This window comes from Crinia signifera, chromosome 9, assembly GCF_055691185.1.
Source record: "Crinia signifera chromosome 9, ASM5569118v1, whole genome shotgun sequence".
NCBI classification, from domain to species: Eukaryota; Metazoa; Chordata; class Amphibia; order Anura; family Myobatrachidae; genus Crinia; species Crinia signifera.
The window spans coordinates 127132316-127249690 of NC_139225.1; the positions used below are offsets into that span (position 1 = coordinate 127132316).

The 117375-nt window shown below is 47.8% G+C and overlaps 1 protein-coding gene across 1 annotated transcript; it reads right to left on the reverse strand.

Annotated features, from left to right (window-relative positions):
- Positions 1–328: 328 nt before the first annotated feature.
- PRX (periaxin) lies at positions 329–65047 on the reverse strand. Its single transcript, XM_083159713.1, has 7 exons — positions 64916–65047; positions 29684–29739; positions 29087–29182; positions 14483–14590; positions 11784–11943; positions 11197–11384; positions 329–9084 (listed from the first exon to the last, which is right to left on the reverse strand). The coding sequence occupies exons 4-7, from the start codon at positions 14501–14503 to the stop codon at positions 2938–2940; spliced, it is 6516 nt and encodes a 2171-aa protein (XP_083015839.1). The 5' UTR covers positions 14504–14590; positions 29087–29182; positions 29684–29739; positions 64916–65047; the 3' UTR covers positions 329–2937.
- Positions 65048–117375: the final 52328 nt, after the last annotated feature.

The following is a 117375-nucleotide window of genomic DNA, read 5'->3' on the forward strand; positions in this document are numbered from 1 at the left end:
AATACCACAAACACATACCTATCGTTCTACACCCATGGGTCTTACAGCCTTCAGTTTGCAGGCTCATCTAGGGGGCATGAATTTCCATGTGTGGCACGTCTAGGTGGCATGCATATAAGGTATGATTGGCACCTAGACCTCAGGGGTAATGCAGAATCTTGCCAGCCATTTTGGCCTTAACAGGGTTGGCAGGAAGTCATGTGGTCCAGGAAATGTTTGGTTTGAAATTGGAAGAAATGTTTTAAAGTATGTTCATTTGGCATGGAGCCAGAGAATAATCTATATGATCCTTTATTGGGAAAATCAATGGTTTTTTTTTGTGGCATTGATATATACTTCTACACAGAAAGTACAGTCTGTGTTGAGCAACTGCTGACTCTCTATGGCTTTGCAGAAGTAATGTTAGAAGGCAGGCAGGGTGAGCCTATAAATCCTATACCAGACTCCCAGTTCCCAGAGGTCAGTCTCCCCAGGTGCATGGTGACTGTACACTGCTATTCTCTAGGAAATAACAGGTACAATTTGATTGGTTGCTATGGCAATACATCCACCGCTACTTTTTAAAAGTCTTAAGTCTCCCCCCGTTGGAATCGTTTTTTTTTTCACACATCATGTGAGGTGACAGACACCAAGACTTGGCCTAGACGTACACATCATGTTAGGTGACAGACACCATGACTTGGCCTAGACTTACACATCAAGTTGTTGGATGCTGGACGATTTGGGCCTTTTTTTTTTAACACGGCAATAATTTCCAAGGCAAAGTTGGTTTTGCCTTGTCAATGTTTGCCGCTTTAAAAAAAAATAAATCTGAAATCGTCCGACATCCTGCACCTCCAGCAAACTGACCCTATTTCATATTTTCCTTAGACTTGGTTTATACTTGATTGTTATGGCCACCAAGACATAGCCTAGACTTACACATCATGTGAGGTGAGGGACACCAAGACATGGCCTAGACTTACACATCATGTGAGGTGAGGGACACCAAGACATAGCCTAGACTTACACATCATGCGAGGTGACGGAAACCAAGACATGGCCTAGACTTACACATCATGCGAGGTGACTGACACCAAGACATGGCCTAGACTTACAGATCATGTTATGTGAGTGACACCAAGACATGGCCTAGACTTACACATCATGCGAGGTGACGGAAACAAAGACATGGCCTAGACTTACACATCATGCGAGGTGAGTGACACCAAGACATAGCCTAGACTTACACATCATGTGAGGTGAGGGACACCAAGACATAGCCTAGACTTACAGATCATGTTATGTGAGTGACACCAAGACATAGCCTAGACTTACACATCATGTGAGGTGAGGGACACCAAGACATGGCCTAGACTTACACATCATGTGAGGTGAGGGACACCAAGACATGGCCTAGATTTACAGATCATGTGAGGTGACGGAAACCAAGTCATGGCCTAGACTTACACATCTTGTGAGGTGACGGAAACCAAGACATGGCCTAGACTTACAGACCATGTGATGTGAAGGATCCCAAGACATGGCGGGATGCGGTCATTTTGTCTACAGCATGATGGTCGACAGTTATTAGGTCGACACCATTGGGTTGACATGGGAAAAGGTCGACATGGGAAAAGGTCTACATGGTTCTAGGGTGAAAGGTCATTAGTTCGACAGGTCATTAGTTCGACAGTCAAAAGATCGACATGGGGTTTTTCACAGTTTTTTGCCCCGACATGTGCCAACAGGCGGTGTTTCATATAAAAATAGTGTGCCGACGCTTAACGAGCGATGCGAGGGGATGTGGTGCACTTTAAACTGTGTCCATGTCAACTGTCAGGTAAACAAAACTGTGAAAAAACCCATGTCGTTCTTTTGACTGTCAACCTAGGCATTGTCGAACCAATGAAAAACTCGCAAAAGCAAATTCCTTCTCAAATGTACAAAACCATGTGCACTGCAGGTGGGGCAGATGTAACATGTCCAGAGAGCGTTAGATTTGAGTGGGGTTTCACATTAAGTGAGATCTATATTACAGTAAATATAAAGCAGTCTGCCCCACCTGCAGTGCACAGAGTTTTGTCCATTTAAGCAGGAATTTGCCTTTGCGAGTGAACCAGAATAAGGGCCAATGTACGAAGGATTGCACATGATTGTATTGTAGGTTGAGAAAAAAGATACACACTGCATATAAACATATAGGTTAAATGGAATATAGGTATTATGACCACTGAAAAACTCCGTGCTGGCAAAGCTGTGGGGTATGTGGATGTTACGTGAGTATTAAGGCCCCTACAGACGCTGCGATCCTTTAAGATCAAGGCAATATTCACATTTAAAAAGTATTTTCAGTTTGTGTTATACATTAGCAGATTACTGTGTTTCTCAAGTAAATGTTCAGAGAAGCTCTTCACGTCACTCCAACGACCACGCTAGACGTGGAACTGTCAGGACCACAGCATATTAGACCCAATCCTCCATTTATTGTTTTAAAACATGAGGATCTGTAACTTTAACCAAAAGCAAAGCACTGCGTCAACATTTCCCATCCCGTGATTCTAGCTCAGCTCTGCATTCATGGAAATTATCCCTAAAAGAAATGAATCCCTGTCTTCTCAAAATAAGTGGTGGTAGCTATAACACTACACACCATTGCAGTTACTAAAGACAGACCATTTACCAGCGTCCCACATAGTATGGTATGAAACTGACACCATATTTACGCATTTTGCCTATAAGACTTCAGGCGTTTTCCTTAAAGGTTCATTAAATAATGACTGATTTAGAATGATAAATGATCAATCTGCTATCGGCAAACAAAAACATAGTCACCTTGATGATGACCTCTAGGGAAGTCATTCAGTAGAGACGCAGGAGAGATTATTTTTAAGTGTGCAGTCTGCAACTTTTCAGTCTAGTTCTCGTATTAAGTCTTTGGTTAAAACAGTTTCTGTCTTATATGGCCAGTGTCTTCTCTGTTACAGTCTCTGTTTTGATTTGCTTTGTTGTTGTAACTTTCAGAAAACCCAGGGTGTTCTCCTCCTCTTTTATTATTTGTTCCTCTTGGTGAGTGGTAAAAACCACTTGGGGCAGGCTGATTTGGAAACCTGCTTGAGAGCTCTCGTCTATGTTTTTTTGTGTCTCTGTAGTTGCTTCCACCTCTGTCTTTGTGCTCAGAGATAACTTGGGTATCTTATATTTTGTTACTTTATCTTTACTGCTATCCCCCTCTATTTCTTTCTGAATCCCAGTATTGTCTACTCTGTATTCTCCCTTAGATTTACTTGACAGGAATCCAAGGGAAATTCGACCCTTTCCTGACTTTGAGTCTCCCTCTCCAATGTTTTCCATTGATGCCATCTCGGTTCTTGTAGAGGAACTGATCGGGTGATCCTCTCCCTTCTCTTTTTTCTTGAAACCAGAGAAAGTGAGTTTAGGAGATTTAAATTTGGAGGAGAACGAGCTCTCATTGGCTTCCTCTTTCGTCTCTTGCTCAACCAACTTTAGATTAATTTCAGAATCTACTTCTTTGCCTTTGTAGGGTGAAGAAAATTCAACTTTAGGAAACTTGAGTTTTCCATCCTTTCCAGAACCATCCTGTGATCCATTTTGGATAGATATCTCCTTCTCCCCATTTAAATGGCCTGGGGAACTGGTGCCATTTACATTTATGTCTCCTGAGTTTGTTTTGGAGGAAGAAAATCCTAACCTGGGAAACTTTATCTTTGTAGACTTAGCTGTGTCATCAAGACTCCTGTCGGCATTTCCTTCTGTCCTTGTCGAAGACTCAAATTCTCCATTTACTTCTACCCCTTTACCTTTACCTCTAGACCGACCAAAAGAAGGTTTCATCTTTATTTTTGGTATCTTAACTTTTACTTCTGGACCTTCAGTTTCCAAACTTGTGTCAGATGATAACAGACCTGTACTTTTGTCCTTGACTTTTCCTATAGAGAAAATATTTTTTTTCTTCTTCCCCTCATGATCTGTATCATGGTCATAGCTCTTTATCTCGCTGTCTTTTGCCTCTGACTTCAATTTTGGAGCAGAAAGCTCAACATCTGCAGACATAACTTTAGGTAAACTGACTGCAAACTTGGGTAATTTTACTTTGTATTTTCTTTCAGCATCGTCTTCAGTTGTGCTATGTTGTTTGTGTTCATCCTTGATCTTACTGTCCTTCTTTGTATAATCACCTCCTTCCATATTCTTGGATAGTTTGTGTTGAATTTTTGCCCCTTCCACTTCATATTCAGCATGTGCTTTAATTTTTGGAGAAGATATTTCCACATCTGGCATCTTGAACAAAGACGTTTGTCCCTCTGAATCAGCATCAAGATATACTTCCATGCCATCATCTCCCTTCCGTCCTAGTAGTCCAATTGCTGGTACCTTGATTTTTGGCATTTTCAGCCCCACATCTATTTCTAAATCTTCAATGCTTGATGATTTGGTGCTTTTTGTCTTATCATCTGTACTGGCATGTACACTTCCCAAGGAAGTCATTGGTCCATCGCCTTCACCTCCTGAAAACCCAACATCAGGCAAAGAGATTTTTGGCATTTTGAACTTTAAATCTGCACCTTCGTCAGATGGATGCAATGGCTCTGTGGTAATGTCTGTAGTCTTGCTTGAAATTCCAAAGGATGGCATCTTGAATTTAAATGTTCGCCCATTTTCAGACTCTTCATGATCGGAGACCTTTACATCACCTTTCACAGTCATTTTATGGTCACCTTCTGTCTCCATGTCCTGCCCTCCTTCTCTTTTAAGAGATCCTACTTGAAGTTTCGGCATTTTTATTCTGAAGCCCCTAATACCTGAATCAGAACTCTCTTCTATTTTGGAAGACTTAACATCTACTTTGGCAGTGTCTTTATCTATAACAGTGCTGGGTCCACCAAATGTAGGCATCTTTATTTTTGGCATCTTGAACTTTAGGTCATGTTGGTCACTTTCAGAGCCACCTAATTCTGCTTTTGGTGTCTTAAAGAAATCAGCTTTTACATCATCCTTGTTTAGGCTTATATCTAGTTCTAGTTCTGGAGCCCTTATTTTAGGAGTGGACATTTTTGGCAGCTCCACTGATGGCAAACTAAACATTGCTTCAGTGGCGCTTGTTTCAGCACTTGAGCCATGCATTTTCATCTCACCTTCAATGAAGGGTATGTCCTCTTCATCCAGTTTAACTTTGGGAAGTGTAATATCAAAATGTGGCATTTTTAGTTTAGACCCTTTCAATTTGACCTCAGACTCCGTGGCTTTAGCCCCAAAGATGTCCATCTTGGCTTCAGAATCCCCAAATGTAGGCAATTCTACTTTTGGCATTTTTAAGCTTGCAGCATTTTTTTCCAAACTAAGTGGGGTTTCATGCTCCAAAGATGTCTCCACGCTTGCATTTGGTAAACCAAAATTCAATTCTAGATCTGGGACAGAAACATTGAGGGATGGAAGTTTGGGTATTTTTAAATCTCCTTCATATGTTTTGATATCGACATCGGAAACATCGACTTCAGCTTTTGGTGAGAAGGAACTGATGTCTGTTTTAACACATGGGACAGAGATTTGTAATGAAGACACTTCTGTTGGAGCAGAGATTTCCAGAGATGGCATCTTTATTATGTCACCATATTCAGCCTCTGAGATCCCAAGACCTACTGACGTTTTTATTTCCTGCTTTGAAAGGGCGACACCAGCTGTCTTGTCACTTTTTATTCCAAGGGAAGGTAATGCCACCTGAGGGACTTTCACATGGACATCGGGCAGGTGAATATCTTCTTTTGAACTTTTTAAAGTTAGGTCAACTTCTGGAGCCTTTATTTTTGGAGGTGACATTTTAAATGAAGGCATTTTAATGAAAGATGACTTTTCATCACCCTCTTGGGTCTCTAATAACACTTTAGCTTCTTGTGCAGCTGTTTTTACTTTTTTGGTTTTAGCTTCAGGGATACTGAGCTCAAGTTTTCCTTCAGAGACATCTACATCTTTTCTAGACATTCCAAATGAAGGCATCTTGATTGCTGGCATTTTCATTTTTAATTCCTTGCTTTTCCCCTTGGCTTCAATGCTGCCTGCACCAAGTTCACCAGAAGATGCCTCTACTGCCTTCACAGATTTAGAAGGAGATCCTTTCCGTTTCTCCATTTTTATATCTTCATCACTTCCTTTGCTCCTACCAAATTTTGGAAGAGAAAATTTGGGAATGTTCAGCTTAACATCTGGAATGTCAATGTTGATTTCATGTGATCTGTCTGTACTAGAAGTGTCTGCCTTTGGCATGGCAATGTCTACCTCTAATTTTGGAGCCGAAATGTCAACAGTCGGAAGTTTAACTGATGGAAGTATAACTTTTCCATCAGATGATGTATTCACTTGGCCAGCAGAAACACCCACCTTCCCTTTGCTAGCTTTTACATCTATTCCACCTTCAACATCCTGTTTTGATTTTGGGAACATTATTCCAAATTTTGGCATTTTCATTTTTGGTCCTTTGATGGCAATTTCTGTGTCCCCCTCTGCATCCATTTCTCCACCTTTCTTGACTTTGGGTCCAGAAATGCCAAGTTTGCGAAGAGAAAACCTTGGGGCTTTCCATTTAACATCACTCCCACTCAGATCCTCTTTACTTGATAACTCAACTGTAGCTTTTGGTATGTTTGCATCAATGTCCACATCGGGAAGTTTTGGTGTAGTTATTGCAACAGAAGGAAATTTCACTGAAGGCAACGTTATTCTGGCTTCTGTATCTTCTCCATGTTTCTTTTCTAGTTTAACTTTAGGTGGTGTGGCATCAGCCTTTTCTTTATGTTCACCACCTCTAGCTTCGATGTTTGTGGATTTTCCTACTCCAATTTCAACTTTTGGGAAACTCATATGTACCTCTTTATCTTCTATGTTAAATCCAGGCCCCTTTTTCTCTGCAGCAATGTGTGGTCTAGAAATCTCCCCTGTGATCTTTGGAACATCAAGTTCAACATTCATATTTTTGGTGACATCACTTAGTTTAGGGAAGTCCAACTTTGGCATCTGGAATTTCATGTCTGCTTCTTCCAAAAGTGGCTCAGAAGCTTCAGTTTTTAATTTTGGTAAATTTAGGTCAAAGTCAAGGCTTGGAGTATCAATTTTAAGAGATGGCATTTTAATAGAGGAAAGACCTAGCTTTGAATCCCCGGTCACTCCATCAAATGCTATTGCATCAGACTCTACTTTTGGCAGCTTCACTGCTACCTTAGGTTTTTCTATTGACATACTTTTGTCACGTTTTGGTGGTGTTATACCAAATTCAATAGGTTTAATCTTGGGAACAGAAATATCCAATTCAGGGACAATTATTGTATCATCTTTTACTGTAAGGTCTCCAATTTTTGGAAGAGACACCTCAGGTGTTCCAAGTTTTGCTGTCAAGTCAAGCTTAGGTAAGGAAACTTTGGGCATTGTAAACTTCAAGTCACCCAAAGCTGAACCCTCTAACTCGGGTGCTTTAATATCTGCCTTTGTTGTATGAGTTGTGACCTCTAGTTTACCTAATTCTCGGTCCTGAAATTTTGGCAATGAAATATCTACTGATGGCATTTTAACTGAGGGAAATTGTAAGTTTGTTTCCACTTCTTTTGCATACCCTCTTTCTTGATCGACCATTTCTGATTTATCTTTGGAAAGTCCTATTCCAAAACTGGGTAAATTGATTTTAGGTCCTTTCAATTTAATCTCCTTATCTTCCCTTTTCCCAGCTGCCACTTCTGCCTGGATTTCCTGAGTCTCACTCTTTAAACCGATTTTAGGAAGACCTATCTTGGGCATTTTGAGTGACATGTCTGGGATTTCAAAAGAGCCCTCTGCTTCAATTTTCTCTGCTTTCACATCAACATGTTGGACAATCCCAGCATAGGCATCTTTAACTTTCATTCCCGTCCTTGGAGGACTTACTTTCGGCATCTTTAGCACCACATCTGGAACTTCAAAAGACTCAACAGTAAGGTCTCCTGATTCCAACTTGGGAACATTGATGTCAAAATCCACTTTGGGAGTACAAATGTCAAGAGATGGCACTTTTATGGCACTTCTCTGTTGACCATCAGGACTATCTCCTTCCAGTTTTCCTTTAGGGAGAGAAATACCAAACTGTGGTGCTTTCATAGATGGAATTTTAAACTTATCGTCAGAAACTTTCCCCTTAATATCTTTTTTGACTTGTGGTGGTGTTACATCTAAGGCAGCTTCTGGAGCTTTGCTGGACATGCTAAATTTTGGCAGTTTGATCTGAAAGCCTTGCCCAGTAATCTCAGGTGTCTCCACTTCAACAGAGCCATCAACTTTTGGCAAACTCAAATCGACATTCACTTTAGGTGCAGCTATTTCAACTGAGGGCAATTTGATTTCAGTTTTTTGCCTTCCATCAATCTGAACAGCAAGGTCTTGCTCCTTTTGTACTTGAGGAGTGCAAATTCCTACCTTTGATATTTGGGGCATACTGAGCTTGGCACCTGGATCTTCCACTGCAAAATCAGCTGAAGGCATTTTAATTTCAACATCTGGAATTTTAACCGAGGTGCTTAGTCCAGGCACTTTAACACCTCCAGAAACTTCTGGCGCATCAGCTTTTATTGTTGGTAGTGGTATGTCGAATTCCACCTGGGGGGCCTTGAAAACTTTTTCTTCCTTGGTGTCTGTTCCAACCTTTGGCACAGAAATTCCAATTTGTGGCTTGGGAACTGTTATATCCACTTTAAGTGATTTGGATTTTGCTTCAACCTCAGCTCCAGCTTTTGCTGAACCAGCTTTAGTTTCAGGAACATCCACAGACACCCCCCCTGTGGCAGCTTCTTTAACCCGAAGTCTTGGGAATTTGAGCTTTGGTCTTTTGTGCTCTGTCGTGGTTCCTTTGGCAGGAATTTCTGTGTCAGTAGAGGTTTCTGCCCCAGCCATGGTCTTTAATAACTTGGAGAATTTGGGGAAGGAAAACTCAACGTCTACTGTTGGAATGTCCATGCTGGCAGCAGAAAGTTCTGAGCCTTTCACAGCTTCCATGGAAAGATCTGAGTCCTTGACTTGACTTGGCATCTTCTTCTTTTTCTTCTTCACTGGTGTCAGGCTTTTAACAGTCTGAAATAAATTAGCATATTCAATTAGTCCATGTATTTCGTGTTTAATTACAACAATGTATTAATTAAAAGTCAAGTCTTTAATTTAAAAAAATAATAGATTTGCGCTCATCAGGTTGTACTAAAGGAAATGGGTTTTGAGGGAGACACACTTTTACATTGCAAACTGAAGTCAAATATTATGCAACCACAGCAAACCATAAAACTCACTAAGTAGCCAAATAAGCAACTGAGAGGTAGATTTATTAAGCTTGGTGAAGTGATAAAGTGTCTGGTTTATATCACCGTCCAATCAGCTCCTACCTGTGAAGCTACAGGCTTGGTTTGAAAAATGACAGGTAAGAGCTGATTGGCCAGTGATAAAAACCAGACAGTTTATCACTTCACCGAGCTTAATAAATCTACCCCTGAGCCAAATGCTTAATGGAAAAAATGGGATAAAGACAAGAATGTTATTCCATTGCCAGTGTAGTAAAGGTACTCTTACTGCACCACTATTTACATAGACAAGTTCCAGGTCACCATATATACTAGAACGTACACTACCAGATGTTTTTATTATATAAAATAGGTAAAGTCATATATAATGGTCAGAAAGTTGGAAATACAAAGGAATTGCACCAGAATAACTCACAAAACAGTAGAGGGTACGGATCATTAGCTCTACAGTAGTTAGATCTACATGTATTGGGTTGACACCATTAAGTCGACATGGAGAAAGGTCGACATGGGTGTAGGTCGACATGGGTGTAGGTTGACACAAGCATTAGGTCGACATGGGCAAGGTTGACAGTGAAAAGGATGACATGGGGGTTTTCACTGTTTTTTGACCCGAATGTCGACACAGTCAACATGGGACACTGAAACGTAGCACTGCGTCCCCTGGCCCCGCATCCCCTCCCAGGGCTCGCTATGCTCGGCATACTATTTTATTCTCCCACCACGCCCTAGTCCAGGGCTGGGCAACACCGGCCCTCCAGATGTTAATGAACTACACATCCCAGGATGCTTTGCATTAGTTTTGCTATGTGGCCATGCTGAAACTGATGCAAGGCATGCTGGGATGTCTAGTTCATCAACATCTGGAGGGCCGGTGTTGCCCAGCCCTGCCCTAGTGGATGGTAGGGCATGAAATACCACCTGGGGGGGGGGGGGGGGGCACACTCTGGGACTCAGTAAGCTGCAATCTTCACAGCTTACCGAGTCAATCAGAATCATGTATTACTAGTTAAAAGCCCGTCACAATAACGTATTCATCCGTGACGATAATTCCCTCAGGGGGAAATACAGGCACTCGCCTATATAAAGCTGCCATTTCTGACAACATTAAATGACTGTTTTGTTGAATAAGGTCCTGGATTGTCAAACACGCATCTGTCTTCCGTCAATCCGCGGCCATTATTGCCGATCCACGGACTTTCCAATACTCAACAGTTGGAATATTGAATTCTGACTGGAGTTAAGTCCCCCATACCCTGAGCCGATTTGGTCCGATTGCGACTAATCGGGTCATTAAATCGGACCAAATCGACTGTCCCTGAATTACCATCGGTCTGATGCGCGGCCCGGTGCGCATTGGACCTGAGCAGGTGGTCGGACCTGCTGGCCATCCGACCACCTGTCTTGGGACGCAGGCGATCCATCACAACAAATTGTGATGGATCGCATGCGTCCCTGCCTGGGCAGCTCGCAGGGTAACGGGTGTCCGTACACTGCTGCGAGACATCGCAGCAGTGTATGGGCACCTTTAGTGTCAGAAGCCGGCAAAATCGTCCGGGATTCTGACTGTCCCTATCTGCTCCTACCTCCAATCTCTGTCTTCGCAGCTCACTCTCGGCATGTTCAGCAAATTTGAAACAAATCATTTTGATTTCACTTTTTGTTAAGGAGTAATTTTGAGTGGCCTCTAGTGGTCACTGGCAGTACTTCACCTCAAAGGTGAGAAGTATTTAGCCTTTTATACACAGTAGATAGATAGATAGATAGATAGATAGATAGATAGATAGATAGATAGATAGATAGATAGATAGATAGATAGACCTGTCTGGTCATAATGAAAGAATTCCCTACAGATTTAAGTTTGAAGCCCATGAAGGTATGTGCCACTACTTGCCATTTTTGGTATCTTTGCCTTTGGACTCTTCACCTCCACGGTGCCAGGGGTAACTGTGACATCACTAGATGGCACCGTCCTCTTGAGGCAGTAAGCAACTTTATATTGCTCTGCGTACTGGAGGATTTGCAACGCATCTTCATATTTAACGTTTTCAAAGTAAACTCTGGCACTGATGATCTGGTCTCCTGTAACATTGAGGGAAAGATAAGCAGGAATTACTTTTCCTTCAACAAAGGATTGATCTAGAACCATATACATTATACAGTAGGTAATGGGCTTCTTCTTCTCCCACTGATACACTTGGGTCCTCATTCACAGATGTAGGCTGTTCATAGAGCATCTGCGTCTTCCTCACTCCCAACATGCTGCATCTTAGGCGGCACTGCAGCCATCATCACACCCACTGAGACCGTCATGCACATATCAGTAACCATCGGAGATGTTCGCAAGTCATTCAGTCTGGATCAGACACTTACTCTAGATAGACTTCTTGCCATATATAATGTGTCTGCTGCAGAAAGAAATCTGCAAAAAAATCTAATTGACATAATCCCCACAACCTTTCTCACCACACTATTATATACCTTCAAGCAGAGGTAAGGATTTGGAAGCTGGGGAGTCTTTGAGGATATCTGAGATGAAGAGTCCGTCTTTGCCTCCTCCACAGACACTGATACCAGTCATTCCAGCATGTGCTTCAGTTTCCACAATCACCTCCACCATTTCTGAGGTTCTCAGCTTTTCCTAGTATTAGAGACATTACACAGACTTTAACCACAAAATCCTGGACTTAGTGCTCAACACCTCGAGCTCACATTGCTTACATGTCTTATGTTCTGGTTAGCTCTAACTTCTCGCATCTATGGTATTTCTCACCAGGACAATCCTCCTGTCAGTACAACTCTACCATACGTAACATTTCCATAAGGGGCAGCACGGACGGTGTAATGGTTAGCATTACTGCCTCACAGCACTGGGTTAGATTCCCACCATGGCCCTAACTGTGCGGAGTTTGTATATTCTCCCCCTACTTGCGTGGGTTTCCTCCGGGTACTCTAGTTTCCGCCCACAATCCAAAAATATACAGGTAGGCTAATTGGCTCCCAACAAAATTAACCCTAGAATGTCTGTGTGTGTGTGTGTGTGTGTGTGTGTGTACATGTGGTATGGAATATAGAGTGTAAGCTCCACTGGGGCAGGGACTGATGTGAATGTTCAAATATTCTCTGTAAAGCGCTGCAGAATAGGTGTGCGCTATATAAGAATCTGTTATTATTAATAATAATAATAATATATACATATATAAACCTCATTATCAGGGTTTTACCGCATTTTGATATGCAGGAAAACCTGCATGGCGATACCCCATAGAAGCCTATGGGCTTTTTAACGCCACCCACACCACCCAGCTTGGACCTCCGCCGCCTTGCACTGGCCACCCCTCACCTGTGTCCGGTCAGCACAGTACTGTGCTGCCCGGACCAGTGACCTCCTCCTCCCTGCACTGTAAATCCTCTTCCGGGTGCAGGGAGGAGGAGGAGAGCCCCGTCCACAGCAGTAGCAGCACCCGGCCAGGTAAGGGAGGGAGCTGCTTGGGAGCTGCCGGGACCCTCTGCACATTACCGGCCAGATCGCAAAGGACAGCTCTTAATGCATGAGCTGTCCTTTGCCATGATTATCGCATATGTTAGGACATATGCGATAATTATCACTGCGGTAGCCGGCGATGTGCGACGAAGTGGGGGCGTGGATGTTAGTGCATCCCGCCCTTGATATGTAACTGGCTCTACTAGGTACATCTGTAACTGGCACTACTGGAGACATGATATGTAACTGGCACTACTGGGGACATGATATGTAACTGGCACTACTGGGGACATGATATGTAACTGGCACTACTGGGGACATGATATGTAACTGGCACTACTGGGGACATTTGTAACTGGCACTACTGGGGACACAATATGTAACTGGCACTACTGGGGACATTTGTAACTGGCACTACTGGAGACATGATATGTAACTGGCACTACTGGGGACATGATATGTAACTGGCACTACTGGGGACATGATATGTAACTGGCACTACTGGGGACATGATATGTAACTGGCACTACTGGGGACATCTGTAACTGGCACTACTGGAGACATGATATGTAACTGGCACTACTGGCGACATGATATGTAACTGGCACTACTGGGGACATGAGATGTAACTGGCACTACTGGAGACATGATATGTAACTGGCACTACTGGGGACATGATATGTAACTGGCACTACTGGGGACATGATATGTAACTGGCACTACTGGGGACATGATATGTAACTGGCACTACTGGGGACATGATATGTAACTGGCACTACTGGGGACATTTGTAACTGGCACTACTGGGGACATTTGTAACTGGCACTACTGGGGACATTTGTAACTGGCACTACTGGGGACATGATATTTAACTGGCACTACTGGTGACCTGATATGTAACTAACACTACTGGGGACATCTGTAACTGGTACTACTGGGGGCATCTGTAACTGGCACTACTGGGGACATGATATTTAACTGGCACTACTGGTGACCTGATATGTAACTGACACTACTAGGTACATCTGTAACTGGTACTACTGGGGACATCTGTAACTGGCACTACTGGGGACATGATATGTAACTGGCACTACTGGGGACATCTGTAACTGGCACTACTGGGGACATGATATGTAACTGGCACTACTGGCGACATGATATGTAACTGGCACTACTGGAGACATGATATGTAACTGTCACTACTGGCGACATGATATGTAACTGGCACTACTGGGGACATGAGATGTAACTGGCACTACTGGTGACATGATATGTAACTGGCACTACTGGTGACATGATATGTAACTGGCACTACTGGGGACATGATATGTAACTGGCACTAAATATGTGCAAGGACATGATTGCTTGGCATTTAAATACAGTGCCTGAGATAGTACACAAACTTTTTTTCATGTTTTGGAACCTTGTTTCATGCACAAATATAATATATTTTTGTGTATTTCATGTGTTTGATGTGTTTGTACAACATAACTGCAAGATACCTCAAGATACATAATTGAAATATAGAAATATTCCAAAATACAGAATAATCCGTTTCCCAAAATGCTTCTCGTTCTGAGCATTTTGGATAAGGGATACTCAACCTGTATTATCAATGTACTTCACAAAATGCACAGGTGTAAGTATAACCAAATGCTAGGAACAAATATCATATATTCCTGAATGCATGTTTTACCTCTGTGATGGTGGTCTCCATCTTGGGTTCCTCCTGCTCTGCCAAGTTTCTTTGTCCTTTCTGTAGTAAAACTTTCTTTAACTCTGCATGTAATTTTTCCTTCTGTGCCTGAAAGCAGAATACACCCATAAGAAACAATCAAGTGAACTCCTCACACCCCTCTTTTTGGTTGTGGTGGCCAGATACTATTTGGGGACATTTCCATATGTTTTTTTCATAGCTTTGAATATCATCTATAGTATGAGGCAGCACCATGAAGCTGCAATGGCCATATCATCTCTGAGGCCGCACAAACCACACCATGTCTGGTATTTAAAATAAGAAAAAATATTTGTTTACATGTACTATACCATATTTGATTCCATTTTTTTATATGTTCCATCACTTACTAATATGGAGTGCCTAAGTTAGGCGAAGATGCAAGCATAAGGGAAGTTTCCATTTTATTCACATAGATTGTGCATCACCGGGAGGGTGATCAGAGCACTTGTCACCTATCCCTCTGTTGCACCACCAATACCATATCCTTTATGAGGCTGCACCGGCCATACCACACCATCTATGAGGCTACATTGGCGATACCACACCATCTATGAGGCTGCATTGGCCATACCATATCATGTATGAGGCTGCACCGGCCATACCATATCATCTATGAGGCTATACCAACCATACCATATTATCTAAGAGGCTGCACCAGCCATACCATATTATCTATGAGGCTGCACCAACCATACCATATTATCTAAGAGGCTGCACCAGCCATACCATATTATCTATGAGGCTGCACCAACCATACCATATTATCTATGAGGCTGCACTGGCCATACCATATTATATATGAGGCTGCACTGGCCATACCATATTATATATGAGGCTGCACTGGCCATACCATATCATATATGAGGCTGCACTGGCCATACCATATTATATATGAGGCTGCACCGGCCATTCCATATCATCTATGAGGCTACACCGGCCATACCATATCATCTATGAGGCTACACCGGCCATACCATATCATCTATGAGGCTACACAAGCCATATCATCTTTTTTTTTTTTTTTTAAATATTTTTATTTTCCGTTTACGGTACAAAATTTTACAAATATACACAAAAATGACATACAGACATACAACAATACATTACATATCAACATCTTGGTATGTGCAATTGCAGTTCCTTCTCTCTAATATTTCTGCTATCTCTTCTATTCCATCCTATAGCATCAAAGGTGATAACTTTCCCATGCGTCAACAAAACATAATTCATAAAATACATAATAATACATATTTGTTCCAGTAGTAAGCAGCACTCCCCCATCTAGGTTCTAATTCAAAATCCGTCTCAGCAACCCAGTAATTTGTTTATAACACATGTCGCCCGTTTCCAATTACTGTAATAAGGCATCCTGTGAAATGAGCTAAATCTTATCAAGGAAAAAAAAAAAAAAAAAAAAAAAAAAAAAGGGGTGGGGGGAAACATTGCACCACTTAATTGTTTGATTGCTATTTTAACATACTATCATCCTTAGTCCTAATTTCAGAAGGCTGTGTATATCTATTTTATCCAACATTCAACAGTGATTATTTACAAACATTATTTCCACCATGTGTTGTATCTGTGGTAAATGATATTATCCCATCTAGGTATCTTATACACTCTTATCATTTATCGTGATTCTTTAGCTTTATACAAATATTATCAATCTTAGTTCCAATTCCAGGAAATTGAATATATCAATTTTTATCCACTGCAATCATAATAGTGTAACTTAAACATTATCTCCACCAATTATTATATCTATAATCTAGTGATCTATACTCCCTATAATTTCATACTTCCCCCCACCCCCTCCCCCCTCCCCCTCCCCTCTCCATCTATTTTTCCTTCTTTAATTTACTCCAAACCCGTATCATCCCCCTTAATCCTAATCTCCCCAAAAAAAAAAAAAAAAAAAAAAAAAAAAAAGGGACCATAGCTCAATTATTACTTGGGCGTTGTCTCAGCCAGCGATTCCATATTTTCCAAAATTTGTCCTGAGTATTCCGGACAATATGTATAAGTTTTTCATGCTCAACTGTATAATCCACCAATGCTAGCCATTCTATATATTCTGGACCTCTATCTGCCAGCCAAGATCTGGCAATCAATACCTTCGCCAGGGAACATGCATTATTGATGAAGATCTTTTCTTCCCTATCTATATCCCCAACCCCTATTACATTTAACAGACATCCCCTATTTGACAAACAATTTCTGTTAATTCCCACCTTCACCAGAAATTCTATAACTTTTTCCCAGAATTCTCTCACTCTGGGACAATCCCATAGCAGGTGAAAGAATGAGCCAACTGCAGTCTGACATTTAGGGCAGATATCCGTAGTTCTTGCCCCGAACTTCAATAACCTCGGCATAGATAAGTATGATCGATGAAGAAGGAATAACTGGATCTGCTGGGTCCTAACTGAGTTGGTGGCCTTAGAGACCGAGGAAATGGCTCTCACCCATTCGTCAGGCTGCATTGGCCCTAGGTTTTCCTCCCATTTCTCCCGCAGAACTGCCAGGTTATCCCCAGCTACTGCGGATAGATAGTTATAAAATCTCGATATCAATTTATTATTTTTATCAGATTTCAGTATTTTCTTAATTGGGGATTCTCCAAAGAGGGGGTTGCTATCCTTAAAAAAGGAATTTAAGGCATTACGAAGCTGGATATATCTAAAAGTATACTTCGCCGGAACATCATACTCATATTGTAACTGTGCAAACGATTTTAATCTATCTCTCTCATAAAACTGGCTTATAGAATTTATGCCAAAAGACTCCCAGAACCTGACGGATTGTGTGTATTTCATCCCTTTTAATATCTTTGGATCATTCAAAGGGTGTTCTTCATCTAGATTTTGGAAGCCGACCTTTTTATTCGATTTAACCCAGATTTTAACCGCCTGTTTTATTATATCAGGGTCTCCCCTGCTAGACTGGCCCCTCACCAGTTTCTGAAGAGGAGTAATACCATTTTCACGCTCCAAGATAGCATTTTGTATCCTCATGCACTCTACTGAAGGTCTCACCCAATCGGCTACAGAGGCCAGTTGGCTAGCTAGATAATATAGCTGCAGATTTGGCAATGCGAGGCCACCTTCTTCCCTCTTATTAAATAAGACTTGAAGTTGAATCTTAGCACGAGAATTATTCCAAATAAAGGAACCGACCATACTATTAAATTTCCTGAAGAATGATTCAGGTATATATTTAGGGGCGTGCTGGAGTTGGTATAAGAATTTAGGTAATACAATCATTTTTATAAGGTTTACTCTCCCAGAGACTGATAAGGGTAACCTCTTCCATATTTTGAATTTATCTGTCAGATAATCTAATAGGGGATCTAGATTTAGTTTTTTAAAGTCTGCGGAACTATGCGATATCCACACTCCCAGATACTTAAAGGTGTGGGCCCATTTTAGTGGTGTATCCACCAACCCAGACCCTGTATCCTGAGGCCTAATTGCAAATATAATTGACTTGCTCCAGTTCACCCTAAACCCGGAATAATCTCCGAATTTTGTGATCACCTCCATAGCCAGAGGGGCAGTTTTCTGTCCATCCGCTAAAAAAATCAGGAGATCATCCGCGTACAGGGTGACTACATCAGAAATGGAACCTCTGTTAAACCCCACTATCTCCGGATGTTGCCGCATTAAACAGGCCAGTGGCTCTATTGATATTGCAAAGAGAGTGGGAGACAGGGGACACCCCTGCCTCGTTCCTCTAAATAAAGGGAAGGATTGCGAAACATTCCCATTTATGGCCACCCTAGCCACAGGGTCTTTATACAACAATTTTATCCATTTAATGAATCCCGGCCCCATGCCCATTGCAGCCAACACCTCCCAGAGGTAATGCCACTCGACCGCGTCAAACGCCTTGACCGCGTCGAGGGACATCACCACCGGGAGGGGATAGGCCAGATGTGCAGCCTGTGTTTGCAGCAACATCTTGCGAATATTGGATGAGGTTGATTTGCCAGGCATAAAACCTGTTTGGTCCGGGTGGATTAATTTCCCAATATGTTTATTCAACCTATTTGAAAAAATTTTAGCAAGAATCTTAGCCTCTGTAGCTATAAGAGAAATAGGGCGGTAGGAGTCTAGCTGCACCGGATCTTTTTGTGCCTTAAGAAGAACTACTATTTTTGCTTCCATCATAGATAGAGGGAGTTTGTCCGCATCAAAGCTATTATTGAATATTTCCAGGAGTAGTGGAGCCATTAGTTCCGTATGTTTTTTAAAAATCTCAGCGGGGATGCCATCGATCCCGGGAGCCTTTCCATTAGGCAATGAGGCGATTGCTACTTTTATTTCCGTCAAGTTCAAGGGGGCCTCAAGCTCGAGCATATCCTCTACACCCAGTTTTGGTAACTTAATCTTTTTCAAAAAATCACAGATATCACTCTGATTATGCCTAGATCTGGACTCGTATAGTTCAGCGAAATATCCTCTAAATACCTCCAACATCTCTTTATTTTCGCTTACCTCAGCCCCACTCCTATCTGTTATCCTCGCTATTACATTAGGGGGGTTATCAGATTGGGCTATTTTAGCTAAGAGTTTCCCCGATCTGTCAGCCGTGGCATATCTAATCTGGGAACTGTGTAGGGACATCTTTGCATTTTCCTCTTTCACGCATGCCACCCAATTCTCTTGGGCCTCTAACCATTTTTTTTTTAAATCCTCACTGCCCTTATCAAGATAGCGTCTCTCAAGATTCTCACATTCCTGTTCCAACGCCACAACTTTCTCTTTACTAATTCTTCTTGCTTCAGATACTCCCCTCCTTAAACTGCCCCTTATATAGGCTTTGAAACAGTCCCATACCATCCCGGTTGGGGCCGTTCCTCTATTCATTTCCCAGTATTCCTGCCACTGACCTTCGAGAGTGGTGTCCAATTTTTCTAACCATCTTGTATCAAATTTCCAAAATGAATTACCTTCCCTTCTCTGGTCAGTCAATTCCAGGATCACTGGGGAATGATCGGAAATCCCTCTATTTTTATATGTTACATCTACAACATTAGGTAGGAGAGTATCCGAAATTAACACCAAATCAATTCTAGAAAAACTTTGAAAAGAGGCTGAGAAGCAAGAAAATTGTGTTTTAGTGGGATTTCTAACCCTCCATGGATCCACCCACCCCAAATTTTTAATGAATTCACCAAAGCCTTTATTATTTCGGCTACCACTTATAGCTGACCTACTCCATCTATCAGCTTGTACATCAATTATATTATTATAGTCGCCAATACAGATCACCGCAGTATCTGGAGAATCCGCAGAGAATTCAATTGCAGATTTCAAAATCTCATAAGAGAAGGGTGGAGGAATGTATATGGCCATTAACAACACATGATAGGAATGAATCTTACAGTCCAAAAAAATATACCGCCCCTGAGAATCAATCTTCTTTCGGTTGCACTCAAATGGGAGAGATCTCTTAATTAAAATTGACACCCCTCTAGAGCTATTTGTGAATGGGGCATGGTATACCCATCCAGTCCAGGGTTTTTTAAGACTTAACAAAGAGGAGCCTGCAAGGTGTGTTTCAACCAAGCAGGTAACATCCGCATTATACTGTTTTACTTGTCGCATTATTAGGGACCTTTTTATTTTATTATTCATCCCCCTTACATTCCATGACATAATTACAACCATGCTTAATTAATTAATTTATACCTTCTCTCCAACTCGAATGCAACTTCTAGAAAAGTGGGCCAACAAATACCAATATTCACAAAAAAAAAAAAAAAACAAGAAAAAAACATATTGCATAAACCAGTTTCATATTACTACAAATACCAACGCCTACTTCTCTTAATACCCCTATTGAGCTGGTTAGCATTGACTTATACTTGAAACATTGTGAGTATGTATTATCTCCACATAAGTAATTACCCCAAATCTGGGCTGGAATAGGAGGATAGACTGCTAAATAGCATACCAAGCAATTGACAAAAGAAACAAGACAACACATTACATAGAATACAACCCCCATCCCCCCCATCCCGCCTCCCTCCACCCTGTATACCTCTATACCCCTGGCATACTTCTGTCCCGATCCCCTATCTACTACTAACCCCTCGAGGCTTCTAATTTTAGCACACCATCAGGCGGTGAGCTCCCTGAACTACAATCATAATCTTAATATACCTAAACAATTTATTCAGCATTTTGACCCATTTGTTTAGAGCCTGGTGCCCGTTTATCAAGCCAGTCTCCGGCTTCATTGGCTGATTGGAAAAAGACCGTGCCAGTGTCTGTGACAATTCTTAGTTTTGCAGGGAACACCATGGAGTATTTAACTCCCTTTTCCCGGAGTCTCTTCTTAATTTCTAAGAATTTTGCTCGCTCTTTTTGTATTTCCAGAGCAAAATCCGGGAACAGCGAAATTCTATTCCCATTATGCTCCAATGGGCCCTTTGTTCTAGCTAGACGAAGCACCATGTCCCGATCCTGGAAATGTAAAAATTTCATAATCAACGTTCGCGGGGGGGCTCCGGGGGGGGGAGGCCTCATTGGAACTCTATGAGCTCTCTCGATAGTAAAGAATCTAGAAAATGAGTCCAGACCCAATTTGTCCTTTAACCATTTCTCCAAAAATAAAGCAACCTCAACCCCTTCTTCCCTTTCCGGTAATCCCACCAGCCGAACATTGTTCCTGCGCAGTCGCCCTTCCATGTCAGATATTTTATCTTTTAAGAGCTGCATTTGGGTTGACACTGCGTTGACCTTTTCCAGTAGTGACTTATTACAGTCCTCGATATTTGAGATGCGCTGCTCAGCCTCTTTCATCTGGGATTTAATTTCTTGTATATCGTTTTTGAGCCCGCCTATATCTTGCTGGATGCTGACAATCTTTTCTGACAGCCTTAGCTCACAGCCGTGGATAGCATCCAAAAGTTGTTGACGTGTAATTTCAGGGGATTGCTGGGTAGAGCTCTTTGCGGGGGAGCTTTGGGGAGTTGACTGGGGTGTTGATTGTGGCGTTTGCCCACCATTATTAGTCTGGGAGCGTGCAAATCTTTCCAGGCGCGCCGCAGCTGCAGTGTTACCACTTTTGCCCATGTCGACTGATACCACTGTCTCTGACTAATAATCACAAAAGATGTTCAGTCCGAGCTTCTTAATAAATATATCCTTCTTATAATCAGAGCACACTGTACTGTATATTTTTGCGGCTTTTTCTGCCAATAGGGTACGGGGGAGAGAGAGAAAAGAAAGGAGAGAGGGTCTTAGTTCGTCGGAATTTACCCAACAGGTATAATTCATAGGGCATACAGGAAAAATACAGTTCCACCCCAGCCGTATCACTGCCTGAATGATCCAGCATTTGGCATCACTGCTGCCGGTATAACCACGCGGGGCCCCTGCCCAGACCGTACCGAGTTGATTAAAGCACTTAGTGCACTCAGCCAGAGTTTTTTAGTTATGTATCTCACCACTCCGTTGCGGTCCTTCTAAGTGTTTTCCTTACTTCAGTTTCGCGGAGTCAGCGATCGAAATCCCTTCTCTCCCACTCACTTTACTCTCACCCGTCCGGGCAACCTGCACGTGCACCGCCGCAGCCGCCTGGATACCGCTGAGTACTTCAGCGTCTCTTCGCGCCTCCTGATGACGTGTGCAATCCACGCGAGATCTCGCTCCCAGCTCCAAGCTTCCCCGTACAGCCCAAAGTCCCGGGCCACCCGCTAGACTGTCCAATAAACAGGAGGGCACAGACGCTACACAGGTACGCAGGTACTCACTCCTGGAGCCCAATTGCGGGGCTCAGGTCACTCTTTCGGCCGGTCTCCAGTATTGTACGGATGTTACATTCAGGGAGCTCTCCCCACACACTCACTCACTCCCGCCTTGCCGTGGCCACGCCTCTTCCAACCTGGGCCCTGTTTACAGTCAAGCCATATCATCTTTATATAGATGATATGGTATGGCCGGTGCAGCCTTAAAGCCATATCATCTTTAAGGCTGCACCGGCCATACCATATCATCTATGAGGCTACAGCAGCCATATCATCTTTGAGGCTGCACCAGCCATACCATATCATTTCTGAAGCTGCACCAACCATATCATATCATCTTTGAAGCTGCACCGGCCATACCATATCATCTATGAGGCTACACCATCCATATCATCTATGAGGCTGCACCAGCCATACCATATCATCTATGAGGCTGCACCAGCCATACCATATCATCTATGAGGCTGCACCAGCGATACCATATAATCTATGAGGCTGCACCGGCCATACCATATCATCTATGAGGCTGCACCGGCCACACCATATCATCTATGAGACTGCACCAGCCATACCATATCATCTATGAGGCTGCACCGGCCATACCATATCATCTATGAGGCTGCACCGGCCACACCATATCATCTATGAGGCTGCACCGGCAATACCATATCATCTATGAGGCTGCACCGGCCACACCATATCATCTATGAGGCTGCACCAGCCATACCATACCATCTATGAGGCTGCACCGGTCATACCATATCATCTATGAGGCTGCACCAGCGATACCATATAATCTATGAGGCTGCACCGGCCATACCATATCATCTATGAGGCTGCACCGGCCACACCATATCATCTATGAGACTGCACCAGCCATACCATATCATCTATGAGGCTGCACCGGCCATACCATATCATCTATGAGGCTGCACCGGCCACACCATATCATCTATGAGGCTGCACCGGCAATACCATATCATCTATGAGGCTGCACCGGCCACACCATATCATCTATGAGGCTGCACCGGCCACACCATATCATCTATGAGGCTGCACCGGCCACACCATATCATCTATGAGGCTGCACCGGCCATACCATACTGTATCATCTATGAGGCTGCACCAGCCATACCATATCATCTATGAGGCTGCAACGGCGATACCATATAATCTATGAGGCTGCATTGGCCATACCATATCATCTATGAGGCTGCACCGGCCACACCATATCATCTATGAGGCTGCATTGGCCACACCATATCATCTATGAGGCTGCATTGGCCATACCATATCATCTATGAGGCTGCACCGGCCATACCATATCATCTATGAGGCTGCACCGGCCATACCATATCATCTATGAGGCTGCACCGGCCATACCATATCATCTATGAGGCTGCACCGGCCATACCATATCATCTATGAGGCTGCATTGGCCATACTATATCATCTATGAGGCTGCACCGGCCATACCATATCATCTATGAGGCTGCACCGGCCATACCATATCATCTATGAGGCTGCACCGGCCATACCATATCATCTATAAGGCTGCATTGGCCATACCATATCATCTATGAGGCTTTTTGCACTTGAGAAACTGGTAGAAATCGCAGCCGTAAATGATTTGTGTCTACCTCTAAATACAGCCCTATAAGTCCCCATACATTAGAGTCAGCTGACCTGTTTCCCTTTAAATAAATTATTTTAAACCAGACCATGGAACCGGACGATGGGTACATTGAAGCTGGCTGCTATTTTGGATTTGCAGGAAATGAGTAGGGGTCACTCTAGCGAGCCTCATAAGTGAGTTGGACAGAAAGTTTCCAGAATTCTATCCACAGGAAAGTAAACTTATGTTGATATAATGCCTGCAGCTAGAGCTGACAGTTCTGAGTAACAGGAATTGGGCATGACGATTAGGGACGTCTATTAATGAGTGTGTATGACAAGTTACAGTGGTTTTCAAACTTTACTATACCCCAGAACGCCGCTTCCATCAGCCCAAAGGAACAGAGATTAGAGATGGTTTTGATTAAACCAATTATCTGTTCAACCTGATAAGGTTCTCTCTTCAATTACACTGTATTTGCCTAAATACAGTATGCAACAACTACTGCACATCCTCCAACAAAATGGCTCCTCTAGGGAAACTTCATTGCCTAACCGAGATGGCAGATTCTACCATATATCCCCAATACATACACACAGGGCCGGCAACAGGGGGGGTCAAGGGGGACAAGTGTGACGGGCCCCAGCAATCTGGAGGGCCCCAGAGCTTCCATGCCCCGGCATGACCAGCGCCTGCACCACCTGGCCTGTCAGTGACCCTCGCGTCCCAGCCATCTACTGTGTACCATCTGTGTGCGGCTGAGTGTGACTCACTGTGTGCCACTGCCATCTCCTGTTTGTGCCCTGCCACTTGGCACTCAGAGCCATCTACTCTGTGTGTGCACACGGCCTGGGGCCGCAGACGCACGGCCATGAAGTCCGCACCTGAAAGCAGGATCTGGAGCAGTGAACGGTTCAATGAGGCTCATGCAGAAGAGGGTTGTATTGATTTGAAATTAGGTGGGGGGCCCCAGAAATATTATTGTATAGGGCCCCAAGATTTCTGTTGCCGGCCCTGCATGCACACAGTGGTCGAAGTGAACATTTTGAGGTAGGGGTATGGAAATATCAGAGGGGCTTTATTTTGGTAGGCATGAGGCCATCCCCCACTGTGTAATAATAATTAAAACAATGACCTGGGCCTGATATTAGGGTATAGGCCAAGTGCTCGCTTATCATGCACCATATTCCTGAGGCCTGATATTAGGGTATAGGCCAACTGCTCGCTTAACATGCACCATATTCCTGAGGCCTGATATTAGGGTATAGGCCAACTGCTCGCTTAACATGCACCATATTCCTGAGGCCTGATATTAGGGTATAGGCTAAGTGCTCGCTTAACATGCACCATATTCCTGAGGCCTGGATTCAAGGAGTAATTTTAAACAATGTGAAAGTGTCTCCCAGACATGTCTGTCCTCCAGGTGCGGTGAAACTGCAATTCAGTCCATTTATGGAACCTACTAATCCACAATATGTGAAGTCACATTTTCTGTGCAATTACGCAGCCAATTTTCCTATTGGACTGTATTGCTATGAATGGTTCAAGCAAAAAGGAGAAAGGTGTATTGCTATGAATGACCTATGAACATTTTCCATCATATAAATGATGGCATTATAATTGCATTATCAAAAATATTATTCTCATAAAAGCAAACCTGAGAGCTGACGTATTTCCCAGAGGGCCTAGCATTTGTGAGACCGTCCCCTGACATAATACCTATACACCTCCAACTCATGCCACTAGTAGGTTTGCTATGTGTGGACGATCCAACATAAAGGTAACAAAAATGTTGCTGCTAGGCTGATCTTCCTTGCAAGACGCTCATCGTCTGCTGATTCGCTCTGCCAGTCCCTCCATTGGTTGCCTGTATATTACCGTATCCAATATAAAACACTTCTAGCATATAAAGCTATTACCCATACTGCACCAGCTTATATCTCTGCACTTATCACAATATATCTCCCATCTCGACCACTCCGCTCTGCACAAGATCTGCGTCTCTCTTCTGCACAGATCACTAGCTCCCATTCACTATTACAGGACTTTCATCAGGCTGCACCCATCCTATGGAATGCCCTTCCAGGCACAATAAGACTCTCCACTAGCCTCCAAACTTTCAAGCGTTCCCTGAAAACTCACCTCTTCAGGCAAGCCTATCATGTTTAGGTACCACACACATAACCCTCAGAGGCACTTATGTATTATATAGCTTCCCTTCCCAACCTGTAACTTGGTGGGACTGCTATGCTATTACTGATGCCTGTCCTTGTGTTCCCCTCATATGTCCCTATAGATTGTAAGCTTGCAGCAGGGCCCTTCTACCCCCAAGTCTGTCTGTTGTTACCCAGTTTGTTTTATCTTTGTTTACAATTGTAAAGCGCAACGGAATCTGCTGCGCTATATAAGACGCTGTAACGGAATCTGCTGCGCTATATAAGACACTGTAACGGAATCTGCTGCGCTATATAAGGCACTGTAATGGAATCTGCTGCGCTATATAAGAAACTGTAACGGAGTCTGCTGCGCTATATAAGACACTGTAACGGAATCTGCTGCGCTGTATAAGAAACTGTAACGGAGTCTGCTGCGCTATATAAGAAACTGTAACGGAATCTGCTGCGCTATATAAGACGCTGTAACGGAATCTGCTGCGCTATATAAGACACTGTAACGGAATCTGCTGCACTATATAAGACACTGTAACGGAATCTGCTGCGCTATATAAGACACTGTAACGGAATCTGCTGCGCTATATAAGACACTGTAACGGAATCTGCTGCGCTATATAAGACACTGTAACGGAATCTGCTGCGCTATATAAGACGCTGTAACGGAATCTGCTGCACTATATAAGAAACTGTAACGGAATCTGCTGCGCTATATAAGACGCTGTAACGGAATCTGCTGCGCTATATAAGACACTGTAACGGAATCTGCTGCGCTATATAAGACACTGTAACGGAATCTGCTGCGCTGTAAAAGAAACTGTAACGGAGTCTGCTGCGCTATATAAGAAACTGTAACGGAATCTGATGCGCTATATAAGACGCTGTAACGGAATCTGCTGCGCTATATAAGACACTGTAACGGAATCTGCTGCACTATATAAGACACTGTAACGGAATCTGCTGCGCTATATAAGACACTGTAACGGAATCTGCTGCGCTATATAAGACACTGTAACGGAATCTGCTGCGCTATATAAGACACTGTAACGGAATCTGCTGCGCTATATAAGACGCTGTAACGGAATCTGCTGCACTATATAAGAAACTGTAACGGAATCTGCTGCGCTATATAAGACGCTGTAACGGAATCTGCTGCGCTATATAAGACACTGTAACGGAATCTGCTGCGCTATATAAGACACTGTAACGGAATCTGCTGCGCTGTAAAAGAAACTGTAACGGAGTCTGCTGCGCTATATAAGAAACTGTAACGGAATCTGATGCGCTATATAAGACGCTGTAACGGAATCTGCTGCGCTATATAAGACGCTGTAACGGAATCTGCTGCGCTATATAAGACACTGTAACGGAATCTGCTGCACTATATAAGACACTGTAACGGAATCTGCTGCGCTATATAAGACACTGTAACGGAATCTGCTGCGCTATATAAGACACTGTAACGGAATCTGCTGCGCTATATAAGACACTGTAACGGAATCTGCTGCACTATATAAGACGCTGTAACGGAATCTGCTGCCCTATATAAGAGACTGTTACGGAATCTGCTGCGCTATATAAGGCACTGTAACGGAATCTGCTGCGCTATATAAGACACTGTAACGGAATCTGCTGCGCTATATAAGACACTGTAACGGAATCTGCTGCACTATATAAGACGCTGTAACGGAATCTGCTGCACTATATAAGACACTGTAACGGAATCTGCTGCGCTATATAAGGCACTGTAACGGAATCTGCTGCACTGTATAAGAAACTGTAACGGAGTCTGCTGCGCTATATAAGACACTGTAACGGAATCTGCTGCGCTATATAAGACACTGTAACGGAATCTGCTGCACTATCTAAGACGCTGTAACGGAATCTGCTGCCCTATATAAGAGACTGTAACGGAATCTGCTGCGCTATATAAGGCACTGGGGCAGATGTATCATTAAGCTTGTTACGTTTGCGAAATAACGAGTCCCGCTTCTCCTGCATAATGAGGAGAAGCGGGCACTTGTTATGGGGAGATGTATTAACATCCCCCAAGCCGATAAGGAGAGCCGTTATGCCCAGCGTTAACGGCTTTCCTTATCGGCTCCCTCGCCGCCCCGCACATGCGCACTCCCCGTCGCCCCCCCTGCCCGGCTTACTGGGCATGCGCGAGATCTCGCAAAAACCGCGAGATCTCCAGCGCAGCCCAAGCCAGACGCAGGGCTAGCGTTGTCCCCATAGTGGGGGATAGGACAACGCTAGCCCTGAGCTGGCGAAGCGGCCGGGGCGAATTAACGCCTTGAAGGCTGTTAATACATCGCCCCGGCCGTTAATCCCTGGGGGGGATTGCAGGGACAGCCCCGCCGAGCGTAACTCGGCGGGCTGTCACTAGCGCACGTTAGGTGCGCTAGTAATACATTAGGGACAGACGTAATCCCCCCCAGTTAACCAGCGTTAAGTGCATTTTTGCACTTAACGCTAGTTAATACATCTGCCCCATTGTAACGGAATCTGCTGCGCTATATAAGACACTGTAACGGAATCTGCTGCGCTATATAAGAAACTGTAATGGAATCTGCTGCGCTATATAAGAAACTGTTAATAAAATAAAAGGGAGAAACATAAAGGAAAGAGGAAGGAAAAGAGAAGAAAGTAAAGACAGAGGGAGAAAGGAGAAGATAACAAAAGGAAAATAGCAGAAGAAGAGACAGGAAATTAAGCAGAAATTAACAGCAACCACTGCAAACAAAAATAAATTAGAAACAGCCACAATACAGTGAATATACAGGGAAAACAGAATTCAAAAAGGCAAAAGACCTCCCAACTAGAGACAGGTTACATTTTTTAATCCATGCTTGTCTCACATAGATGCACATTATGTACTATTAGGTAGCAGCCCTCAGCTGCTCATCCTCTAATAACAGAGCACAGGAAGCGGGGTGGAGGAGATGACCCTGCTCGCTGGAACTTCTGAGACCAACATCCTTTTCCCTTTCTTCTAGTGAATGAAAGGAAATTCTCACCGCTCGATCTGCGTCTTTGATTTCCTCCGGGGACAGGTGGGGGCGGCCGGCGGGAGGAGACCTCTGCTTCAGGGGGCTGAACTTCTCTTTTACTGGCTGAAGAACAAAATGACACAATATTTGTGGGTGAAAGGAAAATAGTTAAATGATGAGTTTCCAAGTGGAACACCACAGCAATGGCTCATTGATATCAAACTGAGAACTTGCTGTATTGTATATGTAATAACCACTTGTATAGTATACAGCACTGAGAGTTACCATAATGTGGACTGTTTCTTCTCATCATGCTGAGTGCAAGGAATGTAGGACACTTCTTCCACCACGTGGCAACACAATGTCTTCCCGCATGGAGTAATGTTATTCAATATTATATTAATAATCCCGCCCCCCCATGTATATATATCCCCCCACAAAGTTCTAATGGAAAATAGCCTGAGTGTATATTTTGGGTAATACTGATCAGCCCTGAGACCTGTTGCCAGTATACCAGTATACTGTACTTATGTTTTATACAGGTGTCACTGCCTCATCCAGCTAAAGTACAACATTATGGAGCTGCCTCCCAGCAGAGGTGGCCCAGGGAGTAGGAATACTTACAGGGGCGTCAGACGCTTTTCGGGACACATGGCATGCCGATCTCTCTTCCCCTGCACCTGCGGGAATAACAAGGACTTAATCAGTGGATGCTCCATTATAAGGCAAAGTTTCTGCTTATGCATTATGCAATTCTTGTTCCACCTTCCCTTCCCTTCCCAATCACAGCAGGGCAAAAGCTTCTGCAGCAGCCAGAGCATGTCTCCTACTATCCACCTTCCCTTCCTAACCACAGCAGGGCAGGAGCTGCTGCAGCAGCCAGAGCAGGTCTCCAACTATCCACCTTCCCTTCCCAACCACAGCAGGGCAGGAGCTGCTGCAGCAGCCAGAGCAGGTCTCCAACTACTGTATCCACCTTCCCTTCCCAACCACAGCAGGGCAGGAGCTGCTGCAACAGGCACAGCAAGTGTCCAACTATTCACCTACCAGGGCAGAAGCTGCTGCAGCAGCCAGGGGTGTCTCCAACTATCCACCTTCCCTTCATAACAGGGCCGGACTGGGATCAGAAATCGGCCCTGGCATTTTTCAGCAACAAGGCCCACCTGAAGCAGACATGACCCTTGCGCGGCGAAGCCGCGCGGCGAAAAGGGGGCGTGACCTCATGGAGAGGAGGCGTGGCATCACAAAAAGGAGGCATTACACATTATGGAACACACCATAATGCCCATTACACATTATGGAACACACCATAATGCCCATTACATACTATACAGCACACCATAATGCCCATTACATACTATACATCACACCGTAATGCCCATTACATACTATATAACACACCGTAATGCCCATTACACATGGTGGCACACACAGTTATTCCCATTACACATGGTGGAACACACTGTAATGCCCATTACAAACTATAACACAATACATTATGCCCATTACACATTTCGACATTGGCACACATCATAATGCCCACTACACATCATGGCACCCACCATAATGCCCGTTACACACTGTGGCACAAACTGTAATGCCCACTACAAAATATGACACAATACATTATTCCCATTACCCCCCCCACACCCCCCCCCCCCCCACACACACACACACACACACACATATACATACAAAAATTAAACACACTTTTGAAGCTTACTGTAAAAACCAGGATGGCAGAGGGTTAAATCTTTCTAAGCAGCAGCATCTTGTAGAGGGGGAGGGCCGGGCTTGTAATCGGAGTGCAGTGTGAAAACTTCCGTGCAGCAGAGAAATCCATCAAGCAGCAGGCAGACGCAGCTATTACAGCCAGCCTGTGCGGACACTTGGGAGGTAAGGCTTCTGGTGCTGCTGCAGGTCATACACACACTGTGACAGGCAGCACAGAATGGCAGGACAGCAGAAATGAGAGAGAGGATGCAGAGCGGGGAGCACGGCTCTCTCTGCCTCCTCCATGGGACCTTTCATTTTCTGACACCCGCGGCCGGCACCTCAGGCTCAGCTACCCCCGCTGGCGCGGCTCTCTGACACTGGCGCATCATGACGCTGCGGCGTCATGACGTCAATCTGTAATCTGTAGTCTGTAATGACCGCGCTGCCCTTAGTAATATGCACAAAACCGGCCCACAAGGCCATCGGCCCTTCTGGCATTTGCCAGAAGTGCCAGATGGCCAGTCCGGCCCTGCTTCATAAGCACAGCAGGGCAGGAGCTGCTGCAGCAGCCAGAGCATGTATCCAACTATCCACCTTCCCTTCCCAACCACAGCAGGGCAGAAGCTGCTGCAGCAGCCAGAGAAAGTGTCCAACTATCCACCTTCCCTTCCCAACCACAGCAGGGCAGAATCTGCTGCAGCAGCCACAGCAAGTCTCTAACTATCCCCCTACCCTACCCAAGTACAGCAGGGCAGAAGCTGCTGCAGCAGCCAGAGCAAGTCTCCAACCATTCACCTACCATACCCAACCTTAAGGGCTCGTCCGATTAAACCATCTTCAAACTTAGATTGTCCCTTAAGATGAGAAGGTAGTGTGCAAAGTTTGAATACGATTAGTTAAAGCGTTCTAGAGTTATCGTGCAACATCCACACACACACACACACACACACAAACACAAACATCACTCAATTACAGTATACTTATGTAGATAACCCATTGTGTATTCTAAAGCATAGACAACAGTGGTATCTGGTTATTTTCCTTATGCAAAAAAATAATGTTTCTATGTCACTAGGATCCCATTTTCCATGATGTTTGGAGCAGATTTAGAAAAACTACTTCAAAGGACAAATGTGCCATAACCAGCAGCAGCCAATAAGGTAAGAAAAGGTGCAGACTAGATGGGCCAAGTCAGGGGTTCCCAAACTTTTTTGACTCACAGCACCCTGAAGCATCAGAAATTTTTTAGCGGCACCCCCAGGCTAAAGGTTTCTCATTGAGAAAGTCAGAAACAAATATTAAATTAAATAAATTGTGTTTATATCTCATCCTTAGGATCAGTTATGTTGTAATGGACAAAAAGTACTTCGCTTTGTCCATAATTTTACTATTATATTGGATATAAAGAACTTGAATTGGTCCTGGACCATCAACCCAGGGCACCCCTGCAAGTCCCCCAAGGCACCCCAGGGTGCCACGGCACACAGTTTGGAAACCACTGGGCTAAGTGGTTCTTATCTGCCCTCAAACTCTACATTGGCTAGTGCTTTGTACATCTCAGACAATGCTTCCCTTGCACTTGCCCACAACTAGCAGGGATGCGGTTGGCAGGTCAACAATAAATAGGTAGACAACTATTGGTTAACAAGCCATATGTCGACACATGAAAAAGGTTGATATCTTAGGTCAACATGGTCAAAAGATCGATACATACAATAGGTTAACATGGGAAAGGTCGACATGAGATTTTCCTCTTTTTTTTCAAAAACAGGTGTTTTTTCATACCTTTCTATGCAAGTGGATATAGAAGAAGTGCGCCAAGCATAGCGAGCAATACACAGGATTGTATTCCACTGCGCATTCACAGATTGACGAAAAATGTGTGCCACGCCATTTTTCCGGTGATTCCAGCAATGCTCCTGCCGCTGCTGCATGCCGGAGGGTAAGTATTAGAAAAATGGATGCAGCGCCCATTATATATACACCCCTGGCAAGAAGTATAATGCAATAGAAAGGGGAGCGAGGTACAAGTAGTATAAAGCAATAGTATAGTATACTGTAGTATAAAGCAGCCATGTCCAACCTGTGACCCTCCAGCTGTTGTAAAACTACAAGTCCCATCATGCCTTGCTAGAGTTTTGCTATTAGGTAATGCATTAAATTATGACAAGGCATGCTGGGATGTACTTTCACAACAGCGAGGAGCAGGGCCGGTGCTAGGGTGTCCGGCGCCCTCCTGCAAACCATACATTTTGCGCCATTTCACATTGCCATTGCAACAAGCTGCAGCCCGATTGTGGGAGTGTATGTAACATGCGATCCTATGGAGGATCTCGGGTGCATGTACATGCATGCATACGCCCTCTCAATGCTGTGACCGCAAAATGTTGCAGGCACTAAAGGTACCCATATACACTGCGAGAATCGCATACGTTATGGGCTAGATCGCATCGCGCGGCATGCATGCAATGTGTGTGCGATGCGACCCGAAAGCAGTACAAAAAGTATGTGCAGCACTCGGGACTGAGGGGGAAAGGAGGGGAGAGAAGGAGGAGATGGAAGAAGAGGGGAGGAAATAGAGGTGGCGGAGTGTTGAGGACTGGCAGTGGCACTGGCACAGCACACTGAGAAAAAAGAAGGAAGGGGAGGCGGTGCTGCTGCCTGTTCGTCATTTGATTGACAGCTGACAGGCGCAGGGAGCAATGGGTAGGGGCGGATCCGGACATGACATGTCATCCAGGCATTCACAGACAGCGCTACATGCCTCAGCGCAAGTGTCCATGAGGAAGAGGGGGCAGGTCGCAGGAGGAGGACAGTGTGTGCGCGGTGCAGGGAGCTGCTCAGCCTCTCCATACTGCCGCCCGCTGTCAGACAGGCAATGCGGGCGGCATGCAGGAGGCAGTGACAGTGAGGGCTGAGGTAGCTTTAGCAGAGCAGGGAGGGAGACAGCGCTTTTTAAGCATGGCGCCTCCCTGCTTTGCAGCAGCTGCTGAGTGGGTAGCGCCGGCCCTGGCAAGGAGAGCGAGGTGCGAGTAGTATACAGCAAGAAAAAGGAGAGCGAGGTGCAAGTAGTATAATGCAATAGAAAGGAGAGGGAGATGCAAGTAGTAAAATGCAATAGATAGGAGAGCGAGGTGCAAGTAGTGTAATGCAATAGAAAGGAGAGCGAGGTGCAAGTAGTGTAATGCAATAGAAAGGAGAGCGAGATGCAAGTAGTAAAATGCAATAGAAAGGAGAGCGAGGTGCAAGTAGTATAATGCAATAGAAAGGAGAGCGAGGTGCAAGTAGTGTAATGCAATAGAAAGGAGAGCGAGATGCAAGTAGTATAATGCAATAGAAAGGAGAGCGAGATGCAAGTAGTAAAATGCAATAGAAAGGAGAGCGAGGTGCAAGTAGTATAATGCAATAGAAAGGAGAGTGAGGTGCAAGTAGTATAATGCAATAGAAAGGAGAGCGAGGTGCAAGTAGTATAATGCAATAGAAAGGAGAGTGAGGTGCAAGTAGTGTAATGCAATAGAAAGGAGAGTGAGATGCAAGTAGTAAAATGCAATAGAAAGGAGAGCGAGATGCAAGTAGTAAAATGCAATAGAAAGGAGAGCGAGGTGCAAGTAGTATAATGCAATAGAAAGGAGAGCGAGGTGCAAGTAGTATAATGCAATAGAAAGGAGAGTGAGGTGCAAGTAGTGTAATGCAATAGAAAGGAGAGTGAGATGCAAGTAGTAAAATGCAATAGAAAGGAGAGCGAGATGCAAGTAGTAAAATGCAATAGAAAGGAGAGCGAGGTGCAAGTAGTATAATGCAATAGAAAAAAGAGAGTGAGCTGCAAGTAGTAAAATACAATAGAAAGGAGAGCGAGGTGCAAGTAGTATAATGCAATAGAAAAGAGAGCAAGATGCAAGTATTAAAATGCAATAGAAAGGAGAGCGAGGTGCAAGTAGTGTAATCCAATAGAAAGGAGAGTGAGGTGCAAGTAGTACATACCTCCAATCTTTAAGGAGGCAGGAGGAGGGACGCTCATGCACGATGAAGATGTGCCGGAAATTTTTTGGGGTGACCTAGCATAAAGGGGGCGTGGCCTATAGTCGCGCTGCTCCTGCTAGGTCACGCCCCATTCTTTTTCTGCTGTGGGGCATGAAAAGATGCTGTGCGTATTCACGGGTAACAAGGGGTCCCCCAACTGCCCCCCCCTCTGCGGGACACTGCTGGCCCCAAAGCGAGGTACAAGTAGTATAATGCAATAGAAAGGAGAGCAAGATGCAAGTAGTATAATGCAATAGAAAGGAGAGCCTGGTGCAATCAGTATAAAGCAATAGAAAGGAGAGCCAGGTGCAATCAGTATAAAGCAATAGAAAGGAGAGCCAGGTGCAATCAGTATAAAGCAATAGAAAGGAGAGCCAGGTGCAAGTAACAGATTCCATATGTCGCAGTGTATTCAGAACTATGTTCAGAGCAGATAAATGGATAAATCAAACAGCAGTATTTTTGAGCTCTGGTGCAGACAGAGGCCATGTAGAAATCAACAACATGCTGGTTTACCCTGTATCATACTCTCCTACTTTTAAAAACTAGTTTCAGGGACATTATAGTTGGTAATAGAATTTTGCAAAGCGCCCCCATTAAGGGGTCCTGTCATGCTCCACCCAAAGGGCGTGTCTAGTTCTATATATGGAGAGATTATGAAGAGATTCTGAGAGGAATCTTTTAAAATAACATATCCAAATGTAGATGAGCCCCAAAGCAGTTAGTAAGAGCTACTATACTTGGTACAGTGCTGGGAAATGTTGCTGATGATACAATGTAAATGTATCTATCTTTCATTTCTTTTTCCACAAAAAATTTAACAGTGTAATGTGGGCTAGGTGAAATGAGGGAGATTGCTAGACTAATGAGGGAAAGAGGGATATTGCTGCTATTTCAGGGAGTCTCCTGCAGAATGCAGGAGGGTAGGCAGATATGCCCTGTATATGTCATACTACAAAGGGGTCCATTAATCATTTACATATTTGCAGCGTTTTTTTTATGGGGGTTAGCAGCAAATATTAGGCTTTCCTCGTAATCATGAGGTAGCTCTATAAAGCTATGGGCTACTCACCATGTTGCTGGGTGGGCAGAGGGTTTCCCTGGAGTCCTCCAGGTAAGTGGACCACACAGTCAGAGCACATCGCAGGGTCAGGCACTTTTCAGAGCCGCCGTCTCTGCGGGTGCTTAGTATTACATCCCACTGATGGGATCACATATTGCAGTGTGATCCTGGGCTGTAAGATCCCACCAAAGGCTGCAGTTAGGCCATACAATAATGTACAAAGCTATCCTATTAAGCAAAAAAAAAAAAAAAGACACAGGGTGAAAAGTAATAGGATGAGAGATTCAAAAAGTGAGAGATTTGGTAAGAAATCTCCATTTTTTTTTTAAGCGGCAATCATTTACACCAGTTTGATTTTGCAGTGTAATTGATTGCCGCTTTAAAAAAAATTCCTTACCAATCCTCTCACTTTTTGAATCTCTCATCCTATTAAATTTCACCCACAATTTCAGCCAGGTTCTCCTTTTCCATGTTCTAAACATGTTCAAAACGGGGAAATGTAGGCAAAAAAATCTGTCATTTTTGGAATTCCCACCTGAGTGGGGTCCAATCGAATCCCTTCCCAGCAACCCCGCATCCGCCACATCACACTGCACATCTGCAAAAGGACTACCCGATCCTTAACCCAGATATCCTTCTACAGAAAAAGACTCATCCGGAGCTGCTGTTGGAGCATCTCTAGGTACATTCCAGCAATATTAACCCGAAAAGATGTAGGACGTTATATTTAGTACATCCCTCAACTAATGATGATGAAAACAACAACTCCCCCAATAAGCAAGTGATAACATATACAGAGAATATAACTAATTATATACTGCGTAAGCTGTTCCTTGAATTGCAGTCAGCTGAGTTCCTTAATTCAATCATCTTAAATCAAATACAACAAAAACCGATTCTTAAATCCATTGTGTTCTTCCATGCAGGGGCGGGGCTGAACGTAGCATTCGCATATAGTCACAGGCATAGGGCCTCATTCAGGTCCATTCGTTCATTCACAAGGGGTCTGATGGTGGGCATATGCGCATGTGCAGGGTAATTTCTGCGTATGTGCATATGCTGGGTGTGTGCTACCACAGAGTACAGGGTGTTCACTGGGCACACGCACCGAGATGTGCGGGCAGGAGGCATGTGGCGGCGGCCTGGTCCATCTGCATATGGTAACGCCCAGCGTTTCATGGGCATTCCCATGCAAATGCGCCAATGACGCGAGTGCCGGGGCGGCCAGCTGACATCAACGTCCACGCCCACTTCCTGGGTAGATCCCACTAGGCTGTGTAACATCCATTCGTAGGCACTGCAAGGGAATCGCCCTTGCGAATGGGTGGTTCCCAGGCCACCATTCGGAAGGCAGGGTTTGGTGGACTTGCAAGGCTGCGAATGGGGGTTCCCATGGTAATGGCCCAGTGATGGGGTGTGGGGGGCGGCTTCTCGCACAGGTCGCTCTGAGATCTGGGACACCACAGAGGTGCCTCAGATCTGCAAGCGCTGGAGAAACCATCCGATGATTTCCCACCATTGAATTATTTTTTTCCCCTGCACCCAAGGATGCGAATGGATTATTATGCAAATCATCCATTCACAGCTGTGCGGGGGATTGCGGTGTGCGATGGGGGGGTGGGAGGTCCTGCAGGCGGCATCTGGGGGACTTGAGAGGCTGCGAAATTCACAGTTTTGCGAGTCAACCAGAATAAGGGCCTATGGGTGGGCCTGTTCTTGGTGCTTATACGGTGTACAGAACTGAATGTGAGATGCAGGAAGTCAGAAGGAGATGTACTGCATGGAAGCCACAGCCCTATACTCCAGGAACAGGCTTCATTCTCATACATTGCTGGTGAAAATGAATTATGATAGGTCTACAGCACGCATAGAACGCATAGAACGCAGGCAATTTAAAGGCAAAAAATTCTTAAAGACATTGAGAACGATACAGATTGGTAGATAATTAGCTTAATTTAGACAAATGAAAGCATGCTAACTTTTTGCTCAGAAATTAGACAGGAGGCATCTGGGAGGAGATAATCTGATTTCACGAAAACTGCTCCAAATGCCCTTTAATACATTTTGGAGATACTAAAAATGTGTAAAAATATTGTTAACCACTTTCAAGGTTATATATACTATATAGCTATAAGGAGGTGTGCGTCAGTGGTGCCTCCAGCTGTGCTCTACCTGCTCTAACTGGTGCACTACCTCTAGGGGCACCCCCACCTCCGCCGTCGCTCCCCCCACCTGTCACCCTCCCCCCCTTTTGCTTACCTCTGCTGGAGCTCCCCTGCAGCTGCCCGTGCCACCATTCACAGCAGTGACCAGGTGCCGGCGGCAGGCCCCGTTCGGGGAGGTTTGGGGCGGCTTGCGAGTCCCCCCGAGCAGCCCCAAACCTCTCTGAGCTGGGCCTGCCGCCTGGTTACTACTGCGAATCAACTAGCCCAGGGACTGGAGCGGGTGGGGAGTCAGGACTGGACAAACCTGCCCTGGTAGGTTCGTCCTGTCCCAGCAAAACCCACCACTCAATGGGTTAATAAATGTATGCATATATTTCAAATAATCATGTTGTCAGCTGTGCTGGAATGACTTTTAACCCCAAGGGTAGGTCCAAGTGGCAAGTGCGGTGAGTGGTGAGATGATATTGTGTAATTATACGGCTTACCGCATCATGCGTGGTGCTGGCTGGCCATAATGATGGGATTTGCTATTGGTCTCCCGGACATCCCAGGCGAGTAAGTAAAGTATAATTCAGCCTCAGGTGCCATTTTGTGGACTCTTCTTTTTAATCCAGGCATCTGAGGATATTACCATTATCGCTAACATTGTAGTAGTGATGGCCATCGGTGGGCTAACCAATGATGTTTACCACCAGTTGCACAATTAGTGGGTAAAATTGATGGCCATCCCTGTTACTGTTATGGGCAATGTCAGGCGACTGGGCAATCAGGAAAGAGTGCGATGCCTAGTCAGCCACTGGGGGGTGGGGGGGGGGGGGTGGGCGTGGGGGCAGATCTAAGATCCCTATCAAAGTTGGGGAACCATTGGATCTTTATCATTGATGGCAATGCCATAAACCAGTGATGGGGAACCTTCGGCTCTCCAGCTGTTGTTGAACTACACATCCCAGCATGCCCTGCTAAAGGTTTAGCATGGCCAAATAGCAAAACTGGTGCAGAGATGCTGGGATGTGTAGTTCAACAACAGCTGGAGGACCAAAGGTTCCCCATCCCTGCCATAAACAGTCGGTGAAAGACTATCATAGCTTTTTAGCCATCTACGGTTGAAGCCATCTCTAGATTGATGCAGGAAATTATCTTTTTCATTTTAAATATTCTCCCCACACACAGAGTACTATATATAGCAGAGAAGCCATGGCTGTCAGTGCCTTTTAACATAAGGGGCCTGATTCCAAGTTGCACACAGAATCTAAATATTTATCGTCTTTTGCCCCAGTCGGGCCTACAAAATTATGCTACTGCCGCTACAACCGCTACAACTGCTTGTAGTGTCTACAGATGTTGCTTTATCATCTACTATAGGGTTACCACCACCCACCCAGGATTACTCCAGACAGTCCGCTAATTAAGACCGGAGTCCGGAGGGGTGGCGTTCTCAGGAGTACTCCCAGGTGGGTGGCGGTAGCCCTAGTCTTCTGTGTAATAATACAAACATTGGTCCTACCATGAACATGTACTAGTTTTCTATAGAAGGTGCAGTTTCTTCGCCTAAACATGGTCTTCTGTGTGAGCAGTTGAGCATCTCTGTATGCAACAAATTTGCCCACTTATGCCCCAAACATTGCCTACACCAGAGGTTCCTAAATGAGATCCTGAAGGAACATTAATGGTCTAGATTATAAGTATATCTGTGGCATCCCAGCTAGAACTGAACCCCGGGAGTGAGGGGTTAATAAAATAGGGCGCCAAAGGAACTGTGCCCCGGGCTGACTGACAGCCTCAGGGGACCAATAAGGAGCTGCCGGATGTGGGAGGAGAGAGAGTGCGGCGCGGAGGACGGAGGGAGAGAATCAGCGTGGGAAGGAGAAGGAGACAGCGTGGCAAGGTGAAGGAGACGGCGTGTAGCAAGTGGAGAAGAACAGCGGGGACCCGACAGCGCGAGAGGAGAAGCAGCGGCAACTGAAGCCCAGCAGGTGACGGAGCCGGCGCACAGCGTGAGAGTGACAGCGGGGATCCGGAGGTCAGCAGCAGCAAGTGGCGGGACCGGAGAGAGCGCCTGAGTGTGGCAACGCTGCAACAGCAGCGCCCACACTAGTGTGCCCTCCGCCGCTGAAGAGGACCAGACAGCCGCCAGCAGCAGCATCGGGACGGGCAGGAGCCTGCAACTGACTGCCGTATGTCAGGTACTTTGCTCTGTGCCCCGCCAGCCAGCCCATCCAGCAGTTAGCAGGCCCCCCCCCCCATCGTGCCCTGCCAGACAGCCCAGACAGCCCAGCCAGCATTTAGCAGGACCCCACTGTGCCTACCAGCCAGCCAAACCAGCAGGTCACCCCTGTGCCTCCATATAACTGATCCTCCCTGTGCCTCCATACCACTGATTCCCCCTGTGCCTCCAAATAACTGATTCCCCCTGTGTCTGAGACATTGTATAGCACTTGACCCCGTTCAGGTCAGAGCCCCCTCCTAGTTTCCGACCAGCGAGGGACCCTCCGTTCTGAAAGGAACTACTAAAGGATCCTCGTCCCTTTTTCTCTATTGCGGTGTGGAATTGTTCCCCCTACAACGTGGAGTTACAAACAGCATTTACTGTAGGAAAGGCTCACAACAGCACCATCTTGTGGACAAAATAAGAAAGGTCCGGATGTTCATCCAAATGTTGGTTAGAAGTGTGTAAAGTGTTCTGTTATTGTATTTGATATATTGTGTTAGGTGATCAGAGTCATCAAGTAGTGACGGCGTTGCCAAGTGAGAGAGTTACTTCCTCCAGGGTGCCACTTGACGGCCGGGGGGGGGCAGTTCTCTCACTTCCCAGCGACATGGTATAGGGTCGCGAAAGGTTAAGTTATATATATTGTCCAGTTGTGTAGTCAGCCACGTGGCTAGGCAGTACCCCTAGGTATTCTGTTATATCCGTAACTATTGTGCCATTGTGTATGTAATGTTCCCATTGCATAATTACTGTTTAATTACACTGTCCCGTTAATAAAACACAAGCAGTTGGAACTCTAGCGTCTTGCTCTACTTCCTGCGGAGGTGTGATCTTTCCCAACCGGGCGGTGAAGAACCTGCGGGCGGAAGAGTTATCCAGGAACGAGAAAGGTAATCTCCAAGCAAACCCCAGAGTGCGGCCGTTCACACTTGGCGTCATACCGAACAGGATCCGGATCAGGTTGGGAAGACAACTGAGTAAGGAAAATGGATCAACCACCCGTGCAACCACCCGTGCAGCCACCCGTACAACCACCCGTGCAGCCACCCGTGCAACCACCCGTGCAGCCACCCGTGCAACCACCCGTGCAACCACCCGTGCAACCTGCAATACCAGCACCGGCAGGAGAAGTAGCACCGGGCAACAGGCTACAAGACCAAGCCACCGCAGCACCGACTACACCGATCACGCTCCCATACTATTTCGGAGCGTCGTGGCTACCCAGCTACAGCGGAGATACGAACAAGCCACCAAATACCACGCTCGTGGAATTTAAGAATAGGATTGAGATGACGTTCATGCTATATACATTGCACGAGCAGCAAAAGGTACAAATCCTGGTAGGACAGCTGACGGGATCTGCCCTCCGAGAAGTGATCTCATGGCCACCCGAACAAAAGAAGGAAGTGGCACAGATATTCAAGAAACTGTCGGTCATGTTTGAAACGAAAAGTTTACCAGAACTAAAACTAAAACTATACGGGAGGAAGCAACACACCGGAGAGACACTGCGGGACTACGCCCTCAGTCTGCAGGAAATGCGGAAAGCAATTCAAGCAATAGACCCAGAAGAGATGAGAAATGCAGACGAGACACTGACGGTACAGCTAACCGAAGGCGCTAATAGGGAGAGTACACGTGCACAATTGAGATTACTACGGAGACAAATGACGGGCGCAACATTCGCCGATTTCAAAGAGGCTGCAATTAGCGTAGTTGGCAAACACACCGAACAAGAGGTGGAGTACCCTGAGCTGCTGGGTTTCCACGAACCACCGCATCTGCGGAAAACCCACTCCCCCGGCCCAGAAGGGGCGAAAAAGGACAAAGATATAGCAATACAAGCCGCACAGAATTTGCCGGAAGATCAGTTTAAGACCCTGCAGAAGCAGATCGAGAACCTCACCGTCGGTATGGCAGATATGCAGAGGGAGATGCGCCAGCGAGGCCGGCCACCGACCTACAACGATAGAGAATCGGGTTGGAGGACAGAACGACGCCGGGGGACGGGAAATCGCTGGGACCCCCCTAGAGAAAGCGGCCGACGAAGCACGGACCAATTCGACGGACAAGGGCGTCCCATATGTAGGAGGTGCCGAGAACCAGGGCACGTAGAGCGAAACTGCTACAGTCCAGAGGCTTTAAACTTCAACACCCCGAGGCCAGGGCCCGAACCTCGGGGGGAAAACCGGGAGTAGATCCAGACCCGGAGAAATGGTGGCCCCAATATGTTGGACAATGCCCGATGATTAGAGTCCTGATCAACGGGACAGAAACGCTGGCCATGATAGACACAGGGTCGCAGATTTCTACAATCCAACTGACCACCCTCCAAAAGCACTGGGGAAGAGAAACCCTACTTGCACCGCCCCCGTCGTGGCTACAATTGATTGCAAGCAACGGCTTGGGGATCTCATGTACCGGATATTGGGAGGCCGACTTGAAGATCGGACAGACCTGTCTGCCCAAACAAGGGTACCTAGTAACCACGAGTGGAGAAGGGAAAGTGGCCCCCATTATATTAGGTATGAACATCCTCCAGCAATGCCCTGAAGAGTTAGTGACCATCCTACGGGGCGAGTTGACCAAAACTATACCACCAGCCACCTCTATCCTCCAGAAGACGATCAGAGTACTGCAAGGGCATCAAAGATTTGTCCGAAGGACTGGAGAAATCGGAAGGGTCCGACTGACAGAAAGTAGGCCCATCAAGCTTGCACCCAACTCAGAGACGATCTTGTGGGGGAAGACCCGATGTGGACCCAGAGGGTGCGAGTATGAAGCTCTGGTGGAGAACTGCGTGATTCCGGCACGACAGGAACTGGTGGTAGCCAGCACCCTGGTGAAAGTACAGAACGGAAGGGTCCCGGTGCGCGTATTGAACCCCCACAACCGCACCGTTAAATTGTATCGGAACCAACCATTGGCCACCTTGTGGTGGACCACTTTCCAAGACGTCATGCACCCCGCCGTAGTCGCAGAACAACTGGTGGCACGGGAGAGACAAGGGACGACGCCAGAGACCTGGTGGGCAGAAGTTCAGGTGGGAGACGCCACCACCAGTGACCAACACCGGGAGGGAGTGCTAGAGGTGGTGAGAGAAAACGCTGTCGCGTTCAGCAAAGACCCGGCCGAAATAGGGATAGTGGAAGGAATCCGACACCCTATACCTACGGGAGATGCCCGCCCTATCCGCGAGAGACACCGACCCATAGCCCCGGCGCTGTACCAACCAGTGAAACAGATGTTGGAGGATATGATGAGGAGTGATGTCATCCGGGAGAGTCACAGTCCCTGGGCCGCGCCGATCGTGCTGGTAAAGAAAAAAGATGGGCAATTGCGTTTCTGTGTGGACTACCGGAAACTGAATAGTATCACCCACCGGGACGCTTACCCACTCCCGCGTATAGAAGAATCGCTCACAGCCCTCAGGTCGGCCAAGTTCTTCTCTACATTGGACCTAACCAGCGGGTACTGGCAAGTCCAGATGGCCGAAGCGGATAAAGAAAAGACGGCCTTCATCACACCGATGGGGTTGTATGAGTTCAATAGAATGCCCTTTGGACTCTGCAACGCCCCGGCCACGTTCCAGCGGGTGATGGAGCACTGTTTGGGCCACAGAAATTTCGAAACAGTGCTCCTTTACCTAGATGACATCATCATTTTCTCCGACAGTTATGAGGCCCACCTGGTACATCTCCGTGAAGTGTTCCAGCAACTAGCCAGACACGGGCTGAAACTCAAACCCAGCAAATGCTTCCTTCTCAAGCCAGAAGTCCAGTATCTGGGGCATGTCGTCAACTCTGAAGGCGTCTCCCCCGACCCCGAAAAGATCAAGGCGGTCGCGGACTGGCCCGCACCCAGGACTGTGAAGGACATCCGACAGTTTTTGGGTTTCGTGGGATATTACAGGCGGTTTGTGAAGGACTTCGCGAAGATCGCTACCCCGCTAACTGAGACTCTCCGAGGGATACCCAAGGATGACTATCACAAGAAAACAGCGGTAGAGTGGACTAAGTCCCGCCAAGACGCATTTGAACAACTAAAAGAGACGCTGACTAAGGCACCCCTCCTCGCTTACCCCGACTACAGTCTACCATTCCGATTATACACGGACGCAAGTAAACAGGGACTAGGGGCGGTATTGGCCCAGACGCAGCACGGACAAGAGAGGGTCATCGCCTATGCCAGCCGAAGCTTGAGGAAAACAGAACGGAACGACGCCAACTACAGTGCGTTCAAGTTGGAGTTCCTGGCGCTGGTATGGGCGGTGACCGAAAAATTCCGGGACTACTTAGCCGCGACCCCATTCGTGGCAGTCACTGATTGTAATCCCCTCGCACACCAAGCGACCGCCCGCTTGGGCGCCTTAGAACAACGCTGGGCCTCTCGGCTGGCCAATTACCAGTATCGAGTAGAGTATCGGAGTGGGCGCTGTAACACTAACGCGGATGCCCTCTCACGATTACCCCTACCCCCGGAGGAAGAAATAGAGGATGATAGGGAACACGTCGAGCTCCCGACCTTCAATAGGTCGACCCAGAACCCTCTAACCCCAGAAGTAAATGCAGTTTCCGCCAGCAGAGAGGAAGAGGCTGCCGATCAAGAATGGAGAGAGTGGCAACAGCAGTGCCCGCACCTCCAGCGGATCCAGACCCTTCTAACCACCAACACAAGCCCCGGAAGGGACGAGCGGGAAACGGCCCCAGCAGAATTCACCCAACTGTGGAGGCAACACGAAAAACTGGAAGTGATCCGGGGTTTGCTGTACCGCCGGTGGATCGATCCAAAGTCGCATTGTGTACGGTACCAACTAGTTATTCCCCGACTGGCCACCAGGATCGTGTTACAGGCGTACCACGACCAATCAGGGCACTTTGGCGTCCAAAAGACCGAAGCAAATCTGAGGCAACGGTTCTACTGGCACAACCTCCGACAGGATGTGGAAGAGTGGTGTAGAGCCTGCGTAAATTGTGCAGCGAGGAAACCAGCCACAGAGCAAGAGAGGGCACCCCTTACCCCTATCAGCAGTAGTCGGCCGTTGGAACTAGTGGAATTGGATCACGTGAAGCTGGAGCCCAGCCAGTCCGGGTTCAACTACGCCCTTACTATCGTAGATCACTACACGAAGTTTGCAGTGGTACTCCCAGTCCGGGACCTCACCGCCAGAACCACGGCCGAAGTGTTTTGGCGAGCCTTCGTCAGACCATATGGGTTCCCCCAACAGATTCTAACAGACCAGGGACCGTCCTTCGAATCCGCCCTCTTCCGAGAGTTGTGTGACCTATACGGGTGCAGGAAGATCCACACGACCCCGTATCACCCCCAAACTAATGGTTTGTGCGAACGAACGAACCAGACGTTCATCAACCTACTGAGGGCCGTATCGGTGGAGAAGCGGTCCGAATGGCCCACGCTATTGGCAGAGTTGGCGTTTATTTACAACAACACAACCCACAGCTCCACCGGATACTCTCCGTACTTCCTGCTATTCGGACGCCCAGGGAAGCTACCAGCAGATCTCAGCCTGAACATTCCGGACACCCCGGGTCACCCAGAACTGCACGCTCCCTGGGTGCAGGAACACCAGTCGAGACTAGCGGACGCCAGGGCCTTGGTCGACCAGAGATCGGAACAAACTAGGGATCGCCAGAAGATCAACTACGACAGGAACGCACACGCCGAACTCATACCCGTTGGCACTCTAGTGTTCAAGAAGAATAATCGTCCAAAAAGTAAACTTGGTGCTAAGTGGGAAACAGACCCCTATGTGGTGATGAGAGAGCCGCAGGATACGACAGCAGTCTACCTCATTGCCAAGTGTGATGGGACCCACTCTCAGTGGATCCACCGCAACCAGATCAAGACTCACCCGAGCCAGATCCCAGTTGTCGTTCAGCCTAGCAACGAGGGCAGCCCAGAGAACGAAGATCCCGTCGCAAGGTGGGCCCGAGATCCGTTGGCGTTGATGCTAAGTGTTGGATGGTCCACGCCACCACCCCCGAACCTACCGCCCCAGAACAGTCTGAGAGTCGAAGCACCCGTGCCTGAACCCGCCGAGATAGCACCTCCGGAGGTTGGAGTAAGACGCTCGGTCAGGAGCACGCGTGGCGTGCCACCCCTACGTTACCGTCAGTAGTGCCGTTAGTAAAAAGGTGTATTGTTTAAAAATGTATATACAGATGGAGCTGGCCTTATTATTGCTGGCGGAGCGCCAGGACCGTGTCCCTGGCGATCCGCCAGCAATCTGGCGCTCTGGCTGAATGAGACGCTCGTGCGTCTCCCACGCACGAGCGTCTCAATAGCCGGGCGGCGAGGCGGCGCGGCGGGTGCAGTCCTGCCCGTCTCCAGCTTCAGGGAGACGGGCAGGGCTGCGGGGGGCTGCGGGGGGGCGGTGTGGACCGGCGGGGACCCGGGGAAGCCGGCGGGGACCCGGGCAAAAGCACCGTCGGAACGGGACGCGCGTGCACCTCGTGCACGCGCGTCCCCTTCCGACATACAGATGGCGCGGGGCGGGGGATGGCGGGTGGCGAGTCCTCCGCCATCCCCAGCAAAGACAAGCCCGGCGCTATCTGTATTGCCGTGAAGTTGTCATTGTGTGAGTTAAGTGTATACCCCTTTCCGAGGGATAATGGGCGACTGGGCTCGACAGACAGCCGCCAGAGACGTCTTTATTTGTACACAGACATTTATATCCGACCCAGTTGATGCCCGAGGACTGGCATCATTTAAGCCGGGAAATGTGTGGCATCCCAGCTAGAACTGAACCCCGGGAGTGAGGGGTTAATAAAATAGGGCGCCAAAGGAACTGTGCCCCGGGCTGACTGACAGCCTCAGGGGACCAATAAGGAGCTGCCGGATGTGGGAGGAGAGAGAGTGCGGCGCGGAGGACGGAGGGAGAGAATCAGCGTGGGAAGGAGAAGGAGACAGCGTGGCAAGGTGAAGGAGACGGCGTGTAGCAAGTGGAGAAGAACAGCGGGGACCCGACAGCGCGAGAGGAGAAGCAGCGGCAACTGAAGCCCAGCAGGTGACGGAGCCGGCGCACAGCGTGAGAGTGACAGCGGGGATCCGGAGGTCAGCAGCAGCAAGTGGCGGGACCGGAGAGAGCGCCTGAGTGTGGCAACGCTGCAACAGCAGCGCCCACACTAGTGTGCCCTCCGCCGCTGAAGAGGACCAGACAGCCGCCAGCAGCAGCATCGGGACGGGCAGGAGCCTGCAACTGACTGCCGTATGTCAGGTACTTTGCTCTGTGCCCCGCCAGCCAGCCCATCCAGCAGTTAGCAGGCCCCCCCCCCCATCGTGCCCTGCCAGACAGCCCAGACAGCCCAGCCAGCATTTAGCAGGACCCCACTGTGCCTACCAGCCAGCCAAACCAGCAGGTCACCCCTGTGCCTCCATATAACTGATCCTCCCTGTGCCTCCATACCACTGATTCCCCCTGTGCCTCCAAATAACTGATTCCCCCTGTGTCTGAGACATTGTATAGCACTTGACCCCGTTCAGGTCAGAGCCCCCTCCTAGTTTCCGACCAGCGAGGGACCCTCCGTTCTGAAAGGAACTACTAAAGGATCCTCGTCCCTTTTTCTCTATTGCGGTGTGGAATTGTTCCCCCTACAACGTGGAGTTACAAACAGCATTTACTGTAGGAAAGGCTCACAACAGCACCATCTTGTGGACAAAATAAGAAAGGTCCGGATGTTCATCCAAATGTTGGTTAGAAGTGTGTAAAGTGTTCTGTTATTGTATTTGATATATTGTGTTAGGTGATCAGAGTCATCAAGTAGTGACGGCGTTGCCAAGTGAGAGAGTTACTTCCTCCAGGGTGCCACTTGACGGCCGGGGGGGGGCAGTTCTCTCACTTCCCAGCGACATGGTATAGGGTCGCGAAAGGTTAAGTTATATATATTGTCCAGTTGTGTAGTCAGCCACGTGGCTAGGCAGTACCCCTAGGTATTCTGTTATATCCGTAACTATTGTGCCATTGTGTATGTAATGTTCCCATTGCATAATTACTGTTTAATTACACTGTCCCGTTAATAAAACACAAGCAGTTGGAACTCTAGCGTCTTGCTCTACTTCCTGCGGAGGTGTGATCTTTCCCAACCGGGCGGTGAAGAACCTGCGGGCGGAAGAGTTATCCAGGAACGAGAAAGGTAATCTCCAAGCAAACCCCAGAGTGCGGCCGTTCACACTTCCATGTTTCAGCACATACAGTCAGGCACAATGGGTAGCAGATAGTGTATGATAACGAAGGTTGCAGATATGCAGCCGGTATGGTGGTACAGAGGTTGGGTTACCATGGGGTAATATTTCACAATAACTCTTTCTGAAAGTGAAGGGCAGCCCCCTTCCTCAGGCAGGGCAAACATGGCCTTGGCTATTTTAGTAACAGAGCTGGATGCTTGTGGGCATACTGATGTGTGACGGGGACACCTGCTTCTGTCACTCCGGGGACTCCCCCGCAATATCAGGAACAGTCTGTGATTGTGTAGGACAACACGAGGCATTCCATTCATCAGGCAGGCATTTATATAACCAGTGTGGCTGCAGGAGCTGTGTGTGTCATGCTGTATTATTCCTACAGTCATATACACATATCGCAGTGTGCTTTACAAATGTGTCACAGACACTAAAGGAAACCTGTACCATTGGTAAACACCCTGTATTGAACCAGGTAACTGCAGCTGTACACTTACACCACAACACCATAGAGTTACATGATTACATTATAAGTAAAGGGCAGTAACGGGCTGATTTATGCTCTTTCATACCCCTTTCCCACTGCACAAATAACCCGGGTCTGACTTGGGTTATTGCCAGGTCATCCCAGGTCATTGTGCGTTGTGAAATGGCCATTTGAAAAAGCCCGGGTACAGCAGCCTGTACCCGGGTTAAAAGAAGGGTTTTGCCAGAGTCGGACATGGGTTGCTGGGAAGAGTAAATGGGTAACGCCAGTGGTGTAATTAGATATCCGTAGGCCCCATAGCAAAAGTTTGTAAGGGCCCCCTTATTAGCAACTGATTGTGACAAATGTATGTAAATCATATTACTTAGCAAAGATGGCCCCCTTCAGCTCTGGGCCCCATAGCAGCTGCACCCCTTGCACCTATGGTAGTTACACCCTTGGGTAACGCGGGTCGAGCGACCCGGATCACGTTCACACTATAGGGAGGGAGCAGCGTCAGCTCTAAGCGCTGCCTCCTCCTCCCCCACTGATAACGTGCTGCCTTTCCACCCCGCTTCCCGATGTCATCAGCTACCCGGCTTATTGCTGGGTATAATATATGGTGCGATAAATCAATAGTCCAGCACTAGCGATCTAGGGCTTCTGTCGTACACTCACAGGACCATACATTGGATCGGATGGACATACGATTTGCCACTTTTAAAACGATATATCGGTCCGACATAATCAGGGCTATTTTTGGGCCGTTCCTTAAGCTCTTTTGCAAAATTATGTCATCAGAAAACGGCGTTCCGGGACCTCTGCAGCCTGCCCTGCTGTCTGTCTCCTCCGCCACCGCTCACCCCGCCACAGCTTACCTTCGGTGGGGAGGAGAGCACATTGGGCATCTCTCCTTCCCTTCACTGTGCCCCTATGACTGGGTTGGCAGCTAATCAGAGCTTGTGGGCCGGCTCCTGATTGGCTGCCGGGCCGCGAGCCAATCAGAGCTCGAGGGCCATCAGTGAGGAGAAGGAGAGACGCACGATATGCTCTCCTCCCCTCCGAAGGGAAGCAGTGGCGGGGTCAGTGGCAAAGGAGGAGACAGACAGCAAGGGGAGACCAGACTGGGGTGCGGGCAAGAGAGGCTCGTGCTGCTCTCCCCCCCAATAGCAGCAGCATATGTTGGTGGTAGTAGCAGCAGTAACAACAATGGTGAGTTGCACTGCTGTTGGGAAATTCTGGTGGGGGCATACTGTGTTTCTGGCACTGTTGTGCCATACCTGGTGGCACTGTGGGGGCATACCTGGTGGCACTGTGGGGGGCATACCTGGTGGCACTGTGGGGGGCATACCTGGTGGCACTGTGGGGGGCAAACCTGGTGGCACTGTGGGGGCATACCTGGCAGCATTGTGGGCGAATACCTGGCACTGTGGGAGCATATGTGATGTATCTGGCACTGTGGGGGCATATGTGTATCTGGCACTGTGGGGGCATATGTGTATCTGGCACTGCACTATTGGGGGCATATGTGTATCATGCCCCCATTTTCATTGGCTATGCCCCATGTGGCCACACCTAGTACCGCTAGGTCTTTATTTAGACTTGCACCACTGGCTGGGGGGCATTGTGTATCTGGCATTGCTGTGGGTATTGGGGGCATTGTGTATATATGGCACAGCTGAGGGCATTATGAGTTAAAAAAACTTTTATGCAACAATTGATGCCCGACCCTTTGCTAGCTCCACCCACATCACAGCCCACTTCTGCCCCGCCCACAGTTCCTGTACCTATTTTCCTAAAAAAAATAGCACTGGTCATAATCGAATGAAATTGTGCAAATCGTTGTAGTGTATGGGGTGTGGGACTTAACTGTTTTATTAGCCGCGATATGTGTCACTGATCTCTCAGGCTATAGAAAGTCAGACATAATATCATTGATATATTCCATCCACCACTAGAAATATATTCCCATGATAAGTGTAAATGAAATAAGAAGGCTTCTAGGACATGGTATAAATCAGCAGCAACAAGTGATGACTTGAGGGTGACAACCAAATAATAAACATGATATACAATATATAACAAAGATCAGTTCTATATAACATACTGCAGTGATACTGGATGGCAGAGTCCGCTAATGCTGAATGCACGAGTTGACTCTGCAGTCCTGTGCCCAGCAAAACATTGGTGCCCATTCCAGAATCCCACGCTTGGCACAGCGCTGCCCACATTGGCTGATTCTGAGAAAGGTCAGTGATTCATAGATGGAATTCCCGGCCTCCCTGGGGACAATAGGCAGCCATACTCAGACTCCCCCATAGGGCATTGCAGGCATACCACAGGAAGGTTTTTACATAACCAAACAATGGCTTTCTTAATGCAGGGCGAAACGCCATACTTCTTAACCCTTCCAGTGCTGAGTTAGCCTCCAGCATGATCCCCGGCTGCAACAGACAGACAGACACTGCACAGCCCTGGTAACGTCACGGCTGTTTTCCTCTCTATGCAGAATACAGTAATGTTAGTAATGTGAGAGAAAGCAAAATACAATAGGATACAAACTTACATACAAGAGGTACCGCTGAGCTTTGTACTATGTTCCAGTGTTTGCGGACACAGGTGTTCTAGTAACTGCTGCATGTGAGGATGTATTATCACTGGTCTACATGAGATGCTGACCAGCACACAATCACTATGATCAATGGGTAGGTACCAGAAACCCCTGGATCTACCTGATAGCCACCTACAGTGCGTGGAAACTCACTGGGGTACATTTACTACGGTCCTAATTCAGGTTGGCTCAGTAAACAGCACAATTTGCTGCTCTCCGAGCGCTGATACGCTGCTCACCCACACTATTATAGGAGTAGTTGATAGACTAAGAGACATACTAAGGTTTCACCTGAGGAATATAAAGAAACACATATATAAAAATGTCAGTTACTGCCATTAATCAAATGCTACACGGAACGATCCAATACTACGTACAGAAGTCACATATATAATATCTTATCTGATCACTGTAGAGTCGCAGCCTTAATGGAGTCACATTGTGTTAGTGTCAATACAGCAGTGATCAGATGATCCTGTATTCCTCTCCGCTGTTTGCTGGAACTGAATATCAGCTGAACGTTGTGTTATTGACACTGGCCCAATGTGACAGCATGTAATCTGCGGGTAAGGTATAGGGTTCCGACAGCCGGGATCCCGACAGTCATTAGCCCATCAGCCTCCCTCATGTTTCTCCCATCGTCCCCTGTCCTACCATCTCTCCTATGTTCTTACCCGTCCTTCTATCTCCCCCAAGTTCTTACCCCTGTCCTACCCTCTCCCCAAAATACTTACCCCTGTCCTACCATTTCCCTTAAGTTCTTACCCATCCTACCATCTCCCCCAAGTTCTTACCTCTGTCCTACCATCTCTCCCATGTTCTTACCCCTGTTTTACCATCTCCCCCAAGATCCCACCCCTGTCCTACCATCTCTACCAAGTTCTTACCCCTGTCCAACCATCTCCCCCAAGTCCTTGCTCCTGTCCTACCATCTCCCCCAATTTCTTGCCCCTGTCCTACTATCCCACCAAGTTCTTTCCCCTGTCCTACCATCCCCCCAAGTTCTTACCCCTGTCATACTATCCCCCCAAGTTCTTACCCCTTTCCTACCATCTCCCCAAGTTCTTACCCCTGTCCTACCAACCCCCCAAGTTCTTACCCCTTTCCTACCATCTCCCCAAGTTCTTACCCCTGTCCTACTATCCCCCCAAGTTCTTATCCCTGTCCTACCATCCCCCCAAGTTCTTACCCCTGTCCTACCATCTATCCTTGTTCCCCCCCCTTTCCTCCAAAATTCCCCAATCTTGTCCATGTTTTTTATAATTTCCTCTCATCTTCCTTTGACTTTTCCCGTTTTCCTCCAAGGCCTGCCACTGTTCTTAAATCTCCCCCATGTTCCATGTTCTTCCCTGTTTTTTTCTCCTGCCTCCCCATGTTCTGCCTTCCTTATCCCCATATTATTCCCTCCTTTCCTCCATTATCACCCCATGTGAAGTCCAGGCAATATGGAAATATAAATGCATCTGCACCCTAACATCACAACATTGCAATATTTGTTGGTATTTGATCCTAACTCTGAATTAACCCAGCTGCCAAATTGGGAATAGTCCATCATAGCACACAGTGAAGTGAGGGGGGTTAGGTGGCATCATGCCAGCAATCTACACTGCATCTTGATGAAAGATAAACGAGTTTCTATTTATGGACAGAAGTGGATTCCCCTCTGCCAGCTGACCCTTGTAATCTGCTGTGATGAAGTTACTATGAGGTTGGTTTTCTCATTATCAGGTTGTGATTTATGAGATATTTATCGAGATTCGTGGCTTTAGCGTTTTACAGCGGATATTTTGCACATCTCTCACAGCAACCTTGGCACTCAAAGGGTTAAAGAAATCCACAAAACATGACCTTCTGGTGGACCGGAGTCGAGCACCACTGATATTTCCATCAGCCAGGTACTCTCTCCCTGTCCTGTACCTGGAGTTGCCTACCCCTAAATTCTCCAGGAGGAGACTCTGCTTGCCACATCGGGAGGCTGGGCTGGGCCAGGCTGGACATCACTAGCTACCGACCCTAAAATGATGTGATTCACGCTGACATGGGGGAGAGGATACATGACGCGAATGCACACCAGTAATTCCTGCCCCCAATACAGCATGGCAATTCCCCGCAAGATCTCCTCATTCTGCCCCCTTCAATAGGAAGGAGGTGAGATGCGAGAGAACTGGCCTCTGTTCCGTTCTCATCCAACGAAGCCAATATCATAAAAAGATGATTTTCAAAAACAATGAATCCTGGTCCATAGCTTGTCTCCTGGCTGCAACATCACTGGAGTATAACGTTACCTGTTGTGTGTTCTCCCTGCATTATATAAAAAGGTTCTTTTCACTTCAGGTCAGAAATCCCCTGAAATGATCTACTGAAAACTCTGCAAATCACCCACAAGAGTCAGCCTAACGCTTGCTTTGGCAAGTGACAGCAAATGTAGACCAGATTACAGCAGTTACTGAAGATGGAGATCAGCATCTCATTCCATCATCACTTATGGCACTCACTAAAGAGAATTACAGTACTACAATATTCTGGCTTGGGGAGGGTCAGAACCACAACACTGATCCGGCCCAGCACCCTTACTGCAACATCAAAGCTCTTACATCTGCCAGGCCACTCACAGTGTAAGGCTAGCAGTAACATAGGTTGGCAGGTAAAGTACAGCTTGCACTGAGACATGTCTGTCACTGCGTGTCAATCCCAAGAGCAGGTGGGTGTATTAAGGCACCACGCTGTCTACATGATCGCAACACATGCATTAAATACAGACATGCCAGCGTGCTTGTATCACAGCTGTGGCTTCTGCTCCATTTTTGGACTTGGTCTGGCCGGGTTCTGGGTAGATGTTACACACAATCAAACTCCCACACTATCTCTAATGCCACCGTGAACTGCAGGAGATGAACTGGAGGTGACTGAGCAAGAAGTGAGGGGCAATCATCTTCGAGGTCCTGAATGAGAGTCATGTAAGATGTTTGTAGCAGCTTCCCTGGTTCTGCTGCAGAGCAGCACTAGAAAAAGAGACCAGGGGGTAAATTGGCGAGATTGGGAGGTTTTCAAAGTGAGCGATGTTGTCCAGTGCAACCAATAATATCTAGAATCTGATTGGTTGCTATGGGAAACAGCTCTCACTTCTTAAAACACACTCTAAAGCTATGTACACACACTTCGTTTTGCTTTAGATTCGATGTTAGATTTGATTTTCTATTAGATCTGGCATTAGATCTTCCAATTCGATCTGGCATTAGATCTTCCCATTCGATTTGGCATTAGATCTGTACTTTTGCATTAGATACTGATTTCGATATCGAATTCGATTTACATTCATGGTACATTAGACAGACAGGATGTATTTTTTATTAACATTTCTCTGTGGGCTGATATTCAGCTGGGAGCAAAAGCAAACAAGACCAAGTAACAGTGCAACTGGTTAAAACACTGCTGCGCTGCTGGTGGGGCAGATGAAACCTGTGAGGGATTTAGATGTGAGGGGAGTGTCCAAACTCAAATTCACAGCCACTCCCATAACACACCCATATGGACCATTTCCTGTTTCTGATTAGCTACTGTTTGTCTCAATCACAAATGTGCCGCTGTGCGTGCTCACTGTGGGACATATACTGTACATTAAGCAACTTTTTTCATTTATTTTTCAGTCTAAGGGGACAGTGAAGCAATGTGTAATCATTAAATTAATGAGTGTGTCTTTTTCCGGTGGAGGAATCCTTTGCTTCTTTTCCGTGAAATAATCTGTTAAATTTAAGACTAGGATTTTTTTTTTTTACTTTTAATAATAGTATTAATTCATTAATTCATTTTCAGATATACATTTCCCCAAGATACATAGAGCGTCATAAACAAATAATCAACCAAATATATAAACAGGTTTCCCAGACATCAGAGATGAATGTGTCCATCTCTTCTTCAAGGCCACATTATGTCTCTGAATAGATTGTAAACAGAAAAATAAATCAATGATCAATTAAGGTTCTGACTATTCCGGAGACTCTTTATGGTCAATAGTTCCGATGGAATCACGTTCCTGTTGATTGCATTAAACCAAGGACAGGTTTAGAAGGTTGGGATACCTAAACCAACTTCATGTCTACCGTTTTGACAGTATAAATGTTCCTCAAGCTTTAGAAATCGTGTTTGTTTCCCTTCCCAACATAAATGACCATTATCTCTGACACAAAGTCATAACAAGAATTATTTAAAGCATGCTTGTGTATTTTTGACTTTACACCGCAAGGAAGGAAAGGCCTTTCCTGTCATCCTTGGGCTCTGCAGGCCTAGACACTAGGGCGTCTTCTCCTGCCTCACCCACTTCTACATCACGTCTCAGCATCCGGGAGCTGTCCAAGGAACTTACATTCTATTTAAATCTCCAATACTCTGCGTACATCCTTCCGGGGCTCATCCTGCTGAAATATGCACACCAGCACAATGGCATAGCAACCAGCCAAGAACGCAGTGATTCATCACAAAAACATTCCCTATTAGAACTTTCTAATTTATCAGGCTAAGACAGTTTTAGGGTATGTGTAATATAACGTACCAGATATCTAACAAAGATGTAATATGGTGGAGACCCCAACAGTGATGAAGAGTAGATGAAGATGTTTGGGGTGGTCATATACAGGCCCTGACTTTGAAAGCTGTCTGGCCAATCACGGCCGTAATCGTCAAACACGCCCCCCTTTTCGCCAATTGGCAAGCGGGACATTGAATCCGGCCTGGCTATATGCTGTTGAGCACATAGCACGAAAACAGAACAGGTCGACAGTCATGACCCAGGATTGAATAACCTGCAGCGTGTCTTCAAACAGATGGCTAAATTTACTAAAGATTCAAAAATTAAAAGGAGTTAATGTGAACCAAAGCAACCAATCAGATTATGTCTATCATTTCTCCATTGCATCATTTAAATTGTAAGACAGAATCTGATTGCTTTCTATGGGCAACATCACTCCTTTTTAGTAGCCACATGATAAATAAAATCTTATAGCCACTGGATGGAGAGTTTCTCATAGACATCTGATGAAGAATAGTACATTTCAGGTTGACGGTACCATCACAAGCATCCAAGTGCTGCCCCCAAACATGTGCCGCCTCAGGGGCCTAATGGGAAATTCTGCACTGTCTAAGAGACACTCATAGACATCTGATGACGAGTCTCCCATAACCACCTCATGAACAGGCTCTCATACACACCTATTGAATAGTTTCTCTCATAAACACCTGATGAAGGCTCTCTCATAGCCACCTGTAAAAATATTTCTCATACTATAGTCATCTGATGAAGAATCTTTAATCATTGTCAGATGAAGCTCTCATAGCCACCTGAGAGATAATCTCTCATAGCCACCTAATGAAGAATCTCTCATGGTCACCTGATGAATAATCTCTCATAGTCACCTAATGAAGAATCTCTCATGGGTACCAGAGAAATCTGTCATAGGTAACTGATAAAGAATCTATCCTAGACACCAGATGAATAATCTATCATAGCCACCTGATGAAGAGTTTCTTAAAGCCACCTATTGAAGAATGTTTCATGGGTACCAGATGAAGAATCTCTCACAGACACCTTATGTATAATCTCCTATAGCCAATTGATGAAGAATCTCCCATAGACACATGATGATGAAGAATCTCTCATAGCCTTCCAATGAAGAGCCTCTCATAGCCACCGGATAAATAATCTCTCATAGCCACCTGATGAAGAGCCTCTCATAGCCATCTGATGAAGAATCTCTCATAGCCACATGATTAAGAGTCTCCCATAGCCACCTGATGAATAATCTCTTATAGCCAATTATGAAGAATCTCTCATAGCCAGCTGATAAAGATTGTCTCATAGCCATCTGATGAAGAATCTCTCATAGCCAGCTGATAAAGATTCTCTCATAGCCTGATGAAGAACCTTTCATGGATACCAGATAGACACCTGATGAAGAATCTCTCATATACATCTAAAACAGAATATCTTTTGATACCTTTGTTAGAATATGCAAGTAATGCTTATATATGTATAAAAACATTTAAAAATATTTAAAAATAGATAAATCAGGCTAAAAAAAATTCTTAATGATGAGACCACTGAATAGATTCTATTAAAATAATGTGCAGCTCCCAATTGTAACCCTGGACATTTACGGGATCAAGATAAATAGATATTAGAAACTATTGCTCATTTTATATGTGAATTTTTCTATGTATGTTAATTTAATTTATATTAAATTCATTTAAATTGCGCTTTCTGAGATTTGCATCTTACATTTATAAATAGTGTCTGTGCAGGCGGTAAGTTCTGATGTCACTGCGTTTTAAATATTGGGTGCTCATGTAATTGCATCTGGGTGCATTAAACACACTTATGAATAATTACATGCACCATACACTCTACTGTAAATCATTGCAGACGTCTTCTCAGATTTCCATGACCTGCGATGAACTTATCCTTCTGGCCTGGGAGCCTAATTCAGACTTGATTGCAGGGCATACAAAATAAATACTTCTAGAAGAATAAACCCAGAGCCACAGGTAAGTGGGCAGTGTGGAGGTGTGGCAATGCTATTTGCAGTAAATTGCATCACTGCAACCCCACCCATATATGCACGACATGTACACATAGGGACAATTAGCAATAGAAGTCACAGGGAAGATTCCGGGTGGGCTGATACACCTGCATGACCATTTGAGAGGGTGACAGACTGGTTGTGTGATTATGTTAGGGGGTAGACGATGGCATGCTGGTGTGGGTGTGTTAGGGGTGTGAAGGTGTCAGGCGGGCGATGTGTAAGATGGCCACTTTTTGGAAAACTTTCCAGGGCCACGTTAGATTCCCAATGCACCCATGACAACCGTGGAGGGCATTGTATTGGAATTAGCATAAAGAGAAGGATGTTCTAACATCCACCGCCCTACATCACCCCCCTCCGCCGGGTACCGCTTTCTTAATAATTGCATATGCTAACGTATGCGATTATTAACGCAAGGGGCAGCTCTTGTAATATGAGCTGTCCCTTGCGATGCAGCTCCGGCACTGGACTTCTGGGTCTGGGACCAGCCGCAGGGCATGCTGGGAGATATCCGTGACTGATCCCTCACACAGCGCAGCGGTAAGAAGCCCATAGGCTGGCGGTTCCCTACGCATCGCTGACACTGCGGATGCTCAAATTCACAGGTACAGCTGCAGAAACAGAGACACAAGGATGGCTGCAACAGTGTACAACTCAGAACCAGGCGCTATGAGGAGAGAGGGGTCACACCCCTTTAGCAGAGACCATCCCCTCAACAGACCCCCAACTCCATGATGGCTGCTTCCATACATTGCCTGTGCTGGTTTTCCCATCCCAATCGGATCCTGTTACTGATCCAGGGTCATGCCTGTTAGCAGTGGTGTGCGACAGTCTGTGGTGTGGGACAGTCTGTGCAGCAGATAAATGTAAACAGGGACTGGTAGAAAGTAGGTGAGGGATAACACAGAGTCCATGCAATATGTTGCTGGTACAGCTGCCACCAGGAGCCTATAATATTGTAGGTCACAATGTAGCACAATATATACTCGAGTATAAGCCTACTTTTTCAGAACTTTTTTATGCTGAAAAAGCCCCCCTCGGCTTATACTCGAGTGAGGGTCCCACTTGAGTCAATAAGTTTTCCCAGTTTTTTTTGTTGTAAAATTAGGTGCCTCGGCTTATATTCGGGTCGACTTATACTCGAGTATATACGGTATGCAGTTGTGGCAGTAGGATGGTTACTATAGTAGCCATGGTGACACAGTGGTATTTAAGGGCTCTGTAACTGGTATACATTCTCCATCATTGGGAGACATTGACCTACTATGTACAAGGGGTATGAGAGGAGAAAGAGACACTTGGAGCACATGCAGTACTGCACTTGTCAGGCGGGAAGTTGTGTTCCTGGGGTCTTTGAGGAAGAAGGTCGGCCTGTCGAGCAACCTAACAATGCGGGCGGTTTGGGGGCCTGCACCCCAGGGGTGTACCCCTATAATGTTAGGGACCTATCTGACGAGGTCACCTTGACGAGTGGTGGGCAGGCTCATACTATTGGCCAAAACTATGCCTCATATATTATGTGTACAGTACAAATGTAAATGGTGTATGGTGCACCTGCTATTCTGTTCCTATGTTGTAATAGTCTCAGTTAGGTCGCACATCCCATCATCAGTAGCTAAGGTGTGCAGTCCAGGCCCCCTGCTCCTGAATACAACCTAACAATGCCCCTGGTAAGTACAGTAAAGACGGCCCTGGCAGTACTCGACTGCAGGTCTTATAGATGCAGTATCAGATTAAAGCTGGAACACTAGAACGACCTGCATACAACGCAGATTGTATGAGAGACTGAACGCAAGCAAAGCTGACTGATCATACGTGCAGCATGTATGATCAGTGGAGCAGCCTCTCGACTCGTGGGACCGCACATCGTATCAATATACCTCATGATGTGAACACAAGCCATCGCACGACCCATCAAAAACATGCCAGATATCCTTCTAGGGCAGGCATGTCCAACGATGGCCCTCCAGATGTTGTGAAACTACACATCCCAGCATGCTTTGCAATAGTTTTAGCATTCTCTAATAGCAAAACTGTGGCAAAGCATGCTGGGATGTGTAGTTTCACAACATCTGGAGGGCCAACGTTGGACATGCCTGTTCTAGGGTATGGCCTGCTTAGGGGGGGGGGGTTGTATGAAAGGTCATTATGGGGAAAAATGGTATCCACGCACGTTGTCTTGTCTCCGGTCATGTGGATGCACTGATGGAGAATTACACCCCAGTGTTGCAGACTACATGGGCCCATGTATGCTGATCAGGGCAGCCGACAGGGGGTGCCCTGGGTACAGCTGTCCCGGGCCCCGGCTACTGGAGGGGCCCAGACAGCGCCCACAGTTGTGCCAACCCACCGGGCACCCGCACAGAGCCCCCCCTCCTGGCGCTGGCAGCCCCCCAGCCAGGCACGCACAATGCACAGTGCATCCTGCAGAGCGCCGAGCCTAGGACACAGAGGGGCTCGGCACTCTGCAAGCTACACTGTGCAGTGTGCGCTCCAAACCTGACCGTGGAAGCTGAAAGACCCGGAGGGCGATGCCGCAACGCGCGTGACGGTAAGTAATGGGGAGGGGGTAGGGGGAGGCGGGGTGCTGGCAGGCGTGAGTGTTTGGGTGGGGTGGGAGTTCAAGGGAAGATATGGCGCTGTGCTACTGTGCCGCTGAGGGCCCAGACTGTAGGTCAGTCCCGGGCCCCAACATTTCTAGTGGTGGCCCTGGTGCTGATTATACTGTATGTCTTGGAATCACCATTGAAAGGGACTTCAGGCACTGGTGAACATAATGAGTATGGGAGGAAAGCCTTTCCATGAGGAATCACTAACAGTACAGGAATTACGGATGCCAGCCATTGCTGTATCATATGATTAGCATGTGTAAGACAAAGGCTCCTATGTACTAAATATTGCAATGCAATTAGCATCACTTACCGCTGCATATTGCGGCAATAAGAAATGCGTTTCCAAGGCGACATCTCCTGTCAGGACAAGGGCTCTAGTAATGAGCTCAAATGGCAATGGTTATATACAGACTGCTATGTGCTGGGTATATTCACCGTGATAACGGGATAACACCATCTGAAGATGGCATTATCTAACAGAGGCAAGCTCTGAAAAACTAAGCTATTCCGGCCTAATAAGTAGCCCTTAAGGCCTCCCCCATAGAAAACTATAGGACGGCTGCTGCGAGCACTGTCGACATGCACTGGGTCGACCACTGAATGTTGACATGGCTTAGATCGACACCTGGAATAGGTCGACATGGCTAAGGTCGAGAGTGTTGGAAGGTTGACACAAGCATCAGGTCAACAATGGGAAGGTCGACAGTCAAAATGTCGACATTAAATGTTTTCTTTGAGCTGACATGTGCCGACAGGCGGTATTTCATACCCTACCATTCCCTAGGGCGTGGTGGGAGAATGCTATAGTGGGCTGAGCGCACACTTACAGGATGTCCATGAGACTATGTAGAAATTTGGGGAAAAACCCATGTATGACAAACTCATGTAGACCTTTTGACTGTCAACCTTCCTATTGTCAACCTAATGATTGTGTCGACCTTCCAACCTTAGCCATGTCAACCTTCAGTGGTGGACCCAATGCATATCACCCTAAAGAGGGTCAATGAAATGACCCATACCAAATTCCACACATGGGAAATAGGTTGTGCCGAGCAGTGACAGTGTAAGGCAGCAGTAGAATGGTAGACACGGGACTAGGGAGACTTTTATGCAAAATATAGATGTTACTTCAGTGCTGATTGGTTCCCATGAACCACTTCTCCTCTGGCTCACTCCTCCTCCCTTATCACTGCTTCATACGTCTACCCCACAGCAACAGCCAATCAGCTCCCAACTATCAGTTTTCCAAGCCTGTGACATGACAGTGAGGAGCTTATGCCCCTTTCAGACCGCACTAAAAAAACGGTATTTTGCCGATTTCTAACCATTTTGAAACGGTAATCTGTGCGGTCTGAAAGGTGCAAAGTGATTTTACTGTTTCCAAAAAACGGTTTTTGGAAACGGTAAAAAAGCAGGGTCCTACCCGTTTCAGACCCGTTTTTTTGGCGTCAAAACGGATCAGAAACCGGATTTCTATCCCCCACCTCCCCCCTGAGCAGCACAGGGAGGAGAATAATCGCGCTGGGGGCAGGGGGTCCCTACAGTGTATGTTATATCAGTGGTGGGTCCCTGCAGCTACTAGTTCCCATACGCTGCAGGGATCCCGCCACTGATATAACATACACTGTAGGGACCCCCTGCGCTGCGCTGCCCAGGTAGGATCTATGCTGTGGGGCTGGAGGACCTCTCCCCCCCCTCCCCCCGCCGTGTCCATACCGTGGGCACGAGGACCCCCAGGCAGCCCCTCTCCCCCCCGTTGTGTCCATACCGTGGGCACTAGGACCACGGGCAGCCTCTCTCCCCCTCGCCCCCCTCGTGTCCATACCATGGGCACGAGGACCCCCGGGCAGCCTCTCTCCCCCTCCCCCCCGTCGTGTCCATACCGTGCACACGAGGACCCTCGGGCAGCCTCTCTCCCCCTCCCCCCCGTCGTGTCCATACCGTGCGCACGTGGACCCCCGGGCAGCCTCTCTCCCCTGTATCACCGGACAGACGGAGTGCTGCAGATAGCCTACTCCTGTCCTGTGGTGAGTGTTTCGGGGGGGTTGGGGGGCGGCGAGGGGAGCGAGAGGCTGCCCGCGGGTCCATCCGCAAAACGGATTCATTTATTGGGGGGGGGGGGGGGGGGGCGAGAGGCTGCCCACGGGTCCTGGTCCAGGGCTGGTCATCAGTTGTCACATCCTTAAAGCCAAAGAGGACTGACAAGTACTTAACTTCTGGGACCAGATATAGGACCAGATGCACTAAGCTTCAAAAAGTGATAAAATGGACAGTGATAAACAGCCAGCCAATCAGCTCCTACCTGTCATGTCACAGGCTGGGTTTGAAAAATGTCAGGCAGGAGCTGAGTGGTTGGTTGTTTATCACTCTCCATTTAATCTGAATTAATTTGTTTATTTAATTAATTTGAAGCTTAGTGCATCTGGCCCCTCTATCCAACAAGCTCCGGTGTGCTCATTGCTAGATGTCCGATGTCCAGCTGCGGTGGAACTACAAGTCTCAGCATGCTTAGCTCTGTTGCTGCAGACTGTACAACCTTTGTTCTGTAAAAGGTTCATATATATTAACAAATCCACCATTTCTATTCACACTCAATCAGCACTCACAAAGTATTATCATATTCACATTTATAGCAACTCTCTAAGACTGGGTACACCTCAGAATGACAGGCAAACCGTGCGATGGTTGTTCCGATTGCCCTTTATTCCAGAACAAACGATATCGATTGTACTCACTGAAATCCTTCAAGAGACAATACGGCAGATGTATTGAGCCTGGTGAAGAGATAGGGCGGGATGTTATGAAATACATCGCCGCCCTTCGCCCCCCCCGCCGCGATGCCGCCGCATATGTACTAACATATGCGGCTGGCATCGCGATGCGGTGACGGAGGCCCCCCGCGATACCTGTACTGTGGTCTGCGGGGGGTCTCAGTCACCTGCCAGCCGGCTGCTGCTGCTTTCACGCCTGGGACAGCTAAGCAGGCTGTCCCCGGCGCTTCCTCCTTCCCCCTGCAGCCTGAAGGACGGGCGTTTTACCCCATTTTCCCTTTAGTACATCTCGCCCATAAACTGTAGATAAAGTGGAAAGTGATAACCCACCAGCCAATCAGCTGTGTTTGAAAGAGGACAGTTATGAGTTGATTGGCTGGTGCATTATCACCTTCCACTTTATCTCCACTTTGGGATATAGTCAATGCTGCCAGCGAGGGGATTTGTATGGCGCTGTCAGAGGACAGCGAAGGTTCCCTGAATTGACGAGGTTCCCTGCAATTGCAGTGAGCCCATTGCATTTTGTGACAATCCCTGCCATTTTGATGGCCGCACTCGCAGTTTCCACCTCGCTGAAAAGAACCAGCGAGGTGTAAAGGGAGAGTGAAGAGAACACAGGTGAATACTCTGACAGCATGCTATTGGCACTGCTCGCCGTATAGCTTGCCATCAGAGGCTCTCCGCCACCACTGAATCACCAATCATAATACATCTGCCCTAGTATATGGCATCACTGGATCACATACGACTTATCTTTGCTCCGGTTCACACTAAATAACCATCTTTAAGATTCCTGGCAAATGTGACTGATGGGAGGTACAGTGGCTGTACAAACGATATATATCGATAGCTGTACACACTGAATGATGTGCACCACATCGATCATGACATCTGTCCATCTGATGTGCGGCACAGAAAATGAGAAGATGTGGCAACGATTGGTGAACGCACAATTGTGCATACACATTAGACAATGACAATGTCATTATAATTTGCCTCAAAATGACAAATCATACATCGTCTGTTGTTTAACCAGCTTAGGAGTGCAAGCTTTGCCGCACAGGCACAGACTTACAAAGCACTCCCACTATTTATACGCACAGACATCAATTTAAAATACATTTATGACTTTACATCTGCTCATGAAAGTGTTTATTACTGGATATTGGCCTTTTATTGCTGCCAAGAGATGTTTATTATATTCACAATGCGATGATACAGTATGCAGCAGGTTACACATCAGTGTGATGCTACTGTTATGTCTCCTGCATTAATGTTATTACTTTGTAGCTATGTATTAGCTTGTTGCTGTAATGCACACAGTATACATACACTGATGGATAATATAACGTGCACACACAATATACAAACTCACATTACAATATACACTAGTCACATTGCGAGCCAGTAGTGCCCACTGCATTCTTATCCACTGAAAAATGTACTTACCGATGTGTCATCAACTAGTTCCAGAGGTCCTCAGATCTCCCCAGCCTGCTCCCTCCTGTACAGTACAGTAAGTGTGTGAGCTGTCACTGGGACTCTGACACTCAATGCCAGGGGGAGAGGCCAACAGGAAGGGGCTACTTCTTCCCAAAAATACTTTATCTGTCCTGGGATTGGCTACAGGGTGCTGACATCACTCAAACATTTCCATGCAGTCAAACACAAAAATCTATAACAGAGAGTGTGCTACCCATGTTACCAAACTCACACTACACAGGTCACCTTATAACATAAGACAGCAAGCTCCCTGCTGCAGGATTTCCGGCAACATCACTAAATTGCAAGTTCCCTGACACAGGGCTTCAGTGACACCAATAGATTGTAAGATCCTTTGGTCAGAAGTTTCCATGACATCATTAGATTGTAAACTCTATGGTACAGCTGACCCGTTACATCTTTTTATTACGCTATCCTTGAAAAACGGGTCAACCACAAAGGAATGTTGGGAGTTATGCACTATGGGGGTTATTTTGGTTCACTCTTTCTGACCAATTCATTCTTAGATGGACAAAACCATGTGCACTGCAGGTGGGGCAGATGTTACTTGTGCAGAGAGAATTAGATTTGGGTGGGCTTTTACTTCAAAGTGAGATCTATATTGCAGTGTAAAAATAAAGCAGCCAGTATTTACCCTGCACAGAAACAAAATAACTCACCCAAATCTAATTCTCTCTAATTTACATCTGCCCCCCCTGCAGTGCTCATGGTTTTGTCCATCTAAGAAGGATTTTGTCAGAAAGAGTGAACCAAAATAAGGCCGTATGTGCTAAACTCTGTTTGTCTGCCAGACTGGACTGGTTTAAATAATATCTTGTGACTGTGTTAGCATTTGCTAAAGGGATTACGTCCTCCTTTCAGTATTTACCTAACAGTGGTAAACTTAGCTTACCACTTCTGCCATCTCTGGGCCCTCGCTGCTGGCAATGGTGACCAGTGGGGGCTCCTGCCTTTAGACTTAAGGGGGCTGCAATTGCCTGGGTACTGCTCGTTGCAAACGGAACACAGCATACAGATAATCTATTTTGAATCACCGTAAACTATGGAATAAGTCATCTTGATTGTGATTGCTCTGTACCAGTGTGTTTTGCTTATACTGTAAAGAAATGATGTACCCATAAGCACACAAACACAGGTACAGCAAAATACACACTTTGAATAACTTTAATATTAATTAAATTACAGAAAATTATACTCCTATTAAAGATCTACACACAAATAATAGTTTCAATAAATATTATTCTCAGAGGCTCAAATATTATTAAAATAACAAAACTTCCATGCACCTCTCTGGTGCAATGCATACCTTCCTTCAGCTGCATCACACTGGCCCTTATTCAGATCTGATTGCAGTACAAATGTGTTTGGAAAATGGGCAAAACCATGTGCAGTGCAGGTGGGGCAGATGTAACAGGTGCAGGGAGAGTTAAATTTGGGTGGGGTGTGTTGAAACGTAAATCTGAATTGCAGTGTAAAAATAATGCAGCCAGTATTTACCCTGCACAGAAACAAAATAACTCACCCAAATCACCATGTTACATCTGCCCCACATGCAGTGCACATGGTTTTGCCCATTTTCCCCCCCAAAAATTGTACTGCAATTAGATCTGAATAAAGGCCACTGAGGGCTGGGCATGCTCACTGCGGAGGATTTGCTTCTGCTGGGCTGCACAGGCAGCAGCCCATGGAAGCACTGTAGCTCTGGTGATATGCACAGAATGACTTCCTGTTGGAAAGCTATTGTTGTCATCTAGGGTGGCCAATCCCGGGATCGGCAGGATCCCGGGATTTGGCCCCAAAATTGCCGGGATTTGAATCCCGGGATTGGAGCTTCCAATCCCGGGATTTCGGGATTAAACTAGTCTAATGCTGGGCAGCGTCTGAGCACTCGCTCAGACGCTGCCCAGCTACTCCCGTCCTGGCTGTGCAGCTCAGACGCGCAGCGTGGTCAGAGGTCACGCTGCGCGTCACACTGTGCAGCCAACTGAACACGCCCCCGCACCTCCGCTCTGTATTACCAGTCCTGGAGCTCCAGTCTGTCTGAGATCTCGCCTCCTGCGGCCTGCCACTGTGACCAGCCGTGACTGTGTGCGGCCGGGGAAGGTCAGGCGGCGAGCGAGTTGCGACACCTATGGGTCACGCTGCGCAGGCTGCAGCACTAAACCCGCTCGTCGCCCGACTTCTCCCGGCTGCACAGTCCAGTGTGTCACTGTGACTAACCTACTGTACCTCCGGCGTCACACCAGCAGCCTCCGTGCATTCCAGTGCTGCCTGCGCCGCTCGAAGTAAGACACTGGGGGGAGAGTGGGGTGGTTTTCTTATTAGGGATGCCAATCCCGGGAATCCCGGGATTGAGCATTTTTCAATCCCGATTCCCGGGATTGAAAAAATGCCTCGGGATTGGCATCCCTATTGTCATCGCTCCATGTACTGGCAGTTTAAGTGGGGGAGGAGTTTTCAGTCCTCTGTATGATGGGCATAATCATTGGTTTTAAATGAGTAATGTAGTATTAGTGGAATCACATTCCCAAAAGTGCTGACAAGGTATTCACAAAGTGCCGATGTCCGACCAGTTCCATCTTGATGTCACAAAAGTATATGTCCAGAACATGCCCTTATTTGTATGAGACTGCGCATGGTATATGGTCATATCCGCACAGAAAGAAGGTCAGACCCTGTCACTTCTTATCAATTCAATAAGCCATAAGTACAAAAATCTACCATTACATATTTGTCTCATGAAATAAAGGAAATCCTGATGTCCTGTTAGTGCCAAGAGTTACATGAATCATGAGTTAATCCAGAAAACATGGGAGGAAACGTATGACATGTCTGTTTATTAGGGGAGGGAGGGGCAGCTAGTGATAATAGGCATCCATCATGGTGACGTGCTCAGTGACAGAGAAAACTGCCTCAGGGCCCTTCATTTAAAACAAATGACAATGAATGACACTGGTAGGCCAGCAGGGGCGTAACTAACTATTTAGCGCCCCCCCCCCCCCGCCGCACGTTTATTCGGCGCCCCCCCCACACCTAACCTGCCCCCCCTTTTTACCCGCGGTCTGCGTCTCGCCCGGCTCTCTGTCGGGACCTTCCTGCCGTCATGGTCCCGGCCGGCTCCTGCTGCTACAATGAAAACGGACTCTTAGAAAATGGCTGCCCCTATGCTGCAGACAGAAAACTGTCTGCAGTATGGGGGCAGCCATTTTCTAATTGTCAGTTTTCATTGCAGCAGGAGCCGGCCGGGACCATGACGGTCAGGCAGGTCCCGGCAGAGAGCCGGGCGAGACGCAGACCGCAGGTAACTATAGCCCCGCAGCCCCCCCGGCGGCGCCCCCAATTTCTCTGCGCCCCCCCCCCTTGCCACCGCGGGGGCTGCGGAGCTATAGTTACGCCACTGTAGGCCAGACTCATGAACATGGGGAGGCAGAACTACCATTGGTGCAGCAGGTTCAGTGCACCGGTGCCCCTGAGGACTCTCCTTAGTAGCGAAGGCCATGGGTGTCGCCATTGATGGTGATACTGCAATCAGCTATCGATAACAACAAACTATGTGATGGATAGCCATCGATAGTCATACATTTTCTTTGACTGACTGGCCCGTGGGCCAGTCAGAATTTTGGGGCAGGGCTTCAGGGTTGTCAGGGGTGGGCTATGCTCCTTGTCCCGGCACCTTGGAAAAAACTAAAATAAATACATTGGTTCTGCTGTGCCATCGATGGAAAAAAAACATCGGGCTTCCCCCAACAATGGTAAAAGTATTCAACATCAGCCATAAACCATTGATGATTTTGAATCATTGATGGTTGATGGCCATCCCTACTCCTGAGTCACCCTCTCCCTGTCACCCAATGTTTTTCCCTGTCACAAGTTGCCGCCCTCTGCCTCTCCCTGTCACTCACTGCCATGTGCCTGGGCTCACCACCCATAGGTTCCACCACTGGGGACGATGATTGACCATTGTGCTGATCTATGTATGTTTTGCTTCTCCTAAAAGACTCCCCATGTGTAACATATATACCTTCATGTGGCACGCAGAGGGCCTGACCCAGGGTCATGTTGTTACATGGCCAAGTCGTAATATACTGTGGTTCGGTACATTGCACATCTGCAGTATCCATACTGAGCATGTGCAGTGCAGGTAGTCTGACGTAGTAAGGATGAAGACGTCAGTTGGTCGACAGTCTGCATCGGCCATTTGGAGAAAGGGGCGGTACCGGTCTCAGCTTCACAAACTGGCAGTTGCCTTAGTTTTGTGGAAAGCCGAGTTCAGGGTCTTCGATGAAGATTTCCTGGCCTCAGAGATTGAGCTGCGGTGGCCATTCCGCGTAACGAATGGCTGATGGTGCCGCAGGTGATCTGATGCTGCAGAGCATCACACATGATTGCAGAAGGCATCTCCTATATGTAAGCATCATTGTTGGAAACAGCAGCGATGGGCTACTACTGCCACATCTGTTCACACCCAGTGGCTATAGATTTGGAAACTTGTTTTACTAACTGTGAGCATTTGTTCAGTACAGGGGTGCGTGCTTCAGCAATGGATACCTGTGCCGCCTGCTGCGTGTGTACTGGGGGGCTCATGAGATCGCTTTGCCACCATCCAGTTCACGACCCCAAACGCCACAGAAAGTTCCCTCCGAATCAGAATAGGAGGGACCAGTGGCGTAAGTTTGTCCCTGTTGCCCGGAGTCAAGATCAATGGGGGTTATTTTGGTTCACTCTTTCTGACCAATTAATTCTTAGATGGACAAAACCATGTGCACTGCAGGTGGGGCAGATGTTACTTGTGCAGAGAGAATTAGATTTGGGTGGGCTTTTACTTCAAAGTGAAATCTATATTGCAGTGTTAAAATGAAGCAGACAGTATTTACCCTGCACAGAAACAAAATAACTCACCCAAATCTAATTCTCTCTGCACATTTTACATCTGCCCCCCTGCAGTGCTCATGGTTTTGTCCATCTAAGAAAGATTTTGTCAGAAAGAGTGAACTAGAATAAGGCCCAATATTTGTGCCCCCCCCCCCCACACACACACACACAACCTTAAATTTTACATTATATATATATATATATATATATATATATATATATATAAAGAGAGAAAGAACACATATTTCTGAACTCCATTACAAAAGGGATATTGACTGTTTTCAGTTTACTGATTTAAACTTGCAGGGGAGGAGAGCAGGGAGAGGTGCCCTCTTGGGAGCAGGAGCCCGGCGACAGATGACTCCATTTCTGCCTCTGGGAAGGACATACTGTACACAAAGATTTGTAAGCTCCATCTGCACATGCGCTGTAAGCAGAAACTCGCTGTCTGCTTCCGGGAGGAGAGATCCATTAAACCATGTTACCAATTCTGTTTGGGAAGAGGAAGGTTTGTTTAATTTTATTAATATTTTCTATTTGTCTCTTCTCTTGCTTGTTTGCAGGACACAAGCTCCAATTGACTTGACTACTTACGATATACACTTATCAGCCATTTACTATAAGGAGTATACATACATACCTCCCACAATCAGTCACACAATCAGAGTGGACAGGCAGCATACTTGCCTCCCAGCCTGCGGACAGCATGCTAGTGTAGAAGTACGCCCCGGTGCAGTAGCACCGGGACGGAAGGGGCAGTGCCGCCGCCGGGTGTGGGGGCAGCGGCGAGCCTTCGCCGCTGATCCCCACGAACAAAGGGAATTCAAATGTGGCGCCAAAGGAGAGCCAATCATGGCTCTCGCTCTGGCGCCCAATAAGAAGCGGCGGCGAGCCAATCCTGGCTCGACACGTCACGAGCCCCGCCCCCGGGCGCTGGTTTGAACTAACCAGCGCTGGGAGCGGGGACAGGAGTTCGGCGACGGAGGACGAGAGAGGAGAGCGCTGGACGGAGCAAGGGTTGCCGCCGGAAGCCCCGGGAGGCGGCAGCTGTGTGCGCAGGACTGCTACCCGCTGCCGCCCGCCGGGCGAAGGACACAGTGCCGGGGACAGCCGGCGAAGACAAAAGAAGCCCGGGTGCGGCGGGGTGCAACGCAAAAGAGCTTGCCCTGGCCCCCGCTGCCCCGGTGAAGACTGCAGGAAGCCCGGAGGTGGTGGGAAGCATCCCACCTCCGGCGAAGACGGACCACCCTCGTTGCTGGACCAGGCTTGGTCCAGCGGAAGGCCCTAGGACGGGTAAGTCCACATGCGGGTCCCCTCCCTAGATCACCAGGTGTTCGGGCAATAGGCCCGTGGACCCAATTCAGGCACCAGGCCTGCGGGACCATAGTCGGGCTCTAGGCCCGTGGGGACCTCAGGTTGGTGCGTTGGGCATTAGGCCCCTTTGTGCATTGTTGGGCATTAGGCCCCTTGTGTGTGTCGGGCATTAGGCCCCGTTGTGCCCTGGGGGTTAGGCCCCCATATAGTCGGCCCTCAGGCCCAATTGCGTTGTTGGGCCCCAGGCCCATCTGTGTTCCAGGGCGCAAGGCCCTGGTTGTGTACGAGGCCCAGACCCTGCTAGGGCTGAGGCCTCTCCGTAGAAGTAACAGGCCTGTATCGACAGGCCGCGAATTCAGGTATCGCCACAAGGGTTATTGTGGTAAGGCTGGGAACAGCCAGAGGGAGGTAGGCCCTCGCTAGGTGTTGGTGCAGTGTTGTCTCTTTACATTGTACTGTTTTACTTGACACCGTGTACTGTATGCTGTACTTGGGTTCACCAATTGTGGCCCTGTGCAGATTGTGTTCTTTTCAGGTTGCGTGACGCTAGGCCGTGGCATCGGGAGATCCGGCGCTAGGTCACAGGTTGCGCGACGCTAGGCTGTGGCATCTAGGTCACGAGTTACGTAAGACGGCTTCAGGCCGCAGGGTGCGCGGGCGTTAAGCCGCAGGCGCGTTGGTGTATTACCCTGCCCTAGGGAGCAGGAGGTTACGTGAGTTCCTTTTCAGGTGCCGGTATCCGCATTGGAAGCGTGACGGCGGACCAGTAAACGACTGGTGAGTAGAAATTGTATTGAATCTGTTGTCGTGTTGTTTGTGCTCCTTCCCCTCCCCGGAGCGTTCCCCCACCCCAGTTACACCTGCCGTGTTCCACAAGCGGGTGTAACCATTCTGAGGCCAATAGTGCCTGTGATGAGCATCCCCTCCCCCCCTTAGGGGGTTTCCCCCCTTGTTTCCCCTACAGGTGCAGTCGCTTCCGGAAACTAGTGGAGCAAGAGGAAGGTACCGGGACCGTCGCAGGCCCGAAGGTGAGAGACGGAGTGTGCGCGTGAGGCCCCGCCCCGTGCCTCTTACACTGTCAATGGCCAGCATCACCGTGGCCATACTGTAACTGTCAATGCTGGTGATGACGACATTCATCATGTAGACAGTGATAGAGTGTTGACATATCATCTCTGGCGCCCTGCGGCTGCAGTACCATCAGTGGCATCTTCTGGGTCCTACAGTCATGTAACTGATTTCCAGGTCAGACCTCCGTTCCTCCGGCATTCCGGTTCTCCCCTATCCCTAAGTGATTACTCTAGTGCCTAACCCTCACATCTCACCTGCAGCCTAACCTTAACCCCCCCCCCCCACACACACACACACACTCGCAGACAAACCCTATTATCAACATTTCACACTGTCTGTTGCTGTCTTAACAATGTCAACATCATGTCTGTCATCAATATATTGGTGTTGTTGACTTTGTGGGTGTTGACCTTTTGACTACATCCCTTCAATGCCGTATACAGTGGTTTTCACTGCATATTGCTTTGTTAAACCATCTTCTGTAGGTGTATCGGCACGCTGGCAGGCGGCTGTGTGATTCTGTAACTGTGTACTCAGTGATTGCCAGGAAGCAGCAGAGTGTGTGCAGTGTTCGTTCTAAACGGTGTCACTATACAAACGATGTCCCCTATCAGTGGGACACAGTAGCTTCCTGCTGGCTTATCTGCTTGGGGAATGAGTTGCTGCTTCCCTCCAGGATGCATACTCTCTGTAAATAAATATATATGTATGTGTGTGTATGATTCCCAGCACCACCACCAATGGGGGCGTGATCCGTACAGGCACGTAACCCTAGCGCCAGAGAATGCATTCCTGAAGGCACTGCGTGTAATGGTTCTAAGGGGGACAGTTATCAAATCTTCTAAAGCAGAGAAGTGAAGGTGTTGCCCATATGATAATAAGTAAGGGCCAGATGTATCAAGCTTCAAAATGTAATCAAGTGCAGATTGATAAACAACCAGCCATTCAGCTCCTAACTGTCATTTTTCAAACCTGTAGCAGCCTGTAGCATGGCAGCTGATCGGCTGGTTGTTTATCACTTTTTGAAGCTTGATACATCTGGACCTAAATGTTACCACCTCTACTGGACACACAGTCCCGGATCTGCCACTTTTTCTCCACAAGTGTTAATACCAAACAGTGTAGGGAGCACAAAACATCAAATAAAGGTATTGGGCCAGATGCACTAAGCTTCCAAAGTGATAAAATGGACAGTGATAAAAAACAAACCAATCAGCTCCTGCCTGACATTTTTCAAACAGTCTGTGACATGGCAGGTAGGAGCTGATTGGCTGGCTGTTTATCACTCTCTATTTTATCTATTTAGCCTTGCAGGTCCACTAAACCCCGCCTTGCGAATGGTGGCCTGGCAGCCACCCATTCGCAGCATGTGTTCGCACGCACTGGCTGCGAATAGAGGTTTTACATAAACATACATTTGCCACCTGCAGGGGAACGCCCACATCATTCCATGGTTCCTCTTGAATAGAAAACATCTGACTACATCAGCTCAGATGCGGGACCCTTTTTTTCATGCCATACGTGCTGCATCACGTAGAGATATAAAAGGACGGGAAACGGTCATCTGTCAGATCAGACTTAGGTCGACAGTCATTAGGTCGACCCCGGAAGGTAGACTGGCCCCAAGTTCGACAGGGTCAAAGGTCGACATGGGTCAAGGTCAACATGACTTAAGGTCGACATGGGTTTAGGTCGACAGTCATTAGGTCGACATGAGTTTTTCACTGTTTTTTGAGCCGACATGTGCCGACAGGCGGTATTTCATGCCCTACCATCCACTAGGGCATGGCGGGAGAATAAAATAGTGTGCCGAGTGTAGCGAGGCACCGTGCCCGAAGCATCGCGAGCAAAGTGAGCGATGCGAGGGGCTGCAGTTCAACACCAACTGTGTCCATGTAGACTGTTTCAACATTCAGGTAAAAAAAACAGTGAAAAACTCATATCGACCTAATGACTGTTGACCTAAACCCATGTCAACCTTGGACCATGTCGACCTTAAGTCATGTCGACCTTGACCCATGTCAACCTTTAACCCTGTCGACCTTGGGGCCAGTCGACCTTCCGGGGTCGACCTAATGACTGTAGACCTAAGTCTGTTCTGACAGATGTACCGCTTCCAAAAGGACACATAGTGAATTCAATGGGCAGTATCATATCGCTCCTGATCTCCCATCTAAAGTTATGGGACATTGTGGCGTGATATGCAATTTATTTTTTCCCCACATTCATTATGGTGGGGTTTAGCCGTGCACAGCGGCTAAACCCAACCAAACTAAAGGGCGTGCCGCAAAAAGACTTGTTCGAGCAATCAGATTGGATGCCCTCTAGTGGCTACCGGCATAAACACCATTTTAATATTGCCCTATTCTTAAGGCCCTTATTCCGGTTCACTCGAAAAGGCAAATTCCTTCTCAAATGGACAAAACCATGTGCACTGCAGGTGGGGCAGATGTAACATGTACAGAGAGAATTAGATTTGGGTGTTGTTTTGTTTCTGTGCAGGGTAAATACTGGCTGCTTTATTTTTACACTGCAATATAGATATCAGTTTGATGTACACACCCTATCCAAATTCTCTCTGCACATGTTACATCTGCCCCACCTGCAGTGCACATGGTTTGTATGGCCGTTTGGCTGCAGTCGACACTACGCTCATTCAATCAAATATAAAAAGGTACCATAGGATTGCCTTCTATTTTTGTAATGTTTCCATAATGAACATATGGATCCTTTTCATTTAGGGTCAACACAAGCATAATGTTGACTGTCGACCTTCGACAGTCAAGAGGGGTCGACATGAGTTTTCACAGGTGTTTTTAAACTGACGTGTGCCGACAGGCGGTTTCTCATACCTACCATCCACTAGCGTGGTGGGATAATAACATAGTGTGCCCAAAGCATGACGAGTGCAGCGAGCCATGCAAGGGGGGGCGAGTATACTTAGATGGTATCCATGTTGACTATGTCGACATTCGGGTTGAGAAATGTGAAAAACTCATGTCCACCTTTTGTAATGTTATGCAAGTCGGCAAGTTGTTGCCCATATGTTCGACTTGTGATCATGGTACAGGACACAGGACGACAAATGACGTTATGTACTAATCTCCTAGGGGTTGGAACATTCTATAACAAAGATATATATATATATATATATATATATATACTTGCAAAAGGTGATCCGGAACTCCAATAGCCTGGTATACAGAAGCGGGTGCCACAGCCAAACGAAAATATACTTTCACAGATAGGACCAAAGAGTCCCCATGCCTGGCACTCCCCAGCAGCTCAATAAAGAGACCTACAGACGGTCTAAATGACAACGTTTCGGGAACTTTTTATTGTATTCCCTTCGTCAGGACAACGGTGTCCTGGCGAAGGGAATACAATAAAAATTTCCCGAAACGTTGTCATTTAGACCGTCTGTAGGTCTCTTTATTGAGCTGCTGGGGAGTGCCAGGCATGGGGACTCTTTGGTCCTATCTGTGAAAGTATATATATATATATATATATATACACACTGCAACAATAAGCGGCACTCGGAGGCTTGTTCAATGGTGAAGAAACAGGAATATTTATTCCTAGTGCAGGGAAAACGTTTCGGAGCACGGAGGCCCCGTCGTCTGTTCAGGTAATGCACTTACCTGAACTGACGACGGGGCCTCCGTGCTCCGAAACGTTTTCCCTGCACTAGGAATAAATATTCCTGTTTCTTCACCATTGAACAAGCCTCCGAGTGCTGCTTATTGTTGCAGTATACCACTTAAGGACACTCCTTTTGAAAGAGGGCACCGGAGCAAGCTATTGTGGCATCCACTTTCAGTCCTGAGTGCCGGCCTCATTGTCGTGTGTATATATATATACACACACACACACATTTGTGACATGACAGGGAGTGGAGAACCAGTGCCATCTCTGCAGAATGAACTCTCTAGATGAGACAAGCGTTCCCCACCCATCCCTCAATGAGCTGCTCTCCGGTGACGCCAAATCTGAGCTCATTTCTCTGTCAGTGAGTTTACACTTCCTGCCTTTATTCCCCAGCTCCCTCGCTGACACGGAAAGGACCTGCTCCAGAAATCGAGGAATACTCACCCCCATGGGTAGAAAGGTCACATTTTTTAGGCTCGACTTCCTCCTCATTGGGGTCCCCCACCCTTTCCTTCCTATACACAAAATCTCATCAGCAGTTTGTTACAGCCCAGCCCGTCAATATAAATACATGTGCACAATGCTGTAAAGTGCAACATTCCTCTGCGTATACATTATTACACGTCACGTATCAACTGTATACCGCTTCAATCCTTATTGGGAAATTTCTGTGTAACATAAACAAAGCTGCTGTCCTGTACTTGGTCAGGGGAATTTATTTATGTAGAGCACTTGATATAGAAAAATAGGAATCGATGGCAGATAAGAATGAGCCCCACTTTGTGCAAAAGTGTCCTAAACCCTGCGAGGCAGCACACACTTTTGTGCGAATGACGGGCGCCATAAAGTGCGGCCACTGTCGCGGTGACTCGGACTTGCACTGAATAGGATTGACCCATTAGCCTCTACCACCTCTGATGGGAGGCTGTTCCCCTTATCCACTACCCTTTCCGTAAAGTAATTTTTCCTCAGATTGGCCTCCCTCCAGTGTCAGTGCATGTCCTGGTGCTCTAATACTACTCTTCATTTGAAGACTGTTTTCATGTTGTACTTTGTCTCTATAAAGTTCCCCCTTTTCTCCTCCAAACTATACATATTGGGCTTTGTAGCCTTTCCAGGTAAGTTCTGTGATGTAGGCTTTGTACCATTTTATTTGCCCTTTTTTGTACCGTCTCTAAATGTATTTATAGCCTTCTGACAATATATACAGTATTCTAGATGAGGCCGTACCAATAACCGACACAGATCTGGACATGGTGTTCTAGATGAGGTTGTACCAATGACTAGGGCCGCCGAGAGGTATTCAAGGCCATGGTAAAACTTTGGGGGCATGGCCACCTACCGTGATTAGGCCACGCAAAATGTTTTTTTTTTGGGGGGGGGGGGGATTCTAAAGTCGAGGGGGGGGGATGTGTGTTACAACACACTCCCCCCCCCCAGCAGCAGCACACACCTACAGCAGGCTCAGCATGAGCTCTCACGCTGTTAGTGAGTGAGACACGCTGCTCGGGAGGGATGGAAGGAAGTAGGGGATGGAGAGGTAAGGGGGAGGGGGGATGTCTGACCAGGGCCCTCGCCGGGCCCCTCCAGTAAGCCCAGGCCTAGGTAATTGGTACCCGCCCCCCCATCTTGACGGCCCTGTCAATGACATATACAGTGGCATTATTACTTCTTTCCTTCTGCTGGTGATTCCTCTCCCTATGCAGCCAAGCATCTGACCTGCCTTCCTCATTGCTTTTTTTTGCACTGCTTACTTTCCAGCCATCTGAAATAGTGATTCCTAGATCCCTTTCCTCATCAGTAGCTTCCATTATAGCCCCCTTGATACTACGAGGGTAATTCAGACCTGTTTACAAGGAAGCGAATCAGGTAGAGTAGAGTGAAATCCCGCCTTTGGGATGAATGGGTGTGCTGTGCGATAGAATGTGTACGGCTTAGTGAAACCTTCGCAGCCGAGCAAAAATGACCAAATCCATTCGCTCACTATTGAATTATTTTACACTGGGAACCAGTCACCGCTGGCTCATAGTAGCCACAGACGTACTCATCTGCTGCGATGAAAACAGGCACATCCGGCCTGTTGCTGACATCACACTCCCTCCCCTAAAATGCTTGAACCCGCCTGTGCTTTCCCTGACACTCCCAGCATTTTTTCTTGGCACTCCCATCAAACTGCCGGGTACCACCCTGGAATAGAAAAAGTAGCAGGCGCGCATTGCGGCCCATACGCATGCGCTGTGTATGGATAATCGGTCGCCAGGCAAATTCGCACCTGTGCAATGGGGTCTGATTCGGGCCCTATATTTAGCCTTTGGGTTTTTGAGACCTAATTGCGTGATATTACATGTTTTGGCATTAAACTGTAGTTGCTACATTCTTGCCCATTCCGCTAGTCTACATAAATCCTCAGTCATTTTATTTACACTTTCTGTTTTACCCTCCTAACCCGGGCAGCCACTCTCAGGCACTGTCGGTGGAGCAGGGGGTGGGGGGGGGGGGTAGAGGCATGCTTAGAAGGGCTCAGCCCAGGAAAGTCCCCGGACCAGACGGCGTGTCGCCATCTGCGCTGAAGATCTGCACTTCTCAACTTGCCTCCATATTTACTAAGATCCTCAACACCTCACTGGAGTCATGCAAGGTCCCACCCCGATTACACGCCACAATTGTCCCAGTCCCAAAAAACTCTACTGCCAAAGACCTGAAGGGCTGCAGGCTGATCACCCTGACATCTGTGGTCATGAAAATGTTTGATCGGCTGGTGCTGAACCATCTGATGGAAGTGATCGACCCTCTCCTGGATCCTCTACAGTCCGCCTGCCGAACCAACAGGTGTGTCAAGGACGCAGTCAACTTGGGGCTTCTCTTTCTCGCAGACACCTATGCCAGAGTTCTATTCGTCGACTTCAGCTCAGCGTTTAACACAATTGTCCTCAGCATCCTACTCCCCAAACTACTCTGTCTGGGTTCCCAGAACCTACTGGCTCCTGGATAAAAGACTTCCTGTCAGAAAGAAAAGTAATGTCAAGTACGCTCACGGGGCCTTATTCTGGTTCACTTGCAAAAGCAAATTCTCTGTCTTATGAACAAAACCATGCTGCACTGTAGGTGGGACAGATGTAACATGTGCAGAGAGAGTTAGATTTGGGCAGGGATTGTACTTCAAACTGATATTTATATTGCAGTGTCAAAAATAAAGCAGCCAGTATTTACTCTGCACAGAAACAAAATAACACCCAAATGTAACGCTCTCTGCACATGTTACATCTGCCCCACCTGCAGTGCACTCGAACCAGAATCAGGCCCACAATCAGCACTGGGGCCCCCCATGGATGTGTTCTCTCCCCTCTACTCTTGTGCACCAATGACTGCTCCTCGGAGAAGCAGTCGGTGAAAATCCTAAAATTCGTCAACAACACTAGCGTCATCAAGCTAATCAGGGATGGGGAAGAGTCCACCTACCGACGGGAATGGGACCAGCTAGCAGTGTGGTTCAACATCAACAACCTCGACTTGAATCCACACAAAACAGTAGAAATGGTTGTGGACTTTAGAAGGCAACCAACTTTAATATCCCCGCTCGAGATCTCCGGCAGTGTGGTGCTGTCCACCACCACCTCCCCTCTTTTCAGGAACTGTATATGTCCAGGTTCAAGAAGCGTGATGACCAGATACATCGTGGTCACAACCTGTTCAAATTTCTACCATCTGGCAGGTGCTATAGGGCACTGAAAATACTCCCCTACCTGGGCATTGGCTCCTGGTGGGCTGCCAGTCATCAGGACTTACTGCTTCTGTGTAGGGATGACCATCGATCATTGATGGTTTATGGCCGATATACAATAGTTTTGCCATTGATGGGGGAGAACCAGATGGTTCCCCTCCATTGATGGCACAGCATAACTCACTAATTTTTTTCCTGAAGGAGCGGGGACACAGAACATAGCTCCACCACCGACACCCATGAAACCCTGCCCCTAGGTTCTGATTGGCACACAGGCCAGTCAGTCAAAGAAATTAGATGACCATCAATAGTTAAAAACCATCGATGGTAAATATTATGCTGCCATGTTGACCATTTGCTGGTGATCACAACTATGGTCATCCCTACTTCTGTGACCCCTGAGTGCTGTTAAGTGAGTTGCCGTTTCACAGGATAACTTTACTGAATGGGGGTGGGGGGTGGTGTCACATGAGCAGTACAGTTGTGTAGAGAGTGTGCAGTTGTGTAGGGAGAGTGCGGGTACATAATGAGTGTACAGTTGTATAGAGAGAATACAGTTGTGTAGGGAGAATGCAGTTGTGTAGGTAGCATGCAGTTGTGTTGGGAGAGTGCATTTGTATAGGGAGTGTGCAGTTGTGTAGGGAGAGTGCAGGTGCGTAATGAGTGTACAGTTGAATAGAGAGAATGAAGTTGTGTACAGTTGTGTAGGGAGAATGCAGATGTGTAGGTAGCATGCAGTTGTGTTGGGAGAGTGCATTTGTATAGGGAGAGTGCAGTTTTGTACGGAGAGTGCCACTTTGTAAAGAGAGTGCAGTTGTGTAGGGAGGGTGCCGCTATGTAGAGAGTGTGCAGTTGTACGGTTTTGGGAGAGTGCAGGTGTGTACGGAGGGCGCCGCTGTATAGAGGGAGGGTGCAGGTGTGTAGAGACAGTGCAGGTGTGTAGGAAGCATGCAGTTAAATAGGGAGGGTCAGGCTTGCCTACTTGCCAGCTCAGTGAGGCAGATGGGGGTGGAACGGGGGCGGTACGGGGCAGAGCCATGTGAATGGGGCATGCAGCTTGTTTGGGGCAAAACATGCAGTTATATAGGGAGGGTGCAGGTGTGTAGGAAGCATGCAGTTATATAGGGAGGGTGCAGGTGTGTAGGAAGCATGCAGTTATATAGGGAGGGTGCAGGTGTGTAGGAAGCATGCAGTTATATAGGGTGGGTGCAGGTGTGTAGGAAGCATGCAGTTATATAGGGTGGGTGCAGGTGTGTATGGAGGGTGCAATTATAGAGGGAGGGTGCAGGTGTGTAGTGAGGGTGCAGTTGTGTTGGAAGGGTACAGTTGTGTAGGCAGCATGCAGTTATATGGGGAGGGTGCAGGTGTGTATGGAGGGTGCAGTTGTGTTGGAAGGGTACAGGTGTGTAGGCAGCGTGCAGCTATATAGGGAGGATACAATTATATAGGGAGGGTGCAGGTGTGTAGGAAGCATGCAGTTATATATGGAGGTTCAGGCCTGCCTACTTGCCAGCACAGTGAGAGGTATGGGGCTGCTGCCAGAACAGAAAGGGGCAGAACAGGGCAGAGCCATGGGAATGGGGTGTGCGGTTTTTTTGGGAGGTGAAACATGCAGTTATATAGGGAGTGTGCAGGTGTTTAGGGAGGGTGCAGGTGTGTAAGAAGCATGCAGGTATATAGGCGGGTGTAGGTGTGTACAGAGAGTGTACAGTTATACAGGGAGGGTGCAGGTGTGTAGGAACGGTGTAGATGTGTAGTGAGGGTGCAGGTGTGTAGGCAGCATGCAGTTATATAGGGAGAGTGCAGTTATATAGTTAGGGTACAGTTTTACAGGGAGGGTGCAGGTGTGTAGGGAGAGTGCTGTTGTACTGTTTTGGGAGAGTGCAGGTGTGTGGGGAGGTTGCACGTGTGTAGGAAGTGTGCAGGTGTGTAGGAAGTGTGCAGGTGTGTAGGGACAGTGCAGATGTGCAGGGAGGGTGCAGTTGTGTAGGGAGAGTGCTGTTGTACTGTTTTGGGAGAGTGCAGGTGTGTAGGGAGGTTGCAGGTGTGTAGGAAGTGTGCAGGTGTGTAGGGAGGTTGCAGGTGTGTAGGAAGTGTGCAGGTGTGTAGGGAGGTTGCAGGTGTGTAGGAAGTGTGCAGGTGTACTGGGAGCATGCAATTATGGATGGGCAAGGCATACACATATCTGCGTTGCTACAAACGAACTTTGCATTAGTTGAATTGTTATTATTTATGTAATGTCATTATTGTTAGTATTCAGCAAATAAAACACAACCACCCAGCAGCTGGGCACTCACTACCACTAGACAACATTTTAAAAGAATTGTCCAATAATGCCATGTTGTTACGACACATTATAAACATTGTGTACATTATTAGAGGGTTTGCACTATATTGTGCTCCTGTGGCTCGCTAGAGACCTCCTCTCCCATCTGAGCATGCAGCGCAATCTAAGGATATAATCGCCCACGACAGCATGTGGATGCGGCCACTGTAGACATCCTTTGCAAGAATCATTGATGACATTGCATTGTTTGCATGATGTTTACTGAGTCCGCAGCTTTATAATCCCCACAGGAGGGAAATGTTGCATGTAGCTTTTCTTCAAAAATAGATATACACTATGTATTCTATTTATGTAGTAAGCGTACATAGCATACTGTTATCTTATATATGGACGCACGCACATCAAATCAGGGGGAGATTTCCATACCCCAGTTGGGACTGGTTCCTTACTGCCACAGCAGGGAAACCAGTAAGATCCTTCTGATTGACTCGCATTCCTACGTGTTTGGCCCCGTCCCGATGTTTTTGGGACTGCGCATGGTCTATTATGCTGCGTCCACAAGAAAATACTAGGTATTCCCATGGCTACGCGGGTGGGATGATGCCTGTCAGGGGCGGGCGGCTGAAGACACAGGACGCCAACCACCTGCACCTCTTCATCACGGCAGCCGCAAATAAAAGGAATACAGTAAGTGAGGGGCTCCTGCAAAGCTGGCAGTCAGTGGGACACAGAAGTGCAATATGAATATACCCAAAATCATTGCCTGCCAATTGTCACTGAGCAAGGTGCAAACCTCCTCCATGTACTGACAGAAAGACAACTCTTCTCCAGATCATGAATTTACACCAGACACCTTTAACCCAACATTAGATGACTATAAATGGGATTTCTGACAGAACCCCAAACATGACAGCAACGCTGGCTTTCCTCCTAAAACATTTCTCATCTGCGTGGAGTAATCACATGTACTCTGTACTGAAATCATATCTGAAACATTTACCAGTGACCTCACCCCCACCCACAGGAGTTATTGTAACATGCAGCATTCACAGCGGGCAGGTCTCCTTTGTACGCCTATATGTGACCATTTAACCTGCTGAGATGCCGTATTTTCCCAACCCACTCTGCTTAAATAAACACCATACTACAAAAGTTAGAACAATAATATAATGCGTACTTAAGTAAAGCATAGATTACTTAGATACAGATGTATACATATCAGATCAGACTCACATGAAATAAGAAAGAGACCCAGAATTCGGGAGCCAGGTGTCAGGGTGTACCGGTGTACTCACTGATATGAATTACTGTACAAATGTTCTGTACAGCCAATGTACTGTATAATAACGCAATGACCGACCCCACATCCCCACTAGATCACTTGGACAAGTGTCCGTTCTATACCCTACTGCCACAAACACCTAAGGATGGCTCCATAAGACTTACATACACCCATACACTTACCATAAGAAGAAGACGGAGACCAGGACACCCCAAATATCTGATTGAAACAGTCACACATTTTACGCACAGTCTTTTCTCTCCTTTTAATTCCCCTATGTCGGACAGTTCCCCAGCTCCTGTATATCCCACCGCAGACTCGCCACCGGGCACAGCGTAAGCCTGGGCACATACAGAGAATGGCATCTAACCCCTGCAGATTAGCACAGCGGCCCAGTCAGCATTTCAGAAAAGCTGCTCACAAACATCCACCATTGTCCAGCACGGGCTGGGTTTAACAAAGCAAAGGCAAAATCTCTTGTTTAAAGCTTTTGGGGAGAGGGAGAAGGGACAGGCATCTGGGCAAAACTGCAGAGCTAGCCTATCTGCTGCGGATCACTTGACAAACAGAGGACGGGTCAGTGAGAGGTGCTGGCAGATAGGGGCTATACCAGTGGGGACACACTCTGGGAGTGTGCAAGGGGTCTCATGTATTCAATATCTACTGTATGTCCAATCTGTGCAAAGCGGGATGTGTAGGTACCAATAGGGCCACCAAACTACCAACCATATACCAAACCTACTTTACAAACAATAAAAGAGTGATCACATATCGTAGAGTGTAACCATACTGGTAAAGATAGGTATATTGCTGAGCTGCCAGCAAACCTATGACTCTTCTGGATATAACACAGGGGACTGCTGGACACAAAGCCGAATGGAGATGGACCATAGCATGGAAAAAAGAAAGAAAATAAATCCTATTTTTCCTATAAAGTAACCTGACAAAAACCTTTGTTTGTTCTGAATGGGGCTAGCCTGACTGTCCAGCCTTACCGATGTCTGTAAAGCTGGGTACACACTATACAACAGGGGCGGATCCAGGAGAAAATGACAGGGGGGCACCATGATAGGAGAGGGTTTGGGATGGGGGTGTTAGTGGCACCAGTGTACATGCTAAGGGAGCGGCGAGACTGATGAGGAGAGCAGAGAGAGGGCGGGAATGGGATTAAAAATAGGCCCTGGTTTTAAGTACACAGGCCCACCTTGGCGTCAAAAGTGAAGGATGCAGTTGTGCGCGTGCCGAAGATGCGCTCCGGAAAAGGTAGTGTGGCCACTCAAAAGGGGAGTGTAGTGTACCACGCCATATACCATTTCTACACATTATGATACATAATACTAGACCTCATTATACTTGACCCTTATACATGATGCCAAACGGAATGAGCCAAAATTCACATAATGCCACACAGATTGTGTCAGAATTCACTTAATGCCACACGGATTGAGCCAAAATTAACATAATGCTGTCGGAACCAGGTGGGGGTCGGAATTAGCGAGTCCCACGTTATCCTATGGAGAAACGTTCCAGCTTTGCCTGCCGGTATCTCCGGTGCCCCTTCCCCCTGAATCTGCCGCTGTGTATAAGGGCATTACGGCATTGCACTGTGGGTATCAGGGCATTACTGTGTGGCATAATGTGAACAAGGAGCAATACGTGGTGGCATATTGTGAACAAGAAGCACTATCTGTGGCATAACGTGAACAAGGAGCACCATGGTGTGGCATAATCTGAATAGGGAACACTATTGTGTGAAAGAATGCAAATAAGGTTGCACTACTGTACGACATCATTTGAATTGGTGGTACTGTTGTGTGGCCACTCCCCTAACCAGCAAGAACACATCCTTTTTTTGGGGGACGCACACTGTCCATGTTTTGAATTCTGTTTTGGGTGGGGATGCTAAATGTTCTTGTTGACACACGGCACCAAAATGGGGATTGCTATTGGGTGAGGGGTGATGGATGTTAGAGACAGCTGCTGTGATGCTTCTGTGGTTCTGAGCAGGGGGAAGAAGGATGGGCCAGAGGCAAAACAAGCACCGAGAAAGAGAGCACCCACCAAAATGTAGCCTATGGCATCAAGGTGGTTAGGACTGGCTCTGATATGTTGTATGGTTTTAGTTTATTTTTATACAATGCATACATTCCTAAACTGAAATTTTTACAACTTATAAAATCATAACACATGGATTGAAATGGAAAGTAAAGTGAATTGTGTGTTTTTAATTTTGTCTAATCAATAAACTAACTTTACTGATGGGAAATAATTGTAAATAAATGTATTCTAATAATAATGTGTAACACTGACGTGTGATTATGTGTAATGCTGTGGTATGATTATGTGTGTGATACTGTGTAACGATGCTATTGTTGGCTAAATTTGCTGTTGTAAAATTTTTTAGTACTGAATAATAGACAGTTTAAACTGATTTTGACATATCACAGCACCATAGCCTGATGATGTCATAATTAGGGAAGAACGGGTTCCGATTTTGAGAATCCAAATACCGCCGAACACCCCCAATTCGAGTACAGACCCAAACACTGTCCGGAGATTCCCGCCAGACTCAGAGCTCAGGCCACGCCAAAACATCATCATCCCGCCTTCAGATCTTGGGCTGGCTCCGCCATCTTCACTCCAGCATTGATGAGGGTAGTGGGTGGACATGCCACCAGTCATGACATAGAGGATGAAATGCCATCAACGTAATCTGCCAAGGCCGATGCCCAATGTCATTGTAGAGGGCATGTAAAATCAAAAAATTTCTGTAACATAAAGAAAAAAATAAATGTAAATCATTTGAGGAGACATTTAAGCTTGCCAATATGGCATTTACAACACTGATTGGCAGAGCACAGCTTAGGCCCTGGCCTATGTTCAGGACTAGTGGTTCAGCTTCACATGACGATCTAAGCCCCCAGACCCCCCCCCCCCCACTAGAGACTTTAAGAGTTAAGCTGTCATCAAAAACAAACCAAACAACTGTGCCTTCCAAATACATGGTATCACAAATCCCCAAGTAGAGTCCAAGGGTGTCGGTGGCTGCGATGCCTGACCTTCCCATCACTGTACGGGAAGAGGTGGCTCCTTCCACCATTTGCACGCTTCTGCATATGCTGGAAGGATCACCCACAGTGCTTCTCCTGATATTGATATTCAGGTGTCACTGATGAAGTACGGCAGTAGTAGGATATTGATGTAACTGGCGCTGAGGAGGAAGTTGACAAGGAGGATGCTGCTGATGTGGTTTGTTTAAATGACAGTTGTTGTCCGTGGGATACAAAAGGCCGTCGTCTTGCCTGGGCAGAAGACCAAAAACATCCACCTCTTTGTTCAGGAATTTTTTTTATCTACATCTGGGCAACAATTGCCTTGCCATATGTAGCATATGTAAAGCTGCAATAAGCAGGGGTAAGGACGTTGGCCACCTAGGGACATCCTCCCTTATACATCACCTGAAGCTCATTCATAAGTTACTGTTTAGTTCAGGAACTGTGGATATGACCGTGAGCAGTCCACGGAAACCTAAATCCCTTGGTCCTGTTGTATCCAAGCACCTAAAAACCACACCAGAAAGTCACTCCTCCTCAATCCGGATCGGAGGTAATCCTGCAGGTCCTGTCACAGGCATAAGAAAAGAGGAGAGTTGCACCAGTCGCACAGGAAAATTCACTCAGTAACTTTTATATAGAAAGAGGCCCCTTTGTATTAGTGTTTACTTTCTTTGATGTTATCACATACAATAGTTTTTTACACGAGGGGGTGCTACCACAGGACACAAGTACTAGACATTTTTATTTGAAGAAAAAGGGATGTCACACCAGTGACATCCCTTTTTCTTCAAATAAAAATGCCTGTCACAGGCATGACTGACTCCTCTTCCATCTGGGATTCCTCTGAAGGATCCTACAGTGCTACACTTACTGCTGCTGCTGTTGCTGCTGCGAGTCATTCATCATCCCAAAGTGGAAGTCGGAACCCCACTACTTCTTTCACTAAGCAATTGACTGTCCAACAGTCGTTTGCGATGAGGACGAAGTATGACAGCAGTCATCCTATGGAAAAATGGATAACTCAGGCCTTGACAGCTATGTTAGTGTTAGACGTGCATCCGGTGTCCGCCATTGGTGGAGTTGGATTTAGACGATTGATGGAGGTATTGTTTTCCTGGTACCATCTAGATTCCACTTCACTAGGCAGGTGATACCCAGGATGTACAGAGACGTCTGAAAAAGTGTCCTCAGTGTCCTGAAAAATGCAGTTGTACCCTCTGTCCACTTAACCACGGGCATGTGGACAAGTGGTACAGGGCAAACTAAGGACTATATGACTGTGACAACCCACTGGGTAGATGCATTGTCTTCCGCAGCAACAGCATCTCTGACAGGAGCGTGCAGGAGATGCTTGCGGTGGCCCGCAAAATTTCGGGACACTTTCGCCACTCTGCCACTGCCTGGAATGCCATCAAATCTCATACAAGAGGATGTGATGCGCTGGAACTCCACCCTCTATATACTGCAGAGGATGGAGGAGCAGCAAAAGGCCATTCAAGCCTGAACAGCCACTTATGATATAGGCAAAAGAGCAGGGATGCACCTGACTCAAGCTCAGTGGAGACTGATTTCCGTGATGTGCAAGGTTCTCCAACCGTTTAAAATTGCCACTCGTGAAGTCAGTTCCGACACTGCCAGCTTGAGTCAGGTCATTCCCCTAATCAGACTGTTGCAGAAGCAGCTGGAGAAATTGAAGGAGGAGCTAAAGTGTTGTGATTCCTTAAAGCATGTAGCTCTTGTGGATGAAGTCCTCCATACGCTTTACCAGGATACGAGGGTGGTCAGTCTATTAAAGTCAAGTAATACATTCTGGTCACCTTGCTCAATCCTCAGTTTAAAGCGTATGTTTTGTCTCTGTATCTGGCAGACACAAAGACCTGCTGGTCAGGAGATTGTCATCTGAAGCGGACCCTGAAATGGCAACAGCTCCTTCTTAATTTTCTCCCACAGCTGTGGCTGCAAGGAAACAGCTCGATTTTCCTACCCGACCCGCTGACGGTAATGCAGGGCAGACAGGAGAGAGTTTGGACATCTTGTCCAAACTGAAGAACCTGCCAACGATTGCAGACATGTCTACTGTCGCTGCATACGATGCTGTCACTACTGAAAAAATGGTGGAGGACAGCATCCAATTAGGCATGTCAGACAGTCCTTACCTGTACTGGCAGGAAAAAGGCAATTTGGAAGCCCCTGTACAAACTGGCTCTATTTTACCTGAGTTGTCCCCCCTCCAGTGTGTACTCCCATGAAGACCAGGAATTGCCTCAGGAGATTATAACGGGACCTGTTATTGTGGAGTCCAGTGGGGACGAATTGATAATCTGTGAGGATGAGGAAGTACAAAAGAGATTGTGAACATGGCACCTAGAAGCATGTGTTACATGCCGCCGTCTGGGCTACAGTACACCCGGACAGACGGCGGATGTCAGACAGAGCGAGGCGGCCGTGGATGCTGCCGGGCAGCGTTCCAGGCCTCGCTCTGGTACTAGGCGCCGGGACGTTGCTAGGCAACGTCCCCGAGCGCCCGTCTCTCGGACGCAAGCATTAAATAAATAGCCGGCGTCTGCTGGGTACAGACGCCGGTTATAGACTTAGGTGCCCAGAGTTTATTGCTCTGTGCCCTGATCACTTACCCGGTCCCCTAGGCTCCCTAGGTCTTGGAGCTTTCGATCCTGTGCCCAGTGATCTTTGTTGTTCCATCTCCAGTATCCCAGTATTCATAGTCACTCCTCCTGTGTGCCGGTTTTTCCTTGTCAGCTTTCCAGTAGCCGGCTCATCAGTATCCAGAGCTCCGGTGTCCTTGTTCTTCCTGGATCCAGCCTCAGTGGGCGCTTACGGTCGGCCCTCAGCTTCCATCTCTCGTGGGTCACGTAAGTGCTCCTGTGGAGCCTGGGTCTCTTTCTCTTGAAGTCGGTGGCCCGCCGTGGTCTAGTCCCTCCGTGGGCTCAGCATCCATTGTCCAGCAGATTCTCGTGGCCCGCCGTGGCCGTACCCCTCCGTGGGTACTGTAGTATTCATCCCTCCGGGTCTCTACATCTGTACCTCCTATTAGGATACTTTAGGCAGGGTACCTTCCGGTTGGTCTTCTGTGTTTTGAGGAGTCGACCTCCCTGTTGTGCCTCTGCTGGGGACTCCTCCTCTGGCCCACTTGTGTCTGCGACTCGGTCGCTCCCCGGTTTGGCCAGGTGCCGGCAGCCAGGGGCTCATCTCCCAGCTAGGCCCAGTAGTTAGCAGTCCTTTTGAGTACCCTGTGGCGATCGTCTACCCTTTGTCCATAACATAAGACCTAGCTGCATCGGGGTTGGAGCGGGCCTAACTCGCTCCTTCGGACGCGGCGGCCACAGGTGAAGCCTAGCTCTGCAGGGGTTTACCATCTGCCTCAGGGGCTCAACAGAGTTAGAGTAGCATCCGCTGTGGCCGTCCTAACCGGCGGTCCCGGCTACGGGCTCACGCCTGACCTCCTGCATTTATCACCAGCTGTAGTACCCTAGGTCTCCGTGGGCATCATAGCATTATAACCGGCCAGAATCTACAGACCATATTAGCCTCTTACTGTGTTTTGTGGCGTGTGTATTGTTTTGCCTTATTATGAGTACTCCCCAGACCTTCTCGGATCAGCTCCAAGGACTTACTCAGATGGTGCGGGAGTTGTCCTTGAAAGTTACAGCTCAGGAGCAAAGAATGCGGCCCCCAGAGACAGGGGGTTCAGATCCTAAGATGAACCTTCCAGATCGATTTTCGGGGGATCGCAAAACCTTTTTTAATTTCCGTGAGAGCTGTAAGCTGTATTTTCGGCTCAAGCCACGCTCATTTTCTTCCGAGGCCCAGCGCATTGGTCTTGTTATCTCTCTGCTTCAGGGTGACCCTCAGACCTGGGCCTTCGGTCTACCATCAGATAGCCCAGCCTTGACCTCGCTGGACAATTTCTTCAGCTCCTTAGGGTTGTTATATGATGACCCTGATCGAGAAGCCTCAGCGGAAACTCATCTCAGAGTCCTTAAGCAAGGAAGGGATCCAGCTGAGTCCTATTGTACTGAGTTCCGCCGATGGGCAAACGATTGTGGCTGGAATGACCCAGCCTTACGCAGCCAATTTCGCTGTGGTCTGGCTGACGAGATAAAGGATTGTCTTATTCAATACCCAGCTCCTAAAACGCTGGATAAATTAATGGAGCTAGCCATTAAGATCGACCGTCGCCTCCGTGAGCGAAGATCTGAACGTGGCTCTCTCCCTCAAATTGTCCCCTACGTGCCGATGACCTCTGAGGAGAGTGAGGAGCCAATGCAGCTAGGGGCAACACGCATTTCCCACGAGGAAAGGGCTCGCCGACTGAGCTCAGGCCTTTGCTTATACTGCGGTGGTAAAGGTCACATTCTGAGAAATTGTCCCAATAGGCCAGTAAAAGGCCGGGCCAAGTGAACAGGGAGAGGGTTCACTTTGGCCTCCAGTTATTCTCCTCTCTAGATTCACTATTAGTACCGGGGTATTTATCTTTCCAGGGGTGTACGTTTTCAGGGTCTGTTTTTATTGACAGTGGTGCCGCAGGAAATTTCCTGGATGTAACCATCGCCCAGAGCTTGGGGATTCCCCAACTCCCGCTTCCGGTTCCTATCTCCCTCCGGGTTTAGATGGTGGAGTGCTTTCCAATGGGGAGGTATCATTTCAGACTCCTCCCGTTCTATTGAAAATTGGCCTTTTTCACCAGGAAGAGATTACCTTTCTTTTAACATCATGCCCTTCCGTACCCATCGTATTGGGCTTCCCCTGGTTGAAGAAGCACAATCCCATCATTGATTGGCATCAGGGGGAGATTGCCCACTGGAGTTCCTATTGTCAGCAACAGTGCTTCCATTCCTCACTCTCAGTAAATTCCATTTCCTTAGCAGGGGTTCCCGTTCCTTACCAGGATTTTAGTGATGTCTTTTCTAAAGGCAAGGCCGATAGTTTGCCTCCTCATCGGCCATATGACTGTGCCATTCAGTTGATCCCCAATGCCACGTTTCCGAAATGCAGGCTGTATGCCTTGTCTGGTCCAGAGACTAAGGCAATGGATGAATACATCCAAGAAAGTCTGGCAAAGGGCTTTATTCGACCCTCAAGATCTCCTCTCAGCGCCGGTTTCTTTTTTGTATCAAAAAAAGATGGGTCGTTGAGACCTTGCATAGATTTCCGGTCCCTCAACAAAATTACAGTAAAAAACACCTATCCCCTTCCTTTGATTACGGTTCTGTTTGACCAGCTACGATCCGCTACTATTTTTTCTAAAATAGATTTGAGAGGGGCCTATAACCTGATAAGAATCAGGGAGGGAGACGAATGGAAGACGGCATTCAGTACTCAGACGGGGCACTACGAGTACCTAGTAATGCCATTCGGTCTCTCCAATGCCCCAGCCGTCTTTCAGGATTTTATAAACGACGTTCTTCGAGAATTCCTGGGCAAGTTTGTAGTAGTCTATTTAGACGATATTTTAATTTTTTCCAGAGACTTGGACTCACATAGAGCACAAGTGCGCCAGGTATTACAGAAGCTGAGGGAGAACCAGTTGTTTGCTAAATTAGAAAAATGCGAATTCGAGGTGACCCAAGTATCTTTCCTTGGCTACATTATTTCTTCTCAGGGATTCCAAATGGATCCTAAGAAATTGCAGGCCATTCTTGATTGGGTTCGGCCCACTAATTTAAAGTCAGTCCAGCGGTTTCTTGGCTTCGCCAATTATTACAGATGCTTTATTCATTCTTTTTCATCTATTGTGGCACCCTTGGTGGCTCTAACCAAAAAAGGGGCGGATCCATCAGTGTGGAGTCCAAAGGTGGAGCAAGCCTTTAAGACCCTGAAACAAGCCTTTATTTCGGCGCCGATTCTCAAACATCCCAATCCTGAGCTGCCTTTTGTCGTGGAGGTCGACGCCTCTGAAGTAGAGGCCGGGGCAGTTCTCTCTCAGAGAGATCCTGAGTCTTTACACTTCCACCCCTGTGCCTACATGTCCCGAAAATTTTCTCAAGCAGAGTCCAACTATGATGTAGGCAACAGGGAATTACTTGCCATAAAATGGGCCTTTGACGAGTGGCGACAATGGCTGGAAGGGGCAGCTCATCAGATTCTTGTCTTAACGGATCATAAAAATCTACAGTACATCGAGTCAGCCAAAAGACTGAACGCTCGCCAGGCTCGGTGGGCTCTTTTCTTTATGCGATTTAATTTTATTATTTCGTATAGGCCCGGATCAAAAAACATCAGAGCTGACGCCCTTTCTAGATGTTTTCTACCTCAACAGGAGAGTAGAGTCAAGTTGGGGCCCATCGTTCCCACGTCTTGTATTCATGCTGGAGTGAGTCAAACCTTGGAGGGTCTCCTCCGTCAAGCACAGGGACAAGCTCCAGCCCAAACACCAGAGAACAGATTATTCGTTCCTCCGTTACTAAGACGCAGGGTTCTGGCAGAATGTCATGACTCCAAAATTGCTGGCTATCCAGGAGTATATAAAACGCTCGCTCTCCTTTCTCGTGTGGTCTGGTGGCCAGGGATGGCCAAGGATAATAAAGACTTTGTATTGTCTTGTCCGGACTGTGCCCGTCATAAAGTTCCACGCGCCCGGCCATTAGGAGAATTGTTGCCTCTCTCTGTTCCCAGCAGGCCTTGGTCTCATTTGGCCATGGATTTTATTGTTGGTCTTCCGATCTCGTCCCAGTGTCAGGTCATCTGGGTCGTGATCGATAGATTCTCCAAAATGGCACACTTTGTGGCCTTAAAACAGTTACCTTCGGCCAAGGAACTGTCCACTTTATTTCTTCAGCACATTTTTCGGTTGCATGGATTGCCCAGTGATATTGTGTCCGACCGGGGGCCACAATTCGTGGCACAGTTCTGGAGACTCTTTTGTGCAGCCCTGAAAGTTAAGACCAGTCTCACCTCTGCATTCCATCCACAGGCCAATGGGCAAACGGAACGTCTCAATCAGTCTCTGAAACAATATCTTAGAGTCTTTGTTTCCAAAATGCAAAATGATTGGGTCAGTTTCCTGCCGTTAGCTGAGTTTGCGTATAACAACGCACACCATTCAGCATCCAAAGCCTCGCCCTTTTTTACGGTCTATGGATTTCATCCTCGGGCTAACTCTTTGGGACCTGATGCCCCCGGGCCATCCTCTTCAGCAGCCTCTCGACTCAGAGTGATATGGAGAAAGGTCCACCTGGCCCTTAAAGAAGCATCCTTGAGAGAAAAGGTATTTTCTGACAAATCCAGACGTCCTTGCCATTTCAAAGTTGGTGACTGGGTGTGGTTATCCTCCCGTAACATTAAGCTTCACCAACCGTCGGCGAGACTGGGGCCTCGATTTATTGGCCCTTACCAGATTGTCAGGAGGGTTAATCCGGTAGCGTTCCGTCTTGCTCTACCTAAGTCCCTCAGAATTTCTAGTACCTTCCACGCTTCGCTCCTCAAGCCAGTGGTTTTTTCACAAAGATTTCCGCGCAGGCTGAGGAAGGGCTCCTCCCCAGTAATGGTGCAAGGTCAACAAGAATTCTGTGTTGAGAAAATCCTTGATTCCAGACTTGTGAGGGATTCTTTGCAATTTCTTGTACATTGGAGGGGGTTCGGTCCCGAGGAGAGGTCTTGGGTTTCGGATAGAGACTTACATTCGCCCAACTTAAGAAAGTTTTTTTTCCGACAATTTCCCAATAAGCCCGGTGGAAAAGGGTTGTTAACCCTTCCTCAAGGGGGGGGTACTGTTACATGCCGCCGTCCGGGCTACAGTACACCCAGACGGACGGCAGATGTCAGACAGAGCGAGGCGGCCGTGGACGCTGCCGGGCAGCGTTCCAGGCCTTGCTCTGGTACTCGGACGCAAGCGCGCGCGCCTGACGTCAGTCAGGCGGCGCGAGTTTTAAATAAATAGCCGGCGTCTGCTGGGCACAGACGCCGGTTATAGACTTAGGTGCCCAGAGTTTATTGCTCTGTGCCCTGATCACTTACCCGGTCCCCTAGGCTCCCTAGGTCTTGGAGCTTTCGATCCTGTGCCCAGTGATCTTTGTTGTTCCATCTCCAGTATCCCAGTATTCATAGTCACTCCTCCTGTGTGCCGGTTTTTCCTTGTCAGCTTTCCAGTAGCCGGCTCATCAGTATCCAGAGCTCCGGTGTCCTTGTTCTTCCTGGATCCAGCCTCAGTGGGCGCTTACGGTCGGCCCTTAGCTTCCATCTCTCGTGGGTCACGTAAGTGCTCCTGTGGAGCCTGGGTCTCTTTCTCTTGAAGTCGGTGGCCCGCCATGGTCTAGTCCCTCCGTGGGCTCAGCATCCATTGTCCAGCAGATTCTCGTGGCCCGCCGTGGCCGTACCCCTCCATGGGTACTGTAGTATTCATCCCTCCGGGTCTCTACATCTGTACCTCCTATTAGGATACTTTAGGCAGGGTACCTTCCGGTTGGTCTTCTGTGTTTTGAGGAGTCGACCTCCCTGTTGTGCCTCTGCTGGGGACTCCTCCTCTGGCCCACTTGTGCCTGCGACTCGGTCGCTCCCCGGTTTGGCCAGGTGCCGGCAGCCAGGGGCTCATCTCCCAGCTAGGCCCAGTAGTTAGCAGTCCTTTTGAGTACCCTGTGGCGATCGTCTACCCTTTGTCCATAACATAAGACCTAGCTGCATCGGGGTTGGAGCGGGCCTAACTCGCTCCTTTGGACGCGGCGGCCATAGGTGAAGCCTAGCTCTGCAGGGGTTTACCATCTGCCTCAGGGGCTCAACAGAGTTAGAGTAGCATCCGCTGTGGCCGTCCTAACCGGCGGTCCCGGCTACGGGCTCACGCCTGACCTCCTGCATTTATCACCAGCTGTAGTACCCTAGGTCTCTGTGGGCATCATAACAGCATGGGTGTATACTGCTACATCTGAGAGGAATCTTCTAAAATGACTTACTGTATATCCAAAAAACTCTTTTGGAGTACACACTGGAGGGGGGACAACTCAGGAAAAATAGAGTCAGTTTGTACAGGGGCTTCCAAATTGCCTTTTTTTCATACCGGTACAGGTAAGGACTGTCTGACATGTCTACTTGGATGCTGTCACCAATGTAATCCTCCACCATTTTTTCAGTAGTGACAGCATCGTATGCAGTAACAGGTAGACATGTCAGCAATCGTTGGCAGGTTCTTCAGTCCGGACCAGATGTCCAAGGTAAAAGGGTAAAACAAAGAAATCAGAATACTGTGAAGGGGACTAGATCTGTCTGCTAGGAACAGCGGTGGAGGCAGAGGTGCAGTTATAACTCCGGGACCCCCCCCCACACTCTTTGTCAGGGCCCGCTGCCACGCCACATGTCCTGCTCGTTGTCAGTGTCACAGAGGTTCTGCTCATTGTCAGGGAATTCCCCACCCTCTGGTCACAGCTGCTGGGTCTGTCACTCCTGCTCCTATTAAAAATGTTCTTCCCAAAATGTCTGTAGTATCCTTTAGCATCTTTAATAACTGTCGGCCATTTTGGGAGGGACATTTTCAGCAGTGCAGATGCTACTGGAATACAAACAAGTATCCGCAGGTCCAGGCAGGGGTGCAGCAATAGCCCCCACAGCCCTACATGCCACCCAGTGCCTACAAGCCAGCGTGCGTGGTCTGCAAGGGCTAATTCTACACCACTGTGTGAGGGGTCGTCTCTCTCCTGCAGTGGCGCTGGACACATTCCAACAGTGTTGTCCGTGTTTACCATCATAACCATATTCAGTACAGGTTAGTGTGTATATCATAATAATCCAAGGTCCAGGTGTACTGAGAATTCCAGTTCTGCAGCAAAAATGGGTACTTATGTAGTAACTGGGCTGCCGATTTTGAAATCGGGTCCATCGCATCGCATCGCACCCGACCAAATCGCATGCGATGCGATGCGATGGACCCGATTTTTCCATAGGATTCAATGTTAAAATGGACTGAGTCCATTTCAACATGGAATTCAATGGGAAAAGGGGTCCTTTTCATACCCCTACTATCCAAGTGGGCATGGAGTTGGATATAAACCTGTGGCGAGCGTAGCGAGCCACCGAGCCCGAAGCGTGGCGAGCGTAGCGAGCCCCGCGAGGGGACACAGAATACCGTCCCCTCGCGGGGCTCGCTTCGCTCGCCACGCTTCGGGCTCGGTGGCTCGCTACGCTCGCCACAGGTTTATATCCAACTCCATGCCCACTTGGATAGTAGGGGTATGAAAAGGACCCCTTTTTCCCATTGAATTCCATGTTAAAATGGACTCAGTCCATTTTAACATTGAATCCTATGGGAAAATCGGGTCATCGCATCGCATCGTATCGCATCGTATGCGATGCGATGCGATATCGCATCGCATCGCATCTGATTGTATGCCTTAACTTAAGGCATACAATCAAAAAATCGGCAGCCCAGATACTACATAAGTACCCAAAAATGTTTTATGAATGTTGGCAACTATAAAATTGATATGTGTGTAGCCCATCAAGTCTGTAAGCAATGGTTTCACTGTAATATACATTTGCCTCATAGATTCATTGTTTACATTGATGCGAACAAAGTGGTACCAGATCCTGTAGCACATACTGTACTGACTGAGGAAAGTTTATAAATTATACATTACAGAATCAATTTTCTTTTTGGAACCAGAGGAAGGGTCATAACACATCATTTTCTAGCCTGGAGAATCGGCTAATTGTCTTTTGATCTAATCAATATAAATCACTTAAGCAGAGCCACATAAATATTAATTTTCAGGGATCTCTTCTTTCATTCTTTTGAAAATTAAATTTTTCGGCCAAAAAATAAATTGACATCAGAGGTATAGTGCAATGTCAGAAATCTTACAAACGGTGGAACATATACCCCAGTAGCTGAGCTGTACACAAATGTAACCAGCACCAGTGTGACTCCTGTGTATCATGTAGCACTTCTCCAGAGCTGTTACCCTGTGTTACTGCATCCCTCCTAACATTTGTCCTCTCTGAAGTATGGATGGCCATCGACCATCGATGATTCAAAATCATCGGTGGTTTATGGCCGATGTTGAATACTTTGCTATCGATGGGGGGGGGACGGGGACCAGATGGTTTCCCTCCATTGATGGCACAGCAGGGTGCCGGGACGTGGAGGATAGCTCCACCCCACCGCAACAACCCTAAAGCCCCAACCCCATGTCCAGATTGGCCCAGGGCCAGTCAGTCAAACAAAATGGATGACCATCGATAGCTGAAACTATTGATGGTCATCCATTACATAGGTTATTGACATCAATGGCTGAGTGCAATATCGCCATCGATGGGTGACTGCACTGATGGCCAACCCTACTCTGAAAAGGGACACTCGCTCGGCGGAGACCTGCATGTCCCTGAAAGGGATGTGGCCTATGGAAAATGGGCATGGCCTCGCAGGGATGTCACATCTGCAGGCGACGCCTTGTTTTTTTTGTCACTACGAGGGCATGGCCAGCGCTGTTAAAGCTGCTGGCCATCCTTGAAGCCCTCTGCATCTCTGAAAAGACTGTGGGACCGTCCCAAAAAAAACCAGGAAGGACAGCTGGAAAGTATGGTCCGTGTAGTAGGGAGAAGGAAATGTCCTGCACACTGCAGCCCACTGAGTCTATGCTCAGAGGATGATACTTAAAGGAGGTTATTCTGATGGATTGGCAAGGCTGCAAATTCGCAGCCTTACGAGTCCACCAAGCCCTTCCTGGTGAATGCCGGGCTGCTCACCCCCTCGCAGAGTGTGTTCCCATGCGCAGGCTGTGAATGGATGTTTAACATAAACATCCATTCACTTGCTGTGGGGAACACCCACATCTTTGGATGGTTGGCGACCATGTGGAAGGTACACGCATATAAAAGTGACTTTCAAGTCACTTACATTTGCGTGCACGCTGGGACGGAAATGGGCCGGCAGTAGACACCCGGTGTTGTCAGCTGCCCGCCCCCATCACCCACAGCCACATTACCATGAGAATACCCATGAAATGCTGGGTATTCCCATATGGTAATGGGGCTGCCCGGCGGCTCACGCCCCTCTCAGCCCCCCACCCGCTATGTTGGGTGAGTGCACCCGGTGAATAGAATGTTCGCCGTGAGTGCACGCACCCTGTGCATGCACATGCGCATAACAAAAACACCCCGTGCGAACGCAGCCCTGCTGTGTACAAATCAGAATAACCCCCAAGTGCCCTTATACTAGAGCAATTGGTCCCTTTTCACACCTTTTCGATGCATCGGGATGATAAATCCTGTGAAAAGTGTCAAATCATATGACATTTCCTTTTGATTCTGATGCATGGTCCCGTGCGCATCAGATCCAGAGATCACCATGGCTGCATCACCTCCCACTGCCTAACCTTCCGCCCCACTGCCTAACCCTAACCTTCCCTCCCACTGCCTAACCCAAACCTCCTCTCCCCTCCCACTGCCTAACCCTAACCTTCCCCCCCCCCACTGCCTAACCTTCCCTTCCACTGCCTAATCCTAACCTTCCCTCCCACTACCTAACCTCACCTCCCACTGCCTAACTCTATCCTTCCCACTGCATAATCCTAACCTTCCCTCCCACTACCTAACCTCACCTCCCACTGCCTAACTCTATCCTTCCCACTGCCTAATCCTAACCTTCCCTCCCACTACCTAACCTCACCTCCCACTGCCTAACTCTATCCTTCCCACTGCCTAATCTTAACCTTCCCTCCCACTACCTAACCTCACCTCCCACTGCCTAACTCTATCCTTCCCACTGCCTAACCCTAACCTTCCCTCCCACTGCCTAACCCTAACCTTCCCTCCCACTGCCTAACCCTAACCTCCCCTCCCACTGCCTAACCTCCCCTCCCACTGCCTAACCTCACCTCCCACTGCCTAACCCTATCCTTCCCACTGCCTAACCCTAACCTTCCCCCTCCCACTGCCTAACCCTAACCTCCTCTCCCACTGCCTAACCCTAACCTCACCTCCCACTGCCTAACCTTCCCTCCCACTACCTAACCCTAACATTCCCTCCCACTGCATAACCCTAACCCCCCCTCCCACTACCTAACCTTCCCTCCCATTGCCTAACGCTAACCTCCCCTCCCACTGCCTAACCCTAACCTCACCTCCCACTGCCTAACCCTAACCTCACCTCCCACTGCCTAACCCTAACCTTCCCTCCCACTACCTAACCCTATCCTTCCCTCCCACTGCCTAATCCTAACCTTCCCTCCCACTACCTAACCTCACCTCCCACTGCCTAACACTATCATTCCCACTGCTTAACCTTCCTTCCTACTGCCTAACCTGCCCTCCCACTGCCTAACCCTAACCTCTCCTCCCACTGCCTAACCTCACCTCCCACTGCCTAACCCTATCCTTCCCACTGCCTAACCCTAACCTCCCCCCCACTGCCTAACCTTAACCTTCCCTCCCACTGCCTAACCCTAACCTCCCCTCCAACTGCCTAACCCTAACCTCACCTCCCACTGCCTAACCTTCCCTCCCACTACCTAACCCTAACCTTCCCTCCTACTGCATAACCCTAACCTCCCCTCCCACTACCTAACCCTAACCTTCCCTCCCATTGCCTAACCCTAACCTCCCCTCCCACTGTCTAACCCAAACCTTCCCTCCCACTGCCTAACCCAAACCTTCCCTCCCACTGCCTAATCCTAACCTTCCCTCCCACTACCTAACCTCACCTCCCACTGCCTAACACTATCCTTCCCACTGCTTAACCTTCCTTCCTACTGCCTAACCCTAACCTGCCCTCCCACTGCCTAACCCTAACCTCCCTTCTTACTGCTTAACCTTAACCTCCCCTCCCACAGCCCAAACCTAACCATTCCCTTCCCCAGCCTAATCCACCCTTTCTGCAGCCTAACCTTAACCGTCCCCCTCCAGCAGCCTAACCCCAACCTTCTGCTTCCACAGCATAACCCCCAGTACTTTCTGTAGGCCTTCTGTTTAGATCCTGATTGCCGGGATATTAACTGCATCCCACTACCAGGGCAGCCATCATGGGGGGGTCTGCGGGGACTCCAGTCCCAGCAGTGGCATAACTAGAAATTTTGCGCCCCCCCTGCCAAAAAAGTCTCCCCCCCCCCATTTATTAATTCAATTGATAGATGCTGGGCAGGGAGAGGGTGGTACATATGTGTGGAGAGAGAGTGGTGCAGATGTGGGGAGAGGGGGCAGAGGGTGGGGAGGAGAAAGATCCTGGAAGGTGGGGACAGGTGCTGGACATAGAGGGATTAGGGGACAAATAATGGGCAGGATGAAGGGACAGATCCTGGGCAGAGAGGGATGGGGGATAGATAACGGGCAGTGAGAGGGGGACAGATGCTGGGCAGGGAGAGGAGGAGCATAAAAGTGCTTGCTGCTATGGGTCTGCTAGTAGTTTTATGCAAAATCCCCACCGCAATAAACTGTGCAACTGTTACACGGATTCACCAGGCTAATCCTGCTGGCACCTAATTGAATTCCCCGGGAAGTGTTCAGCATCCTGGCATTCAACATACCAACGCTGGCATCCCGGCACCAGAATCGTAACATTAATTAGTATGCCGACTACCGGGATGCCGAACGTAAGTATACTGGGGCGGGTTAGAGTCAGGTTGAGGAAGGGGGTGTTATGTTTAGGCACTAGGGGGGCACTAAGGGTTAGCCTGCGGGTGGGGAAGGTTAGGCTGCAGGTGGGGGGAAATTTGAGTTAGGCTGCAGGGAGGGAGGGTTAGGTTTAGGTGGTGAGGTACAGGGGTTAGGGTTAGGCAGTATTTGGGAGGGTTAGAACTAGACACATAGAAGGAGGCACTTATGTTGGCCTGGGAGGGGGGTTAGGTTTAGGCGGCAGGTACAGGGGTTAGGGGAAAGGTTAGGCTCTGTGGGGACAGGATTCCCTCCTTTTGGATGCTGGTGTCGGTATTCTGACCGCCGGCATCCTAACTGCCGGCCATCTGTCTGTATGTATCCTGAATTCCGCCCATAGTCTACACATATTCTAAGCAAAATGACACCCCACACCCGCAAAGTTTTTATATGTCACACTGACACATATATTGTGTGATAGATAGATAGATAGATAGATATGAGATAGATAGATATAAGATAGATAGATAGATATGAGATAGATAGATATAAGATAGATAGATAGATAGATACAGTGGCGTAGCTACAGGGGTCGCAGCGGTCGCACCTGCGACCGGGCCCCTGAGCCAGGGGGGCCCAACCCCCCGCCACTGTCACCCCCGCCACTAATATGTTCACATGATAAAGGGCAGCGTGCGCCGGCAGCTGTTCTGCCCGGCGCCGGCGGCCTGCCTGCTCACCCGGTCCCAAGAAGCTCTCCCCCTGATCACTCAGCACTGCGGGTGCCGCGGCCAGAGCCGGCCCTAGGCATAGGCTCACTAGGCAATTGCCTAGGGCATCGGCCTATGTATAGGGGCTGCAGCATTACTGGCATCCGGACTCTAATGTGTTCCCCTGGCAGGGGCACTGCAGCTGCATCTGCAACTTCTACCGGGTCAGCCCAAAGACGCACTCCCCCATGCTCCTTACTGGTCCGGCATGCACCCCCACGTGATACGTGACTCACACTGATTCAATGTCCCCGCCTCAGCCTGCCGCCGCGGCGCGCTATGGGAGAAGGAAGAGGCTGAGGCACAGTACAGAAGCGTGTTATGTACACGGCCCCTCCAGCGCCTCGGGCGGCATGCATCACGTGACCAGGACCAGCGGCTCTCCAATTTGTAAGGTACAGAAGGCTTCCCCTCCCGGCAGCTCTCCGCTCTGTACAGTACACTAGCCCGCCACCCCCTTACACGCCCTGCGGCTCTCCGATCTGTGCGGCACAGTAGCCCCCTTATACGTCAGATGGCTCAGGAACCCCCACCCCCTACACACACAAACACCTGACCCACACATGCTCTGTGCGGCAGCGGAACCCCATTCCCCCTTACCCACTAAGCGGAGCTGACCTCTGGTCCCATTCCCTACTCGGCTGCTGTGTCCAGCAGTCACTCCTCACCCACCCTGCGGTGCTGTCTCCACCCAGACAGCTGCAATTGTAGCCCCTGTGTCAGTGTCCCTGTGTCAGGGTAAGTATGTCAGCATCCATGTACCAGTGTCTCTGTCAGCATCTGTCTGTGTGTTTATATTAGTGTCAGCGTGTGTCAGGGTTAGTGTGTTAGCGTTCATGTGTCTGTGTCAGCATCCATATGTTGGTATCAGCATGTCTGCTGTGTGTCAGCTTCTGTGTCGACATCAGTGTGTCAGCCAATGTCAGGGTTAATGTGCCATCATCCATGTGTCTGTGTGTCAGTTTCTGCATCTATCCATGTGTCTGTTTGTATATGACTGTATCCGCAGGTGTCAGGGTTATTGTGTCAGCGTCCATGTGTCAGCAGCTGTCTGTCAGCATCAGTGTGTCAGCATTGTGTGGGTTTGTCAGCATGCATCATTGTCTGTCAGTGTCCATTTGTCTATGTGTCAGCCTCGTATCCACGTATCAGTATGTGTCCATGTGCAGCATTTGTGTGTCAGTGTCTATGTGTCAGTATGGTTGTGTGTTAGCATCTGTGGTTGCTTCCATGTATCAGAGTCTGTGTGTCAGCATCTACCTTTGTGGCTGTGTTTGAGTGTTGGCATCTGTCAGTGTCTGTGTGACACCATGTCAGCATCAGTTTGTGTGTCAGTATCCTTGTATCAGCATCTGTCTGCATATTAGCATCTGTGTGTCAGTGTCAGTGTCCGTGTGAGCACCTGTGTCAGCATATGTTTGTCAGCTTTCATGTGTCATTGTATGTCAGCTTTTTTGTGCAGGTGTGTCAGTGACTGTATGTCAGTGTCATTATATGTCTATGTGTCGGCATTTCCAACCCAGACTGCCTCATCACCCCTGTCATCTTAAGAGCGCATCCCCTTTGAGTGACTATTCCCCTTTCCCAGGCTCTATAATGTGCCCTAAAATGGCCACTAAATCCCTTTCCCTGCTGTCACTCTGTCCCTGTCATTACTCTGCCTGTCCCTATGTCTCTGCTGTCACTCTCCATGTCATCACTCTCCCTGTCCCTGCTGTCACTCTCCCTGTCCCTATGTCCTGACCTTGCAGACACTCTCCCTGTTGTCACTCTCTCTCTGCCCCGACCACAGCCTCCTTCCTCCACACCAATGATGATGACCACAGTCTATTCTGCACCGCCGCAGGTCACAGCCTCTGCTGCCACTGATGCCCAGAGCCTCCTGTGCACAACTGCCTCCGCCGACCACAGCCTCCTCCGCACAACAGCCGCTGACCACAGCCGCCTCCTCTACACCTCTGCCGAACCCAGCCTCCTCTTCTGCGCCTGTTTCCAAATCCAGACTCTCCCTCTACACTGTTGATCACAGCGTAAGTTAAGTTAATCTTACCATGCTGCCTTCTCTCTCCCACTTGTAAGTCCCTGCATACACAACACTTAAGGACAAGCCCTTTTCAGAGTGTGCCCATAATTAGAGCCTTCACTTTTCCATACCCCCACTTTAAAATTTCCACTTTGACCAATGGGACAAACGTAAGCTAGTTGTCCAGTGGTTTCTACCAACCCCATTTAACAAAGCCGAGACATATCTAGTGACTATTGTACATTCTACCATACAGTGTGCATTCAAGTAACCAGTATGGTTACATCTGCTAGGGGGCGCCAAAAAAATCTGCCTAGGGCATCAAATCGGATATGGCCGGCTCTGGCCGCGGCGCTGACGTCATGCGGAGGACCCGCGGCCCGCCTGCATTGTCTCTGTGCGCGCACTAAGTACTGGAGAGCGTGACAGGGTGCACCAGCGGGCTGAAAGAAGCACCAGTGTGGCAGCCGCCTGACTGCCACTACTGAAGGACTGCAGCAGGTAAATCCTGCTTACAGTGTGTGAATGGTGCTTACAGTGTGTGTGTGTGTGTGTGTGTGTGTGTGTGTGTGTGTGTGTGTGTGTGTGTGTGTGTGTGTGAATGGTGCTTACATTGTGTGTGTGTGAATGGTGCTTACAGTGTGTGTGTGTGTGTGTGTGTGTGTGTGAATGGTGCTTACAGCGTGTGTGTGTGAATGGTGCTTACAGTGTGTGTGTGTGAATGGTGCTTACAGTGTGTGTGTGTGTGAGTGAGTGAGAGAGAATTGTGTTTACAGTGTATGTGTGTTTATATCTTGATAAAGGGCATAGGAGTACAAAACTATGCCCTTTAGCAGATAGTCTGCTCAGTTTTGTCCATGTAGAGGTTGATATTGTTTCCTTTAGGGGTAGTTGGCACCAGAGCCAGATGTTTCAGTTTTGTTACAGGATGCCATTAATATATATTTCCAGCAAAAAAAGTTTCACTCATAACGGCTGTGCTTTAAAAATCCTGCGTTTGCCACTGAATATATATCATTATCATGATATATATATTAGAATTTTTTTTAAAATTTTTGTTGTATGTAGGGGGGCCCCAAGCTGACCTTTCGCACCAGGGCCCATGAACCCTTAGCTACGCCCCTGGATAGATAGATAGATATGAGATAGATAGATATAAGATAGATAGATAGATAAGCTCTCCCCTCCCCCAAGGCACTTACCTGATTAATGACAAGGTGGAGTAGGCATGCAGCAGGGTCTTCTGCTCTCTGGAGTATCTTCACCCCTGACCTATGTGTCTCTCATCCCAGCCTCAGGCTCCTGGGGTTCATCAAACTTAATTCTTTAGCTGCTCTTCCCAGCACAGAGCACTCCTCCGTTAGGCCCCACCCCCTTTTCCTCTCTCTCTACCCGGCTCTAGTGTTTCTATGAAAATAAACTTTGACTGCTGATTGGAGGACGGTGGCCATCTTTTTGTAGCCCTATGGGGGCAGCCATTTTAGTTAGCTCCGGCTACAGCAGCTACAGGAGCAGCAGGACCAGCAGCCACGATCGTGAGTGGGGGGGGGGGGGGGTTATTTTATTTTGACTGACATACACACTGTCGTGGCCACGCCTGCGCCGACTCGCCCGTGATCAGCGAGCGCACGGGCAGCGGCAGGCGGCAGTCAAACACATCTTTATGTAGTGTAGTGTGACAGACTCACTGATGATTGTCAGTCACACTCACTCAGTGTGCCGGCACCCGGCGCCCACGCAGCCCCCGCTCCTCCAAGCAGCAGCGGGGGCTGCCTTAAAGTATCTAGAGTCCCGGGCCAAGACAGAAAGGGGGCCCAGAACTGGAGTCTATCAAGTACAGCAAAATTTTCCCTTGAAGCAATGTAGAGGTTGACCAGTGCGGCCAGTGCTGCACACACCGGAGGTATCACCAGGCAAGCTCAGGTTTCAAGAAGGGGAAAGGGGGGCCCTGCCTATTTTGTCAGTCCCAGGCCCCACAATTTCTGATGGCAGTCCTGCCCACTACCACGCATGACCACATATGTAGCTGTATCAAGTCAGTGTGTGTGGTCATCTTCTCATAGCACTAACAAGTGGCGGTTTTTACCTATGGGCTGCAGGGCTGCAGCCCCCCAGGTAAAATCCGCCACTGTCTCTGCCTAAAGTGAAGCCAGATGCAGTCTGTGAGACTGCACTGGCTTCACTGTGACTGGCAGTGACTTTCTATTGGAAGTCTGACCTGCCAGTCACTCGAGGCATCCCATCGGGAGGTGTTCCCTGCCTCCGGGATGCCTCTCTCGGCGTAAATGCGCAGCAGCATTGCGGACCATACTGTGCATGCGCCGGAACCCAATCAAGCCTCCGGTGGCTGCTGCAAAAGCAGCCCACGGAGGCTTGGGCCAGCGCATGCGCAGTATGTATGAAGGTACTGCGCATGCGCTGGCCCCGTGCAGGGAACAGGGGTGCATGCCTGCGCGGACTTCCGGGAACGGTGGCTGGGGATAGCGAGGGCAGCGGCAGTGGAGGGGGGCCCGCATTGCGGCAGCCCCCCTCCTTTATAATGTTAAGAGCCACCACTGGCACTAACCAATCCCAGCAACATCAGAAAAAGGGGGCCTAGCCCTACAGTATATTAAACAGAAATGCCGGAGCATGTAAATATACCATAGAGGTAAGGGTGGCAAGGGGTAAACAGATGGAATTTGTTGCAGAAGACAAGGAGCCTGTGAAGGGCAGCCCAGGAATTTCCTGTGGGCACACTGAAGGGCAGGGTGGGCAGTTTGTTGTGAACGTTCTAGTGGGTAGAGCACAGTTCTGCAGAGCTAAGCAATACCAATCAGCCACAACCAATGAGCTCAAAACCTGTCAGGATTAAAAACAAATGGCGTCAAAGAATTACGGTAGGCATAGTATACGCAGTTACCTGGAACCATTAGAGGTGACTGGGTGGCATTACCATCACTTGTCTATTGTAGAAAGAGAAACATGAGGTGACATTTAATAGAGGTCGATTTGTGTTTTTTTGCGATATTTTCAACACAAAATGGCGTTATCGCATTTTTCCCAAATCATCCATTTAATGGGGTGCGAAACGGCCCGTATTTGGCTTTTTTTTTTGCGATAAATCGCACTTTCTACAAGTGTGTAAAAAAAAAAATCGCATTTGTATCGCATCCAGATATTTTCGCACAGAAAAGTATACAAAACGCATGTTTAATGCCATGCGCACCCTTTTTTCAGATCAGGGTCTGATGTGCGAATTGGTCAGAGACATGCACAGATCATTGTGATCTGTGCATGTTTCTGGTGTTAAAATAGAGTTAAAAAAAAAACCGGCGTGAGGTCCCCCCTCCTGAGCATAACCAGCCCCGGGCTCAAAGAGCCGGTCCTGGTTTCATAAAATCACGGGGCTGAACAAATAGGGTTTCCCTGGATTTTATAAAACCAGCACCAGGCTAAAGGGCCGGTCCTGGTTCACAAAATATGGGGGACAAAATGACTAGGGGTCCCCCGTATTTCAAGAACCAGCACCGGGCCCAACCAGCCAGCAGGGTAATGCCACAGCCGGGGGGAGACTTTTATACAAGTCCCCCCGGCCAAAGCATTCATCCCCCTGACCGGTCAGCATAGGCAGGGGTCCTGGGGGAGTGGGGACCCCCCAAAGTAGGGGTCCCCCCCTCCAGAACTTACCTGCCCATGCTGAAGCCTGGGGCTGTCCTGATGAACTATACGGAGAGAGGCTGATGTTCCATCTTCAGCGTCTCTCCTCCGAATGATTCTATTGGCCACCTAGCGGACAATCAGGAGCCAAGTTTGGCGGCCAATAGAATCATTTGGAGAAGAGACGCTGAAGATGGAACATCAGCCTCTCGCCGTATAGTTTGTCAGACGGGTACCAGCAGGAGTAGACACAGAAGACCTGACGCGGGGCAGTAGACCTGGACTACGTCGGATCAAGATGACAGATCTTATCCAGAGGAACTTGGTGAGTATGATTTTCTTCCACAGGTCCCCCTATGGATTTCTTCGGATCCTGGACCCCAGACTCTTCAGCCCTGGAGCCCCAGACCTCGGAGCACCGGACCCAGGGACCAACCTACGGGCTCAAGATAGGTAAGTATCAGTATGTGTTGGCTTTGTATGTATTAAAGTTTTATTTTTAATGGGTGTCAGTGTGTTTATTTAACTATTGGTACTCTTTACCTAGAAGGGAGCCCACGATTTTGATCTTGGGCATCGTAAGGTAAAAAAATCGAGTCGGTCGCATCGCATGTGAGCAAAAAATTGCATGCGATGCGACCGACGCGATTACCGCGATCTCCCATAGGGAACAATGTTAAATGTCCCAATTGACCCGATTTTCCATAGGGAACAATGTTAAATGGCCCACAGAGGCCAAATAGGCACCCTGAAGTGTGAAATGCCCCCCCCCCCAATTGTTAACGCCACCCCACGATCAACGTCAACCCGAAGCGTGGTGAGCGCAGCGAGCCCGCGAGGGGCGGCGGTATGCGTCCTACGACCTTTTCATACCCCCACTATCCACATCGGCGTGGAGTTGAGAATAGAAAGTGTGGCGAGCGCAGCGAGCCACCGAGCCAGAAGCGTAGCGTGCGCAGCGAGCCCCGCAAGGGGACACGGACACCTTCACAGGTGTCCGCGTCCCCTCGCGGGGCTTGCTGCGCTCACCACGCTTCGGGCTCGGTGGCTCGCTACGCTCGCCACACTTTCTATTCTCAACTCCACGGCGACGTGGATAGTGGGGGTATGAAAAGGTCGTAGGACGCGTACCGCCGCCCCTCGCGGGCTCGCAGTGCTCGCCACGCTTCGGGTTGACGTTGATCGTGGGGTGGCGTTAACAATTGGGGGGGCCATTTCACACTTCAGGGTGGCTATTTGGCCTCTGTGGGCCTTTTAACATTGTTCCCTATGGAAAATCGGGTCAATTGGGACTTTTAACATTGTTCCCTATGGAAAATCGCGGTAATCGCGTCGGTCGCATCGCATGTGATTTTTTGGTACATGCGATGCCCGCGATGGCCACGATGGGCGCCCTTCTAGGTAAAGAGTACCTAACTATTTCTTTTACTGTGAAACTACCAGCGGGCCCTTTAATGCCCCCCATGCTGGGACTTGTGGTTCTCCAAGTCCCAGCATGCGGGGGAGGCTTGCTGGGACTCATAGTTCCACAGTATAAGATAATAGTTTATCATCTATTTTTTTACACAAAATCAGCTCGATGCCCACTGCCCAGGGGCATCGAGGACAGCCCCGGGCTTCAGCATGGGCAAGTAAGTTCTGGAGGGGGGGGGACCCCTTCTTTGGGGGGGTCCCCACTCCCCCAGGACCCCTGCCCATGCTGACCAGTCAGGGGGATGAATGCTTTGGCCGGGGGGACTTGTATAAAAAGTCTCCCCCCCCCCGGCTGTGGCATTACCCTGCTGGCTGGTTGGGCCCAGTGCTGGTTCTTGAAATACAGGGGACCTATAGTCATTTTGTCCCCCGTATTTTGGGAACCAGGACCGGCCCTTGAGCCTGGTGCTGGTTTTATAAAATCCAGGGAAACCCTATTTGTTCAGCCCCTTGATTTTATTAAACCAAGACCGGCTCTTTGAGCCCGGGGCTGGTTATGCTCAGGAGGGGGGACCTCACGCTGTGTTTTTTGCGTTTTTTTTTTTACCAAAAATCGCAAGTTTTGAAATGTGCACATTTCCATGACTTAAAATCACCACAAATCGCACCATATCGCAATTTTTGGTATTATCACGGCGCCCGGTTGGATTGATTGTATGCCTTAACTTAAGGCATACAATCATATGCGATGGACGCAATTTTGCTGTAAAATCGCGTCCATCGCATCGCATGCGACCAAATCTCGCATGTGATGCGATCGACGCGATCAACACGATTTTCCCATAGGAATCAATGTTAAATGGTTCCAAATGGTCCCTGACACCCGATTTCACTTTAGAGGCAATGTTAAATGCCCCCCATTAGGTGTATTAGCCCAAATGCCCCCGCATTGTTAACGCCACCCCACCATCAACGCCAACCCGAAGCGTGGCGAGCGCAGCGGTACGCATCCTCTGACCTTTTCATACCCCCGCTATCCACGTCAGCGTGGAGTTGATTTTATATAGTGTGGCGAGCACAGCGAGCCACCGAGCCCGAAGCATGGCGAGGGCAGCGAGCCCCGCAAGGGGATGAGGAATATGAGCCCGAAGCGTGGCGAGCGCAGCGAGCCCCGTGAGGGGACGCAAAATACATGTTAAGTAATCTGCATCCCCTCGCAGGGCTCGCTGCGCTCACCACACTTTGGGCTCGCCACACTATATAAAATCAAGTCCACGCCGACGTGGATAGTGGGGGTATGAAAAGGTCGTAGGACGCGTACCGCCGCCCCTCGCGGGCTCGCTGTGCTCGCCACGCTTCGGGTTGCCGTTGATGGTGGGGTGGCGTTAATAATGAGAGGGCATACACCTAATGGGGGGGCCTGGGGGGCATTTAACATTGCCCCTACTGTGAAATGGGGTGTCAGGGAACATTTGGAACCATTTAACATTGATTCCTATGGGAAAATCGCGTCGATCGCATCGCATGCACGATTTGGTCGCATGCGATGCGATCGACGCGATTTTTCTGACCCGATGGCAAAATCGGGCGCCGTGATAATACATAAGTACCCAATTTTTCCCAGCGAATTTGCATTTCATTAAATATGCGGATTACAAGGGAAAATTTGAGGCAAAAAAAGTGGATGTGCAGCGATATATTGTGTGATTTTAAAAATTGCGAAAAACTCTCATTCTATTAAATGTCACCCATGATGTTTGAGGCATACTTGCCTACTTTTGAAAACGAGTTTCAGGGAGATTATAGTTGGTAATAGAATTTTGTAAAGCACCCAATTGAAGAGGCATGTCATGCTCCACCCAAAGGGCGCGTCTAGTTCCATATTTGGAGAGATTGTGAAAAGAGATTGTGAACGTGGCACCTAGAAGCGTGGGTGTGTACTGCTATATTTCAGTGGAATCTTTTAAAATTACTTAAAGCCAAAAGTAGATGAGCCCAAAGCAGTAACATACACTATACTGTACTTGTTAAAGTGCTAGGAAATAGCTCTGATGATTCAATGTAACTGTATCTATCTATCTCTCATTCCTTTTTTCCCCAAAAATGTAACAGTGTAATGGGGGCTAGGTGACATGAGGGAGATTGCCTGACTAATGAGGGAGAGAGGGAGATTGCTGCTAATTCAGGGAGTCTCCTGCAGAATGCAGGAGGGTAGGCAACATGGTTTGAGGGTTTGTTTTCATAACCTCTAAAGCAGCTATGCGCAATTGTATTTCCGGTACTTATGTATTATCTGGGCTCCCATGTTAAATGCACCCCATTTTTTCATACCCCTACTATTCAACTACGCATGGAGTTGATTTAATATAGTGTGGCGAGCGCAGCGAGCCACCGTGCCCGAAGCTCGGCGAGCGCAGCAAGCCCTGCGAGGGGACGCGGTCTCATAAGAAAAACGGGAGCCCAGATATTACATTAGTACCGTATTTCCTTTTTTAACCATTTAACTGATGTCCCCACCTCCATAACGTTTTAGAAAGTTTTTTAAATAGTGTAATTAGGTCAAGTTCGTGTATTTAAAACTATTATTAATAAACAAAAAACCTAGTCTAGCACCACACTGTGGCTACAATAAATCATAGCAGCCCATAACCTTATGCCATCACCACACTGGGGTACATTTAACTAATACAGTAATCCATACAGTATCCAATCTATAAAAAAGACTAATGTTTACATGTCCAGGGTTGATACCACTCCCCTAGACTACCGCACTTGCACCACTGTTCTGCAGGAAGTGGGTTATTGCAGACTGCATTTGGAAACCCCCTTCTAGGTGAAATAGAATAAATCTTGAGGAAAATAAAATTATTCCCTTTTGCAGCTTGTTATGGAGTCGTGGTCATGTTATGTGACTATAGCAGGGAGGGGAGCCCATATCATCACATACTGTACCATGCCACAATGCCAGGTGTAGGACCAAAGCTCCTTTTTTTATTTATAGTTTTATATGGTTTACTGACAGCCAATTCTAAATGTGATACCTCTGTATTTTATTCCGACATCTTTTCTACAATATCAGGTTTTCCAGACTGTATTCAATCCCGGCAAAAATTTGTGTAAAAGTGAGGTGTGTGTGTGTGTGTAATAAAGTTGTACTTTTCTCTGTGTGTGTTTTTTATTCTAACAGGTGGACTACAAGTCCACCTGTTAGAATAAAAAACACATTAATGCCCTGCATGCTGGGACTTGTGGTTCGCCAAGTCAGGCCGGCGTCAAAAGCCCACAGACGCGCAGTGACAGCCCTGGACAAGTGAAGCTTGGGGGACCCCTTTATTGTGGGGTCCCCACTCCCCCAGGTACCCCGTCCAAGGCTGATCAACCACGGTGCTCATGGTACGGCGAGGGGACCTTATGTAAAAAGTGTCCCCCCCGGCTGTGGGCTGTGGAGCCCGGTGCTGGTTTCAAAATATGGGGGGACCCTCAGATTTTTTGTCCCCTGTATTGTTGGAACCAAGACCGGTCCAAGAGTCTGGGCTGGTTTCAGAAATACGGGGGACCCCTAAGCTTTTTGTCCCCGTACTTTTGGAACCAGGTCCGGCTCAATGAGCCCGGGGCTGGTTATGCTCAGGAGGGGGGACCCCACGCCATTTTTTTTATTTTATTTTTACTTTTACACATATTTTAGCACAGAACCATACACAGAACCATACACAGATCATGCACAATGATCTGTGCATGGTTCTGTCAAATTCGCCAGTCAGAACCTGGTGTATTTTTTTGGCGATTTTTAGACAATATTTTTTGGTGATTTCCAAATTAGTACACCATTAAATTGGCGATTTCAATATTTTTCAATAAGAAAATATCTGGATGGAAATTGAGAAATCGCCACTTCTGAATGTGCAAATTCGCGGCAAAGAGTGCGATTTTTGGTGCAATTCGCATCCCATTAAGTTGGCAATTTAGGAAAAAAGTATGAATTCGGACGTTTTTGCGAAAAAAATGAAAAAATTGCAGACTATTAAATTGTAGTTTCTTTATAATATCTAATGTCACAACATCACCATCTAGTGGGGTAATTTAGTGCCTACACTAATTTTTCCTTAAATAGTATCTATTGGGTTTATTCAGACCTGATTGCTTCATTGCTAATGCACAGCGCCCTGCGATCAGGTAATTACCGCCCAGCCAGTGTGCAAGTCTGCAAAAGGTCTGCAAAAATATTGCAGCCCTGCGATTAGCTGCACATCCATACACAACTCACTAATGCTAGGTACACACCAGAACAATCAGGATTGTGAACTGGAGCACACGGTCTGCTCAAAATCTGCATCCGATCCAATTCCGATCAGATTCTGATCTGTACCCAGTTGAAGGGATTGTTTTCAAATCCTGACAGCAGTAGGTAGGATCTGCAAAATGACCAAGCGACCAGCGGGGACGCGCATCGGATCAGATCTAGAAGATGCCCAATCGTTCTGGTGTATGCCCAACATTACCATCGAATGATTTTCCCAGTGTGAGCTTTTGGGATGCACTAAAGCCAGTGGCGTAGCTACGTTTTGGGAGCCCCCCCCCCCCCCCGTTAGGGAGCCCCACCAAGCACCCCTACCCCCCCCCCCCCCCCCCCGCCCCGCCGCCCATGCAAACTCCCCCTCAATCCCCCACAGCCTTACCTATCGCGCTGGTCCCGGCGGCTCCGTTCTTCTGCTGAGGACCACCACAAAATGGCCGCCCCATACAGCAGACAGTTTCAGAGAACTGTGTGCTATATGGGGGCGGCCATTTTGTGGTGGTCCTCAGCAGAAGAACGGAGCCGCCGGGACCAGCGAGATAGGTAAGTCTGCGGGGGATTGGGGGGGGGGGTTAACTATAGCACCGCAGCCCCCGGCGCCCCCACATGCACAGCGCCCCCCCCCCCCCCGCGGTGGCGGGGGCTGCGGTGCTATAGTTACGCCGCTGACTAAAGCCCCACTGCTGGGTTACCGTGACGGGGGTTATCACCAGCAAAAGCTACCCCATAGAAGCCTATGGGCTTCTTACAGCGATCCCCGCAACGCTGCTGTGCTGCCCGGACCAGTGACCTCCTCCTCTCTAGACCCACATCCCCTTCTAGGTGCAGGGAGGAGGTGGAGCAGCAGCATCAGCAGCTGGGTAAGACAGGAGGGGGACCCACTGCCATCGCCAGGTGCATCGCAAAGAACAGCTCTTAACGCAAGACCTGTCCTTTGCGATATTTATAGCATATGTTAGTGCATATGTGATAATTATATATGTGGTAGTCAGCGATGTGAAGTGGAGAGGGGCTGCGCATGTTAGTGCATCCCGCCCCTGAGCAGGGTCGGGGATGCCGTCCCACTTTCCCTGACACTCCCAAATGACAGCTCCTATCAAACTTACGAGTGGCTTGCGATAAAAAAAATATATTTTTTACAGCAATGTGGAAACGGCGCATATGGCCGCCAAAACAGCAAGGCTCACGGCTAAATGCAGCGAACCTCGCCATTTGTGGGAACCCTCACTGTCCTCTGAATACGGTGAGCTGCCAGTGCTGGGGTTAAACGGCAAGGGTCGCTTGTTTTCAGTGATCCTCGCATTGAATACGGCCCTACATCTCAGACTCTCTATTTTCTCTCTTACACCAACAACGTGTACTGTAGGTGCGTTCTTCACCGGCCAGGTAAAAGGTTTAAATAGCAGATATGAGATGAGTCAAGAGGCTACCACCAGCTTGTTCCTCTTATAAGACAAGTCTGTAAGAATTATGGATAAATCTTGGTTCCGCAATGACTATAGCCCAGAGTTGAGAACTGCTGCTGCCCAATGTTGATACATCGGGCAGCTTCGCATCCCCCATAGAAAGCTATGTGGAAGGCGGCCGGCGGCGATGCAGGGGGGATCACAGCAGGGATTGGAGATTCCTGCTGCGATCTCCCTTTGGTACATTCAGGGGACACTTAATATTTGCGGCTAACCCCCCGAATAATAACGGGTGTTTTCGGGGATTGAGCCGCAAATATTGTTTGACAAATGCGGCTCTTAATCTGTAATTGTTTTTATCTTATTTTCTCCTTTATAACAATTTTAAAGTGAGGGGGAAATAACTTAATATAAAATATTTCTATGAAGCCCTCATGGATAACCGACACCTCAGGAGAGAGAACTTTGGGCTGTCGTAAGGGTTCCAATGACAAAACTAGGTTTCAGTGTAATAAAGACAAATCCTGGCGCTATGAGACCAGCTAAACAAATATTAATACAGTCATACACAACTAGACTGGAGTTAGAATCATACAGTCTTGATTTCATTTTCAAATCATTAAAAACCAACATTATATAAACTGCTGACCCAGAGCTGGAGGTGATCTGCGGTACAAAATGTCTGACCTGCTTCCAAGGACTGGTCCATAGATTGACCTTTGGCAGAGTGCCGTAGCTAGGGTTGCCACCTCTCCGGGATTCTCCCATTTCCGGGATTCTCCCGTTTTGGGTGGCAACCCTCCAGGAGGCTTTTCCAATCTCCCAGATTCCAGGATTCCGTTAAACCATTTGGATTGAATGACAGATTACCACTCTCAGTGTTGTTATAAAACGGTTTGCATATGGCTACAATAGGCCCAATATGTAGGACACATTTATACAATGTAAACCCATGTTAAATTAGGTTGACAGGGTGTCCCTCTTCGTTTCTTCTATTTTTCTTCCATTCTCTTCCATTCTTCTCATTTAGAAGTACATAGGCATTCTTAGTGGAGTATGTCCATATAGACGTTTCCAGCAGGAATCCAAGTAATGGGCACGTTAGTCTCTGACGAGTTCATCTCTGGAATCTTATACAATGTACACATAGATAGATCATGTGGTATAACTTTAATATAAACAACTTATTAATTTAGCATAGTTGTAATATCCCATCATTGAAGTTTTTAACATTTCTTTAGTCCTCTCTATGCACCACGCTAATACACATATGTATATTTTTTCACTGATATAACATCATGGTTACTCTTTATAAACCATGTCTCAATGTTTTAACGCACTGATTTGTTTTTGTATATTGCTTTTATATATCATTCATGTATATGCACGGTGCTTATTGTACACGCTCCCTCTCAGCAGCGGCCGGTCTCCCCCGGATGCCATACATGTCAAGTCTTCAGTACCCGTTTCCGGGACTACACTTAGCTTGCATTCCACGAGGTAACCAAGGAAGCTCTGACTGACGTCAGATGGACTTCCGGCAAACCGCAACATTGGGAACACGGGAAGACCGCGCCACCACTGACTTATAGGCTGGGTTTTAAAAATGTCAGGGGCCAGTCGGCTGATACTTTATCTCCAGCTACTCGCAGTGTCCTGTGGTGGGGGTGGGGGCAACTGGGAGTCCCCTTTGTCACCCACTGAGCAGCGGTGAATAGTCGCTGTGCACATGCGCACAGCATCTGTTCCAGCAGGCAGAGGGGGCTGGGGGCATGGCCAGAAGCTCACAGAGCTGCATACCTCCCAACTTCTGCGGGGCGTATGCAAATGAGGGCGCAGCTTATGCTAATTAGCCACAACCTCATTTTCATACGAGAATAGACGCTGTGCGCGTGCGCACAGCGTCTATTCTATTAGATTGGAGGGTCTCCCAACTGCCACCCCCCGCAGCGGGACAATGCCTGCCGCGGGTGGGACAGAGGGACAGGACCCGAAAATCGGGACTGTCCCGCTGTAATAGTGACAGTTGGGAGGTATGGAGCTGGGGGAATGGCCTCACGGGAATGATGCGATTTGTAAGCCATGCCCCACTGCCGCCAGATCATGGCCCCAAAAAGTCATGTGTAAAGTTGGGAGGCATGGTATAATGTGTTTCTGCCTTCCATTAAGCAGGGTCCCAAATGCAAGCCTCTGGTGGCCTTTATATAGGCCTGGTCACTTGCGGCCCATGTGGCATTTGCCAACTGTTAGTATATTATTTTAAGATATTGTCTGAGGAGAGCAGAGTGTGGCAGGGGGACTCTGAACTGCCCCCGTACCCCTTCAGTGAGGTAAATCCAGTCCTGCACCTACACTATACTACACGGCATGGGCGTGGGGAGTTCTACTGAAGATAGGGTGTTACACATAGCAGCCATACAGATTCTACCTATTATCTTCCACCAGGTGCTAAATAAATAATTAGACAAATACTGCTATTGGCCGCCTAGCAGCCAATCAGGCACTAAGACACTGGAGGCGCAACCTCTGACCTAGCAAGTGTGCCATTGTGCATGTGCGATTCTCTGCGCATCCTTTTTTCCTTCCATAGTATACAACATGCCCCTAAGTGTCTCCACATAATTGCTCCACAGAGACCCCAAATACCACTGTGTCACCCTTCCTACAGATATCAACCAGCCCACTGCAACCAATACATATGTGCTTACTATGGAAGCTCTACAATACCAGGCATTAACATTATACACTCCTTGCTGTATCTGGATACCCTCCATCCTGTGCCTGCTGCATATTGCATTAACCCTGCATTATTCTGAACCTGCTTTTAAATGGCTCATGCTGCTTTCAGACCGCAATACTGGCTTTGACCAGGTATTTTAAAACGTTTCTAAAAACAGGTCTGCCAGCTAAAACCCCTTTCACACCGCATGTCTTTAAACGGTATTTCAGTGCAGTTTCTGGGGGAGATTCTATAAGGTAAAAATGCGGTAAAAACCCCGTTATCGGGGGGGGGGGGGGGGGGGAATCTGGCGATGCCCCGTAGAAGACAATGGGCTTCTAACGCGAACCCACCGCCCCCCC

Excerpts from the sequence above, each read along its gene's own strand:
- PRX (XM_083159713.1), bottom strand. The coding sequence starts at position 14,503 with ATGGAGACCACCATCACAGAG. Across the intron at positions 11,944-14,482 it reads TGGAGACCACCATCACAGAG|GAAAAGCTGAGAACCTCAGA; the intron begins GTAAAACATGCA and ends CTCTAATACTAG. Across the intron at positions 9,085-11,196 it reads AGGCAAAGATACCAAAAATG|ACTGTTAAAAGCCTGACACC; the intron begins GCAAGTAGTGGC and ends AATTTATTTCAG.